The following is a 144,179-nucleotide window of genomic DNA, read 5'->3' on the forward strand; positions in this document are numbered from 1 at the left end:
CTTTGTTTTTATTTAATTAAACCTGACACTTGGACCTTGGATCTCCCCTCTAGCTAGCAGGGCAGAGGGGAGGTGAAAGAGACTTTGGTAACTGCATGATTTATTTAAAAGAAAAATCCTCTGCTGTCTCAGTTACTTAAGAGCACGAAACGGTCTGCCTTTTAGGACAATAGGACACTGAACTGACTTTTTCCTGTAAAAGTTACACTGTGATACAAAGTTTCTGTATTGTTTGGCTACAGTTCATCTGAGTAAGACGAAACAGTATCTACTGGAAAACTGTGGCAATTTGCAGCTACAAGCCTCCAGCTATATTTGCTTTAATTGCTTTAATTTCTCTACGTCTTTGGATATTCTCTTTGTCTCTGCATTTGGACATTTCATATTTGGCCATTTTGATTTGCTCCCCCTAGAGGGTAAAGTAAAAGTTGGCACGGCTTAAGACAGTGGAATTTTCCAGTGGGGAACAGCTCCCGTGGGAAACGACCTTGACATGAGTGGCCCACAAGAGGAGATAGTTACAAGAGCCAAGACCAAGCAACAACAACAACAACAGCTGCAGCAACAACAGACAAAGAAAAGAGGCTCAATTTCAGGCGTAACTGCCGGACTTGCAGGAACAACAGGACAAGAAAAAGGGACAGCTGTTTCTATGGAAGCCGTGACAGAAGCCCTGCTCAAGGTAAATCAATCTCTGGAGTCTCTGACAAAACAGACTTCAGAAAATACACAAAAATTAACAGAAATATCAGTAAGACTCAACCAGAATACAGAATCTATAAATAAATTGGTGGAGGAAAATTCTACTACACGTAAAATTGCCGAAGAAGCGAAAGCTATTGCTGGAGAGACACAAGAGAATTTAGAGCCGATTGCCAAGAAGGTCCATGAACATGACGCAACTTTGGCTCTGTGGGAATTACAGAGAAAAGAGAGAAATTTGAAATTGAGATTGATTCCAGAGAATGAAAGAGACAATCTTGCGGAGTACTTGACACGGGAGTTTGTTGACTGCTGGGATCTGGAGGAAGACGAATTCAAAATTACAACAGCTTTTAGACTGGGCAAAAAGCAGGACAGAAAGACTCCGAGAGACTGCCTGATTACATTTAGATCTAAGGAGGAAAGAGACAAAATATTAGGACTACACTTCGAAAAGGCCTTGCAAATTGGAAACTCAGCTGTACAGATCTTTAAAGACATCCCAAAATATATTTTGGATTTAAGAAACTTCTACAAGGATTTAGCTCTTCTGTTAAAGAAAAACTCCATCCGCTTCAGGTGGGAATTCCCACAAGGACTATCTTTTGACTACAACGGAAAGAAGGTGAAAAGAAAGACAATTCAAGACAAAGACAAATTTTTTGGGAAGAAATCAGGAGGACTTGCAGAAGGGGACTGTGGACCCAATTGCAGAACAGAGGAGAGCATTAGACATTCTGAATTTCTCGCTTGGACAAAAACCACCACCATCAGAAGAAGAGCAACAACTTGGAGCTGTTGGAGGAGTGTCAGAAAAATAACAAGATGGCTCTGCAATTCCTTAGCTGGAATTGTAATGGGCTCAATGGGCCTTTGAAGAGAAGACAAGTATTTCACATTTTGAACAGAGAACAACTGGACTTGATATGTTTACAAGAAACTCACATAACCAGAGCTCACAGGAGATTACTTATAAACAAAAGACTAGGACAAGAATTTATTTCATCAGACAAAGTTAAAAAAAGAGGAGTTGTGATATATGTGAAAGAGAAATGGGCCCCAAAAATGATGTTCAAAGATGAGCAAGGGAGATATCTGGCAGTGGAGATACAAGTACAAGGAGAAAAACTTTTAGTTGTTGGAATCTATGCACCAAATGAAGGTAAATCTGACTTCTTCAAGAGACTTCATGAAACTCTGACGGACTATTTGGATTACAACATGATAATCATGGGAGACATGAATGGTGTGGTCTCCACCAACATGGACAAGGCACAAAGACTAACAGTTACCAAGGAAGGGAGACTTCCTAGGACCTTTTTTGAAATGACCGAAAACATGGACTTGATAGATATATGGAGAACAAGGAACCCTCTGGAGAGAGAGGGAACCTTTTTCTCCCAAGCAATGATGACCTGGACCAGAATTGATCAAATCTGGATTACTAGTGGCATGGCTCCAAAGATTAAGAAGGTAGAAATCTGCCCAAAAACTTGCTCCGACCATAACGCCGTGAAGATGGAAATGAAACTTACAACAACTGGTCAATTTAGATGGAGAATGAATGACACCCTCTTTCGAGACAAGGAGATCCTTATGAAGGCCCAAAAAACTTTAAAAGACTATTTTGAAATAAATTTGAGGGCTGACGTGGAGAAAAGAGTGATCTGGGACGCAAGCAAAGTGGTGATGCGAGGCTTCTTGATTCAACAAAACTCAATAAAGAGGAAAAAACAAAATGAGAAAAAAGAAAAGATTTTGGAAAAGATAAAGGAAGGAGAGAAAAAATTAAGAGCAAAACCAAAGTCCCAGGAGATTTTAAGAGAGATTAAGTTACCGTATTTTTCGCTCTATAACACGCACCTGACCATAACACGCACATCGTTTTTAGAGGAGGAAAACAAGGAAAAAAATATTCTGAATGAAACAGTGGACGTATCATTTTTGTGCTTCATGCTGTGGCCACAGACATGTGATCTGATGGTGAATTTGGGGTGACCCAATGCAAAAATCCTGAGAATCCCTGTGGATCCATGCTTTGTAACCACGTTTTTGCACCATTGCAGCCCCAGGCAACAGTGGGTGCGTGATTTTTTTTGGGGGGGACAGGCTGTAGTCATGGACATGCTATGTGCTCTGATGGGGAATTTTGGCTGACCCAATGCAAAGATCCTGAGGATCCCTGTGGATCCATGCTTTGTAACCACGTTTTTGCACCATTGCAGCCCCAGGCAACAGTGGGTGCGTGATTTTTTTTTGGGGGGGGGCAGGCTGTAGCCATGGACATGCTGTGTGCTCTGATGGTGAATTTGGGGTGACCCAATGCAAAGATCCTGAGGATCCATGTGGATCCATGCTTTGTAACCACATTTTAAGTGGGGAGGGAAGGAAAAACACAGAAGGCTAAGAATGCAGGAGAGGGCTATAACGTGAGGAAAGGAAGGCAAAAGTTTCCCCCCATCCACCCACCCAAGCCAGCCAGCGTGCGCTCTCTCTCTCTCTCCCTCTTTAAATGGAAGAAAGCATATTTGAATGCTGTGTGTCTCCAAAAACAAAAAGCAGGAAGTCAAATCAGAATTTTAAGCCGAACCTGTAGTCTCTCTTCCCTGCACAAACATTGTTCCTCCGGAGCAGGGACAGGATAGAAGGACGGACGCTCTGCTTTCCCTCTCTACTTGCCTGGAGGGGAGGGGCTTTCCCTGCTCTTTGTTCGGACGCTCTGCTTTCCCTCTCTACTTGCCTGGAGGGGAGGGGCTTTCCCTGCTCTTTGTTCGGACGCTCTGCTTTCCCTCTCTACTTGCCTGGAGGGGAGGGGCTTTCCCTGCTCTTTGTTCGGACGCTCTGCTTTCCCTCTCTACTTGCCTGGAGGGGAGGGGCTTTCCCTGCTCTTTGTTCGGACGCTCTGCTTTCCCTCTCTACTTGCCTGGAGGGGAGGGGCTTTCCCTGCTCTTTGTTCCGTTTGAGCAAACACAGCAAGGAAACAGAGAGGGCGGGCAGTAAGACCCTGAGGCAGAATGCAGGAAAGCAGCCACTTCCTGTATCACGGAGCTCCCTTCTCCCTGAAGCGCGGTTTGATTTTTGCCTTATTTTTCCACACATTCGCTCCATAACACGCACAGACATTTCCCCTTCCTTTTTAGGAGAAAAAATCTGCGTGTTATAGAGCGAAAAATACGGTATATCAAACACAATATATGGAATTGATGAACCTAGAGATTGAATGGAAGATAAAGCAGATGAAGCAAAAGACATTTGAATCAGCAAATAAATGTGGCAAACTTCTGGCATGGCAACTGAAGAAAAGGCAGAAACTAAATACAGTTACAAGCCTAGAAGTGGATGGAAAGAATATATCTAAACCTAATGAAATTAGAAATTGCTTCTTGAGTTATTTCAAAAAACTTTATACTCAAGGCCCGCAAAATGAAGAAGATATAGACAAATTCCTTGATAAATATGGATTACAAAAAATCTCTCATCAAAGCAAGATGGATCTGAACCAGAGAATAACAGAACTAGAGATAGAGGCTGCCATTCAGAATATGCAACTGGGCAAATCTCCAGGACCAGATGGACTGACTTCAAGATACTACAAATCGCTGAAGGAATGGTTGATTCAGCCACTAAAAGAAGTCTGTAATGAGATCCTTGAGGGAAAAAAGGCACCTGAATCGTGGAAAGAAGCATATATTTCACTCATACCAAAGACAGAGACTGAAAAGACTCAACTGAAGAACTACCGCCCAATATCATTACTTAATGTGGATTACAAAATTTTTGCAGACATTTTGGCAAAAAGATTTAAAAAAGTGCTGATGGAGAAGATTCATATGAACCAAGCAGGCTTTCTCCCAAAAAGACACCTAGCAGACAATGTAAGGAATATAATAGACATTTTGGAAAAGCTAGAGGTGAATATAAATACTAAAGCAGTACTGATGTTTGTGGACGCGGAGAAAGCCTTTGACAATATTTCTTGGAGCTTTATGATAAAGAATCTTCATGGGATGGGGGTAGGCCAAGGTTTTGAGAATGGTATGGCTGCAATATATTCTGAACAAAAAGCTAAATTGATTGTAAATAATGTAGTAACTGAGGAACTTAAGATAGAAAAAGGAACACGACAGGGGTGCCCAATTTCCCCATTACTCTTCATTTCAGTTCTGGAGGTGTTGCTGAATATGATTAGGAATGACCAGCAGGTTAAAGGAGTGCAGGTCGGAGCTAAACAGTATAAGTTAAGAGCATTTGCAGATGACCTAGTACTGACTTTGCAAGAGCCAAACACTAGTACAAAAAAGGTCCTGGAAATAATCCAACAGTTTGGCCAGGTAGCTGGATTTAAGTTGAATAAGCAAAAAACCAAAGTTCTAGGGAAAAATTTAACAGATATGGAAAAAGAGAAATTCCAAGAGGAGACAGGGTTGACGGTGGTTAAGAAGGTGAAATACCTAGGGGTTTATTTGACATCTAAAAATTTGAATTTGTATAAGGACAACTATGAAAAATGTTGGTCAGAGATTAAAAAAGATCTAGAAATATGGTCAAATTTGAAATTGTCAATGTTAGGCCGAATTGCAGTGATTAAAATGAATGTATTGCCTAGAATGTTATTTTTGTTTCAGACCTTGCAGATTCTTGATAAGATGGAATGTTTCAAGAGGTGGCAGAAAGATATTTCGAAATTTGTCTGGCAGGGCAAAAAGCCCAGGATTAAATTTAAAATATTAACAGACGCTAAAGAAAGAGGGGGTTTTGCCCTGCCGGACTTAAAATTGTACTACGAGGCAGCAGCTTTTTGCTGGCTGAAAGAATGGATGCTCCTCGAGAACACAGACATTTTAGATCTGGAAGGTTTTAACAATGCTTTTGGTTGGCATGCATATCTATGGTATGACAAAATCAAGCTGCATAGTGCCTTTAAAAATCACATTGTTAGAAAAGCATTGTTCAATGTTTGGATAAGATATAAAGATCTGTTGGAAAACAAAACCCCTAGATGGGTGTCACCAGTGGAGGCCAAGGCAGTGAAGAAACTCAATATGGAGGTCGGATGGCCGAAGTATTGGGAAATTTTGGAACAGGATGGAGATAAGTTGAAATTACAAAGTCATGAGAAATTGAAACATAAAGTACAAAATTGGTTTCAATACCATCAAATAATGGAGTTTTTCAAACAGGACAGGAAAATTGGCTTTCAGATGGAAAAATCAAAACTAGAGACTGAATTGTTACAACCCAATACTAAGAATTTATCCAGAATGTATAACTTGTTGCTGAAATGGAATACACAGGATGAAACAGTCAAATCGGCTATGATTAAGTGGGCACAGGATGTTGGTCATAACATTATGTCAGCTGACTGGGAATGGTTATGGAACACCGGTATTAAATTCACGGCATGTAATGCCTTAAAGGAAAACATTATGAAAATGGTCTATAGGTGGTACATGACCCCAGTCAAGCTGGCAAAAATTTATCATTTGCCCGACAACAAATGTTGGAAATGTAAAGAGACTGAAGGTACCTTCTACCACCTTTGGTGGACATGCCCGAAGATTAAGGCTTTCTGGGAAATGATCTATAATGAAATGAAAAAGGTACTTAAATGTACTTTCCCTAAAAAACCAGAGGCCTTTCTCTTGGGCATTGTCGGCCAATTGGTGTCAAAGAGGGATAGAACTTTTTTCATGTACGCTACAACAGCAGCAAGAATACTCATCGCAAAGTATTGGAAGACACAAGATCTACCCACTCTGGAAGTATGGCAGATGAAAGTGATGGACTATATGACATTGGCCGAGATGACAGGCAGAATCCGTGACCAAGGAAAAGAGACGGCGGAAGAAGAATGGAGAAAATTTAAAAGTTATCTTAAGGACTATTATAAACTTAATGAATGTTAGAGTGTTGTGGTTTTCAGGAACAAAGGGATACAGTGATATAAGGTCAGAATATAGAGATGACTAAGATGACAGAGGTTGGAAAGTAACAAATGGGAGTTGCTATAAAATTATGGACATTGGGATGCAGAAAGGGGGGGTATGGGGAAGTCCCAGAAAAGAGGTTTATGAAAATATGATATGAAATTATACGTGTATGTTTGTCTTTTTAAGTGTTTGTTTGTTCTATAAAATTTTGTAAAACCAATAAAAATTTTATATATATAAAAAAAAGAAATATTGAAATAAATATTTGTGGCCACGCAAGTTGCTTGGAGGAAACAGCATCATCTGTATCTAGTATGTGTGAGAGGAGGTGGGACAGAGTGTGAGTTCAGCAGCTACCTGTGATTTGTTTCATCATTTTCTGCTGCTTCCCCTTCTCCCTGTGCTGTACCTGCAAACTCTTCTCCTTTCTAACCCTGCTCCCCATTACTCTATGAATAAAGAGGTGGTAAACAGTTTTGTTTCTGTAAATAGGTTTGATTGCTCTTCTTGTAGATTACATCACCGAAGTTGGTCCTCCGTGATCTCGGAACTGTCCTGTGCGCTTAAAAACCCATTCACAGCTTCTTGATTCAGAACACTCCTTCGGTAAATTAATTCTCAGGTTGCCTGAGCTGTGTATAGTGTTTTCCCCATATCCATTTTAGAAGTCTCTGCTCATTAATTTTATAGAGTGAACATCTATATTAGCAAGTATAAAGGGAACAATCTCTTTTATTATACTCTGTTAAAATCCTAATAAACTGCCACTTAAAATACCTCCCAACTCCTTTACCTTTGCAATTTTAGCTTTGGAAATCTCATGGTGTGCCTGCAGCAGAGGTGTCAAACTCAATTTATGGAGATGCATGAATTTCATGCTTGAGTATCATTCAGGCACAGTTATACTTGAATGTATACATTACAATGATCATCTGCTGACTGTTTCATGTAGTTTTGCTGGAAAACGGGTGACAACACTATCTGTGGTTTTAGCATCTCATCTGTTTGTTTTGATGTGTTTTAGTCAATCTCCAGCCAGTGCTTTTTTTTTTTTTTTGATTTCTTACCCATCCTTGTTACCTGTCCTAGGGAAGATAACAATATAAAAATGCAAAATTGAAGCAAGTTTAAACGATTTTTAATCAGAACAGGGTAGGTCCTAAAAATACATCTCTTATATGTCAGAGGTCAGGGTTTACACAGTAATGTTTGCTGCCTCTTTTAGTAATTTTATGCCCATGGATATATTTAGCCATTCTGAGCCTAAACTGCGCACTTAAGATATAGTCCCTCAGATAAGCCATACAGAGGTTAATTAACAATTTGAATATTGTTTAAGAATGGAAGACAAAGTCCTAAGGCTTGGAAAAGAAATAATTTTTATTGTGATGGGGGGTGGAATTTAATTTTACAGGATTAAAATATTCCTAATAAGAAATGGCAAAGATTTCACAAAAAAAGCATACCACGTTGTTGGGTTTTTTTGGGGGGTTGCATTTATTAATGTATGGCATTATTAGTAGATTCTGAGCACTGTCCACAGAATCCTCTCCACAGAAAACCAATTGAAACAAATGGTACATGTTAATGTCAGTGGACTTTGTGCTGGATATGGTCCTGGCAGAGTGCCCTCTGGTGGCATAAATAAACTTAGCAAAAAGTAATCTTGCAGCAGATTTGACCATTTCCGTATCACAGTACAGTAAACCGTTAATCAAAGCCTCTTGGGCTTCACTGATGCTTACAATTATCTACTACATAGCTTGGAAAGTTGTTAGTTTCCTCATTCTGTATGTATTTGGACACATCTTAATCAAGATATCATAACCACATTTTTCATGATGGTTCTGGAGATCAAGGAAGAATCTTATTTTGGTCTAATTGGATACAGATGGAAACCATTTTGAATCAAGATGATAGAATGAATCTTTCAAAACAGCACTGATCTTTTGTGCCTTGGGATTCCCAAACAATGTTGGGCCCTTTCTGCTGGTTGTTATTTGCTAGTTTAGGAGAGGCTGAGAGTCAGTTTCCAGTTAGATAGTTCATAACTCGCCCGATCTCATATGAGAGATCCTCCATTTGGCAAAGTCACGCGTTTCTCGAGCAGCAAGAAGGCAGAGATATAAAGGCTGATGAATCATTCCAGCCCTATTGTATGGACTGATCTTGTGCATTAGCCCAAAGCTGTCTTATATTGCCATCTTTTTAAAGGTTTGGGGTGGGGGGGACAAAATTGCCTCATTCCATCAAAGATCCAAGTTCTTTGTCACTAGAGGCTGTACGTAGTGACTTCTGTGGCTTGGACTACCTTTTATCAGGTTCAGCTGGTACGTCAGCTGCAACCATTCCAGTCCACGCATCAGTATCCTCAAGTGGCGCTGCCCTTGTATCTGGCCTGGAAGATGCAACTAGCGTAGTGGCCAGGCTGCTCACAGAAGCAAGTTACTGGCAACATGTGACTTCTTTGCTGAGAGAACTGCACTGGTTGAAACTAGCTCAGTAAAATAGGCAGTGTTCTTGCTTTAATTCACAGATCCCTAAACAACTTGGACCCAAAGCACCTTACTCCTTGGGCTCTGCTTGTGATCTTCTGATGGAGCCCCTGTGCTTCCATCATCCTTCACCAGACACGGGGCTTTTACAGTAGCAAGCCCTGCCCTGTGGAATCCTCGCCAAGGGAAGTCCGGAAGAGTCATTCCTTTAATTCAGAAAGGCCTTTAGAATTATTAGCAACCAGTTTATTGGCATACTCTTGATGTTTTTAAGAATGTGATTGTAGAATTGTTTCTGTGTTGTATACCCCCTTGTTATATTTCTTATCAAAGTGTGATTTATAAACATTTAAATAAATAAAATATGCACTGGAAGTTGGAACGCCGCTTTATTTTATTTTTTTAAAAAAATGCAGAGCTGCTCCACAGTAATAACCTACGTATAGCTACAAAGAAACACAACAACAGTCACACCTTTGTTTAATTATATGAAGTGAGCGACATAGCATGACTGAATACCAGTTGCTGAGAATCCCAAATGGAGCCAGTGCAGTTGCAATCAGGTTTTGCAGGGATTTTTGCAATCAGGTTTTGCAGGGATTCCACAGGCATCTTGGTTGGCCATTGTGAGAACAGGATGTTGGGCTAGGGATGCCTTTGGTGGCCAGGGAAACCACTATGATTTTTATTTTATTTTATTTTTTTTGCAATAGCCATTTAGCCACACACTCTTTTCCCCAACTACAAACTGAACACTTCCATCCAAGAAACTGTGGAGCAGTTCCCACCATCTTATTTAGTTCAAATGCTGATTGGCTTGACTCCTTAGTTTACAAGGCTGGCAAACCTTTAAGTTTAGCTTCAGTTGTGCCATTTCTCTATTATTCTCATCAAGTGTCTGAATTATTGCCAAGGGGTGATATCAAACGTTCCATGTCCCACCCTGCCAATCTTCATAAATCTGAACAAACTGACAGAGAACACTGCAGAGAATGCACCTCCCAATTCCTTACTTTAGAGTGATACACAGGCTCTGGGATGATATACTTTTTTTGAGTAATAAATCCATAAATCATAATTCTTAGCTCAACAGGAATTAATTCTTGGCCTTCACTTAGGTAGTTCATTGACTTTATTATCATCTTCCTACATATTTTAGCATGTAAACGTTACTACAAAATGGATAAAAGTCACATGTGGCAAACCAGAAGTATACAAACAACATTTTCATTGGGATTGTGGCCACTAACATTAGACACAGTTACACATCACATATTATCATTATTATTTTTCTGGCATATAAACAAGTTATCTACTCTTTGTCCCTACAACTCAAGAACAATTAATAAGAGGTATAAACATATAACAGATCAGTTTCTTCAATACAAAGCACTACACAAATGTCAAATACATATAAAGTTTGCTTGTAAATATTTATCCATTTAATATTTTAGAGCTAAAAATATATTTCAAAGGCATCTTTATATATTAATTAAATCCATCTTGGGCTGTTGGGATTGACTGAGCCACCTTTCTCGTTTCTACAGCCACCCTCTTCTAGCCAATCTTGCAGATTTACATTCCTGGAAGAGGCTGATGTGGCGCAGCTGAGACTTGAAATCATATTACAGTCTATAAAAATATATATATTTTTTATTTCCCTTTCTGAAGGCCTGCACTGCCAGCCCTCATATTCTACTTCTACCCCGCTGTAGCTAGAACTTCAATACATACAGATACAGAGTACACATGCCACATTCTCCTAGACACAATTATTATTCTAAGTAGCAATGCAATGAAAAGGCAGTATGTAAATAATGCATGTCATTTCCACTTATTATTATATGGCACAGTCTGTTTAAGGTTAGAAATGCTTTCAGTGTGCTTCCTTTATTATATTTTTCTGCAACCAAACTATTGTTTTTAACAGAAGTCTCCAGTTCAAGAATGCATCCTTGCTCAGAAACGTACATGTCCGAGACCAGCAAGCTTGGAATACTATATTTCAGTTGCATGGATAGCAGCTGTTTTGTATGGCTCTGGAAGTGGAATTTTGGAAAACTGCATGGAAGGAGTGGGATGACTAAAAAGCCAACATTTTCTACCCTTCTGGGCAGATTCTTTTTAATTCAAAGGAAACAAGTGAACAATTCGTTTCTTCTGTTCTGCATTTTACCAGTTCCTCAATAGGCATGATTTTTGAAGACCCTGTTCTTATGTTTTCACAAGATCGCTTAATTTTGCCTCCTAAATGTCTGAGAAGTTACCAAGGCACAAATGCACTTGCATAAGTAGAATCCTTAAGAGAGGAACTTCATCAGTGCTCCAATTAGGCTGGAATTCTGCTGCTCATGCCATACAACTGCTCTATCAGCTGCACAATCTGTTTATTGGAGCAGTGCAGAACCTAGTTCAGCAATGTGCTTCTGCAACATTCAAAGTCAGGCTGCCTTATGAAGAACTGTATGGTTCAAAGAGAGACTGGATCAGGGGATAAAGTATGTAATTAGGGTCCCTTTGGAGAGGGAAAATATATATCCATGTACACAGCCAGTAGAATATGCATGCCCTACCATATTTAAGGTCCAAGACCCAAAGGGCAGGGGGACTACTGAGAAAATGGGGCGGCTGTCAGGATTCTCTGAATTGGTGGTTGTTGCTGGCTCTAATATTCTCCCTTCACTGGAGGGTCCTAGCTCTCCCAAACAGAGATATTTCTACAAGCAGCCTGAAGATGGAATAAATAATCCATTTACACAACCCAATCCTTTAAGTCCAGCACCATCAATACACTTCCTCACCAACTATTCTGGCACAGAAGACAAAACAAAGGCATTTGATGTAGTATCAAGCTCAGAGCAGTCACCTATCCAGGCATGAAAAGCTATGAGCCCTGGACTCCTGTTGGGATGAAGGGACCTGACATCTTTTTTTCAGTCAACAAATTAGTAACTCTAACTCTCACGAGCAGAAGAAGAGTCAAATCCTGTTACCTAAGGGGTATGGCAAACAATGAAGTCCCACCTTACATCTGACAGTAAGAGTTAACATCTAGTTTTTCAGCAAGACCTCTCAGTGTTTCTTTCTGGCATGCATACAGTTGATCATTTCACTGCGTAGTCTACCAGACATTTTACCTGTAGATGTGCATTAAGATCCTCCTCATCTCCTGACTGCATGAAACAGATGACCACACTGCGTTGAAGCAAAAGTGCTCATTAAAGGGTAGCTTGGCCATCTGCATGGACCCTCTCATTCTGTGCTTCCAGTGGCTTTACCTTGCTTCCCCCTTGGATATACTGTCTGTGGGCTCTGCCCCTGAACCAACAATGGTTCACATTTTAAAATATGGGATGGAAACTTAATAAAAGGCCACCTGATTCAGCAACACTATCAAACTATTCATGTTCTGATTAATTATGAAGTGGCTAAACATATACAAAACAGAATCTAACAATAGTTATGCACAGTGTTATTAAACATATATAGCTTTATTACAATCTTTCTTGCCACATATTGTAAATTGAGACTAGTACAATCACTGCAATAGTACCAGACAGACAATGAATTAACACCATCCAATCAAGATACGTATAAGGTTACTCTTAACAAGGCAGTATCTTTAGCTAGAAATCTTGGTCCTCTTAATTCTTTTTTTAAATATTGCGCTGATCACAGATCTCTTGCATATTGAATGCAATTTGGCAAATAAACATTTAAAACATAGCAAATTTTAATACATATGCTTCTTAAAAGCACATTTAAAAGTAAGATTTCACAAACGACAGTTTCTATTTACTTTTCTAAATGTCGTTAGGTGCAAGGAAGTATTATGGGTACATATAAGCTAGATTTAAGCTTGTGAGATACTTCATTTTACATGAGTTTTGGTCCTGCTGAGGGACTAATTAAAGGTTATGTGCAAATGCATGTAACAGATTCCTGATGCCGTACATTTTAAAGAACAGATTTGGAAGAGGGAGGCTTTAAGTGAAGTAGTGGAGGGAGTGCTTAACCCCTTCCCCTGCCCATCATTTTTATGCTCAAAACCATTGCCTCACAAAGCCATTTGTCTTTTTTTTTGAAAAAAAGAAAGCTTCAGAGCTCGATCACATATACTTGCACATAAGATCTTGTTAGCCCCTATGCTTCACAAAGAACTGAAACCACAATAAGAAAAATCTTTACAAAAAGTGGAATTAAACACAAATTAGCAACAGTAGATGATAACACCAGCTTTCCAGTTGAAGACAATCATAAAAACAGCTGCAGTATTTACTTAACTCGTGCCTCTGGGACTATTAGAGACACACGCTGATTTGCTTTAAGCTCATCTTCTTTACTTTCAGTCTGATTCTCTGGGCGAGCTAGTCCCGGTCTACCCTATATATGGGGGTTGGTGGAAGGAAGAATTCCAGATCCTTTCAAAAAAAGCAGCTAAAGTGGTTATGGCGGAGAGAAGTAGCTTCATTTGAGTTTCACTAGGCAGGGGTGGTGAACTTGGCGCTCTCCAGATGTTATGCACTTTTGCTCCCATCCACTCCAGCCAGCATGGCCAATGATCAGGGTAATGGGAATTGCGGTTCAACATCTGAAGGGTACCATGTTGGCCACCTCTGACCTATGGCTATAGAAAGACTTGGCCTCTCTCCAGATCTATCTCATTGCTCTAGTGAAAGACAATGGCCAAAGGGATCTGATCTGACTTTATCAGCTTTTCTTCTTTCTCTCTCCATAACTTATCCGCTGCAGAAGCTGATACACTGGTGCAGAGGATGGGGTCTCACATCTGCAGGGATTGTATTGGCTGGCACCCTATTGAGGGAAAGGCTCAGGCGGCATCAGTAAGGGCGCCAGCTGATAGGTTCACACACTGCAGTTCTTTCTGGAGGGTAAGGCTCCCTATGAGTGGATCTGTAAATAGGACATGACCCTTACGAGATGCTCACTCCTTTAAATAAATGTTCCAAAGTATAAAAGGGTGAAGTAGAATATTTAATAGCTGTTCCATCTGCATCTAATTCAAAAAAAAAAAAAAAAATCATTGGAAACCTTAGGTGTCTGTTACAGCTAAACGAAAAGAAAAATAAAAGAAAACTGATCTGACATGGTTTTTGCTAGGTTTATGCGGAGTATTGCTTACATTTTTTCAAGGGCTGTGAAATGATGACACGACAAGAAATAAATGCTGCCCAAACGATATTAAAGAGAAATGTCTCCAAAAACTGCAGCAATTAAAAATAGCCTGCAATAGCCTACTGGGATTTTTTAAAATGCTTTTTTTCCAGTGATTCTCCTGATAAGCCTTAGAATACTGGAATCAGGTTCTAACATGTTAGCAGCGTAAGACTTACTTAAAATAAGGGAGTGCTGTAAATTAATCTGGGTAGACTCAAGACCTAATATGAATAATATTTTCTCTAAAAATCTCACTAAAAATTAGTAATTTTACTTGTGCTTTTTTGATGTGCAATTTGTCCTGCGTATGCTAGAAATTAAGTTGAAAATTGGGAGGGATAAAGAGTTTCCCTTTCTCTGGATTCCTGGCTAAAATCACAGTTCATATTGGCTTGTCCAGTGTTCTATGGGGAAAGTATTTGGGAAAGTTTCATATATGAAAATCCCACATTAAATCAAAATTCACCTCAACAATAGTAGTATTTTTAAAAAAGCATACCTAATGAAACTACTTATCCTCATTTATCTATGGAAATCAAGTGCTGCAATTTTAATGAATGTCTAATAGCCCCAATACATTGAAGAGGGACAAAGTCAGTATTATGTGGATTTTGTAGGATCTTAATTAACTCACATACCAGGAAGGCTCAACTTACAGCAGATCTATATAGCAATGGGTAGTTTTCAAGATTCTTTATGTCTTGTATGAAAAAAGTGTATGAATATTTTATTGCTATAAATTTATTGATATTTTACCAGTAACAAACCCACCAAGCACAGAGAAGGCCAGGACTGATCCTGACTGTTAATTTGCAAGCTTCCTTAAGCTGCTGGAGATGTTAACATGGAATGTTGTACTCAAAAAGAAACTTTAATCCTTTGAGTGTTCTGTGATCAGATGGGGTTAATAGTTAAAATGTATTTGTGCTTTAGAAGTTGTCTCTCCACGCAGCTACGTTTTGCTCAACAAATATATCCCTCCAACCTGAAAATTGTGTTGAATGTCGTTATCAATACAGGGCAGTGTATATTGTTGTATGAGAATAGGAAAATGATTACTGGTTTGCAGCTGTTAACCTAAGAGCCTACTTTGGCTCTGTCAGCGTGAGCAAGGGCAAGAATCTCATGCAATTAAAACTACCCTTTTTTAATTTATAAAAGGCAATTTCACAACAGTGGTGACTAAAAGGAGTAACAGTAAAATCCAGTAATTAGTTACATGGAATTTCCCTTGAGATTTGCTAAAAGTGAGGAAAAGTGTTGGGGACTGAGCCCTGAAACTAACTGTAAACACTGTGAAAAAGCAAAACCTCAGCTTGATGTAAGGCTTAGACATACATAAGCCACATTGCCATTGTTGGTTCTGCTAAAGAAACCCAGGTATTATTTCCCATGGCAGCCAGTCCATTCAGGGCATATTTGGATGTTGCGCAGAAGTAGAGGGAAGACAGTATAGGAAACTCTTGTGTTTTGCCTTTTCATGCTTTCTGAAATGGGTACTCTTCCAAGGTGAGATGAGCCACTCATGCTCTTTCTCATCTCATATATGAAGCACCCTCAGTTATTGGATGAAAGAATGAATGAATGAGTGAATATATTCTGAAAAATAGCAATTCCTAATTTAATTCATACTTCTGCAGGCATCTGCAGGCAATGTGTATACAATGTAAAGCTTTTGTAAACTTCAGCTCATGTGTGCGTAAGGTTTGGCCTCTGAGATGTTGCTGAACTACAACTCCCATTATTCCTGACCTTTGGTCATGCCTGCTAGGGTTGATGGGAGATGCAGTTCAGTAATGTCTGGAGAGCCAAAGGTTCCCCACTCATACTGTAGCTGGTCTGATGAGTTTCACCACCTTCCTGTGACTATGCCCCCATGTTGCTGTCGTGCTCATCTGAGGCTGGCAGGAAAAGCTTTTATTGAGAAAAACCTTGGCAGGCCATACATTGTCCTATCCCTGATACAGGGAAGGGTGGGGAACTTGTGTGACACTGGGGACCACAGTGGAAATAAGTTATCAACAAGCTTACATCTACAACCACAATGATTAGACAAATGGGTATTTTAAATGAATGAAAAAGCTGAAATGTCTCAATTGCAGCACCTCATTTTTAGAATGTTGTCCCCATCAAGGCCTACCTTGAACCAACATAAACATTATTTTGGCACCAGGCATATGACTGTTAATGTAACATTCTTATGTACAGCTAGACATTTAAATTGGTTTGCTTAGTGACAATTATGAACATGTTCTTTGGGGGGCGCTATGGTAGTGGGGGCAAGGCTGGTGTTGCTTTTTGAATTGTATTGAATAATTTGTTGGTTGCTGTTTACCCCTGTTTTTAGTTCTTGTATATTTCTATATTGTTTGTATGTTATATTGTAGATCACCTCAAGACCATTTTTAGTAGAAGGCATCTAAGAAATTTAAAACATTGCAATAAAGTAATTAAAAGCTGATTTTTAACAACAGCAAACAACAGTTTGCACAATGGAGCTTTAAGACCCAAGCAGCACTCCTGTTAATGGCAGCACTTTTGCAGAAATCCTGTTTTCCAGAGAGATCCAGAGAAAAGGATGTTCTAATAAAAATTAGGAGAAATACCCTGGTCATTTGCAAGGAAAAAGGAAGTAACACTGCAACAAGTGTTTTGCAAAGTGCCATGGATTGCTTCAATACCCTGTTTTATCTCAAGAAAATAACAAGAAATAAAACAAAGAGTACAAATGTCAATTTATCCATAATTCTTCTGGGGGTGGGGAACAGAGAGACAGAGAGAAGAGAAACAGGAAAACAGGTTTAAAATTCTAAGTTGAATTAATATGCTTAGTCCTGGCACTATTAAATTATCAACAACTAAGAGGAACTGAAATTGTTTTAATAACTTTAAGAGATTATTACATGTAACAGAATCTAGCACTCTGTGTTGATTCCCAAGGTATTCAGACATGCTCACTGGAGCATCCAGACCGTCATTTATTTTTTCAAGGTAAAATTTAACAATAACTCCTGTAAAATTCCTGAAGGTTTGGGCCTTGCATTGATAAATAATATGGGTAAAATGCCTCCCAAACATCTACGGTGCAACCTATATTCATTTCTATCAGGCTTGCATGAGATTCCTGCCTAAGTGTCATTGAAAGGCATGGAGGTTGTACAACAGCAGTGGTTGGTGTGTAGTGCCTTTGGTGGATGTGTATGTCTGGAGAAACCTATTGATTATACAGTCTTTTTTTTTCATCCATCCCAGGAGCAGGAGCACGCTACCCAGTGGTCATAAACAGTGAATTGGTCTCAACAAACAACGAAGACTTTCACTCCCCTCCTAGCCATTACAAGATGAAATGGGATATTCAGGTTTCATAAGAAGTACTTATTAAGGAAACTTGCATCTTGTGAGTCTTTTAAGTGTATTCTATCAGAGGTAGAACCACCATTGTCTTTTACTCATCTGTGTTTTTTGTGGAGAGAAAGAAGGGGGAAAGAAAACAAAACAAAACAAAACAAAAAAACCTGACGACTTTTGGTTGCTTAATATTAAAGGGTTAGCACCTCTGGATAGTGGAGTCTTGCAATTTTTCACAGACCAGACATGGGAGCTGTTCTCAACAACACATTCTTATACTTCCAAGGGCTGTACAGACAGAGAACCTAAAAGCTAACCATCTGCAGACCCCTCTCCACACTTGGCCTGAATCTCTCTCTACTTTTTGAGGTACTGAACATTGAAGCAGGCTGCCAAACCACTGCATTTAAGGGGAGAGGTAACCTGCTCAATTGGCACAAGATGCTTTCCCACAGTTTATACACTCCAGACAATCATTCCACTAACAAATGCATTCTGAAAGTCTTTGGCAAGGCAAGAAACCTTGTGCTCCCAAACCCAGGGTTCCCAACAATTGATCTGACAGCCATCTTCATAGCTGGGAGGGAGTTGCAATATACACCTAGCTTTTTTCATTCTTCTTAATTCGAGCAAGGCCAGCACATGTGCTTGGTAGTGGATCTCATCTATGCTGGGCACTATTTCATGGAAGTCAGGTTTCTGTCACAGATCTAAGGCAAACATTACAATTTACAGGAAAGAAAATGAGGACATCAATACATTGTGCGTTGTTAGGAGATATACAACCTTTATAACACAGTAGCTTTTATTATTATCTCTGGGTTTTCTATGTCCTTTTTGCTTTGGACCATCCGCAGTTCCAGCTGGGCTGAATTGGGTTTGTTTCCTTCTCCAGCTTGGGCTTAAAAACAAAAGCAACAAAGAGACTGAAATGCCACAGGTGTTTAATTTTAACAAAAGCAGCCCAGAAGAAAAACTTGTCCCTCCCAGCCCTTCACTCCTTCCCGCCGACTCCCAAATCAGTATGCTTGAATCTCAGCTCTACTGCAATTCAGGATGCAACAAGAGCACTGCAAGATCAGACCAAAGGTCCATCTCATGCAGCCCTTTGTTCTCCTCATTGACCAGCCAGATGCCTTTGGGAAGCGCACAAGCAATAAAACAACATGCCCCCACTCTTTCTTTCCCAGCAGAATACAGCCTCTGAACACAAAGTACAACTTAGCTGGTATTAAAAGCCGTCCAAGCCACCTTGGGCAGCACACTCCTTAATTTTTTGTTATCTTGAGGATGGAGAACCTGTGGCCCTTCAGATGCTGATAGCCTTCAACTCCCAACAGCCCCAGTCACAATGGATAAGGATCAAGGATTCTAGGAGTCGTGGACCAGGAGCACCAGGAGAGCTGCTGGATCAGGCCACTGGCACATCTAGTCTAGAATCTCTCAGTGGCTCCCCAGAAGCTCACAAGCAGGACCTGACAAACAGCACACTCTACTGGGCCTCCCAGCAACTGGCATTTAGACGCATGCTGCCTTCAACAATGGAGGTAGAACATAACCATAATGGGTAGTAGCCACTGATAGCTTTATGGATGGCGGCTAATGGATTGAGGTTGAATCCTGACAAGACAGAAGTACTGTTTTTGGGGGACAGGAGGCGGGCAGGTGTGGAGGACTCCCTGGTCCTGAATGGGGTAACTGTGCCCCTGAAGGACCAGGTGCGTAGCCTGGGAGTCATTTTGGACTCACAGCTGTCCATGGAGGCACAGGTCACTTCTGTATCCAGGGCAGCTGTCTACCAACTCCACCTGGTACGCAGGCTGAGACCCTACCTGCCCGCTGACTGTCTGGCCAGAGTGGTGCATGCTCTAGTTATCTCCCGCTTGGACTACTGCAATGCGCTCTACGTGGGGCTACCTTTGAAGGTGACTCGGAAACTACAGCTAATCCAGAATGCGGCAGCTAGACTGGTGACTGGGGGCGGCCGCCGAGACCACATAACACCGGTCTTGAAAGACCTACATTGGCTCCCAGTACGTTTCCGAGCACAATTCAAAGTGTTGGTGTTGACCTTTAAAGCCCTAAACGGCTTCGGCCCAGTATACCTGAAGGAGCGTCTCCACCCCCATCGTTCTGCCCGGACACTGAGGTCCAGCGCCGAGGGCCTTCTGGCGGTTCCCTCATTGCGAGAAGCGAAGCTACAGGGAACCAGGCAGAGGGCCTTTTCGGTGGTGGCGCCCGCCCTGTGGAATGCCCTCCCATCGGATGTCAAGGTGATGGACAACTACCTGACATTCAGAAAACATCTTAAGGCGGCCCTATTCAGGGAAGCTTTTAATGTATGATATTTTAGTGTTTTTTGGTTTCTGTGGAAGCCGCCCAGAGTGGCTGGGGAGGCCCAGCCAGATGGGCGGGGTACAAATAATAAATTATTATTATTATTATTATTATTATCCTCCATGAATTTGTCTAACCCTCTTTTGAAGTCATCCGAGTTGGTGGCCATCACTATTTCACTGGATGACTCCCCGAGGGAAAAATACAGGGTTTCTATTTGCCGTCTCTAAGCCAATGTGGTGCCTTCCAGGCTTACAACCCCCCATGATCCTTGACTCTTGGTGATGCTGGCTTGGGGTGATTGGAGTTGTAGTCAAACTATCTAGATGGTATTATGTTGGCCACAGCTGCTCTAAACCACGCATAATTTTATTAGCATCTATCATGCCCGCCCTCCCTCAGAATAGTTTCCCCAACCCCGAAGGGTATATAAGGCCCTTCCTCTTGGTCATACACAATTACATTCAACACAAATTGCCACATCTTTGACTGCATTAAAGCTGATTATAATAGAGCACAATTCAAAATATTAATTGATGTGTAGCATTGTTTTACAGAGTGGAATTTGTTTTTATATATAATTTTTAATTGAAACTTTTCAACGTACAATGCAATAAACACCACCAAACCAATCTAAATAAAAATAAAGAAGAAAGGGAAAAGGGGGAAAAAAAGAAAAGGAGAAGGAAAAACAAAAAGAGAAAATAGAGAGAGGAAATAGAAAGAGAGAGAGAGAGAGAGAGAGAGAGAGAGAGAGAGAGAGAGAGAGAGAGAATAAAATACAGAGCTCTCTGTCATGGGTAGATTTTAACCCTTATCTCACACAAAAGGGGGTGGACCCTCCCAGCTCTCCCCTGGGAGATTTACAGAGTGGAATTTGAAAGTATTGCTCCTTATATGCCCCTTAATTTGTAAGCATTGAGCCACTGCATGAAATTAAAGGAGTAATAGATGGTCAATTTAAAATCATGTTCAAACCAAACTCAACTGAATTGTATATGGGCTGTACTACTCTGCTATGCCCCCTCCCTAATATGTATTTTCCAGTAATCGTAAATGAATGAATTCAGAAGCATGTTGTAAATAGGTTACCTTTTGCACACGTTATGGTTCTCTGCAAAACATGCTGCATGGCTGACACTGTCTTTTCACATGCCACCTGCAATTGGAAGGAAAATATTTCAGTTTCATTGGCACTTTATTGACTCAGGCCAGTAGCACTACTGCTTTACTGACACTGAAGACAATTTGTTGGAGCTGTTCTCTTCGAAACATGTGCCCATGGGGAGAAACATTAAATTTAAATGCAATTTCACTAGGAATATGCAGGAGAAACCGAGTTGTAGGTAGCAGGCTTTATTTCCAAACAAAGCCTTTGGCACATTATATTCTATTATTTCCCAAAATGAAGACAGACTGGTATATAACACAATACAGATATTCTGGGCGTCAGCATTTAATACATACAATATTTTAACATGGTATTCTCTTGCTTTTTCAGAAATTTTGAGACAATACTCAGAAAGCTATAGTATGTGCAAACATATATGTGCCTTGTACCAGATCAACCTATCAGTTCATCTACAACCACTCCCACCTCAGTATTGCCTATTCTGACTTGTACCAAACTTCCAAAGTGTCAAGCACCAGTATTTTCCAACCCTACTGCCCAAAAACCTTCTACATGGAGAGTATTTTAACTTGTATAATAATAATAATAATAATTTATTATTTATACCCCGCCCATCTGGCTGGGCCTCCCCAGCCACTCTGGGCGGCTTCCATAAAAACCAAAAATACAGTAAAATATGCACCTTTTTGTTTTATTTTGACACTTCATTGCCTCTGTTCAAGCTGATCTTGCAGGTTTCCATAGCCCTTACTCCACCTAGGAACTAGCACCCAGCAGCATAACCAGCACTGATGCAGTAGGTAGGTGTATAATTTGACACTGGAAGTGCATGAACCCAACACTATCACATTCTCATACCACTAACCTATGGTTTACTGTTACATCTGAACAAGGGCATTCATCCTCTATTGCTTTATATGGTCTCGTTTCCTTATCCTGTCGTCTTCATTTACAAATTTACATACTAAGAATTTAAAGTAAAGAAAAGAGAATATTTTTTCTGTCATTGAGGCAGGAAGGAAAACTGGGGAAAGTGTCTGTCCATACTTTTAGATTGTCTGGGTGCTTGTGGGTCCAGGCCAAGAGCATGGCAGCAAACAGGTCTCCCGTACCAACGAAGACAGCATCTACTTTAGGAGACTCCATTCGGATCCTCTGTGTCACTGTGGTCCCATCTTGTGAAGCTGTCAAGGAAGGCTCATATTTATATTCTTCCCAGTTTAATGTAATCAAACAGGAATCTGAGGTTAACTCATAGGTGGGCAACATAGCAACCTTCTCCTACATGCGAAGGAAGGCTCTGGCAAATTGAGCAGACAAGGCCAATTGTGGTCCTTTCCTTTGGACCACACCAGCTAGGCAAGAGCGGGGTCTGGTCATCCGAGCAGCCCATGTACTCCTTACACACTGGCCAGGCTTGCAGCCCGGGGAGCTCACTTCAGTGCTGTTAATGCAGTGAGCTGACTTCAACCCTGGCGGCACACTCCATTGTCTCTAGAGATGGATGGATGCCGATGCCAACAACAACCACCACAACAATAACAAGGGTCTGCAAAATGTATTAGTAATATCTCGAAAGAAAGGTAACTTTGATTTATTTTTACATGTATCTGTATTTATATATGAAACTTAATTTTCAATAAATGTTCTCCTTTATTGTGGGGTGTATTTTTAATGTGTATGCATATGACAAAGCAGGGCTTTCTCACTTAAACAAATAAATCAACTTACTTTTCCTGTGGCTTCCTAATGCTATCAGGTAATCATCTCCTGAAGGTGCCTGGAGGTCTGAGCTGGTGATTACAACAGTCTCGGGTCCCATATTGTGTAGCATATCCATTACCTTTCCATGAACCAAAATATTAAGCAGTTAATTCTCATTGAAGAATAATGACAAATAGTTAAAAGTCCCAGCATTTCTCTAAAAGGCAGGCACTAATGTAAAATACAAACTTACAAGTATGTTATATTTAATATTATAAAGTTTGTATTAGTGAGAGCCACTATTTTTAATACCCTCCACCTCACGAAAAGCCAAGTTGCTCCAGTAACGCTACTTTTGACAATTTGGGCTCTTACAGTGCAATTCCATACATGTCTGCTTAGAACAGGGGTTGTCAACCTGGTCCCTAACGCCCACTAGTGGGCATTTCAGGATTCTAGGTGGGCGGTAGGGGGTTCTATGGCACAAGCTGAATCCTCCTTCCATCAAGCAGTGGAGAGCAGTAAAGAAATTTTACCATCAAGAAAGATGCAATAGTGCGCAGTAAGTGTAAAAAGGTTGACTACCCCTGGCTTAGAAGCAAGTCCCCTTGCTTTCAATAAATCTTATTCCCAATGAAGTTGGTATAAGATTGCTGCATTGGAAATAACTCTTCTTCACACAGTCCATTTTTGTTTCTAACAAAAAGAAAGGAAAGCAGTCTTCTTTGTCTAGGATAACAAAGTAGGATATCTGCATGGAAAACAAGAAGGCCTGGGCTTAGTATCCTGTTTGTGCCAAGAGACACAGGGCTGTTGCACAGTGACTACATGTGGGTATACTGCATGTATCAGGTGTGCTCTCCTGCCTCCCAGAGCCATATTTACCGTGCTAAGATGGGACTAAACAAAATATTTATCAGAACCTTCACAAAACTAGAATTCCCAGGGTTATTTTGGGGAAGCCACTGTAATTAAACTAGTCTAAACTTGGCTTTGATTTACTGCATAGGTGGTTCTCAGCTCTTAACTTTGCAGTTGTGGAAACAAAGGCCAAGGTTGTACATGATGTATTGCATGTCAGTGTGCCCCTGAAGGTAGCTGGGGCTCACTTTATGAGAATATTTCTAATGCCTGATTCAGCCAGCTCTTTGTTCCAAAACAAGTGTTCAGGTAATAAAAAAAAACCCCACCTGTGTTAACTTGAGTGTTGCAGTATAATTGAGATGGGATTGTGTTTTAATGAGATGGCATTGTAACCACATTGTTTTATGCCTGGCTGAAACTTTATTATGTTTAAAGAGATATTTTTTCCCTTTCAGAATGGGACTGAGCAAGCAGACAGAAAATTCTTCAGTAAAGATTTTGGAATGTGACTAGAAAATCTATAGACCTAAAGTTAGCATCTTATTAACTTGTCAGGCAGTCCAGAGACTACTTAACTTGGGCTTGCTTCCATTAATGAGACTGAAAATGGCAAACAAAGCATTATAATTAGCAATGAAAGACAGGAAGGGTATTCCCTGGTGACTCCAGAAGCATTAAAAAAAAAGGAGAATAAGGATAAAAATAGCCGTAATAGTCAGGAGATGCTTTCTGATGCAGGGAAAAGTGTAATCTGTGGGCTGACATTCAATTGGCTTTGCTGGGAGAAAAACTGCAAAGATCAGGGGCCTGTTTATTCTTGGCATCAGGATATTTGTCTAGACAGAACCTAATTAGCGAAACTTAACATCAGAGGACTTTACTTACAGGAATCAATAGCATTCAGTAGATTGCTGGAATATCTACGCTTCAGTACCCAATTATCCCATTTAAAGACAGGGTGTGTTTACCAGAAATTTAAGACTACAATCCAGTTGTAAATTATATCTATAGGACTTCCATAGCTATATCAGTGCAGAACTGTGTCATGAAAACACATTCGTGACCATAACTATTAGCACAGTTGCTCCCAAACATTTTCCCCCTCCACAGACCACTGGAAAATTGCCAAGGGTTTTGGAGGATCACTTATGGGTTGTTGTTTTTTCTGCTTCTTGTAGCACTTGTAATGTGCTGTGCTACAGATGCTGTATGATTTTTGATTACATCTCTAGTGCGTCTTTTATTTCTTATATATCACATGTTATGTGAATTCCATAGGCTTCAAATTGCAATACAATACAAGAAATAAAAGCATCAATAAAAATACAATTAAAAATCAATATGAATATTTACTATGTGGGATGTACCACCTGCCTTCTTCAAATCCACACATATGCTGCAGACTAAACACTGTGGCTTTAAGTGTGGTTGAGTCCCAGTTTGCAAAAAAACAACAAACCTATGGTTATGTGAAACATATTCAATAAACACACAAGACGTAACTGGCTGTACTTTTGAATAAATGAGGTATACTATTCATTGTATCAAATGTAGATTTCAACAGAAGTAGCTCATAAAGTTCAACGGAAAAAGCAGAGGACCCAGTGGATCAGTTCATTCTGTAATCAGTTCATGCATAAGGTCCATATGTGTATAAGTGTCTATTCCACCTGTCTGTTCTTGAAGTTCAACAATCCACATGAAAGGTTGTTACAGTTCCACAGAATCCTTTCACAGAGTCTAAGTCCTGAAGCCCAGGATGGCGAAACAGGGCTAATATCCTGCTTTTCCCGTTGAACTTTATGAGCTACTTCTGTTGAAATCTACATTTGATACAATGAATAGTATACCTTATTTATTCAAAAGTACAGCCGGTTATGTCTTGTGTGTTTATTGCAGACCACCGTTTAGCAACCCTTGATCTAACACATAATTATCACAGCAGTAACAGTTACTACACTCTAACAATAGTTCTATCTCAAAACACAATTATTCCGATTTATCTTTTTATACAGCACACTTTTCAAATGTGCAGAGATACTCCACAATTGCCACTTTAGTTTAGCATCACAGTTTTCTGTGCCCGTTAACTGACTCTGCCCGGCCTGGATGCCAGCCTGGCTCTTTCTTCTGTCATCATGAATCAAAGCCTAAAGGAACAGCTCGCCATGCACCCAGAGTACACTGACAAAACTATCTTCTCTTCTCTTATTAACAATAGGGGGGAACTACCAAGAGCAAGAACTCAGGGCTCCTTCCATACCACTTACTGAATGCCACATGAGACCCTGGTTTGCTGGCAACAGAAGCTGTTCCGCTTATTATTTTTCTTGTGGCTGATGGTTAAATTAAAGGGGGCTTCTTTGTGGGTCACCATGAATTTGTTTTGGAAATAAAGTAGTGCCAGGAGCTAAGATGTGGAATCAGGAGACTTGAACAAAGACATAATTGCACTAAAAGATCTTCTTAGTGAAGTGTCTTAATCAACCTTATGGTCAGGATTGCCATATTTCAAAAAGTGGAAACCCAGACAATTTATGAAAATTCAGTCTGGACGCCATTTTCAACAGGCAAACCCCAGATATGTCCAGGAAATTATGGACATATGGCAGCCCTAGGTAAAGTGGAATATGCTTATGCTCATTTCCTACTATTGTTGTCACAGCACCAGCATGTAAGCACCAGGGGGCAGTACTGCAAAGTAAAGCAATGCTGAAAGTCAGTTTTGAATTGCAAGTGTTGTTTTCTCCAGTGTTGAGTTCATTTCTCCGTGATTTTTTCAAAACCAAAAAAAAGTTGCTCCATGTGCAGAGTAAAGCACTGAATCATTAACATTTTTACAACGACAAAGTTAATCCTAAACACTGTGGCTTTAAGTATGGTTGAGTCCCAGTTGATACTTTAAAACAGTTGTGGGCAACCTGCAACCCTTGGGCCCAGTTTCAAAAACCATGTGCAAGTGATGAGGTTAATTCTTGGGCATAGTGTGCCATAGTTTGCTTCTTTCTCGGTCATTTTGCAGCTGCCTTTTGCTGAGCTAAACCATAGTCTGTCTTAGTGTGTCATCTGAACTTGGACTTGTGGCTTATTTCTCCTGGTCAAACCACAAGTTGCAAGCCATGGGCCAAACTTTGGTTACCCACTTGTGGTTTGTTTGGAGAGAGCTAAACTACGAGCCTGGATTCAGACAACATGCTAAGCCAAACCACAGCTTAGCTCAGCAAAGTGCATCATCACCATGACCAGGAAGGAGCAAAGCAGCTCCAATCTGCTCTCCAGGAGTGAACAAATTTGCTTTCTTGCACTAAGCCATGGCTTTGCTTAACATGGTTTGTGAATGGGGGCAGAGAAAAAAGGTGGTCTTGCCCACTTTTGGCTCCGGTCCCACCTACACCTGTCATGCAGCCACCCCACAAATTACCCCTGAATACAAAAAAAGTTGCCCACTTCTGTTTTAAAAGTTCTTACGTGCTACTAACCTGTGGTAAATGCATGGAAGCAGACCGACTGCACTAAGTGTACAAATGTCTACAAGCAGTCACAACAACCCTTTTTTGAGCAGTCACAATCACACAGCAATGGTAAGGGCTACAACAACTGTCACATGGAGGCACCACTCCATACACTTGACATCTCTGTGTGATTTCTACAAGTCTACCAACAGCACCATATTCGACCCACAAGCGATTACATGGAGGTGTTAAAAAGTTTTCACGGGGGCAGTTAGAAATCGAAGAGTTCAAGTACACCTACCTCTATAGCCTCTTTTTCAGTGTGTATCTTCCTCCCGGTAAGTAACCTACAAAGCAGGAAATAACAGTCCAGTGTCCTTTTAAAATAAGTATCTTTTGCTAATTAATATTTTAGCAATAAAATCTATAGTGCACTTTACTGCGGAATATCATCCTCCAACTTTAAATGAGATAAAACTAATAAACGCCACATTGCACAAAGATTCAAACAGTTTCCCATCAAACTGGTCCTCAAAAACAAGAGACATGGTATAACAAGCCCCTATGTTGTATCCTTTGTCTCTGACATAGTATTACGGAAGCTCAAGAGTCTAGGAAGTAGGGAACTTTTAAGGAAGGTTCTAACAACCTTCTGAGCTACTATAAAACCCGAAGTATAATTCTGGCCTCTTTCTTCACCAGCTGAGGCTCATTCTTTAACCTATTTCTCATTCTTTAATCTATTTCTGTGTCATGTTTTATACAGTTCTGTGAATTTATGGGCTGCCTTGGTTCAACAGATAGAGAAAAGTTTGCATAGAGTTCCCTTTTGCACTGTTATCATAACATAGTTCATTTAATTTATTTCAGGTATTTTAGCTGCTTTTTCTGACACAGGGGTACTCGAAGGAGAGTTCAAGGCAAGAAGGTATAATTAATAATTCAAATTTATAACAAAAGTTATAAATTTATATTTCTAAAAGTCTTCTTACTATCTTTGGCAAAGGCCTTCTAATCAAAAGACTCTGAATGTTGTCTTACTAAGGTGTTATTCAGTGTGATAAATGTATAAGTTTGCCTTCACACTAACAAATACAAGAAGTTAATCTATGTTGCTCATCAACCCTTGGCATCTTCTAATCCTCTCAGCTAACAGACCCTGTAAAATAATAGGCTCAAACAGCATATGTACTCCATGTTGTTTAAACAATCCCAGCCAAACTAATTTAGCAAACTTACCAAAATTTAGATTTGTGAGGACGTGATTTTATATATGGCAAGAAATGTCAAGAATGCATTTAATATTAATTTTAATTAATTGCAAAATGCAACTTTTCATTTTAATCAGGAAAATAATGAAAACAATTTATTTCTACATCTTTAAAAATATATGAGAAAAACAATACTTACTCAGCCTCAAACTGATTAGGTGTTATTATATCTGCTACAGGCACAACCTTGTCCTTATAAACTGGAAGAAGATCCTTTGGAACATACTGTAAAGAATAAGAAAAATGATATTGGCTTTGGAAAGCTTAAGCAGATTCTTCATTATTCACAGTTTATTCTAACAAAGTTCAAATCCTCCAAAAACAAATCCATGAATGAGCAGTTATTTTCTCAGCTCAATCCAGAAATTGATAAGCACACTGGTAGGAAGAGATTCACAACTATTACTGCACTTGAAGATTTCATATGAGGGAGTGCTCAAAATTTGCTACATGCTGGCATCTACATAAAAATACTGACAATCCCCAGAGGAATACTGTGAATGCCCCAATGTGTGTGTATATGTGTGTGTGATTGTCAACATTTGCACATGAGTGTCAATAGCAGGCATAGGCAAACTCAGCCCTCCAAATGTTTAGGGACTACAACTCCCATCACCCCTAGCTAACAGGACCAATGGTCAGGGATGATGGGAATTGTAGTCCCAAAACATCTGGAGGGCCGAATTTGCCTATGCCTGGTCAATAGTAACAAAATTCTACACACAGTTCCAGCAAATTCTGCTATTCTGCTGCAGCAGAATGAAAGGCTGCTGTGGCGTGGGGGAGGGGGGGCGCGGAATCACCTATTATTTTTTTTAGACAAGCTGCTTTCCGTAAATGGCTTTCCATACAGAGTAGCCACCATGCAGTTGCACTTCAAGCAGCCAGCACACCACACATTCCACACATGCAGACAGAGTTTTCGTTCCCTGTTATACTGGTCCAGTCTGTATCTATGTCCTGAAGAAATGGGGTTTCTTTTGGTATAACGTTATTCATTAAGATGGGCCAAGAGTGAGATGATTACCAACCATATAGCCTTCCCCACTCCACTTGTCACCCATCACAGGATCGCATACTGAAAGAGAAAGTTAAAATTGTTAATGCAGATGCAATAATGCCACCGTATAAGAACACATTTAAGTATGAAGAGCCAAGAGATCATAACCATGCCAGGCTCATTGAAAACCTCCATGGTAGTTACAATAAACTGTTTTGATCTTTGCTAAAACACACACACACAAAAACTTTGTACAGGATCCATAAAAGGATAGAAGGATTATAGGCTGTGAATCTGTCACTCATACATAGAGGGACCAAATGGTCAGGCAGCAGCAACTTGAACAGGCCCTCTTAGAACAGTTTGAAAGCGATGTTAACCTATATTGATTCTAGCAAACAAAGTCTTGTCTCATAGCTCCAGGATATCAGGCAAGACTTAAACAGCTAATGTAACGAAAGTTATTCAGTGACCTTTGAATCTGAATTCTCTCTAGCGAATGCTCCAGTACTCAGTTGCCTCTTTGAAATCAGAGCAGCTAAGTCAAGGCAGCAAGTTCCACTATAACATCAGAGGAGATCAGTCTCTTGTTGCCAGACAAAACACCCATGAGCTGTGAACTTGCTAATGCCCTTTTACTGTCACTACAGCGCTGCTAAGAGATTTCTCTGGTGTCCCAGCTGGTGACATCAAAACTAATTTACTCACAATAAATATCATGATCTATTTTTTATATACTATCAATGCCATAACCACTTTTGCCTTCCCTGAGCCTTTAGAGTTATGTTCAGGAGGGCCACCAATATCTTCCGTCTGTGAGATCTCCCTAACTACATAATGTAAAGTGAATAATTTGTATATTAGAAACTTACCATATACCAAATTGGAGTTCTGTTGTTTTAGCTCTTGAACAATATCAACCACCATTGCAAGGAATGATTTGTCTCTTGTGTAGCCTTTGAAGGGATAAGAGGGGAAATTAAGATTATGTTGGGAAAGTATTTTCCACACCCAATTTCTGTTCAGTGGCAGCAGCTCTATGAATTGGCCAGTACTGTAGTTGTCACTTCTATAAATTGGGGTGAGTTTGCTATATTAGAGTTTATCTGCCTGGACGTGCGGAAGGACTCTTAAGCCAATCTTTTTTCATAGGTCTAAGAGATCAATGCAAAACACAAACCCAGAAACCACTATAAGCTTCCAAGCAGTTTTTCTGCTAACAAAATCATTCTCTTCCCTTGAGGAAAGACAACCAAATTTTCTGTCCAGGATGCAGATTGGCTGTAGTGGTTTTTAATTTCCTCCATGTGTGACTCAGTCACCACAAATTGAAGTGCCACAGGTCACATTTTGATCTTCATTTAGTTTTTCAGCTTTGCTAGTTCAAGTGCAGAGGATGGTAAATGTTATAAATGTATTCTTTATCAAGGGTAGAGCTACCCTACTTTTGCAAACACACACACGTCAAATGGAACCCTCCCAACTTCTCCCCCCACAACCCCTCCATAAACCAGAGTGAGCTGAAGGGAGTAATCACAGAAATGTAGAGTTGGAATGGACCCGAAGGATCATCTAGTCCAATCCCCTGCAATGCAAGAATCACAGCTAAAAAAATCCCTGACAGATGACCATTCAAGCTCTGCTCAAAACCTCCAAGGAAAGAGAGTGCACCACCTATCTGTTCCACAGTTGAACAGCTTTTACTGCCAGAAAGTTCCTCCTAATGCTTAGTTGGAATCTCCTTTCTTGTAATATGAATCCATTGGTTTGAGTTCTACCCTCTGGAGAAGCAGAAAACAAGCTTCCTTCATCTTCCATGTGACAGCCCTTCAGATATTTGAAGATGGCTATCATATCTCCTCTCAGTCTACTCTGCTCCAGGCTAAACATGTCCAACTCCCTCAACTGTCCCTTATATGGCTTAGCTTCCAGACCTTTTATTATCTCGGTCATCCTCCTCTGCACACATTCCAGCCAGAACCTTACATTTTTCCTACTGAAATATATTTTGTTAGTTTTGGCTAAGTTCTCCCATCTGCAAGCTGCAGCCACTCAAATCAAGCACCCACCCATAAGGGGCTTGTTGTGAGGCAAAGTGAATGGCACCTCAGAAACCCTGAATGAATACATAAATTTACTGTATAAGATGGCCGTGACTAGAATAGATGGTTTGCTATTCTGCAAAACCAAATGAAGCAAGAACTCCCCAGCCCCCACCTCTGCTCTTCAACACTGTTGAGTTCTAGCGGGTAATTCAGATGAAATTCAGAGCAAACTTTGCCCTGCCTATATAGGAGTGACCCTTATACATTTTACTCAAGTTATTCATTAGTTTTGCAAGATTACTTTAGTGAATAATTTACATGTCTAGTCATCATTCCTTAGAGAGTTGAGAAATATGGCCTAAGTTATATCCATGCCATACATTTAAAGCACTCTTACACCACTTCATGGAGAATCCTGAAAATTGTAGTTTGTTGAGGGTGCTGGGAATGGTAGCTCTGTGAGGTCATAGCCCTTAACATACCAGAGCTCCCGGAATTCTTTGCGAGGAGCTATGCCTGTTAAAGTGGTGCAAATGTATGGTGTGGCAGTGACCTTAGTCTTAGGTCTAAACAAGACATAACAAGAGACACTAGGGAGACCTGAGACAAAATGTATTGTGAGGGACAAGGGGCAGCTGCTGCTCTGTATGCTTTCAAACAACATATAGTACCAAAAAATAATAATAATAATAATTCCAGTATGATGTCACCACACTCTGAAACTCCCCATTCTCATCCCCTACCAGCCAATTATGTGAGACTGTGGCAAGGAGAAGGCCCGTGTGATAACATCACATGCCGCTGTTTTAATAGGCGTTATAAAGCAAAGAGGACATAAACAGCAGCAACGCCATATCCCTTACAACAGTGACTTTAGTTCTTTAGTTCTTTAGTCACAATGTGTGATACTGAAAGTAGAGACCAAAGTCGCCACATGCAGTAGAAGCTGCTAAAAAAAATTATTTAGCAAGCTTGCCTGAACATGTAAACAAAGTTGCAGATAACTGCATTTAAATTTTGATTATTTTATTTGTATATTGTTTACAGCTGCTTTATGCATGCTGCTTAGAGATTCTATGATTAAATAGTTTATATATTTGTCGATCTAAATAGATAAATAAATAAATTGTATCGTTCCTAGATATTAGACTAGCAATCCAAACTGGGTTCATTGGAATGTGTCTGTGTAGGGTGCCGCATCCTGGGCCAATATTTTCAGAAAATTTTTATTGTTCTCTCTTCCCAAACAGGGCCAAGACAATGAGCAAAAATAAAGATTAAAATTAGAGTTTTAACCTCTATACCCAGCAAGCACAATATATTAGCCAATGAATGTCTGAAATGTGATTTGTTTCACTGGTGCCATACTCTCTTTCATCAAAGCTTCTTTTTCCCACTTACACACAACTCCCTGAAAATATAGTTCCTCACAACTTACACTTTCCTGAAAAGCTCTGAATATGGACACAGAGTAATACCTTAAAAATCAACTTTAAATGATATAGACTTTCCAGTCTTGGAATTACCTCAATTATTTCAAACTATACTTTGAAAAAAGCAACCCTGAGCCCAGATAGAAGCAGGATAAGAAATAAAATAAAAATAAGCAATAGTGCAGGTAGAAAAATAGTTTAGCTGGCCAGCTGTGGTTGGTAAAAGAAAGCAATTCTGTGAAGCTATTCTGTCATTTTGCACATTAAGATTTTCCTCAGGGGGGAAATTAAAAAGGTCTTCAAAACAAATGGAATCTGTTTATGCTGAAAATTCATTGCCACATCAGTGCAATCTCATTCACTTTGTTATTAAATATCTCCTTTACCTCCAAGATCTCCATGGAAACCAGAGCAGGGGGAAATAAACTGTCAGTTGTGCAATACCCTTCATGGCAGAGTAGCCTTTATGGGCGATAATTCTGGACCTGTATCATTAAATTTCTCCGTTATCCCCGGCTTTGAAACCACCTCCCTTCTTGAGGAAGTTATATAAATCAATATGGCAATCAATTTCATCTAGCAAGTTTATAACAAGCCTATTCACTGCAGTAAGGAATACAGAAAATGAAATTAAAAACATATGCACTGTATGCATTGAGGTGAAACTATGTTATTAATAATAATCTGCAGAAATGTGAGCGAGGGTATTTTGCAGGATGCAAAGCTTTATATTACAAGCTTCCTGCTGAGGTTGCCTTTTAAAAACGCTTCTCCTAGAGAGGTAATGGAGACATAACACTGAGTTATCTCTTAACCACGTTTAAGAGATTGAGAGAAGGCCACCTAGGACCCCGTTTGCCTTAACAACAGCTATGGAATCATTTTACCCTCAGCCTACGTATTTCAGGTTTTTTAGTCGCCATGATAACACTCTCGCAAAAATTAAGAAGCTTACCTGTAAGTACATAATCGTAATGATTTACATTGTTCAGTTTCAGTCCTTCATATAGTTCATGAAGTTCATCTGAATTTAACACCTGCCCCTTCCAGTGATCATAACCTGAGCAAAGAAACAGACCAAATAAAGTTACAGGTTGGATGGGTTAAGTAAGACTACACCTGGTGGTGTATCCTTCTGGAACTGGTCTGTACCTTTTTCTCATTTAGATTGCGCTAACCCTTGCTATGTCTGTGTGGGGAATTATCTCAGGTTTGGAGAATTGTGCAGCAGGTGGTGGCAGGTAAATTGACAGCTTGAGGAATGGATACCCATGAACACCCAGCTGGTACTACACATATTGAGGTCTGCAGAGCCACCTTTAGGCTGTGGCTACAAAGGTCATTTGCTCAAGACCTCTCCCCTGAGGGGATCCTTCATGGCCAGAGGATGTTCACACTAGGTATAGAATGTAATATAGACTGTGGGTGATTGGCAACCCAATCATTCCTGGTGATGAGGGGAGGAAGAGTGCTGCCTTCACTTTCTGATGGCGTCCACACTACTAGTCCACCTCTACTCACCCAAAGACCCATAGCAGGCTGCAGTGTTCAGAAAGCCCTGTGGGGTAGATGGAATCAGGTCATAGGTCATATCTGACCTACAAGACAAAGGTTCCCCATCTAATGACACATATTTACATCCAGGCCTTTGGGGAAAACTGACGTGTTTCAAGTCAGTTATATTTATATTGTCTATTGATGACTGGTTTATTGTTAATTTTGAATTCATGTCTGGTGTGTATTAGAGTGTTTTGTTAAATTAAATGTTACTGTTTTAATTTCATATACTGTAAACTGCCCAGGGATCTTAACTGATGAAGGGCAGTTTAAAAATGGAATATTCAAATAATAAATAAAGCAATGGCAGTTACAGCCTGAACACTGGAAACAGAGGGAATGATTGACTCCACAGCATCTCCAGCACAATAATCTCATTAAAACTGAAATTGTTGTGGCAGGTTTTGTAGAGGAATGAGTGAGAGCACTAAAACAAGATTAATCTAGTAATTTCTGACCCAATAAATGCATTTTCGAAAGGAAATAAATCAACATTAATAGTCCTGTTATTATTTTGTGAAAGCAACTGGGGTTTTCCAAATATAGAATTAGAGGAAAACCAATCACATTCCACAAGTGAAAGAACAAAAGGGTGTTCCTCAAGCCACCTGAGGCATGAAATCTACCATCTGGCTATATTAATTCCCCACATTAGCTTTGGTTAGGGAGTTCACCCACCTGCTTTCTCTGACCCCTTTTATAAACGTAATTGCATTTTGGCATCTGATGGTACAAAAGTTCAAAGATGAACAGAAGCGGTGCCAAGAACACTTTTGAATAAACTCTGAGAGGGAGGGAAATAGCCAAAGAGCATTCAAGGACACAGTGTCCCATTGTGACTGGCAGGAGGTACTGGGCAAGCAGTAAATGGGTCAGCATACTATAATATGTTATCCTTGGAAACGAAGGTTCAAATTTCCACTCTTGTTCCTCCAAAAAAAGGGGGGGGGCATTTTCCTTAATTCTCCAACACAGTTCTGCAAATTTATTAGCCTTGTTCAAATCAGAACTGGTACTGCAACAACAGGCATCGAGGATAGCTTTGCACATTACTTTAAACCTCTCTACTCTATGGTCTTCTTGGGGCTTGGGTGCTGAGCTCCTGATCTGTTGTTATCCAATAAATACAACCATCCTGCCTCCTGCTGCCTCCGGGTATTAGGGTAGACCCGTTGCAAGGTTCCTCACACAGGATGCTACAGAGCCAAAACCCACAGGAGGCTACAGAGAATGTCTGAGTTAGCATCAGCATTCTGCAGCACGCCTGTGGGAAATGTTTGGCTGGAAGCATGTGCTTAAGCCGTATTCAGGAGTGAGAATTCCTGTGGTGAGAAATCCTGTTTGGATCCCAGTCCAACTGCATCCCCGAATGTGAAATTAAACAATGCACCTGAGTTTACAACACACACCTGTTTTGCTTTTCAAGCATAGGAAGCAAACCAAATGAGTCCTTTATATGCATGCTAATAACAAGCCTGCCAAACTGTTAAGAGCAGGCCAGAAGCCTATCAGGGTCTATTTCCTCCCCCTTCCCCCAAAACATTTATATTCGTACACATGAGAGAGAGCGTGACAAACTGAAACTGTCTCCCCCTTTCCCCCCTTTCTTCTTCTTTTAAAAAAAGAGCATCTACGTAGGCTGTGTGACAAGCTCCTTTTATTCGAGCGTGAAGCACAATGTCGTTTGGAGGTGAGTCACTCACTCTAATCATACAGTAAATACTCCTCGCCAGGCAACTTAGCCAACAGAGCTCCCTCAGGGCTCCAGCTTAAAATGCTCTCTCTATATCAGGAGGATTAAAAGAAGGATATTCTTGAGCATCACAAATAGCATATCAACATCTTCCTTTTCGTTAATGTAAGGAACAGAGTGATTCAGAAAAAAAACAAGTGTCCATCGGAAGATGTTTTAATATATGCTCCTTATCTCTCTCCTCCCTCCCTCGCCAATATCAGGAAGTCAAATTTTTTGAAGGAACCATGAAGTCTATGTATGGGCAGGTGCTTATAGTGACAGATGACAGTGTCAATTTGCCACTGGGTAGCCTCAGACAAATTACTACCAACCTTAGTACCTCTTAGCATTCTTGTGGGGATAAAAAAAAAGCTACCTCTACAGATGCTAGCCCAGGCTCCTTGGAGGAGAACAAAGGAGGAAACATAATATATACACAAACAAACAATCTAAGCATTTGATTGTCAAATCCTTCATCACTGGAGAGATAAGGGGCTGTTGTTTCCAAAACTTTTAGAAGCAAAGTAGTTTCCCCTTAAAACATGTGTTTTTTTAATGGCCGCTGGAAAAGGAGGAAGAAAGATTTGACCCACTGTGTGAAGCAGCGGCAGAACGTGCTTTAATGGCACCTGGGGCACACACGCTGGGAGGGCGGGGATCGGAGGGTGAAAGGAGCACACCGCACGCCAGCCCAGCCTTCGCTGCCAACACTGCCACAGCAACACCAGACCCAAGCTCCTTTGCAAGGCTGAAATGATCAGACTCAGATGAAAATCTGATGCAAGAGCCTGTTCTTTATGCTCCTTTGATATTGCATAAAGGTGGATCCTCTCAATACCAACAAATAAAGAGAGGTAACACAATCCTAACCTTGCCTAGGGGACCATCAGAGCAGTAGAGCCACCACCACATCCGAAGCCTTGTTGGCTCTTGTTGGTCTGGGTGGAAGGTGAGAGGCGGTTTCCTTGTTGTTGTTGATGATGTTGTTGTTTTGCAGCACCAATTCCAGGCTGGCACAACAGAGAAGATCCATCTGACAATGGACCAGCATAGGAATCAGTGGATTTCTGTTCGAGTCCAGCTCTATCCCTGAAATGCCCTGTTTGGGGGCCTGACGCTGACTACTGTTAAAACACCAGCTGTAACCACCCATCCATTCAGGTCTCCACAGCAGCAAGAGAGAGACCAGCACAGAGACCAAATCTAATTCCTCCTTAAGTCATCAACATTGGGCAGTTGGGAATGGTCCCTGAGTGTTCTGTATTCTTAACATTTATTTAGGATTATACATAAGAATGCCAGAGGAACCTGCTTGACCGGGTCAGAGGCCCATCTAATCCAACAACATGCTCTCACAGTAGATTTCATATGTGCCTACAGTAGGTTTGGGGAACCTTTGGTCCTCCAGATGTTGCAGAATTACATCCCAGCGAGAATGGCCAATAGCCAGGGATGATGGAAGTTGCAGTTTTCAACATCTGGCAGGTCAAAAGCTTCCCTATCTGGCCTCTAGGAAGTAGGCCCTGAGACCAGCAGCACTTTCTCCACCTACAATTTCCAACAATGGTATTCAGACATGCTGTCACCCTCTTTACAATCATCCAAGTTAGTGGCCATCACTACCTCTTGTGAGAGAGAATTCCATAACACTTTCTTTTGTCTGCCCTGAATCTTCCAACATTTCTACTTCTAGCATTATTAGATATGGAGAAAACCTTTTTGCTATCCACTTTCTCCACACCATGTCTAATCCTATACAACTCTCTCATGTCCCACCCCCGCCTTATTCATATTTTTTTCTAAACTAAAAAGTCCCAAATTCTGTAATCTTCAGTCCAACCCCTTAATCATTTTAGTTGCCTTTTAATGCACCATTTCCTGCTCCACAATAGGAGTTTTGAGGTGAGGCAACCAGCACTGTACACAGTATTCCAAGTGTAATCACACCATAGATTTGTATAATGGCATTATGATGTTGGCTTATTTTCATTTCCTGTCCTAATGATCCCTTGCATGGACCCCTAGCAGCTGCCACACTTGGTCAACATCTTCACTGAGCTATTCACTTTGACCCAAAGTTCTTATTCCTGGTGAGTCACCACAAGTTCAGATTCCATGCATGTATATGTTAGAATTAAGATTCCCCCCCAACAATGTGTATCTCTTTACACTTGCTTACCACTGAATTGCATTTGCCATTTTATCACCCACTGACTCAGTTCAGAGAGATCCTTTTGGAGCTCTTTGTAATCACTTTTAACTACCCTGAACAATTTGGTACCATCAGCAAACTTGGCTACCTCTCTGCTCATCTCCAACTCTAAATCATTTATGATCAAGTTAAAAAGCACAGGTCCCAATACTGATCCTTGGGAGACTCCACTTTCTGCATCCCTTCATTGGGAAAATCCATCCCCTTTTCCATAAACTAAAAGCATCTCAAGAGAATAGATATATGTATATACTTACCTGTATGATTTGAAAACTGGACAGAGTTCACAGTATCTATTTCAAAGCCCAAAACCTGCAAAAAACCAAATAATACTTATAAACAAAATTCCTCCTTATTCTAGGGCAGCAACATATTTCTGTGGCCCACTATGCATTTACTAAAAGCTGGGTAATTAAGCAAACCCATAAACAATAAAACGCTTCTGCTGGAAGTCACCCTTCTTCTGCCAACACACGCAGTTGAAAGATACTGATGAATAAACTAAAATAGAAGGTAAACAGGGCAAACCTGTAAAGACAATATTACAGCAATAATAAGGACAGGAAGAGAAAAAGGTAGAAAATATGAATGTGCAGTTCTCAGGATCCCAAGGCCTAAAAGGGGAAACTCTTGGATGATGAGGGAAGGTTGTTTACAGAAACATTACTATTTTGTAAGAGTGCAAAATCTAATAAACAGCATTCCTTTGCAGTGACTATATTTGATATTGCACAGAATTATGACGCAACATGCAAAAAACCCCTCCCCGAAAACAGCCAAGCCTGGGAGGGAGGAGCGGGTGAGATGGATATGTGTATGGTGTTGTAGCAAAGAGGTAAATGACTCTTTGCAGTAGCAATAGAGATAACAGTAAATACCGTATATATTTATCTGATATTTCAAGGCATGCTACATTTCCATCCATTGCTTAAGTCTTAGGCTGCAAATATGATGGAAACATCTGACATTTAATATATTTGCTCTCAAACCTCTCTTGGTAGGAATAAAATAGTCTTCAAAATAAAAGCTACTATATACAGCAGAGTGAGTCACAGGGAGACAATAGTAATAGTGCAGAAATCGTGTATGATCCATTTTCAAGCAATTTGCTGGCAGTTTAATTGAAGCTTTGCTAGTCATGCAGTACACTGGGGGACATTGTGTCTTCCTTGACATGACAGGGTAGCCCCTTCACGTAAATTTAAGCCACATAACTAGGCTATGCCATACTAAAGTAAGGCTCATATCAGATTCACTTACAAAATATCAGCAGATTGCAATGTCTTTTTTTCTGTGGCCCAGGGAAGTGTACAGATTGGATGAATCTGCACCAACCACTGATAAAGCTGGCTTCTTGGTTCTTTGCAACCACAGCTGCATTAACTTTAAAATATAGGGATGGCAGTTTATTAAGAGCCCTCATGCCACTCCAATAATTTGCTCTCACACAGGCAGCTGTGTGAATCTGGCTGCCCAAGATATCCATGCACACATATCCTGACATCATCTATAGTAAGGTATACAACCCCCTGGATACTTCCCAGCAAAGGAAAACTAATGTGAACTGCTATTACTGCAGGAAAACACAGAACCATAGAGCTGGAAGAGATTTGTTTGTGTACTGGCCACAACAGTCTTCAAAATGAGACTATTGCAATGCATTTGACGTCTGAAGACTACACTGGTATAGAACAAGGCAGCTAATTGGTACTAGCCACAGGGAACATCTCACCAGTGTTAAAATAGCTCCACTGGCGTCCTATTTGTTTGCAACCAATATGAAAGTGCTGATTTGATAACCTCTAAGAGACCGTTATAGCTTGGGACCTGGATATCTGAAGGACCACCTATTCCCATACAAACTTTAAATCGATAGGTAGGTAGATAATATTTATTAATGTCCAACACTTAATAAAAAATACTGGTAGGTTGAGACAAAATGGCACTTGGAGAAAGGCTGTTTTTGAGCTCTGTGGTTTATTGTATCTTATTTTATTTTAAAGTTTATTTGTTTTAATAAACAAATAAACACGAGGGGAGCTACAGCCCAAAAGTATCTGGAGTGCAGCATGCTGGCACCTGTGATCTAGGATAAAATCAATCACACTTAACATTAATTGTGACATATCTGGACTTTTCCTAGATCAGGGCCCAAGTTAGTACAGCTTTCCTAATTGATTGTTTTTAAAAATGCAGTATTAAAAGTTACTGGTGTTAACATTTTTTAAGCTCCTTGTGTGACCAACGTTAGTATAGCTCCTTTACTAGTGAAATCTCATTGTGAGCAATTAGAATAATGTAAGTCAGCTGAAAGCCTGAGTGGAATAAGCAAGCACTTATGAAACTGGATCCATATGGTCATTTCACACAGTTTAATTGAAGAAGAAAGAATTCAAGCTGGTAACCATTTGTCACGGTTCACTAAAGCAAGCAGTAGCTATAGTTATTGCCTGATAAATGCAGTGAAGGCCACCTCAAAATCACCACTGATTGCCTCATAGACCGTTGCGATGTGATGAATGCCCTTTAGCCAGGTACTGAATATTTCACTTGTCACTTACACATGCACTCAAAACTTTATGCACTTTTGAAGTCTATGTGCTCCATACGGTATAGGAAGATGTGTGTGTTTTATATAATTCCATGCAAGCTTTCTTTCTTCAAGGACCATTTGAAATTCAACCAATATGTGTCTGTCTGTCTGTCTCTCTATCTCTTCAACTTAAGAACAGCGGAGACAATGAAAGTGAAAGTGCTGAGGAAATAATTGCAGAGCCAAAATAATAAAGAACTCTAAAAGATAAAACATTTCCATAGTAGCTCCTTAAAATTCTAACTCCATCTTAAAGACAAGCTGGCCACCACCAAAGGGGGGGGGGGAACACCACTCTACTTTGCAGTGAATTATTGCTTTGATTAAATAGTCATTAGAAACAAGAAGAATGCATTACTGCGATTTCTAATAGATACAGATAGCCAAACAAGTAAGCCACAGCGTTTACTGGTTGTACAACAGCAGGTTTAAATTGCCTCGTATATCAGTGTCTGAATGCAATCCAAAAGGTTTGTAACTATAGAGAAAGCCTATACACAAGCCCAAGTCTATACAAGCCAGGATCCATCTCCACTACCCATCTCATGAGTACAGGGGTAATGCATCGCATTTCGCCGCCTGAGGCAAAACCGGAAGTGCCACCCTGCTGCCGCCACTACCACCATACCTGCTGCTGCTGCCACCACTGCCTACACTCCCGGCTTTGCTGCCATGTGCCCTGCTGCACTGGTCACTGGCAGAGAAGAGTTGCCGCCATCAGCGCCCTGCAATCCTTGGATGAAGGGTGGTATAGAAATTTAATAAATAAATAAAACATTTTGGCCTAGTCCCCCTTCATATTCCCAATTCCAATAACTGAACTCAGTGATCCAGCTTATACAGAGTCAAAACATTAGTCCATCTAGCTCAGTATTGTTTACAATGACTGTGAGTAGCATTCCAAGGTTTCAAACGGGAGTTTCTCCCAGCCATGTCAGGGACTGAATCTGTGATCTTTTGCTTGTGAAACATGAAACTTTTTACTAAGCAACAGCTTTTCCGTAGTACAACTTGTATGGAGGGGAGAAGAGAATGGCTGATTGGAAGACTGGGAAGGTAATCAGATCTGCTTTTGATGGGGAGCCCTGAGCAAAAGGAATTATTTTCTTCATTTCAAAATTATTGTTACAAGCCACCTATTCTGACATCCACCCTGTGTAATAATTGGATAATACTATCATACTACCAAGCATGGGTTTATTGTGGTCTGTTTCTGATAGCTGGAGGTTTTAGTTTTCCCAACAGGACTCACGTGACTAGATCACATATCTTTTGACAGAATTGTTCAGAAAATTACATACCCATTTTTAAACGTTCATCCATTGCAGGATCGTGACACAGCATAGCTCCTCTACTGGAACATTCCAAAGTTCTCAAAGTGTTCCAATACACGTCACCAAATTAGGAACAGTATTTAAGAGAGTGCATCTGAACAAATACGCCTGTCTTCAGTTTATCAGGATAGCAGCTTAGTTGTTAATTTCCAGACAGAAACTACAAAATACAATTAGACGGCTTTGTGCAAGGCAGTTTTACATAAATCATTGGCGTTCCAAGTGTTGTCCTGCGGGCAAGGTTTTTCTTTAGAAGCCTAAAATTTTATAGTAAATCACTCAAACCATTTGAAAGTTATTGTGCTTTAAAAGCAACAATGGTTTCAGATACAGGAGATTTCTTTCTTTCTTATTAAGTTGCGCATCTCAATATGTGAACTTTTTTCTTCTTCAGATTAAGCAGCTGTCAAGTAGGATTAACAATGCATTCTGAGATTACTGAGTCTCATATCTTCAGCCAGAACTTTTTCTTCTGTATACTCTCCCCCACCCCCAGCTTTGGTTGCCACCTCCCCTCCCCCACGCCACAGCAGCCTTTCTTTCGGCTGCAGCAGAATTTGCTGAAACTGTGTGTGTAGAATTTTGTTACTATTGGCCAGGCATACGCAAACTCGGCCCTCCAGGTGTTTTGAGACTACAATTCCCATCATCCCTGATCACTGGTCCTATTAGCTAGGGATGATGGGAGTTGTAGTCCCAAAACATCTGGAGGGCTGAGTTTGCCTATGCCTGACCTAGAACATACCTAGCTAGATCAAACTTGCATGGTGCTTTCTAAAGGATAAAACATATTGCTTTGAATTCAAATCCAAAACAAAAAGAAAACACCATTAATTCATTCTCTATGCTGACTTTATTTTAACCAAAAGAAGTCGCTGAAATAATTGTTATTTTTGTCATTGTTGTAACTAGTCTAATCACTCCTGCATTCAAATTAAACACTCACATGCCATTTTTTTCTTCCTTTAAATCTACAACAATCTTAATTACAAGCTGATTGTGGTACAAGTCAAGTAGTGTTACGTCCAACAGAAATTGAGGGAAAGTAAAAAAAGAACGTATTGTGATTTTCACAGCTGTTTTACGAAGATCCTCCACTCTAAACAAGAAAAAAAAACTATAAACTGAACACAAGAAGAAAGACACCTGGATCAAATTCAATGAGGTTGTGCAAGATCAATGGAGGGCAGAATTTGGCTAGCAAATACTTGTGCTGTGACATCAAAGAGAAACTCATTCAGAGAAGATGCACAAGCTGTATTTAAATGCTGCAGTGTAAATGTAAAACAATTTGTGTATCTGCTTATCTACTATTAAGATAGATTGAGGTGGCCACTTTAGACCACTGAATTTAGGTATCAAGGGTTCTATGAACATTGGGCTGGCCCTGCAGTAGATCAAAACATATGCCAAGTTCTGGGAAAAGTTGGGATTGAGTTTGTGAGGGGTCTCTAATTATCATATATATATTTGTGGGGGGCATGACTCATTCTGGGAAATTCTAGCCTAAGGGAGGGAGAGAATTACTATTAAAAATATTGCTTAAAAGAAATACATTTACAATACTCAAAAGCTATGTTAGAAAACTACCTTTATTTATCTTAGATCATTCAAAATATCACAAAATAGTGTGCAAGCTTTCAGAATCTCTACTATTCTCCTCTTTTGAATTCTCAAAAAAAAAAAAAAAAAAGCAAGCTTGCTGCTACCTCAATATTATGAATTTTTTCTATAGGTCAACATGACTGCTGTTACGTTTTGTAAAACTGAGTTCCCCTCAGATAAAGCTGCTTTAAAAATGCAGCGTAATCTCAGAGTAGAACATAATGGCCAGCATAGGTCAACCAATCATAAATTGGTCCTACTCAATTTGTATCTCTTGTTCTCTTATTATTTAGCACTGCACATCAAGCTTATATAATGGGACGACATAGTTTAGCTGTATTTGAAAGAAATGAATACAGTGAGGTACCAAAATCTCATTAAGATTTTGGAGATATATTCCTGGGGCAATAATGCAATACAGTGGGTAGGCAATTGACTTAAAGATAAGGAACAAAGCAACAATAATGCATCGCCCTGGCAAGAGGCATTGAGTTAGCTATTTCAGGGTGTAAGAGTGGAAACAATGCTGATTCATGTATTCTATTATGACCCTGAAGAGGTCATGATTGTCCAAAGTAGGAGTTCACATTTAACTCTCAACAGTTTTACTTTATGCAATTTTGAGAATTTATAAAACCAGCAGCAAATGATGACTATTGTGTATAAATCTATGGCTTGTCGTGAAAACAGAAAATAAACTCTTGTAGTTAATGTGGACCAATGAAGTCAATGACCAGTATCCAACAAACTGTACAGTTAGTTCCATGAGCCCAAGGAAGGGCTCAGACTTGTTCTTCTTTAACAGTGTGTTCCCCCACTCCCGGAAGATACATGGCAAATAGCTTTTAAAATGAAGAGACCTTTACAAACTGTGCTTAGCCTGTGTGTCTGCTGTTCAAAGAACAAAGGGCCCAAGTTCTCAGTCTTATGCTTCCAAGCATTGGAACTCAAGACGTCAATCATTTAGCTGCACTGTCAACTGCAATATTCTAGCAAACGTTAATGAAACTCTTGGGGAAAGTATGCATAATTCCTGCACCCCCTTTTCAAAGTATGTCTAAGAGACCTGCCTTTGTACCTTCAGGACCAAATATTTGAACCTAGACCAAACCGCGCAGCTTCAAAATTCATGCAATGAGAAAGGGATCAGGAAGCCCTCTGGTGAGAGCCCACTGACTCATCTTGCTGCTAAGCCACAGAGGTGTGAAGGAGGACCTGCTGGCACTCTGCTTCCGGGCATGGAAACAGAGCTTGGTGCAGCACTTTTGATCCCTCCCTTCTCAGTGACTCTTGGGGGGGGGGGGAGGTTGAGAATCCAAATTCTGTTGATTTTTTGTGTGGAAAAAATACATATACATGTTATAAGAATTGTAAGGTCTCAAAGATAGAATATTCATAAATGCACACATATCTAAATATATAAACCATGTGTCTGAAATAGTATGGGAGAGCAATCCTGAAGCCATTTTGACTCTCCCAAGGACCTCAAATATTCCTCTGCAGTAAGGGAGGCAAATGGGGAAAGCCTTCCCATTGTCTTTTTGCTTGTAAATCCTGTCTTTAAGGGTGCATTTGTGTATGAATAGGGTGAGCCTGTGGCCTGGATTCAGGAACTAAAGTATTAACCATCACAAAAGAATGGCCAGACTGCCCAGGTAATGCAATCAGTGACCATTATCAGATATCCTGGCCGACAGGATTTCTCTGTAGACTGCCTCCTTCTGTGATGTATGTATGATGTTTTGTGGGGGCTACAGGGTGGGCAATTTCAGGAGTCTTCAGGTTCTCCTTCCCTCCCTCCTCCATGTGGTGAGTGGAGATCCTGTTACAACAGTTTATTTTCCTTTTCCTTTAATAAAGATCAGGCTTACCTACTAGCCACTTTGCTTCTCAATATACCATACTTTTCCGTGTGTAAGACTAGGTTTTTAAAAACCCAAAAATAGGTTTAAAATTGGGGCTCATCTTATACACGGGTAGTGATGAGGGGTGTTTTCTTAATTTGGAGTCCCCCAAAATAAGGGGCGTCTTTTACATGGAAAAATATGGTACTCTGGTAGGCCTCTGCTAAAGATAATCTCATTCACATAGTCAGAAAACATCCTGAAATGTGTATCTGGAAGTTGGGCACATGGAAAAAGGCCACAACCCTTGAAAGACAATATTCTGTACTGCAGACCACAGCATGGTTGTGCTGTGCTGACAGGTGCAAAACCTGAGGCTAAAGTTTAAGGAGCAAAGCCAGCATGCACTTCTGAATTCTGAGGGTTATGTGCCTAGCCCTTCATTTGGATCAAGGATGCTGTTATGAAAACAGCAGATGTTCTTCCAACTGAAATTAGAAATGTGTTACTACAGGCTTCTAACTGAGAGAAAACAAATGTGTCACACTCCAAGTAAAGTTTTCACTTGGATTTTTAAGAATTTGATTACTACTTTGTGGAGTGCAACTCACTATTTATTTGCACTTAAGTGAGAAAGCAACCAGCTGAAATTAACTCTGGTGCCCTAACAACAAAGGGCAGCTTTGAACCCCTGATGTAGAGATAGAGAACTTTGTTTGTTATGTCAGTTTGGCTTTGCTGTTTCTTCTAGTGCTCTGTACAGACACCCTATCTGCCCCGTGGCCCTCGTTTGTGGCCCCTGGATCGCTCCAATTTTGGCCTGTGCTGCCATAGCAGCCACCCAACTCATATTCATCCCTGAGGCAATTTGGCAGTGCAAATTGTGAAGAGGCAGCCACCTGGTAGGTCCCCTCCTTTTTATGGTTTCCCCTTTTTCTTGCTCATGTTTGCTCATGTCTACTTGCCGCTGGACATTCCTGCTGGACAAAAGTCCCAGGTGGCTCTAGGCCACTCAACCTAACCTGTAGCAATCAAGGGCTGTTACAACCCAACTCAAACGAGACCTCTGAATAGGTCCAATTAGGTCTCAACCAAATCCAGTGCACAGATCTGTTGTTGTTGTTTAGTCATGTCTGACTCTTCGTGACTCCATGGACCAGAGCACGCCAGGCACTCCTGTCTTCCACTGCCTCCCGCAGTTTGGTCAAACTCATGCTGGTAGCTTTGAGAACACTATCCAACCATCTCGTCCTCTGTCGTCCCCTTCTCCTTGTCCCCTCCATCTTTCCCAACATCAGTGTCTTTTCCAAGGAGTCTTCTCTTCTCATGAGGTGGCCAAAGTATTGGAGTCTCAGCTTCAGGATCTGTCCTTCCAGCGAGCACTCAGGGCTGATTTCCTTGGGAAATGGGACTCTCAAGAGTCTCCTCCAGCACCATAATCCCAAAGCATCAATTATTTGGCGATCAGCCTTCTTTATGGTCCACCTGCACAGATCTAGTTTCTACAAAGGGCCCCTCCAAACTGGAGTGTGTTTTGTGGGTGTATTCTGCAACCTGTCAGTGACTCAATAATAATCCATTAGTAGTGGATTTATACTAAACTATCCACACATCATTCCAGTTTATTAGTTGTTCTATGATGCTTCCGCATTATTGCTATCTGGAGGGGCACCACTGATCTAATAGTGCAACAACCCTCTATAACATTGTGGCATGAAGTTAGAGGATTTCAGCATGAAATCCCTTCTAACTCTACCACTCTATGACATGCACCAACTGGAAACAAAGCAGTATGTCTGTTTCAAAGGTTTTACAGGCACAAACGTTATTTAAAGTAGGTCATGAACAACCAGCCCAATACCATCATGAGCACAAATCATCCTGAATGCAAGTAAAGAGGATGGCTGGAAGAGTCCCAAGTGCTTTTCATTTTCTAACCTTTATTTATCCTTTTATCAACTCTGTGAAACAGAATTGGCTGAGGCAACAGTTCAGCCAAAGAGTTTCATGGCTGAATGGTGATTTCAACAAAGATTGCACACCCATTTAATCCCAACTATGCACACTGTCCACTGCATAATAAATGAAATCTGTAGTTCCCAGGAGAGTCATAGAGCTGGAGGTGGTCTTGCAGGCAATTTAGTCCAACACCATTCTACTCAATGCGGAAATAGAGTTAGAGCATCTCTGATGCCTCTGCTCCCAGGAAGTGAGAGCCCTAAAAGTCCAACTGTTATTACCATTAAGAAACTTCTCCTAATGTTCAGCCCAAATCCACCACCATTAAGTTCATTAGATCTACTCTTGCCTCCAGAGCAGCAGAGAACAAGCCTTTGCTCTCTTCTACGAGACAGCCCTTCAGCACTTTGAGAGTGCTAACTTAACTGTATCTCTGTCTTTTTTCCAGGATAAAATATACCCAGTTCCCAGTGTGCTGTAGTGGTTAAGAGCGGTAGACTCGTAATCTGGTGAACCGGGTTCGCATCTCCGCTCCTCCACATGCAGCTGCTGGGTGACCTTGGGCTAGTCACACTTCTCTGAAGTCTCTCAGCCCCACTCACCTCACAGAGTGTGTGTTGTGGGGGAGGAAGGGAAAGGAGAATGTTAGCTGCTTTGAGACTCCTTCAGGTAGTGATAAAGCGAGATATCAAATCCAACCTCCTCCTCCTCGTCTTCTTCTTCTTTAAGCTATCTTCATAAGAATTGTTTTGCATACCCTTGACCATCTTCATTGTCTTTCTTTGAATCTGTTCTAATTTGTCTGTAGCTTTCTTAAGTGCTGCACCCAGCACTGGGCATAATATTCCAAAAGATCCAGCCAATGTGGAATAAAGTGGAACTACTGCATCTCATGACTTGGAAAATTTGGTTCTGTTAATACAGCCTAAATAAACTCTCACTACCCTTCTTTGCAGCCACACAACACTTGCTGATTCATGGTTCAGCTTGTGAAGTCCTGAGGTCCAAAGATTCCCATATACAACTGCCAGTGCTAATTTTTTTTTAGAAAAAGAGATGCCATAACACACCATGAACACCTCCCTCGTTCTCTTAGAATGGCAATGGTGCCCACCTGAGAGTTCCAGCGAGTGCCGGCTGGAAAACAACCCCTGACAACTGCCGAGCCAGGTATCCTCATGTAAAAAGCAAGTACAACTATATTTTAGCTTAAAATAAAAGTTGGTCTTGCTACAATGGACACATTTGTTTGTTTGCCACAGTGCAATAAAGAAGATAAACATGCTGGTAATTTGATAAATAACCTCATAGTTTGCACACACCAGTGGTTTTATATGTTTTGCTTGCAAACATGGGCAAAGAGTCTTGTGGCATCAGCAGTGGCAGCTGTCCCTCATCACCACTGCTGGTTTCACTCATATTTTTTTTTACCTCTTTACTACTGTTCATTTTGATTTTTAAAACAGCTTTCATGCCTTCTATAAATAGGAGTGAAACGTCAGCATGACTCAGAATGCTGAAACATCTTTCATTTGTGATTCAGGGCAATTTAGCCTACAGAGGTTCCACTGCTCAGAAAGACTACTAACCTCTGCCATCAGAAACAGCTGCCACTAGAGAGGACAGATTAGCTTCACAGCTTCTACATTGCATCAGAGCATATACTGGCATGCTCTGACGTCTGCTCCAGCACTGACTTGCATGATGATTATCCTCTGGTGGAAAGGGGGGAAAAATCTTCTCTCTCTCCTAATATGGAGACAGTTACCCAGAGCAGATTTTAAAGCCATGTGGTCTCTGATCAATAAAGAGAATGGTCCTCGAAACTCTGTTAAGTGGCAAATGAGACGTGTTCATAATGAAATATGCAGACTATTTAGGTATCACTGGTTCTGCCTCCATTCCATTCATAATTGGTCCAGATGGCAGGGGCTGGCAAGATGCCTGAGCGTCACAGATATTCAAGGCAGAAAGCAAAATATTATAGAACTTCCTCTATCAGAAAACGTATTTATCTTTCTCTCTACCAGCAAAGGCTTTATCAACACGCAAACTTGCTAGGTAGTCAAAATAACCCATGTCTTTTCATATCTCTAGCTGCAAGATATGGATAATAATGCTTTATTGTACATATCTGTTGTAAGGATTAATTAGACACTGCATGTGAAACACTCTGTAATGTGCCCTATAAAAATGCCCATCCATTAATTCTAGTAACTCTTTCCCCAAGGTACATTCAGAGTCACTTTATAAGTTTTTAACAAACTTAAAGTAAAACAAAAATGAGTTGGCATGATGCTACTATACAATACATCATCTTATGCCCAGTTAAAAGCTGTCTTATATAAGATCAGACCTTAGTTCATCTATCCCAGTACTGTCCACTCTGACTCTCCTTTTTAAAACTGGATTATGTCAGAGATTTGACCTAGGACCTTCTGCATGCAATGTGTATGCTCTTTCACTGGGTTATGGCCTCTCCCCTAAGAAGGGAATCAAAGGGGAATAAAGGGGTCTGCACTACATCCTGATGTGAAATTCTGTTCCATATACATATGTTGATCCAGTATAGTGGGGAACTGCAAAAATATTACAGAGCTACGCTGAGGTTGGGACGCGGGTGGTGCTGTGGTCTAAACCACAGAGCCTAGGGCTTGCCGATCAGAAGGTTGGCAGTTTAAATCCCCGTGATGGGGTAAGCCCCCCATTGCTCAGTCCCTGCTCCTGCCAACCTAGCAGTTCGAAAGCATGTCAGTGCAAGTAGATAAATAGGTACCGCTCCAGCGGAAAGGTAAACGGCGTTTCCGTGGGCTGCTATGGTTCACCAGAAGCGGCTTAGTCATGCTGACCACATGACCCAGAAGCTGTCTGCGGCCAAATGCTGGCTCCCTCAGCCTATAGAACAAGATGAGCGCGCAACCCCAGAGTCGTCCGCAACTGGACTTAACGGTCAGGGGTCCCTTTACCTTTTATGCTGAGGTAAAATCTTCTGGGACTGGTTGAGAGTTGTCATAGGATGCATGCCATGGTATAACTAGAAGTTCTGGTACCAAATGACTTAGCACCAGGCTGCCTTAACAATCACCTGAACCTATCCAGCCACATGAATATATACAGCCATTAAGATGTTCCTTGGAGGCCTTTCTTTGACCACGCTCACTTTCAGAACACAGATGGGAGGGAGACCCAAGAGATGATCTTTTCAGTTCTGGTGACCCAAACCATGGCACTCTCTTCCAAGGGGAGTGGTTTACCTTGCCCCCAGTATGAAGTCCTTTTGGTGCTAGACAAATTTCGTCACACCTTTTAGTTGATGTGTTTATTCATAAAGTGTTTTAATTTCACTCATATTTCTGCTCCATTTTTATGTATTACTGTTACTTTTCAGTGGCTCTGAAAAGCTTTGGCCTTTTTCATATCAACAAACTTCACCCTTTATGTATTTATTAAAACATTTCTGCTCCAGTTTTCAGCTGAAAGACCCTCAAGGAGGCTAGCTACACCAACAAAAAATCAGAAAGTAAAAGCAGCCGTCACCCCCACCCCCCAAAAACCTCCTCCAACCCCACAAAACAGAACTCAGACAACAACTTGCTGCAAGCAAAATATATATAGAGAGAGCAAAACAATCCAGAATTAGTTTAACTCAGCCCAAATGCCTATTGAAAAAGTCTTCACTGCTTGTGAAGTTGTAAAGGAGCTATGCAGACTCCTCTGCAAAAGGCACTCTATGGGTTGCTGCTACAACTGAAAAAGCCCTGCCTTGTGCTCCCTCCTGCCAAGGGACACACTGCAGGGCTTCTGCTGTTAATCTGACTACATGTGCATGTTCATGCGGGTTTCTTCCAAATACTTTGGTAGATTCCATCTATTCACAGTGTCTCAGCTTGTTTTCAAGTATCCTTGTTTTAAGAAAACCTGCTCCTTTTCCCTTATGGGGTATCCAAGAGCACGTATAGAGACCTTGAGTGGGTTCCCTATTGGTAGGAGAAAATAACAGAGGCCAACCAGAGTAAACTGAAAAGCAAAGTGGCTAGTAAGCCTGATCTTTATTAAAGGAACTGTTGCAACAGGGTCCCCACTCACCACATGCAGGAGGGAGGAGAAACCTGAACAATGGTGCACAAGGCCTTATATAGACTTTTGAAATTGCCCACCCTGTAGCCCAATACCATCCCCCTAAAACAGTGTTTCCCAACCTTTTTTGGGCAAAGGCACACTTGTTTGATGAAAAAAATCTCGCGGCACACCACCATTACAGCCCCGTGACGTCAGCGCGCAGCGTCACGCCGGGAGGGACGCACGAAAGTGAAAGTTTTCAATTTTTTCCCTCCCCCTTGCCAGGGAACCTCCAAGCTTTGGGGGTGGGGGGGAGGAGGCAGCAAAGCGAGGGACTGAGGGACCCTAACCCTAACCCTAACCCTCACCGATCACCCGGGAAAGCATGCGAACGAGGAGCCCCCGTGTCCTGCTCCCGGCAGCGGACGGCACAAAGCGAGGAGGCCTGGACAAGGCAGCACGCTCCCCGCTCTCGCTGCATCGGGGCTTTTCTCCTCCAGGCCGCTTTCGAAGTCCCCTTCTCCGCTCCCAAGAGCCGGAGCCGCTGCTTCCAGGCCCTGTCCGAGCCCCGACTTGTGGCCTCACTTCGAGGAGCGCCTGTTGCTGGGGACGGGGCTGCATCCCCCTCAGCCGCCGCCTCGCTTCCTTCCAGGAGACCCGACGGCTCCCCCTCTCCCCCTCCTGCGCCCGCAGCAGACCGAGACCTCCCCGCCCCCGCCCGGCTCGGCCCTACCTGGGCGCCTCCAAGCCCGGCCGGCTCCGCGTCGCGCTCCACGCCGGGCAGCTGCAGCGGGGGCGCGCGGCGGCCCGGCTGAGCGCGCCCCGGAACCGCCGCGCCGTCGCTCGCGAGTCCCTCCGAGAGCCCTCGGGACTGACTCCGGAGTCGCGAGGCGGCGCGTCGCCCAGGGAAGGGGCGGCTTCCCACAAGTCCTCCGGGAAGCAAACGCCCTCGCCCGCCTCCCTCCAGGCAACATCTCGCGGCACACCAGGCAACATCTCACGGCACACTAGTGTGCCGCGGAACACCAGTTGGGAAACACTGCCCTAAAACATCATACATAAATCACAGAAGGAGGTGGTCTACAGCAGAACTCCTGTCTGCCCTGAGACCTGATAATGGTCACTGATTGCATTACCTGGGCAGTCTGGCCATTCTTTTGTGATGGTTAATACTTTAGTTCCTCAATCCAGGTCACAGGCTTACCCTATTCATACACAAATGCACCTTAAAGACAGGATTTGCATGCAAAAAGACAATGGGAAGACTTTCCTCATTTGCCTCCCTTACTGCAGAGGAATATTTGAGGTCCTTGGGAGAGTCAAAATGGCTTCAGGATTGCTCTCCCATACTATTTCAGACCCATCGTTCATATATTTAGATATGTGTGCATTTATGAATATTTATTCTATCTTTGAGACCTTAAAATTCTTATAACATCCTCTAAATAACTGCTTAAGCATGGCTGTCTTTCTCTGTAGTGACAATGCAAGAAATTCATCACATAGAAAGTAGACTTTGCTCCCTTAGCTCCCTGGCCTCTTAAGATGTACAATGAGATGCTTCTCAATGTGTGGCTCAACCCTAAATAGCTCTTAGCTTTGGCAATGAAACACAAGCAATAGCATTGCTAGGTTCCACACACATAATCTGGGGGGGGGGGGGGCGGGGCAGATTTCTGGGTCATTCCGACAGGATTCAATAGCAGTTCCTTCCTTGTAAGTGTGCAGCATATTTGAAATTTGCCTCAGTTGGCCTGTATTTCTACACCTCCCCCAGACTAATTTCCTTACAGTAAATGCAGGAAGAGATATTATCATTGGTCTTTCAAATGCTCAAGCACTGCAGTGATTGGCAGAGAAAAGCAAAAGGGGGTGTTGGATATATTTCGACCAGTAGGTTGGTGCTGCTTTTGACTGCTAATCAGAGTTGACAATGCTGAGTACCAGGCAAAAAGTGAAGCTTGTGCATAAACCAGAAGTCACAAACCACAACTTGCTGTTTCTGGAAAAAATGTGAATCCCTCTCTCCAACCCTGCACTTCCATCACAAGTGCAAGCACATTATGCTCTATGCTTGCAAGGGCCAGAGCAATTATTTACTAATGACCAGTAACAAAGGAACATAGAAAGCTGCCTTATAGTAGGTCAGATGATTTGTCCACCTAGCCCTTGGGTAGGCAAACTAAGGCCCAGGGGCCAGATGTGGCCCAATTGTCTTCTAACTGTGGCCCGTAGACGGTCCGGGAATCAGCGTGTTTTTACATGAGTAGAATGTGTGCTTTTATTTAAAAGGCATCTCTGGGTTATTTGTGGGGCATAGGAATTCGTTCATTCCCCCCCCCAAAAAAATAGTTTGCCCCCCCCCAAGGTCTGAGCGACAGTGGACCGGCCCGCTGCTGAAAATGTTTGCTGACCTAGTCCACTGTTGTCTCTACTCTGACAATGACTCTTCCTTACATCAGTGATCTTCAACCTTTCCAGACCTGTGACTCACTTTTAACCAAAACATGCATTTGGGGACCCTCTTCTTAATTCTTTTACCATATATATATATATGGAAATTGCTAGTACTGCTGCTACAACCCACCTTGGATTAGGCTATGATTCAATATTGTGTCCCAACCTACCGATGGAAGACTCCATATTTTATATAATCCCCTTTCAAGTGGAAATCCCAGGGACTCAATCTGGGACCTTCTGCATATGGTGCCTGTTTTATACCATCAAGCTATGGTTCCCTCCCCAGCATAATATTTCCCTTCCACACCTGAGCCATTTTAAAACTTTGTTAAAAGTGAAGAGGCAGATGCACATTTAGATCTCTTTTTTTGTTTGGCTAATACAGACACAACTTGGGAGGACAGACACCAGCACACTGAATTGCATTTCACTGCATTTCTAGGGTACTTAAAATTTTAAAATAATCCCTTCATAGGCTTACAGTAGCTAATAAAATGCTTAATCTTCACCATGGCAACTTTCTGCTGGTGATGTTTCATCAGGTTCCTAGCCTAGGATGAATTCCAGAAGAACAGTTCTATGGGTTTGCAGCCATAAAATGAGAGAAGGTGCTTAAAGCACCACAAAGACAATCTAGTGCTTTTGTGCTATCATAGTCAGAAGCTTAATTCAACAGGTGGACTGAGACAATGGCAAGTATATATGCTGAAGGCAAGATAAAAGATAATGATTTGGGATAACTCTTAGGATATATATTTTTTCACACTGAAATTTGCAGTGGTAGCTTGTTTCTTTTTGTACGTCTGCTACAGTTGAGGCAGTAGCTGTAAACAAATGACGGCAAGTGATTGTACTTATAAATGGCATCAACTGGCTATATCAAATTTTACAGAGAAGCATTTTACGGTATATCAAGCAATGCTCAAGGTCCTTTGGTGAAAAATCTAAAAGTTCTTTGGGTTTTTTAAGGCTACAATCCTATCCATATTTATCTGGGAGAATACCCCATTGAACACACTATGGCTTACTTCTGAATAAACATGTACAGACTTGCACTGCAAATGTATTTAAATTGTTATTTCATATATTGGGAAATTGAGATACTACAAAAAAGAAGTTTATCCTTTGTTAGCACAAGTAGTCTGGGACAATGGCAGCTATATAATCCAAAAACCCAGCCCTAGTATCTGCTTTAGCTTTGAGCTCTCTGTGTGTGATGAACCTACTGACCTGTGCTCAGCTGGACAAATTCTTTTGGGAACAGGTTACTCATCTTACAGTACTGCATGGTGAGGTTACTCATTATTTACTTCTGTTGCTGCCTGTGCAATATGCTTGATGCAGTGCAAAAATCAATTAGCTGTGTGCAACATTTCTTATGAAGTGACCATTCTTTTCTGATTCTTTGGGAATCACATGACAGCCAGAAATACTGCATTTTATCACAGCTATTTTAGGAAATGTAATTATGCAGCATTTGAAAAATGGTTTGAAGCTACATTCCAAAACATGATGGACAGCACTGTAAGTCCCAAAAAATCCCGAGCTCTACCTGGAAACAAGGTGTCCCTCAATAAAATCTAACTGTCATTAAAACATCGCCTAAACAACCACTGTTAACAGTACAGTTGTTGTTGTTTCTACATACTTTGCATTCCTGTTGGTACTATGTAGTAACACTGGCCAGCACCTTATGAATATACCATGAAAATCAGCAACACCAAAAAAGGGCCTGTTAACATAGACAAGCTAACAACAACTGAAGGAAAAGAGCCAGATTCGGAATTTTAACATACTTGATTATGTGTTTTTAAAGCACTGGCTCTTTAGAGGATCACTCATTGCGTTCAGGGGAGCTGCAGGACCGACCCTGGGAAGCCTTTTAAGATACCCAAATGAAAACATTTTTTTTTTTTTAATGGGAAGGACGTGTCATGGCCAAGCAACCTTGCCACCGCTGACACTTCCCATCGTTCCCCAGAGCTTAGAATCTGACACGGGGTGCGCCTCCGTTTTGTTTTTCTCTCGGCATATTTCTCTGACCCTCGCCCTACTTGGCAGGCGCTGCTGCGGTTAGGAACTTGCCTGAAGGCAGCCGCTCCTTAAATATATATATGTGCACTGTACAGTATCTCCCTTCCTCCCCCAAAACACCCCATCCCCGAAGAAGGGGCGCTTTCTCCGCCCTCTCCCTTCTCTTCTGCACAGGAGGGGCTTCCTTGGCAGAGCCTCGCCTAGAGAGACCGAGGTGGAGCGGGAAAGAATCACTACACGCCTAAGCCCCACAGCTCCCTCTGGACTGGGAACGGCAAGTCTCTGCCTCCAGCCAGGCCGCCCGACCAGTGTCTGGGGCGCCCTCCGCGGACGCTGGAGCCACAACCTCGCCGGTATTTGCTTTCCCGGGCTGCGCGCCTCAGGCAGCCTTGGAGACGGCAGGAGGAGCCACCTGCCGCCGCCGCCGCCGCCTGCTCGGTTGTGTCCCTCCGGCTTGCCCTCTGTCTCTTCTCTGACACGCACGCACACATGCACACGCACACGCGCGCACCTACCTGCAGGGGGAAAGTGGCCGCCTTGTTGCCCACGTAGCCGCGCACGACATGGCTCTGGATGGAGAGCACCCTGCACTCCGGCTGCTCCTCCATGCCTGCGCACCCGCGGCGGCTGAGCGAGGAGCCGGGCAGTCGCGCGCCCTCTGCGCCCAGGACAGCGCAGCTCCGGGCGGGCTGGACCCAGGGGCGGCGGCGGCTTTGCAAATCCGCCTCAGCAGCAGGGCGGCCCAGGACAGCGGCGCAGAGAGCGAGCGGGAGAACCGGCGGCAGGAGGGAAGGGGAAAAAGAAGAGAAGAAAGTCAGGCGATCGGCGCAGACACCTAAAAGTCTCTTCTTACATCACAGATGAGACTGAGCAGGCGGCAGCTCCCGCGAAAGCAATTTAAAGGCACCCGCACACGCCGCCCAGCGAGCAGGGGGAGGGAAGGAGGGAGCGGGGACGGCGCGCGCAAGGAGCCACCTGCCCCCGTAGGCCGAGCCTGGTGCGGGGTGGGCGAGGGGGGAGAAGGAAGGAGGAACCACGGGCGAACCGCCCACGTGCGACGCTTTCTGCGCCCGCGCGTGATTGCCCGCCTCCCTGAGAGGCAGGAGGAGGAAAGCTGCGCGCGAGAGGCGCCCCCGGTGAGGGGCTTCCCAACCCCAGCCTCCCTGCCCGAAAGCCCGCCCGCCCGTCTTCCTACGCGCTGAAGCAAACATGTAAAAAAATAAAATGGGGGTGGGGGGAGCGAGCTTTGTGGCACGCGCGCCCCACCTTGAAAAGACTTTGACAGATCGTTGGCGCCTTCAGAAGCTCCGGTGGGGTGGAGCCCCCGCCTCATAAGAAAGGCCGTGGCTCGACGAAAGCTGCTGTCAGTTATTCAAGGCGCTTTTGTGGTTTAAGATTTGTTCAGCAGCGGTTTCCTCTTCCCAGTAGAGAGGCCCCAAGCCCTACTGGACCCTTTCCGTGGGCACGACAGCAAAGAGGGGCAAGTCTCCAGCTTCTGCATAATCGCTATAAAGATGCCTAAAATGGCCACACCGGGACACAAGCAGCCACGACCAGCTGGAGGAATAATTCTCGCAGTGGGCTTCGCTTCCCACTTAAATGCACATCTCAGTTAGGAGAGGCACGTGTGAAAACGATGAGATGCTTGCTCATGACAGTTGTGCATCAAAAGAGGTACATAGCAAAGTTACTGTGACCGCAAAAGGACGTGCACACGGAAGAAATTTATAGAGACCAAAACACACAGAAAGCTAATTCATTCTTCAGGTTCTGGATTGTTATCTGGCCATGCGAAAGAGGAAGGTATCAGTAGGCTGGGGGTGGGGGCAATGTTTGCAGGATTACAGAAAAAAACTAGAATAAAAAAATTAGAGAGAATAAAAACTGCAACATTTTGTTGCAATTCCTACTTGTCAATGTCTGTTAGCCCTGGTATGACACTTCCAATTACCAGTCACTGGGGAATAGTTATCTTGTTCTGTTGCAATATTACTCTGTGATGATGGTGGGCTGGTCTGAATGGATCTGTGGTATGATCCAGCAAAGTCATTCTGTTATTCCCTACAGATTTCTTAATGCATTTTAGAATTTATACCCCACTTTTTTCTTAAACCAGCTACCATAAAGACACCTACAAAAGTCCACAACAGAATAAAAAAAATCCTCTGTATAGCAATGATGGTCAAGGGAGAACATGAGCACATTTTCATCCAATTTATATAAACTTCTTTTCCTGTTCATATAGGGCCAGTTCTTTCTCGCCAATGGCAAGCGAGCATTTGCTATGATATAAATGGGATTCTCTGATTTGTATCTTATATTTTTATTAAATCTGCCCACACGGCCTACTTACCACTGCTCATGCATAGTAGATTTACTAATTGGCAGTACTCCGAAACAAATTATTGTCTGAGCTCCAGTAATTGCACTAAAAACCTAACTGCTTCTGTATCCTCCAGCATATATGTCACAGACATCACAATATATGTGTGTATGACAAATGCCTACACCCACATATGTTTATACATGCACCACAGTACCCTTTCCATTTATCAATCCCAACTCAATGCATGCTATACTCTGTGCCCTTTCGGAACTGCAGAGTTCTATGTGCTTCCAGTTTTTTTGTTAATAACATTTCTATGAGGCACTGCCACACACAGTACAGTGGTACCTCGGGTTAAGTACTTAATTCATTCTGGAGGTCCATTCTTAACCTGAAACTGTTCTTAACCTGAAGCACCACTTTAGCTAATGGGGCCTCCCGCTGCCGCCGCACGATTTCTGTTCTCATCCTGAGGTAAAGTTCTTAACCTGAGGTACTATTTCTGGGTTAGTGGAGTCTGTAACTTGAAGCGTCTGTAACCCGAGGTACCACTGTACAGTAATGCGTTTTCTATTGAAAACCAGTACAATTATAATTTCCTAGTTGTTGAAAAAGTGTTAACTTCCGGTTTAAAATCAATAATTTATATGGAAAACTTTTAAGATGTTAATACAAGGTAGGGGCGGAAACTAAAATACATTTTTTGTGAGATTAGCATTTTGTTTCTTATGTTTGACTGTAAAATATAATCTTTGCAACTCCCCCCCCCCCCGCTGTTTGTTTCTTCTTCTCTGTGACTCATTTGTTATGTTTAAGCTCAGTGCCTTTGGCTTTGATTCAGTTTTGGAAAAAATGTGCACCACTTGCCTCTGGATCCAGCTATGGGGTTTTTTTGGCTTTGCAACTTTACAGTTTGGTTTGCTGGAGTCAACAAAGAGGTGCAACTTTGCATGAAATCATTTGATTAATTATACTAGCAGCAGTGCTATTATTATGATAAGAGAAATCAAAATATATAAAGAGAGGGGAAACAGAGAAAGAGTGCTTGAAGTAGGATGGGATGCCATTCTGCTTCTTTAAAAGCATTCCACTACTTTTCAAATGGACATAATGAAGCCTGGTACAACTATCCCATTTTTCTCCCATTGCTGATAATGTCATTGGACTTCTTGTTATTGATGTGCATCCCACTACTACGACACCATGGCTGTCATACTGGAGTCCCCCAACAAGCTGAAGCTAAGCACCTTACCTTGCCTCACAACCATGACCAAGTTATGCAAACTGTACCAGGGAAGGCTGCATATTAGCACATTAGTTGGGAATCCATACAGTCATCCTCAATAAGAAATGGAATTCTCTGTTCAGCCAGAATTGAATTAGGTAATATTGCCATGAACTGCCAGTGGAAAAGGTGTGGGAGATACCTTTGTCTTGGATGAGAAACTAATTGAAAAATCGACAGTCTTGTCAAGACTGCCCTGTGATGAAAATTATTATGGTCAGTTTGAATAATCTGACACAATATTTTAATCTGCTGGGTTTTTTGTTTTTGTTTTTTGCTAAAGAGGACTAAAATCAATGCCATTTCTCAGAAGTTTTAAATACAAGCTGGATGGTTGACTAGCAGCTCTTACATACCAGTATTTTTAACTTTTAAAAATTTTAAAAGCTATGTAGTGAGTTATTATTGAACAACAGCGGATTGTGGCAGTGATTGCTGTGCAGTGAAAAGGCTTTATGGATTGACTGAGGTTCCCCAAGACCAGTGTAGGAGGGAAGGAATCACATAAAGTAGATACATCAAGAAAATTGTATGTAATTATAGCTTTCACGGCCGCATACTGCAGAGTCCTGAGTCATTGATCTCTCAACAGATTCAGTGCAAACTCGCCGCTTATTTGAGGCCCAAAATAGAGACACATTAGAATTGTATTTTAAATACAAATTAATCGCTTTGAAGGCCTATTTCAAAAACAGAATGACAAGTTCTGAATAATTAAAATTTAGATTCCAAAGGAGCTGGATGAAACAGGAGATTAAAGAGACTTTACTTTTGCTACTATTTTGGCACAAGGAACTTTAAAGCACTTTCATTGCAGGGCAATTAATGACCAAAAGCTCTTCTATCTCAACATTTTGAACTCGCTAAAGTTATCTTCAGGAGTAAAAGCTAAAAGCAGGAGTTGGGTAAAGTATAGCCCTCCAGAAGTCATTGAACTCTGACTCTGTGCCACCTCAGCCAACATTGCCAATGACATTCTGAGGGGTGGGGGCTCCAGTGATGGGGGGGGACCATGGTCAATGGTCAAGCATGGTGGGAGCTGTATCTTCAGCAATACCTGGGAGGCAACAGGTTTATCACCTCTGATCTTCCTCTTATGGGAAAAGAATGGGGGTCCAGTTGAGAAAAGGGGAGTCTGTTGCTATTGGAAGTTCAAATACACTGTAGGAGATGGTGGGCATCAACATGATTCAGTTCAGACTCTGAATTGGTGTTTTCGGAAATTCTGCTTTGGCTCAGATAAGACTTGCATCTGTCCCAAATGGCCTGCTTTGGTTCTTGTTCTGAGATTCGTCTGAATCCAATACTCCAAGTAGGAAGTGGCAAAAAGAAAAAGAAATGCCCCAATAAATGTATTTATTTGATGAAGATGGTGATCAAAGGAGCACAAAGCTTTTGCAAGCATCAAGACAAACCCTTCTAGCACAAACAGTCTGTTTCAGCAGCTTGCTTTCTATGTGTGCTTTCTTGCGTCACACGCTGTCGTCTGGCAGTCACAAGCCACTTCCCACTGCTGAGGGATATCTGCTTGGCAAGAGTCACAGTTCTCTGAAAATCACGCACACAGCGGAAAACCCAAGACTGCTGCTGGGATCCAGACAGAACAGATCTGTGTTTGAGACAGAGCTGCAACGGTTGTGTGGTAAATGGATTAACTATGTCTGTATTCATCTTCAGTAGTGTTACCTGGGTGACAATAATTATGTGTTTTCGTTCTTTCGCTACAGTGAGGGAAAATGCCCTTTTACTGAATGGACTAAATATAACCATTACACACCCACCCGGCAAAGCTGATATGCAATTCACCATTTTGCTAAGCACCGAAATATGGCTTCCGGTATTTGCTTTTCTTCTGGCTCATGTAGTGCATGGAAAGAGGGGAGCAAAGAACAGCATTAAAAATCAGGGACAGTCTGTGCTCACAGAGCATTCTTAAATCAAGGATGTCCTTCACCTATGAGGATATCTCCCAGGTTCTCAGATAATTTCCCTCCAAAACTTGCATTGAATATATCTTGGCCTTTTGTTCACCTATATACATAAGCAGATCGTTGTTAAGTTTCACATATTCTAAGATGGCATATATATACTTTTATTTCCCCCACCACCTTGTATGCTTGAGTTGGTATGTTTAACTATGCATTTTTTCCTATTTAAATCCTAAAATGTTAACATTCGGTTTTGATCTCAAAGAGTCTCGAAAGACATGGCTAACTCAAGTCTGATGAGCTTGTAGTTTGCATGCCATAAACATAATTTAGATGCAATCCCAAATAATACTGCATGTGCCAAACTATTGGGGTGGATTTATTGGGCTTATTTTATAATATTCTTACTGAAAATTACTTCTAAATAGAAAACTTCAGATGGGTGGGGGGACGACTTGAGTTCACAGACTTGGGTACTTAATTACATTTAAATGGAAAACACAGCATTTTTCTCACCTTATTAATCCTGAAACTTTGATATATTTGCTACCATGTTTTCAAACTTTGTTCTGTCAGCAAACTAGCTAAAAACGTCCCCCCAAAAGGAAAGTTGGGACTTTTTAGTATTTTAAAAAGAGCATGTGACTTGTATGTTACTGTTTCTGGCCTTAAAGCACCACTCATTTATGAAAACAAGGCAAATAAATCATAGATCAGCCTTCCCAAACAGATCCTCAAGATGTGCTGCACTACAGCTCCCATCAACGGCTGGGCTGATGGTAATTGTAGTGCAAAACATCTGGAAGGCACCAGAATGGTGAAGGCTGCCACAGACAATCTTTATAAACTATCAAAAGCTGTTTTCTTGATTTGGGGTGTTCCAGCTTGTATTTAATCAGTCCACTGTCCATATACATTGAAAAAAATACCCCCCCAAAAATAACAACAGAGCTTTCTGGCTCTTAAAATGTGCCTTTATGCCTTTAGGTAGGGAAGACTTCAGTTAGGAAACAACCTGTGTCAGGCATTCTCAGCTTTAGAAACTGTTTATTATTATTATTATTTTGTTGCTTTGGCTGCCTTTACAGTGGTACCTCGGGTTAAGAACTTAAATTCGTTCTGGAGGTTTGTTCTTAACCTGAAACTGTTCTTAACCTGAGACACCACTTTAGCTAATGGGGCCTCCCGCTGCCGCCGCACAATTTCTGTTCTCATGCTGAAGCAAAGTTCTTAACCTGAGGTAATATTTCTGGGTTAGCGGAGTCTGTAACCTGAAGCATCTGTAACCTGAAGCATCTGTAACCCGAGGTATCACTGTATATGGGCACATTTTATACTGGGATGGGAATCACTTTCTCCAGCTGTTAGCGCAGCGAAGCTGATGGCCTTGAATAGCCAAGGGAGATACAATTTTGTCTGGCAGAGCAGATTTATGACATTTCAGTAATGGATACAAGGGGCCATTTTGAAGGTTACAGACCGAAGGTCACTATGGTTTGGTGAGGATATATATTCAGCACACCCTGCATTCCCACGTATCTAAATTTAATCTACTCCCCACCCCACCCCTGTAACATCATTCATTACCACTTAGCAGTCATGTAAAGGATTGTCATTTATTGTATAGTATCCTAGCCCCATAGAATATAATGAAGGCCACCTATTTCAGGAAGCACGACTCTAGATTTTTTAAAACACAATGTTTTGGCAATAGGATCTAGACTCAATCACTGTTGGCTACACCACATGCATAAAGAACTTTTAAAAGATTAAATTTACAAGAGAGACCAAGGCTGGAACAGTCCTAGATGCTCAGAATTATAAAAGCTTACCGTAGGCAGAGATTGTTTGTATTACTCAAATATGCTGTGGAGCTTTAATGGAGGTTGGGGGGGTGGGGGAGAAGTCTGTTAATGGAATTGTCAATTCAGTTCATGAACTGCATAGTAAAGCCAAGTTATGCATGACAATGGAAATCTTCAAAGGGTCTTATTGCTGGGCTTATCCCATCCCATATAAAGCAAGAGCTTTATAGTAAATACGTAACAGTGGACCGGCCATTGAAAATTTCTACCTTGCTATTGCTGTTTTGCATTGTTTGGATAATATTGTAGTTTGCTACTACAAAGTGGAGGCAGGGAACCTTACTCCTGTGAAGAGGCAATGAACACAGAAGCCAGTGGGTGGGGGCCTTTCTGATGGTGCGCGGAAGCAGAATGTCTGGCAGAGTTTGCAGCTCTGCATAGTTCTCTCCATCCCCTCCATGCCACCCCACCCTATGTGAGACTGCCCTTGAAAACCACCGGGGAAATTCCATTGGTTTAAAATTTCGCCCCTAAAATTTTGCCGGGGGGGGGGGGCAAGTACTGGAACCATGTGACCCCCTTTTTTGTATCACTTCCAGTAGCTGTCAGTTTGTTTTCAAGTGCGATTCAAGATGCTGGTAACTTCCCCTAAGCTGCTTGGGACCAAGGTACCAAGTCATGGACAAATTAGCTATTCTTTCCGCCTCTTCTCCATCCCCCCTCCACCCATTCAATTCACCCTTCATTTAAAACCTTGTCTTATGAGGCAATAATTGATATTTTTATTTATTGATGTACATATTTTTTAGCTGACTTTGCGCCCCACCTTGCCTGTGCCCCTAGTGGGGGTCCACCTCACCACCCCCTAATTATGGGCCTGCTTGGAAGGGCTATCTCCTCCCATGTGAACCTACCCATTCTTTAAAGATCTGCTACTATACAGTGGCGGAGGAACCCTCTCCGGCACCTGGGGCGGGGCAGCTCGTACGGACTGTGCACAAGAGCGGCACCCTGTACGGACGCCACGCGAGTGTCACCCATACGGGCTGCGCGTGCCCTTGGCTGATCTACAGCTGAGGGGAGGCAGGGGCCATCTTGTCACCGCCTCCTCCGCCCCCCACTTCGTACGCCCCTGCTACTATAGCATTTGTATGTGTGAGCGCAACTGCTTCTGAGGAAAAGTAGGTGGCAGCACGTGACAGGTCTTTTTCTGTGGTAGGGCCCAATTTGTGGCACTCCCTGCTTCAGGAGGTTACCTTCTCTTCTCCACTTGTGTTTTACTGGTTCTTGAAGGCATTTCTTTTTAATCATCCCTTTGATTTCTGCTGTTGCTTAATTTGATTTATCATTAGCTCTGGCTCTCTTGCTTTTCCGGTGCGGCTTTTAGTTTTGTGTACGTGTCTATCTTTGTTTATTCCTTGTATAAACTCATTTTTGTAGGGATAACATGAGAAAAAAGTTTTTCTATAAATAAACACAGAAGTACAAGCAAGGGAAATGTGGTGTGGTTTTTCTGGCACACTTATACATGTAAAGATTGTGAGCTTTTTTTACAGAGTGCCAAGGTTTCCCAAGATTTTTCGTGCCACTGAGCAGGTGCCTGTATTAGTCATCTGCACTCCATGACTTGGTGTGTATATATCAGTAAGCCAAAAGCCTGTAGTTCTTGGGGCAGGGGCACTACCACACTATCCAGGCCTAAACCATAGTTGAGCTTACTGGGTCGAACCCAGCTTCATGTTTTGTCTTGTTTCACAAGTTATAACCAAGCTTTGTTCTTGTTTTACAGCTTGTTTGCCTGGAGCAAGAGAAACAAGGCCTATTTCAGACAACATGCTAAGCCAAACCATGTCTTAGTCTTGGGTAGCACAGCAGCAGCAGGACCAGGAACGTGGCCATGATTTGCAGTGAGTGATATTGGCTTAGTGATATACATGTGAGCTGGAGGTGATGGCAGGGGGGCTTCCTTAAACTGCTCCACTGAGGAGTGGGCAGGCGCACGGCTGCCTGCGCACTAGTGGAGCAGTTTGAGGAAGTCCCTCACAAGCCAGAGGGGGGGCCTCTTGATCAGCTATGGGGCGAGCGAGAGGCTGATTAAGCCCCCATACCGTTCCTGCTTGCAAAAGCCAGAGTGGTACAGGATAGGACTGGGCAATATCAGTACATCATAATATTTAGCTGTTGATATACCACAATGTTAAAAAGGCCAGCCCTACTGAACACATGGAGAAGATTGGGCTGCTGACACCATCCCTGTTGCTGTCATACCTCACTTCCTGACCTCTGCCTGTGGAACTAGTAGTCTAATGGAACTTTATTAGTATTGGCAGTTTTGCTGCCCTAGACTCCTTTGGAAGAAGGCAGGGCATATAAATTTAATGACTGAATAAATACGGCTCCCTGCTACAAAATAATGTAAATAAAATGCAACAGTGCTCTTTCAAAGCCAAGTTTAAGTGGCCCATTTTCATGGATCTGGAGTTATTGAGATGTATATGCTGCATAATGGAAAAATAAAAATTGCTCCTACAACTGGAGGGAACAAAAAGGTCAAAGGACGATGCCATTCAACTCACAAAAACTTGATAAAAAATGTTTTTATTCCTAAAATATTTTAAATACAAAGCTTTAAACACAAACCTTTTTTAAACAGTATTCTGCTTCATTTAAGCCAGTTTAATTACAAAACCGAGTGAATATTCTTTTAAAAATAAGATATTTGCAAATTCTGCTTTTTAACAGGACTAGTTATAACTCAAAGTAATCCTAGGTATTTTTAGAATGCACCCAAGAACAGTCAAACTGGTTTGAAAGCCGAGATTCCTGCTTTTTGTAGTCTTATCAACAACAGGACATGTTTTTATTTTCACCTTGTGTTTAGATATGTAGTTTTAAATTAAAACATCACATATTGTATCATTCGTTGAAATTAACATCTTGGGATGAAATTCTCAGGAAACACGGAAGAACAGGAAAATGTATCCTACACATGCATGTTTACAACCCCCCCCCATCAGAAATCAACCATTAAATTAGAATATCCATCATTCCGAAAGTCCCAACAACACTCACATTACCTTAACATTCATCAAGACGTCTGGGCCAGCCTCATGAACGAAGGGCCCCCTGGTAAACTCTAGTGAGCCTACATCTCTACCTGTGGTCCCTGATAGGCTTGACTAGCAGCAGCACGGTCTAGCCACCATTTTAAATCTCCCACAATGCCTTGAACTAATGCTATATCAGGGGCATTGTGGGGAATTTAAATGGTGGCTCGACCTTGTTGTCTAGTGCTGCTTGCAATACCAGTCTGAGGGGGTGGGGGTGGGGAGCAAAAAGAGAGCCCTTGGGCAAGTATCAATGGTGAAGCCTTGCTTGGCCCCCCCCCACTACTTCTGAATGATACGGACCCTGACTTTTGTCCTGCAACAGCCTCAGTAACTGTCAGGGTACTGCCATTGGAACAGGGTAGGGAAGCAGAGTTGGGTTACAGGGAACCTCTGAAAATCTTACGAAACAGTTCCTCTTCCTGTGGTGAGGAAAGCCACACCTCCAGTGGGGAAGAGGGGAAAGGACCAGAGGATGCTGCTTGGGAGCCTCAGCAGCGCTCCTTACCAAGGCGGCCAGGAGGGAAGCACGCCCCTTCCATCGCCCACCCTGCGCAGAGGTGTAAAATGCAAAGAAGGAAGGAAAAGGCTGGGGGTGACAAAGCTCTTATGTTGGGGGAGGTCCTGGAAACAACCACTCCCGGATTCTGCTAGCGATTGAGGCAGACATGAACTTGTGGCTCTGCACTGTAAATAGTTTTGCACCCAAATAAAACCTGTAAAAGACAGGTCTGAGCCCTCACTGATTACTCACGAGCAACCACCGCTGCCATCTGACAGTAACAGAACCATCTTTTGACTGTTAGGGCAACCACAAAGCCCTGAGGTTCACAGCACTAAAGAAACTCTTCTCCAATCTCTTTACAGTTCCATCTTTCTAGCTGGATTATTATAACAACATCTCCAACGTAAGAATGAACATACAACTACTGCTGTCCATATTCTTGCACGAAAGTAAATCACTGGCTTATTTAGGTTCCACTTCCCACTATCTTATCACAACAAGTAGTTTTCCAACACAGTGCCCCACATTTGTTGCTTTTTTATATTAAACTCCATTTAAAGAACCAATATTAATACTTCTATTTAAGATGTATGCCTTCCGTTATAGTTTGCTAATTGACCATATACAACACAAGATACAAGACATCTCCAAAACTCAAGCATGTCTGTCTTAACCAAGTCACATCACAGTATTTAAAACTGCAAGGAGATAAAGCAACCACCAAGCACGCTCAGAACAACACCACAAGCCACAGACGGGGACAGTAACACAGCACAACACATAAGACATGTGAAACAGTCAGTAAGAGTATTATTAGCTTGAAACTTTATTAGCACTGTGGAGAGATAGTAATTGAAGTGACTGCCCATTTATTCTGAAGCTGGAGTACAAAGAATATTACCACAAAGATCTCTTCATCAAAATAAAAAATGACCCACATGACCCAGTGTCAATGTCCACAATGTTTCCTGGGCTATGTCTTCGTGCTATGCTGCATTTGAGAAAAAGGGATTGAGTGTCTAAAACTTGCAGTAAATAAATTATCTGGTACAAAATTTTTTATTGTTTTGCACAGAAATCAACAGGAGAATGGAGATAGGCACCATCATGTTAGCATACTGTAAGATGAACATCATTAAAAATTATACTGCAGATTAAAAATATGGCCTTGCTTTCAAAGCCACCTTACTATCCAAACCATCTTTACCCTGTGTCAAAAGGCATTAAGGCTTTCAGATATAAATAAAGGCCATACTAATCTGGCTCCTTTTAATGAAGGGAGGATAATAATCAAGACCTAGTCTTTATCCAAGGGCCCAGGGATAAGAACATTATAAAAATGCAAAAATTTACAAAACACACACACACACACACACACACACACACACACACACACACCATACCTTCTTACACAAAAAGGAGAAGCATATCTGAAGTAGCCCACAACGCTATTTCAAGTGCTTAGGAAATATGTGTCAACTGGAATACTTGGGCTATAGACAGTACAGTGGTGCCCCGCAAGACGAATGCCTCGCAAGATGGAAAACTCGCTAGACGAAAGAGTTTTCCGTTTTGGAGGTGCTTCGCAAAACGAATTTCCTATGGGCTTGCTTCGCAAGATGACAATGTCTTGCGAGTTCCTGCTGGTTTTTTTTTCTTTTCCCCACCTTTTTCTAAGCCTCTAAGCCGCTTATCAGCTGATCCGATCAGCAGATAAGCCGCTAAAAGCCGCTAATAGCGCTAATCCGCTAATCTGTCAATGGGCTTGCTGCGCAAAACGAAAAAACCTCTAGACGAAGAGAATCACAGAACGGATTCTTTTCGTCTTGCGAGGCACCACTGTAATGAGATGTGTGTTGGCAGCGGGCTACCCAACTGAGGTGCAAGCGGTTGTTCCACAGAAGTAGTTCACCTCAACACAGACATTCCATTTCTAATCCATACCCTTTGGTAGGAAGATAAGAGAAAATGGCTTGAAAGGGAAAGAAGGAAAAGCAGAACAGGAAGCATGTGAGAGGGGTTGTGTACTTTTTAGCTCCCATGGAATTAAGCCAATAAATGCCAAAAACCTCTTCACTAGGAAAAACAACAACCAATGATTAAAAGAGTGCAAGCAACAACAGTTCAGAACAAATCTGTACACATTCATTCACAATGTGATAGGGTTATTTCAAAAATAAAATAAAAGATGGGCCTCCATAAATGGAACCCTAAGGTCATGTGCCATTACCTTTCTTTTGTTAACAGCATACACAAAACAGTCTCAATGTACAGCCAAATAGGTGCTTATTACAGTTGACAGCACCAAGGGTCACACAATCAGAACCTTATGTATACTATCCCATTAACTTGAAAAGGAAGATTCCCAAAATACCTCCAGAAGCAACTGGTTATACTGGACTGTTCTGTACAAAAACTACTCCTCTCCTTATCGGCTTAGAAGAAGTCAATAGCAGTTGGTCTTTTCTTAGTTGGCATTAAAAGGGATTTCTTCATTTGAGGTGTTGCTTCTGCAGAAGAGCTGGCAGGGGACTTCAGCACCCCGTGAGATGGTTTTTGCTCAGGATTGAAAGCCACCCGGGAGGCTCCCTCTGGGGTGACCAGGATACTTTTGTCTGTCGTCTTAAATTCTGCCAAAGGAAAGATTAAAAAGCAAAAACTTGAGTATTGCATCATATTGTTATCAAGCATGCGCAAACATTTCGATGGTTGCTAGAGCTGTTTGTGCACAGAAGGAAGCCAGAGAGATTCTGGGGGAACAAATGGAACACTGCAGACCGAAAGTATTCTATACTTATTACCAAAGAGCCTGTCTGCTTCGGTACGCCAGACCACATGTGTCTGTCTGGTCCAACATCCTGTTTCCCACAATGGCAAAACAAGAGGCCTATGGGATGCTCACAACAGGACATAAGACCAAGAATACCATTCTCTTAATCATGTTCCCCAGCAACTACTGTTCAGAGGCATGGTGTTTCTGATACGCAGGGTATAGCCATTAATGACTATTAGCTGTTGATGTGCTCAGGGACAGAGTTCATATGGGGCGCAGAATCTCCTTTTCAGCCCAGATGGTGGTGAATCTAATGAGAGGTTTGTTCCCACCTCTGTGGTGTCACAGACAGCAGCTTCTTCCCTCTTCTTCCATAAACCTGTTTGACAATTGTACAGTCGTACCTTGGAAGTCAAACGGAATCCGTTCCGGAAGCCTGTTTGACTTGCAAAACATTCAAAAACCAAAGCGCGGCTTCTGAAGGACTGCAGGAAGCTCCTGCAGCCAATCGGAAGCTGCAGAAGCCCCGTTGGACGTTCGGGTTCCCGAGAACGTTCACAAACCAGAACACTCACTTCTGGGTTTGCGCTGTTCGGGAGCCAAGGTATGACTGTACTAGATTACTTGTGCCCTAAGGGCTGGTGGAGAGGCCCTTCTTTTTGTCGAACCTATGGTGGATACAAGATAAGTTACTATGAAAGAGAAGAGCCTTCTTGCTGGCTGCAGGTAGGCTATGGCGTACCTCAACTTGCGGTGTTCATTTGAACCCCTCCCACACACTGATTGGTGAGACCTTTTGCTTTTTGCTTCCCAGGCTGATGTTTTATACATGGCGAAATCGCTTTGGGGCTTTTAACTGTGATACCTCCTCATTTTTATATAGGTTTGTTTTATATTGTTAAAGGAATGTTGTGTTTTAATGGTTGCACACTGCTCTGTGTGGTACAAAAGGCAGTGCTAAAGAGCTGTGTATAAATGAAAATGAGGCACATTTTGGTAGTTGATTAAGACATTAGATATGGATTTTGTCTTTGTTTCAATATTAATTGCATTTAACCTTTGAATAGAATGCATCAGTCAACGATTCCTGTGTGCCTGCATTTTGCAACCCTCATGCTTGTTAAGCTATAAACATGTAATCTTATCTAACCCTAAAAGTGACAAGCCAGCCAGTATGTTTTGCTATGTCTGTTTTGAGTCAACAGTAGGATGTAAATCCAGTATCTCCTTGAAGCTCCTCCAGATGTTTTGGGGAAAGGGAAGTAAGATATGGAATTGGAATGTCTCTAGCCACTACTGAAGGCCTGGTGGCTAAGGCAACTGGGTTAAAGTGTGATAGTTGAGGCCAAATGGCTTGGGGCACCCAAGGTAAATGTTGGGAAGTTGATCTCAGAATGGAGCCATGCATGCCATTTTCCTCTTGGTTCTGCGTTTTATTTAAAAGATGTTCCCTCACCTGGGCAATAAACAGCTGGTGTAGAAGTAAATTCTTACCACAATTACATGCACAGACAGCATTTAGCAACTGCTATTTAAAATTGCATCAAACCTTCCACTGTTTTACCTGCCTGTTTTCAGAGAAGCAACAATGTTTGAAGTCATTTTGAACTCACCAGCAGTCATGTTTTTACTCAGTCCAAAGGTGACCTTTTTAGAGTTGGAAGATTGCAGCTTGCTTAACTACAAAGAGAGATTAAAGTGGTAGATAAAGTTGTTTTTCTGGACCCTTCCTTAATTAAAACACTTTTTGTGTCTCTCTACTATCTGAGGTGCTTCCCAAAAACACAGTTCATCATCTTCAGTAGTTTATAGTTTCTGAAAGACTGAATATTTGCAGTTTTGTGCAGTATTAAATATTCACTTAAGTTCTGGTGTGTTTTGTACAGGAAAACATTTTAATATATAAATACAATTCCTACTGAATATACTTTGCAGACACCTAGGTGTGACCAATAAGCTTTGAGGAAAAGTTCCCATTAGTGCCAGTGGGATATTTTTCCCTAACTGCAATTGCAGTATGGGATCCTAATAATTATCACCCCTCACTGCAAGCTGATGTTATGTGCCCCCCAAAATATTAAAACTCTGCTCCTCAAATACAAATACACATTTAATGTGGTCACATGCAGTTTGGCTTGCAGAGAAGAGAAATTCTGAAAATTCTATGCCTAAAGTTTGTTAGGAGATAGCAAGCATGGCATGCAAGCCTCCAACATTTTCACGCAAGGAACAACAAAGGGAGCATGTCAGGCCTTTCCTCACACAACAGCCCTCCACATCTCTAGCATGTGGTCCCTGAAAGGTTGCCCTGAAGGGAATGTGGCACTTGGGCTGAAATGGGCTAACCGCCTCTGCTTTAGCTGCAAATTATAGCATCTTTGTCACTATACCTGCATGGGGGAAATGCTGCCTTTAGCTTTTCTAAAGAACACTGGCTTTGGTAGAGTTGTCTTTTCAAATTTCACAAAATCATTTCCCGTCTTTGCCTTCTTGTTCCTTAGCAGCACAGCAGCGCCACCTGTTTCCTGCAGGGAGAGAAAAGAGCAGCAGAGACCAATTAGCAGAGTCTGGACGCAGTAATATGAAGCTGAACAGCACCAGGGGCCTTGGTGGAAATGGTCCGGAAGGAGCCCTGGACTAGCTCCTGCTGATGCACCTGCACCCAGCTGAGCCCACTGCTTCTCCTCTCCTTCCTGGTAAGCAGCAGTGGCTCAGTCCCTGCTCCATCTCACGAGCTGTGGATTCCTGAGGGGATACTGATAGGTCTACTGGTGCTCACAGGAACCTTGTTAGCAAACCACAGGCATACAACATAGTCTATATACACTGCAAAATGTCCATGACTTCCACTCCTTTTTGTACAGCTAGATCACATAACTCCCTCAACCTTTAAGACCACAAACATTAGACAAGCCACGCACTGAAACTGCATGACTTCATCTGGAAAGACAAGAGGATGTCCGCATTAGTATGAGAAAATCCATTAAACTGGCCAACAGCAATCAGACCAGGAGTAGAGAATTTAAATATGCTCATGGAAATACAGGTAGTGAGGCCTTTGCTTGTCTAATCTTAAGCTGTCAAAGCTTTAACTTCTTAGTTTCAGAAAACAGATTTTAAAAAACAACAACACATGGGATTTGGGAATTGATTTCTTCTTTAGCTTCTATCTGGTCACCTGTTTTACTAGTAAAACCAGCCATTATATACATTCTCTCCAAATAGAAGCAGAAGGATCTATGTTGTAAATATAGCTGTTTGAGGCAAAAGTACACAGATCTGGTGGTACCTGTAAAGCAAAACATCAGAAAATGCAGCCCAATAGAATGTTTACTGTGGCCAGACAGTCCTCCGCAACCTGCTCCCCAAGCTGAGGTGGAACCAGACATTGTAAGTTGCAGGACAGACCTACTTACACTGCTTTTGCTCTTTTTGTTTTCAACTTCAGTTACAGCTTCTTCCATGGAACTTAGGACTTCCTTGATTTTCTTTTTCTTTTTCAGGCTGATTATTTTCTGCTTGGAACCCCTAATCTTGACCAAATTTTGTTTTTTCCTCAATTTAACTTTTCGGAGCACTGTGCATCCAGATTCTGCCAAGTTTTCCTTTTTGGGCTGCTCAACAGCCTCTTCAGAAAAACTGCTCCCAGATATCACGCCAGTCCCTGCTTTCCGTTTCTTCTTAATTGCTTTGCTACCACAGGATACTGCAGCACAGTGGCTGGGATCTTCCTCGGTACTTATATGAGCCTGTCCATTTTGATGGGTAAATTCTATAGGGACTTTCCGCAGGCGGCCATTTTTCTTCTTGGGCTGTTTCTTTATGCTGTTTACCAAACAAGTCAAGGTCTCCAGCACAGAATCACCACTGATTCCTACAGTGGGTACGGCTGAAGAATCCATTTCACTGACCTCCATGCTTAAAGACTTCTTTGGTCTTTTCTTACTATTTAATGATTCACTGTCCTGGTTTGGCTCTTTGGATCCTTCCTCAGGGACCAGTCCCTTCTCATTACATTCAGCAGCTATATCAAAGTCAGCCACCTGGCTGGACTTCCTCTTTCGCTTCTTCTTTTTCTTCTGTGGCCCTGGGCTCTCCTCCTCTTCCTCAATACCATTTTTTATGTTTCTAGAACAAACTGTAAAGACAAAATAAATAAGCTTTTAAATTCAAAGAAGAGGCTGTTGAGCAGCACCCTCCTATCTCTCTTCCTGGGAAGGGGGCTCTACACGTGAAGAAAGAGTGGGTGGCCCCAACTCCTGGGGCGAGTGATTAGTAATCGAGGAATGGATACTACTATTAAACCCAGCTTCTGCGTGTCCCAGAGGTACTGCTCTAGTCACTGTTGGAAAACAGAATGCGAAACAAGATGAGCCATTGATCTGTCCACAACTAGGGCAGCTGCTATACTATTATTGTGCAGTATTTGTTGTTAACAGAGCTGATGAGAACAACTACAGTACCACCTCGGTTTTCGAATGCCTCCATAGTCAAATGTTTCGGAACTCGAACGCCGAAAACACGGATGTAAATGCCATGGTTTTCTAACGCACCTTGGAAGCCGAACAGGAAACATGGCTTCCTTAGCGAGGCTTCTGCTTTCAGTTCTCAAATGTTTCGGAGCTCAAACGGACTTCCGGAATGGATTATGTTCGAAAACCGAGGTACCACTGTATTGTCATTGATTTTCATGTTAGATATTTTAATAAGCCCTGTTCAGATAACCGCCCACCCCCTGGGATTTGGATCACATTGAGGGGAAGATCAGAGCCACACTCACCAGCTCTGTTTCTATGCCCTCATTACCATGTGTGCGTATTGGGGGGGGGGGGAGGGAAGGTGTGTGTGAATTAAGGAGTCAGTTCTATGTATGTAGGCTTCCTGCATGATTTAGAATGCGGATTGCTTCAAATCATCTGCGCCTCAATGTGTGGAAGGTTGGCAGGAACAGGACCCGAAAAGGCAGAATGCTGGGTATATGGACCCACTCTCCTCAACATATGGCTGCTGTAAATTGTGTTAGGGGAGAGTGTCTAAACAAGGTTACATTCATGCAGAAAGGCCTAAATGTTCAGGCTTTCCCTGGCAATTAACATTAGTTCCAGCCACCCTCTGTTAAATTACTTTCAGTTTAATTGAACAGAGACGTTACAGCAATCAAAACGATATGCATACAAAAATATACACGCATATATCTAAGAAAAAGACAAAAGTTACAAATAAAGAGATGAAAAGAAATACAAAATAGCACTGTGTGCCGTTTCACAGGCGCGTCAGGAGAATCTAGCTCAGTCCCATTTCAAAATGTCCAGAGTCTGGAAAGAAAAGGCTGACCAGCCTATTGATTCAACACAGCATGCAGAAATCCTATTGAGAGTGCTTGATTTTGTAACACAATCAAGACTTGCCAAGTCTTCTGTCGTCATCTTGTATTTTTGATTATTATCTGTGGCATTTGCTTTTTCTAAGATATGATTTCAATAGATTTCTGAACTCTGTAAACTGCTTTAGGATTTTTACTCGCCAGGGGTATATAAATGCTTTTAAATACACAATCAAAACTTGAGGCCACTGCAAAGCTTCCTCTCCCTTCCGGCTAATACTCCAACAGCAACAGCTATTTCTAATTTGCAGTGGAGACAATTTATTATCATAGTGAAGTTCAGTTAGAGTTGGTCGGTTACTTAAAGAAAGTAAAAGAAAAGAACAAGGCCCTGGGTTCATTTCCAGGTGTTTTCCTCCTAGTGGCACAACAATAAAACTGCTAGCACATTTGCAAAGCTAAGCAGGGTCCAGAATCGTTTCAAATTGGATGGGGGACCACATATTGGGATTCCAGCATTGCAGGGTATTGGACTAGATAACCTTCGGAGTCCCTTCCAACTCTACCATTCTATGATTCTACATGGAAGTCCTTCTGAGTTCCATAGGGTTTACCCTCCCAGCAAAGTTTGTATGGGATTGCAGGCTAAGTTAGGATATTGCATACTGGTAGCAACCTCACCTTCTTTTTCTGGTTGTGCTTTATCCAAGGGTTTGCTAGATTTCCTTTTCCACTTCCTCCTGCTGAAGGTATCATCATCCTCATCTGTAGAAACGTCTTCAGGGAAGTCATCCTGTGGAAAGGTCCCTGAAGTGAGAGAACACTGGAGTGAGAGTTGCCCCCAAGCAAATAGTGGCTCAGAGGTCCTTCACCCATACAACACTCTCTTTTCTCTACCTATACTTTAGTCCAGCCACCACCAACTTGGTGGCCTCCAGATGTGGTCAGACAGCACCTCCCATCAGCCCCAATCAGCATCTGGAGTGAGCCTGACTGGTGACAGCTGTTCTGGTGTGTATCTTTCTCCATTATCTTAAATGCCAAGCAGAACAAACTGTTCATTCAAAGAGAAGGGCAAGACCTTATCACACCTCCCCAAAGGCAGGAACGGGCAACCTTTGGGGCTTATCTATCAGTGGCTACATGATGGTAATTGGCTGGGCTGAAGCAAGGATTGGGTGGGCACCCCTTCCCTCTCTCTTTCTGCCACCCTCTTCCTTTAAGTCAGCCCTTCCACACACACCTCCAATCAATTCCTCCCTTATTTACCACCCACTTGCAATTGAGCAGAGAGCCGCATGTGGTTATGAGGCTGCAGGCTGTCTATGCTTCTTTAAGAGCAGGGGTGGGGAATGTGTGGTCTCCAGCCCCCATCATCCCAAGGAGGTTGAGAGTTGGTGTCCAACACTTGGAGGGCCACAGGTCCCCCTACCCCTGCTTTAGAGCGTCATACGATACTGGACACAGTTGTATCTAGCTAAGTTCTACTCACTAAGATAAACAGACCAAAGTTAGTCCCATCCATTTATTTCAATGGGTCAGCTCCAAGTGTGACTAATGTTAGGATACAACCAATTTTCCAGTAGGTTATGATGGAGGTTGGACTAGATGACCCTCATGATCCCTTCCAACTCTATAATTCTATAAGAGGTGATATAAATGTCCCCCAAAGAAGCCCTTTCAGGTGCACATAGGACATCTGTTGCAAATTTAACATGACTGCATTTTCTTTCCTCTGCTACTGTACAATTCTTCATGGAAACGAAACAGCAGCAGATGTTCTTGAAGCCTCACCTTCTGCAAGATTTTGGAACCTGAAAAATAAGTGGAAAGGAATTAGGTTGTCTCAGTTACACCCAAAAATGAAGAGCTGACAGGCACTATGGGGAAGCAAAAGATAAAAGGGCAGGGGTGTTGGGACTCCAGAAAGTGAAAGGAAAGAGAGGATAATCAGGTAAGTGAGCACAATCAAAAAGAACATTTATTACATAGGAACTTACTTTTTCACTACTTTGTACAGGCACTTTCTGTTATAAGCAGGTGTGTTTTTTCTGCTGGCCAATTCAAACAGTGTGTCGCCAACAGTTTTATAATCAAACTGTAAACATAAAAGAGGAAGGCATTACAGAAACATAGATCAGTTGCATTCAATAATATAGCGCAGAACCACTTAAGACACTGTGCCACTAATTTTGTACTTAACTCCCTGTGCTTCTTCCCCACCAGTCCAAGCACACTCATTCTCTCACCCATGCTCCTTCACATCCTCAGGCCTTTGGTTACTGATCCTACAGCAGTCAGGCCTCACTTTCATAAATCCCAATAGGAACCACTCTTCAGGAAATCTTGTGAGTCCAACACTCACAAAACTGCACAACATTCACTTGTGCTCCAGGTCTTGCACTTCGAGAACCAGCAATTTGATCTACGTTTAAATCAAGCAAGACAATAAAAATGGTCTTCTACCAGTTTTCAAAGAAAAAAAGTTCATTAGGCTAGTTGAATATTGTTTGTGAGAGCTTTTCATTTATAAGAGAGCAGCCATCAGACTTAATCAGATTTAACAAGGCAATTCCCTAGTGCTCAGACCCTACAGAAATTAGTATGTTGTCAAAGACAATACCAACCTGGAGAACAGGCCCAATGTTATCATCTGCATCTTCTAAAAGGTTGTCTGGTGCCTCTGAATCTTGGGAATGTTTGCTTGGCAAGTCTGTGCCTGCAGGATAAAAGCAACACATTTTACAGAGCACCAAATGTGAAATCCATAACAGCCTTCACTAAGGTCAGCGAAGCTGCCATCAACATAAAGGAGAGATGCTTTATGCAAGCTGTTAGATGGTTAATGTTGCACACCAGCACCTCAAGGACAGTGCGTGCACGCACACACACAATCTCCCTTTACCCTCAGGGGAAGGACACAACATGTGTCATGTTAAAACAGCGGCCAGAAAGGTGGGGAAATTTGAAAAGGAGACAGAGTACAGTGGTGCCCCGCAAGACGAATGCCTTGCAAGACGGAAAACTCGCTAGACGGAAGAGTTTTCCGTTTTGGAGGTGCTTCGCAAAACGAATTTCCTATGGGCTTGCTTCGCAAGACGACAATGTCTTGCGAGTTCCTGCTGGTTTTTTCCCTCCCCCCCTTTTCTAAGCCGCTAAGCCGCTTATCAGCGGATCCGATCAGCAGATAAGCCGCTAATCCTTCAATGGGCTTGCTTCGCAAGACGAAAAAAACCGCTAGATGAAGAGAATCACAGAACGGATTCTTTTCGTCTTGCGAGGCACCACTGTACTAAGCTTTGCACACATTAGGTTTTGGTTCAATCCCTGGTATCTCTAGGTGGGGCTAGGAAAGACTGCTCCCACAGGTGTCACATGCTCCCATGAGCTCGCTTTTACTAGTAAGCAGATGGTTGCATTCTGAGTTGAAGTTTTCAAAGCAGAAGACATGACAGGAATCCATTCTAGAAGTTACAGTTATTACTGTGGCCAGACCCATACCTTTGACTGGCTCATTCTCGCCTTCATTACTTTCATCTTCTTCTGATAAGTCATCATCGCTCCCCGCTTTCAGTTCTTTCATTAAATCTTCTATAGCAAACGGGGACTGATCAACAATGGTTTCAAAGATGCCACGGATTATGACTTGCAGCAAAAGATGACTGAACCATTTAGGGGGGAAGAAGGGGAGGGAAAAAGTGAGCATCACAAAAGCATTCCAATTTATGGACCCTCTTTCCAATCTATCAAAAACTAACCCATGAAAATTGCAAAAATTGTATGCCATTTGCAACTACCAAATGAACTACCAATAAGTCAATCACATAGATTGTGAATCAGAAGCTGCTGTCTTTGGATTCGCCCAGAGTTTTCTTCAATATCACCATAGTAGCGCCTGAGGATCAGAAACTAGCTTTTTTATCATCAGTATAAAAGGAACTCATGCAGTTCCCATAGCTACACACTTTCATTTCAAGGCACACAAAAGAAAGCTTTGCTTCACAAACTGAACATTTCACTATCTCGCTTCTTCTGTTTTAATTATGCTCTGCGAGTCTATCCAGACGTTATATACTATTTAAGAAGAACGCCCCCCCCAACCCTTTAAGTTCAGAGTCAAGCAGCAAAACATAGCTATATAACATACTCCTTGGTCTTGGCAACGATTTTGCAGAATGGTTCTATAAATTTGAGATTCTGGTCTGCGGTGAGCTGCAAAAAAATAAAATGCATGGTTAGTTCAACATCAACCTGGCCCACCTATTCCAATTCTACTCAAAGAGATGGGAAATTTCCCCATCTGAATATTCCCAAGGTTACTTGAAAAGAGCTAGGACTCAGGGGGAAAGAAGCATTTTACAGTTGGGGTACCGTATTTTTCGCCCTATAGGACACACTTTCCCCCCTCCAAAAATGAAGGGGAAATGTGTGAGCGTCCTATCGGGCGAATGCAGGCTTTCGCTGAAGCCTGGAGAGCGAAGAGGTGCGCACCAACCTCTCTCGCTCTCCAGGCTTCAGGAAGCTCTGCGCAACCCTCGGGAGACCGGCGCCACTTCGCGCCTGCCTCCCGAGGGTTGCGCAGAGCTGCCTGCAGTCCCAGGGCGAGCACAGCTTTGCACCGCCATCGGGAGCCGGGCACGAAGTCGTGCCCGCCTCCCAATGGTGGCGCAGAGCTGCCTGCATTCCGAAGCCTGGGGAGACCGGCGCGACTTACCACTGGCCTCCCTAGGCTTGCGGATAGCAGGCTGTTCTCGGGGCTGGGACTGGGGGAAGCTCGGGCTTCTCCCGCGCCAGCCCTGCGCCTGGGGGGGGGGGGGAAATAATTTTTTCCCCTTTATTTCCCCCCCCAAAAAAAACTAGGTGCGTCCTATGGGGCAAAAAATACGGTAAATATATCATAGAAGATAAGCTCTCTCTTGCCAAAAGATACTAACACAGGCTGGCTAAAACCAATATGATAGCCTACAACAACAGAAATACAAGGAGGAAATATATTTTATTTCTAAATATATATTTAGAAATTACTGTGTAACCAACTGAAATGCTGTCAGGATTTGACATGATGTATTATCCTATCATCTGTTAAGGTTGTCATTATTATGGATTATTTTGTTTCCTTTTGATATAGCCTGACCAATTTCAAAAAGATGGAAAAACATATCATGATGATATTACTGACACCCCTTTGTAATGTCAGATGGGAAGCATTATACAAAGTCTAGTGATTTCCACTGTATTTAAGCAAGACATTTTACATTTTGGGTAACATAAAAAGTTGAGCAAATCTGCAATCCACAAGTTGCTCCATGGTGAGGATTTGCTTTTATTAGCATTAACAAAATTTTTCAAATTTTATCTGATTTTATATGTTTATATAGCACTACAACAGCAACAATCAATTAGATAGCGTGCCCACCCTAAGCAAATAGTAAACACACACAGAGTAAACTTGACTTTAATATCCTTCCTAGGTGAAGACATTAACAGCACTTGTTTTAAGCATATATTTTAGGGAGACTTGCTAGATTACACAGCAATACACAGAGACATTTTGTTTCCTACCTCTTTAGCACCAACTTTAGCCAATTCTTCCAGATAGATGTCAATAAAATGCAATTTTATCCCAACAGGAGCCTTGCTGTCTGGGTGAATAACCTCCTTCATTAGCAGGTTCAGAAATGGCTCAGTAAAACTGGATGAAAAGCGGGGCGGGGAGAAAATAAAGCACGGTCCATTCATCTGTGTAACGTCATATGCCATTGCATCAGTTCCAAAAGAGCAGCCACTGCTTTTGAAACAGAAAACAATCTGATCTACTGAAATAGAGCAACAGTGTGAATCAGATGTTTTCTTCTCTAAGTGATTTACCAGGGTGAGAGTTCCAACAGGTTTACCCTCTCCAAACAAATCCTTTAATGAAAGCTTGTTTTAATAACTTAACGTATAGAAAACTGTGTGATGTCAGTAATATGCAATTTAAAATTGTAGAGGTATTCTAGAATTCTGCACTAAGCCCCTAAACCAGTGTTTCCCAAATGTGGGTCTCCAGCTTTTGGGACTACAACTCCCATCATCCCTAGCTAGCAGGACCAGAGGTTAGGGTTGACGGGAACTGTAGTCCCCAAACAGCTGAAACCCCAAGTTTGGAAAACACAGCTCTAAACTTTTGTTTGTATCCAATGCAGTATAAAGGTTTCCAGCTTGTGCAACGGGACTGCCCCACACCATCCACAATCTGCTCTGAAGGGTTCGGGGGAACCCCACAACAGATTTAGGGGGCATGGTGGGAGCAGAGGTGTCCCACTGCACCCTTATGCCAATGGGACACTTATGTTATGAATGCCGGCGTGGTTGCTCGAGAGCGAACAGGCAAGACTCCCACTGGTCTTTTCAAGGCTTTATTATCTGTCCAAAACATTCACAATACAGAACGTCTCAATTCCATGTCTGCTCAGTCGCTAGCAGAATCTGGGAGTGGGCGGTCCTTAAACTTTCCCCAGCAGAGCAGTCTTTTGACCCCCATCCTACGCCTCGCCTCTCTGCACGTAAGCCTACTGCGCAGAGAGGGCGTGGGCAAAGGGGGACCTGCCTCCCCCCCGCTTTGCTCCGGCTCGGTGATCTTCGGCAGCTCCCTGTAACCCAACTGCCCTTCCACCTCCCTCCTCTGAGCTGATGGCAGTTCCCTGACAACTTACTTATAGCAATTCACTGGATATAAGATGGTAGGAATTCAAAATCCAAAATTTTCAGTGGCCATTAATTATTTTGGTCAAGCAAATATGTACATTGGTATAATTTGCACAGCTGACACAACTTGCACAGGATTCATGGGAATCGCAGCTAAGCAATGAAGATTTTATATAGATCGGAAATAGATACAACACAGATTTTAGCTATTAAACAATTCCTAACTTTTCTCACAGTGCAATTAATCTACTGCACCTCTACTCAAACCTTTATTTTCTTCTAGGAGCACAATCTGGTATTTCTAGTGGGTTGCACTGAGGCCGTTTTAACAAATAGGCCATGTGCCTCTTTTTTCTTCAGCAACAAAATTTATTGTGTGCATAAAAGGCAGGATGCAAGTGTGTAGGAGAAAATAATAGCAGAACCACTGAAATTTAATTATAAGAATTTTTATTATTGTATTGCTACTTTATATAGGTCCAACTCTAGGGATGTTATGGATGAATAATCCTCAGTGAAGTATTCTTACTATTGCTATTCAATTTATGGCTGTAGTACAAGTTTTAACAATGCCGTTAATGTATGTCTACCTGGAAATATGTCACATATGTGTTCAATTTATCTTAGAATTGCTGCTTGGAATACAAAACCAGATTTGCAGAAAAATATGTATAAAGGAAGTGAGCACAAGATGAGTTTTTGGGATGAGGCCCATTATGTCAGCCTGGATAGCTCAGCTGGTTACAGCTTGGTGCCAAAAATGCCCAGGTTATAGGTTTGATCCCCATATGGGACATCTGCATATTCCTGCATTGCAGGGGGCTGGGCTAGATGATCCTCAGGGTCCCTTCCAACTCTACAATTCTATGGTTCTATAATGCTTATCAGGGATTGTGAAAGAAAATTAATTCGTAATTCATCAATAGATTTAGAGTGAGCAAGAGCAGTTTCTGTCTGTCTGTCACACACACACACACACTCCCCAGAGGTGCCACCTACCTTTCATTCCATCCATTTCTTTTCAGTACTTCAAAGGACTGTCTCAGCACCATGCGGATCAACTAGGTTAGAAAAAGATGCATCCCATCATGTTTCAATTGATAGGAAATCATCACTTTGTTGACAAACATCTTAACGATCCATGCAACCTTATACATGTCTATAACACCTACTGTTTTGATTTGGCTTTACCCTCAAATCAGCACTTATAGGATTATAGCCGATTTTCCTGTTTTTGTAAGAATGTAACTTCACATACAGAAATTTAAAGTCTTCTCTTGATGTTAAATGGATTATGGAAGTATGGTGGGACTGCAGAACTCATGCAAGGTTTCTCCATAACACCAAAATCCCCCAGCACACAACAGTAAAGATCAGCGGCGTAGCGTGAGTTGTCAGCACCCGGGGCAACACAAGTAATTTGCGCCCCCTAACCCGGGGCAAGGCACGTAATTTGCGCCCCCCCTAACCCCTAACCTGCGAGTTGCCGCTGGCGCTGCCACCCAAACGACGCCGCTTGCCCGGAGGAGGAGGAGGGGGGCAGAGAGGCGAGGAAAATGCAACGGCCCAGCCGCTGCAGCAGCAGCGGCGGGGCTGTGAGGAGGGGCTGCCTGGCGCGTCCTCCGTGGCGAGTGCTGAGAGCCGCTGCCTGCCAGGCGCCTTCAGCCCGGACGCGCGCACAGCTCGTCGGTTCCGCGAGATATGGGGCTCTGCTACAGCCTGCGCCCGAGGCTCTTCGGCGACTCCGGAGGCAGCGAGCGCGCCCCCCCAGATGTTGCGCCCGGTGCGGCCTGCCCCCCTTGCACCCCCCACGCTACGCCACTGGTAAAGATTAAACATGACATGTTCACGTCTCTACACTCTGGTTTAAAAATGTGAATTCTAACTTCAGATTTGAAGAGTTCTCTATCTATTCCCATTGCTGAATCTTACTTGTGTTGTGTTCATTCATTATGCTACTACCTAATTTTACGAAACAGGGCAATCCAAAAAGTGGAAGATTTTTCACCCCACACCACTGATTATGCTCCTTTAAAAGATGGTAGAAGAAACAGCTTTTACCATGTAAAATTTATCTAAGCGCAGGTTGTCTATTCCATTCCACTCACGGTTCATGGTCTGCCAAAAAGTCTGAATGAACAAATGCCCTGCAGTGAAATAAAGAGGCAGCTTTAAAGTTTCATACAAGCTGTGTTAGTTCAAAACATTTTCACTACACCTTTCACAAATGGAGGGGGAAAATACAAAGCTGAAGCTTGCAGTTTAAAAGAAAGTTGAGTACTGTAAGGTGGGGAATGCATATGAGGTGTAAAAAATTATGTGCAATGTGATAAAAGCGGATAGTTTCTCTCTCTCATAATACAAAAAGTGAGACCACCCAATGAAGCGGAATGTTAGAAGATTCAGCAGAGACAAAAAATAGTACTACTTCACACAATGTGACTTGACAGATGGCTTTATCCTCCATCTACCCAAGTTGGTCATTGCAGTCTGCAGAAGAGATTTTCCTACAAGTTCCAAAGCTTTCAGAAGCTTGCTCCACAGTAATGCAGGATTTTAGTGTGTTTTGTGGAACAGCATTCCTGTAGCAATATGACAGGTGCCCACTATTTGCATTTTCCAGAAACAATTGGAAGACATCTTTGTTATGACACTTTCCCAGCAGGGTGAATAGGTATCTGTCACTGGTGTCTATTTTGCATTTATTTTTATCCACTATTTTCTGTATTGTTTTAAACTGTTTTTATTGCATTATTTACATCACCTTAAAATGCATAAAGAAAATGATAAATAAACAAATAAATGCTAGCTACTGTAGAACTGTTTTCACAAGATGTAATGACAACCACCAACTCAGATGGCTTGAAAAGAGGATTTAATCAATTCATGAAAGATAAGGCTACAAATGGCCCCTAGCCATGATGGCTGGTTATGCGGCCTCTAGTGTTAGAGGCAGTATGCTGCTGGATACGAGTTCCTGGGATTCATAAGTGCGGAGAGCACGTCTGCAGTCAGGCCCTAGTTATAGGCTTCTCAGAGGCATCTGGCTGGCCGCTGTGAGCAGGATGCTGGACTAGATGTGGCCAGCAGGATTCTAGCTATTTTCACATGTGAAGGAAAATTAAGACAACTCCAAGGTGAACAATGGTAGTTAATTATCTCTCTGTTCTCAATAAGTGAAGGAAGCACAAAGCTGAAGCAAAAAACCTGAAGGGGTTGGCAAGGATCTGAAAGTCATCAAATCCAACCCACTCCCCAAGGCCTAATCTTCCGAGATTTATCCAGAGGGATCTGACATTTTATTCTCCCAACAGAAATATTTGTTGTTGTTTAGTCGTGTCCGACTCTTCGTGACCCCATGGACCAGAGTACGCCAGGCACTCCTGTCTCCCACCGCCTCCCTCAGCTTGGTCAAACTCATGCTGGTAGCTCCAAGAACACTGCCCAACCATATTGTCCTCTGTCGTCCCCTTCTCCTTGTGCCCTCAATATTTCCCAACATCAGGGTCTTTTCTTCTCTTCTCAGGAGTCTTCTCTTTTCATGAGGTAGCCAAAGTATTGGAGCCTCAGCTTCACGATCTGTCCTTCCAGTGAGCACTCAGGGCTGATTTCCTTAAGAATGGATAGGTTTGATCTTCTTGCAGTCCATCTCCTCCAGCAAACAGAAATATACACAGGACCTATTCACATGTTATTCCAGTTGCTTCTCAAAACTGCTCGGTACAGATGGAGAGAATGTCTGACCTAGCATTCCACATGTTTCAGCTGAATTCTATGGTTAAGTATAGCTGCCTGCACTGATGAGTTCTACAGGAGTCTTGATGATGCGTAAGAATTTCACCTTGTGACCAATAGAGCCTCTTATATGTAGTAAGGTACGCAGTTCTGCAGCAAACAGTGGTTCCCCAAACACTGCCCTCAAAAGATAATAATGGGCTATTCATGTGGTTTTCATACAAAATGAAGACAATGCTTCAGGACATCATTTTTTTAAATATGCTAATAAGCAGAACAAACAAACCTGGCTGGAAACCCCTGAACATATATTAAAAGTAAAAACTAAAAAAATTAAAAATAACTTACAAGCATCTATATTCTCTATTACATGGGTAAGTTGTGCTATATTGTTCGATAACTCCTCCTAAAAATGAAAGGATTTTTTTTAGTATACAGTGTTCCAAGAGTAGATTCCATTTTTCTATTTCAGAAACTACCCCCTCACTCCCAAACACTGAAACTGCTCTCTAAACTCCCCCAAACAAAGAAAAGACTATTTGAGAATTTGACCAATAAGGTCAAAATATATTATCACAGTGGTCTGAAATAGTAGACAAATGAAGAACCTTCTTACCCAAAACAGGGTGGACATTTCAATGCAGAATTTGGTCAGAGACAGACCTATAACATAGTCTTCTGTGCTACCTGTACAGTAGCAAACATGTCTCCAAATTTCAACCACTTACTATTTACTTACCACACTCCTCACCCTGTACAATTGTCTTTCATGTTGTTTTGGGGACAAAGGAAAAATCACCTCCAAAATCCAACTGAACAATGAGCATTTTGTTACCCCCATATACTGTAACATGCCAGAGGGGAAAAATACACGAATAAAAGCATAAGCAACGTCAGTGCATGATGAAGAAGGGCCACAATGTCCCTTCCAGCCATTACACTGCTCCAGAGGGTGGAGCAGGCAAGGTCCACAGACAACTGCTCCATTCAACGGCAATGCATCCTTACACAGATTGTACATACCTGAAGCAGGGGTTTATCCTGCATCCACATGCAATAGAACAGTCCTTTCCATATTTTCAGCCATTCTTCCTGGCTAAAGGTACCTGGAGCAACAGAAGTAAACTGCGCATCAGAGAAAAGGAGGCAAGTTTCCCCAGTCTGTCCTACAACCCCTAGAGATAACGGGAGCCCATTTGCCCATGAAGAGCGGCGCCTCCCCTTCAACCGTACCATGACTCCACACTCGCTTATCACACCGACCCTCAGTAGTTCACACGGTACCTGAGCAGCAGAGCCCAGTTGCAAGCACCTCACGTCCCGGCACCCACGTGCCCGCTCAACCCCAAGCCCGCCTTTCCCTCCTCAGTCCTGTCGCTGCTTCGGGCGGCTGTTCTTCTGCCCCACGCGCTGCCCTCTCCGCCGCTCCAGCAACCCGGGGCGCCCGGCTGCTCTGCCCCACCAGCGCCACGTGCTTCCCCCGCATCCCTTCCCCGCTCTTACTCGCCGGGCTCCGAGTCCGGAGAGCGAGGTAGCCGCGCAGCTTCTTCAGCGCCCGGTCCCGAACTCGCTTCTCGTTGGCGGCCAGCCTCTGTGCGAACTGAACCTCCGGAGGCTGCGCGGCGGCGGCGGCGGGAGCCATGGCACCCCCACCAGCCCTGCTCGCCGGAGAGAGAAAGGTAACGCGCCGCCCTACGTGGGCCGAGCCCGGACAGCCTCCCGGACGCCTGCGGATGACGTCACAGACGCTGCTCCGTCGCAGACCCACAGGCGCAGAACGCCGCGAGCCCGCCAATTCGGCCGCTGGAGAGAAAGGGGCGGGGCATAGCGGAGGGGGCAAGGCGGCGCGTGGCGCTCGAGGCAGCGAGTGGCGCAGCGTGCTACCCTATCCAGTCAAGTAGGGCGTTTAATATGCCCTCCTCTTTATACCCAAGTTGCGAACGAGAATACGAGCAAATTAAAAATACACGGTCAACAAAGAGGGAAAAAAATAATCCAATATCAAAAAAGCATGCTATGGGACCTACTCCCAGGTAACAGCACATCGATACACAGAAATCTCCTCCATTGAGTTCGATGAGGCTTTGCCCCAGGTCAGAACTAGAGCCCCAGCGGGTGTAGGGTTGCAACCTTATTCCCACCGAAGTCATGGTTTTACCTTTGCGAAAAGATTGAGGGCGTTTTAGTTCAAGGCGAGTAAATAGGGGTGACGTGACAGGTGCAATAAACGCCACACTCGAATCAGCCACTGCAATGCTGGCATCCGTCTGTTTCGAGGGACAATCTGGACTGGAGTATGCTTCCGGGCGTGTGAAGTCAAACCGCTACTTTAGCAGCACAGAAGTGACCTCTCCGGGGAGCAAGTCCGGGCAGTGTGCATGGAGGCCCTGGGCTGCCCAGGCGACAAGACCCCCCCCCCCGGCCTCACTGATGGCCCAAAGGAAAGCAGAGCAATGCTTTATATGAGAGCTGGGGCTGGTCGTAAAGGCAGCTAGCTGTTCGATTTTTGTTGGCAAAGGATAATGTCGCAGATGCGGATCTTCACTCAAATACTACAAAAGAAACAAAAATTATTTTATTGCTAACCTATACAGAACCGATTTCATGTAAACTGCATCACCCTACATTGCAGGGGGTTGGGCTAGAATAGATGACCCTTGGGTACCTTCCAACTCTACACTTCTATGATCCCTCTTCACAGACTGTGCGCGCATCGCGAGGAATCTCAATTTTATCCCCTGCTTCACATTCCCGTGCCATTTCCCCCCCCCCCCCGTCTTCTCTCAGGCTTGAGTTCACCCTTCCACCAAACGGAGCTCGCCGCTGATAAAGGAGGAGCGAAGGGTTTCTTCGAAATTAATCTCTATGGTTTTATGCGCGAGCTTCCAACGTTAAGTATGGGGTCTCCGCCACAGAGGTGCGAAAGGCGTAGGGCGGACACCATCGAGAATTTGGACTGGGGCGGCTTCCGAATTCGGAACGGAAGTTCCGAGGTGCGTGACCCCACCCACTTCTCCCCACCCTCCTCCTATCACGCGTTGGGAGGGCTAGCTGGGCGGGGCCAGAAGGGACTCCTATCTCGCTCGCTCGCTCGCTTGCTTCGCGGCTGGCTGGCGTTGCTATGAAGCGCGCGAGCCGAGGCAGCGCGTGCTGCCCGCGGGAGGGCGAGCAGGTAGCGCGAGGGCTCGGCCCAGGAGGACGACGAAGGAAGCGCCTCGGCCTGCTCTCGTTCCGTTAGGATCCGGCGCTGAGCGCGGGGATGAGGGACGAGCCCCTCTTCGCCCTCCTCACAGCAGCCTCTGAGGCACCTCCGTCCCCTGTCCTGTTCCCGCCTCTACCCCACAAAACACACCGGGGGACGTTGGGATAGCCGCGCGCTCTCAAGCTTAAATGAGGGGATAAAAAAAAGGGAGAAGGGCAGTTGTGGGTGCAGCCTCCAGCTCCTTATAAAGGGCGACCTTGGCCCAAACATGGAGTCAGATACGCCCTTCTGCTCTTTCCCCTCTCTTCCCCTGTCTGTGTCACAGACAACAGAGGCCAGCAGGCCTAGCAGTTAACAGAACTGGGGCTGGTGGGAGTTGTAGTCCTGACAACTTTTGGAGGGTCAAAAGTTATCGAAAACTTTATGACTGGAACATTTTCCTTGGTGCGTGGTGGCTTTGGAGTCATGGACTGAAATTTGAGGCATCCGGGTTCTTTTGCTAGTGCTTAAGATGGTGCCTTCAATTTGTCATTCAGAACTGAGAAATAGTTGTTTACAACACCCCTGTAATGTAGACTTCTGGACTTGGAAACTTAGGTTGGACTGTGGTTATTGTAGTTGGGGGGGGGGAGGGTGAAGAAATTTCAGGGGTCTTAAAAGCTGAAAACAGTTCTAGAATGTGGCCAACATGTCATATACGGTAAATAGTAAGTGCAGAGAAAAAGATAATGAGTTTTTGTTTCTGTTACAGAAAGTGGAGACGCAAGGGGAATTTGTTAAAGTCAGAAAGAGAGCTTTGGAGAGGCTGACTACTGAAGTGATGCAGCTACATGACATTTTGCCCAAAATACTGAATTATGATATCTTGGAGAACTTGCAGAAATTGGATGCTGTTGAAACAAGTGAGTTCTTAGGTTCTGTCATTAATGCTATAAAATCATTAATGCCATAAAAGCAGCTTTGAGCGAACAACTTAAGTTTGTGGTGGTGGTGGTGAATATTCTTGAAGTAACTGAAAGTTGAATAATCGAGGTCCAAGTTAGATAGGACATAGAAACGTTTAACTCATTCTTGACCTAAAGAAAATGCTTGTGGTTGGGTGAGAAGAGGATTTCAAAATGTCAGAGAGATAAGGGAATGCCCAATCCTTTCCTTGTCTGATGCTCCTCTGTTTCAAATCTTCCCTGGGGAAAAACAGCTTTGGGAGGGAATAGTGATTTGGAGCGGAGAAATGGTTGGCAGGAAAAGGGTTAAGCACCTGCCTTTTCACTGCTTCTCTCCAGCACCTTCTTTATATATTTCTCATGGCAGAATCTGAGCTTTTTCACTTAGCCACATTTTATATTGCTACCGATTAGTGGCTACATGTGCATTATAGTAAAGTGGTACCTCGGTTTACAGATGCTTCAGATTACAGACTCCGCTAACCCAGAAATAGTACCTCGGGTTAAGAACTTTGCTTCAGGATGAGAACAGAAATTGTGCGGTGGCGGCACAGCGGCAGCAGGATGCCTTATTAGCTAAAGTGGTACCTCAGGTTAGGAACAGTTTCAGGTTAAGAACGGACCTCCAGAATGAATTAAGTTCTTAACCCGAGGTACCACTGTATTTGAGAATGCTTGTTCTTCTTTTTATTGTTTTACTTGAGCCCTCCATTTTTTACAGTTGTGGAAAGGAAAGATATTGAAGTGGAGCAATTAAGAATGGATTGCGAACATTATAAAGCCCGTTTAGAAGCAGCCCAAGCAGATTGTATGAAAGAAAGAAAGGTAGGTAGATTATTAGCTAAAACCCACTCTTTTTACATACACAATTGTGCTATACCTCTAACAATAAGGGCAATCGTAAACATGCCTACTCAGAGGTAAGTTCAGTGGGACTTAGCTCCATCTAAGTGTAGGAAGAAGTGCAACGTCCATACGTGTTGAGACAGTTGGGGGGCATGCTTTTCCGTACTGGCCACCCCCCCCTTTTTGTAGAAAGGTTCCTGCAAAAAGAGGTATGAAAGAAGGTTCATTCTGTCTTATGGTAGCCTGTAACATCCTACAAGTTGCTTGGGGAGTTTCTGAGCCCTGCTGCAAAGACCTAGCCGAGGTATAAGAAAAAACAAAAGAGAAGCTTTGGATTGATCTTTCCAGAGTTCTGTGAATATGGAATTTCCCAAAATCTTGTGTAATATTCTCAGGAAACAAGGGATAACATTAGCATCTATGCCTTCCATCACTTGAAAAAGATTCCAGGGAGAAATTATGGAGAATTGCTTTTTAATGCCAATGAAGCTAAAGAATTGTAGTAGGAAAACAAGGAAGGCAACAGTCTCGCATACAGATTTTCAAATAAAACCAGTAGAGACTATCTAATTTAGCCAGTTACCTGCTTGAGTATTTTCTTGGATTTCAGAGCACATTCAGAGTTCCTGGTAAAACAGAGGTTCTGAGAGAGAGCATCTTTGACTCTTGCTTAGGTGTTCCCAGAATATAAAAAACTGAAATGAAAGTTTCATATATTTATGGGAATCAGAGAATAAGCAAAGTTGGCCTCCTTCCCATGATGGGTTATTCCTTGCCTCTGTCATGAAACCTCTTCCATCTCTGATGTAATTGTTCTCTGGCCAGCTAGAAAATTACTTAGAGGTTAGTTCCACCTTTTAAACAATTTTACAGCTGTACAGTATATTGAAAAATTTAAAGCTACATTTGGATGCAACATTGTGAAAAATCTTCAATCCTGAGTGTTTGTTCAGAAACAGTTAAGGATATATGGTTCATACTAAGGGTTCCAGATGCTCTAAGTCAGTGTTTCCCAAACTTTTTTGGGCAACGGCACACCTGTTTACTGAAAAAAAATCTCGCGGCACACCACCATTAAAGCCCCGCCCCGTGACGTCAGCGCGCAGCGTCACGCCGGGAGGGACGCACGAAAGTGAAAGTTTTTTCCCTCCCCCTTGCCGGGGAACCTCCAAGCTTTGGGGGTGGGAGGAGGCAGCAGAGCGAGGGACTGAGGGACGGCGGCAACTGAGGCGGCGGCGGCTGTTGTGGTGGTGGCGGCGATAGCGGGCGGAGGAGGGGGCGGCGGCGGGGCTTGAGGAGCCGTCGCCGGGAGTTGCTGCTGCTGTTGTTGCTGCTGCTGCCCGGACATGCCGGCCTCCTCCTCCTCCGCTGTCTCGCGCTCCTCCCTTTTGCACGCGCTGCCCCGCCGCTCGGCACCACCACCGCGGAGCCGCCCCCGGCTCGACGCGGATCCTTGCCGCCGCCGCCTCTCACCGCCCGACTCGCCCGCCTCCCTCCCACGGCACACCAGCCAATGTCTCACGGCACAGTAGTGTGCCGCGGAACACCGGTTGGGAAACACTGCTCTAAGTAGCACTGTGGAGGTCCATCAGAACATAGCTGTTTGTAACATATGTCAACTCACATTGAGCTCAGTGAGAGTTCCAAGTAACTATTGATCGCAACTTTTGTTGACATTTTAGACTACAGTCCTCCAGTCACTTTCCTGGTAGTAAACGCCATTGACTTTAGTGGGATTTGCCTCTGTACTTTTCATGTATTAACCTACAATACAGGACTTTCCTGCTGGTTTGCTGTCTTATGTTCATGCTAGCATATCACAGGAATGATTCAATTACTGTATTTTTCGCTCCATAGGGTGCACCGGACCATAGGGCGCACCTAGTTTTTAGGGGGGGGGGAATAAAGCATTTTCCCCACCCCCTCCCCAGCCCCAAAGAGCCAAGACAGCCAGCGGGATCCATCCCACTGGCTGTCTTGGCTTCCTCTTTAGCCACGCGCAACCTCTCCAGGCGGCAGAAGCTGCGCACGGCTTTGTTTTTAGCTGCGGGGCTGGGATGGGGGAAGCCCAAGCTTCCCCCGCCCCCAGAACAGGCTGCTATCTGCAAGCCTTCGGAGCCCAGCGGGAACTTCCACCGCACTCAGAAGGCTTGCGGAGAGCTTCCTGAAGCCTGCATTCGCTCCATAGGATGCACACACATTTCCCCTTCATTTTTGGAGGGGGAAAAGTGTGTCCTATAGAGGGGAAAATGCGGTAATTTAGTGTTACTGGATCTTTTCTAGCTAGGATTAATTCTGTAGTGTAATTTCTTGAATTGTTTTCATTTTTCCTTTCTGGACAAGGTTTGTGGTATGTCTGCTATTTCTGCTTCACCCACCTCCCCATTCCTTTATGTGCAGCCCCATGCACACTTACCTTTAAATTCTGTATAGCTTATTTGCAGGTGTTGTAACTCCATCTTCACATGGAGAATGCATTTTTACCACGCTGATAGAGGAACAATTGTACCAAAAGTGTACTAGTTTACATAAGATGTATCAGGCAAGAGTTTTCAGGAGAAATCTAACAAATCTTTTGAGTTCTGTTTCCCTCCAAACCTCCTTGTGGTACCAAAGACAAAAGCTTGCCCCTTTGCCAAAGAGGGAGCTGCACTAATGGAAAGCATATCTTTTGCCTGGCTCAGGTTGTAATCCTAACGCAATTTACATTAGGAATAGAATTGTAGAGTTGGAAGGGACCATGAGGATGGTCTAGTCCAACCTTCTGCAGTGCAGGAATATTCATTACAGGGGATAAAACCTGCAACCTTGGCATTACTAGCACCATGCTCCAACCAACTATTATAATATAATTCCCATTTAATGCAGTTAGGATTTACTTCTGAGTAGACATTGTTAGAATTGTGGCTTATATTACCAATAATACTTGTTTGAGAACATTGCTGCTATCTATTTTTATATAATTATCCAGACTGTTCTTTTCTTCTGCTTATGACAGTGTAATGTTCCCATAGAAGCTGCGAGATGAAATTCTGATGAATATGCTTAAGTTTGTCATGCGTTCTATATCAAGCTCCTTGAAGGAAAATGGAATGTAAATGTAAATATAAATAAGCAAGAAGTCTTCTACGTATGCAAATATGAGAGAATTCCACAGTTTAGGAAGAATTTAAATCTTAGCAGATCTACTTCACCAGAGCCAAGTTTTTTTGTTTTTTGTTTAATGCTCAGAGGACTTTGGAACTTATTGAGAAATCTAATTAGAACGGTCTGATATAATCCAATATGAATCACATATTAGCTTTATTACTTTCAGGAAAAATTAACTGTTCGGCAGCAGCTGAATGAGGCAAAGCAACAATTATTGCAGCAAGCTGAATACTGTACAGAAATGGGTGCTGCAGTTTGCACGTTGTTGTGGAGTATCTCTAGCAATGAAGAAGCAGTTAAAAGTATTCTAGGAAGTGTAAGTTCACTGACTGCAGAGATCTTTATTTGTTACATATTATACACAAATAACAGCATTGACTCAAACATTTTTTTAAAAAAAATTACTTTTGTGTCATTCTGATTAGAATGTCCATATAGCAGCTGACAATCTGCAGTTGTTTACTGTGATTGAGACACTAAAATTGCTACATTATTATTATTAGTAGTAGTAGTAGTATTTCTACACCGCCCACCAGGCTAGGTATCCCCAGCCACTCTGGGCGGCTTACAGCATATATATAACATTGTAAAACATAAAACATTAAAAACTTCCCAATACATCAGGAAAAGTGGTTAAAAGTTCCTATTCCAAATGCCTTTGTGAACAGTAAAGTTTTCAAAGATGTATTTTGAAAGGCAGTGATAACTCCTTCCAGACTTCTGTTGTCAAGGATTTCCTTAGAGCAGGACCTGGTACACTAAAGACTCAGTCTCTGGTAAAGACCAACTAGATGTAAAGGACACCACCAAAAATGTCCCATCACATGATCTCTGTGATCAAGGTGCATAAGGAATTAGGTGGCCTTTAAGGGACTTTGGGCTCATGTTTTTAGGGCTTTGTGAATTTACACAGTAAACTTGAACCTGGCCTGGTACCAAATCAGCAACCAGGTAAGTAGATGTGTATAGGATTCCACTGTAAGTCACTTTAATTTGCGAATAAATATCCAGACTTCAAAATAAAATTCCTTAGGGAAAATACAAAATGTATGAACCCACAGTAATTGTAATCTGTGAATGAACTATATATGACAAATTCAGTCTATGTGCTAGGTTTACCCAGCTCAAACCATAATTTCCCAACTGCTATGTGTAAGACAAATTTTTTTCAACAGCTATGTGTAAGACAATAACTGCTGCAGCATATTAATATGGTGTAGTGGTTAGCATAATCAAATTAGGACTAGGGAGACCCAGTTTCAAATTTCCACCCTGCCATTAAGCTTACTGGGTGTCAATTGGTTATATTATATGTTGGCCTGTCTTGTTGTGAAGCTTAAATTAGGAGGACAGGTGGATAGATGACCCAGTATGGCACCTTGAATTCCTTTGAAGTTAAGTGGTATAATACATTTCCCTTGTTGCTTTTTCTGTCACAACCTGAGCAGCTTGTCTCTGTTGGCACATGCACTTTGGGGTTTTTTCTTTCTTTATCTGAGGTGCTGTCCCCTGCACAGAAACAAGGAGATTAGTGGCATATATTATGGCACACATTTATTTATGCCCTGATATTATTTATTAGTTTTTCATAAATCTAACTTTTGGAACTAGCTTCTTGTCCTCTGGGCCTTTGGATAGGCCATCTGAATACATTAGCACAGCCTTTCTCAGCCTTGGGTTCCTAGATGTTATTGGATTACAACTCCCATCATTCCTAGACAAGATGGTCAGTGATGATCGGAGTTGTAGTTCAAGAACATATGGGAACCCAAGGTTGAGAAAGGCTGCATTGCAGGTTGATTTAGGTTTCTGTTTTCTAAGATTATATTTTATAGAGTTGTGACCTGCCAAGGACCTCTTGTGCAGGATATAAATCTCAAGAATGAATAAACTAATGAAAGGAAATAAAGTGCCACAGGATCCTTTGTTGTTTTTGCTACTAACACAGCTACACATCTGGAAATGTTTGTGCTCTGTACATAGGTGAAACCACCTGTTCTGCTGCTCCTCTTGAACATGGGTTACATTCTTGATGTATGCACTAAATGACATCTCAATAATATGTTGGAATCCTACTAATCTGATGCCTAGTTTCATAGTGTTTGTAGACATTATCTTCCAAGTTAAACTCTTCTTGCTACAGTTGCTAGGAGAGTTAAAGTCACTGAAAAACATTTGTCTTAATAGAGGAGTCTTGGTAATGTTCTGTGCAGATCAGTATCATAGTGCCATTGAGTTTTACCTACTGAAAAAAACTAACCATTATTTAAAAACTCATAAGTTCATAACCATAAAGTAGTAATTTTTCCTTATGAATTTTCAGAGTAAAGCTATAAAGTTTTTTAGCATTGCTGGACAGACTATGGAGAGTTTTGTGCGATCATTAAGTGAAGATATCAAACAGCAAGACATGGATTCTGATGAAAGTCAGTTTGTGTTAGGTTTGGCAGGGATTGTCACAAGTAAGTTTGTCCTGGAATGTCATAGGAATAATGAAACACATCATATATAAGTTAGCATTTTTTTTTTAAATTTTCTACCTTTCAAAAGACTTTTTCTGAGCTGATATACTTCAGAGTAACTTTTAGTAGTTTAGCTGTAGCATTTAGCAAAACTGACTTCCCCATATTAATGACTTCCTGCTTGAGAACAAATATTGAGTACAGTGGTACCTCTGGTTACATAAGCTTTAGGTTACATACGCTTCAGGTTACAGACTCCGCTAATCCAGAAATAGTGCTTCAGGTTAAGAACTTTGCTTCAGGATGAGAACAGAAATCATGCTCTGGCGGCAGCAGGAGGCCCCATTAGCTAAAGTGGTGCTTCAGGTTAAGAACAGTTTCAGGTTAAGTACGGACCTCTGGAACGAATTAAGTACTTAGCCTGAGGTACCACTGTAAATTGCTTCTTATGTGTAGGATAATAAAACCGATGCATGATTTTAAATAGAACTAGGGAAACGTTGCCCCTGTGACAGATTCACTCTACTTCACACTCACTTGCACTGCCCAGTGCATGGAAACACCACATATATACAGGCTAGAAACATATGTCTCAGTCACTCACACTACATACAAAAAGCTACACATACATACTTCCCCTTCCCCCACACCCCAGTGTACATACTTTTTTTCTCCCATTAGCATCGTTTGCTCCCCACCTTGCTGATCCTTCTTTTCCTCTCTCAATACAGGAACATCTCCCTGCCCCACCTCGCAGATCCTTCTGTCTCTATCCAAAAGTGTATCTTTCACCCACACCCCACAGATCCTTCTCTCTCTACCCAGGAAGTAGGCAGAGTGCTTGAAGGCTTTCCACAAGCATCTGGTCAGTCACTGTGGAAACGGGATGATGAATTGGATGGGTCATTGACCTGACCCAGCAGGATCGTCTTATGTTCTTAAGAGCGTATCCTGTAACCATGAAGTGATGGGGAAGCTATCCTGTTGCTTCTCTCCCAGCACTCAAGCAAATCCCTCAGGGCTCGCAAAAGGCCTGTGAAGCAGCTGGGACACCCTCACCGCTCAAATTAAAGCTGTCCATGGCATGCAAATCCTACACAGGCTTTTTATAACCTCAGAAACAGCCTTAACCATGTAAGCTAAATTAACAAACTTCATAAGAGTAAAGGAAGGCAGACAAAAATATAATTAATGTATTGAAAAGTGGAATCTGTTTATCCTCTATTAGTCTACTGGAATAATAAAGTGCAAGACCTAGCCCAATACTACTCTTTAGTGGGGGACATATAGGAATATTTTTATATAAATTAGCAATGTAAACATTATTGTAATGTTTTTGTTATTTATTTTTATACCTCAAGTAGGCTTTTGCATTTGTGAGGATTGTAATAACTTTTACAAACAGTGAAATAATACTTAAATACACTTTAGTCAGGTGTGATTGATACATTTATATATGTATCTGAATTATGTATGTACTTTATTGTTCATAATATTTGCAAAAACAGTGTTATTTTACATAATAACATTTGTAAAAACTCATTACAACTACGCTTGATAAGGAAGTGGGTTGTGCTTATATTTCAGGTTTCTGCAGAATTTGTCCCTCTCAGCCCATGGTTTTCCTCCATAGCTACAACATTTCTCGATTTTTTTAATCTCTAGGAGATGCTGTAGTGAAACATAGCACCCAAAACCAGCACATCGTTATTGTTGTCTTGTGGGGGATTATTTTCTAGAAATAACCTTCCCATAGCCTTCCCAACAATTACTGTACAGAATTTTCAGTAGTGCTGTTAGCTTACAAAATTGTGCTGAATAAGAATTCTTCTCTCTTTAAATTATGGTTTTTTTGTGTGTGTGTTCTCTTTTGTAGATGTTGCTGCTTTAGCATGTGGTCGTGAATTCCTAGTTAATTCAAATCAAGTATTGTTGGACACAATGATGCAACTTCTGGGAGACATGAAGCTTGGATGCTGCACAAAACTTAAAGTGTATGATGATTGGATGTTTTTAGAATGAAACTTGTTGCCTTAACAATCTAATATAGTCAAGAATGATATATAGCGTGGTCGAATGTTTAAAGTGCTGTGAACTAAAATGAGTTGTTAAGTGGGGAGTCTATAATTTAGGTAAGCTGCTGTTAGACTTAACCCCTAACCCCTCCCTCCCTTTGTATCTTTAGTATGGAGGATAATAATACTTGCCTACCATACAAATGCCTCTGCTTTCTTGAGTGTACTAACATTGGTCATGAGTAACATGAGAGAGGCTCCCAGGTAAGGTTTATGAAGACACTACGAGAGTGGGCAAGTCATCTTTATTGACAGAAGACAATGGGTTTCCAGGGTGCAGTCGTTAGTGGATGGTGTGGTGTGGCAGCAGCACTTACCTGACCTCCCAACAGCTGTGTTGCTGCTGCTTATGGGGAAGAAGAGTGGGATGGGTGAAGTGGCAGGGTGAATGTACTGGCAGGAGCACTGGATTGGTGTTGCTGTTGTGTGTGCACTGTCCTATTCACTTCTTCCCCTTGACCCTTCCCACTGGGGGGAAGCGTTGTAGCAGTAGAGCATCTGCCTTACAAGCATTGTAGATGTCATAGCATATTGAACATGGGGATAAAATTATAGCAAGTACTTTGGCCATCCTTGCATTTGAGCCTCGCAGTCAGCCCAAAAGATCAAATCCAAATCTCTGGAAAGTTTCAGAACTGACGTCCTTAGAGATGTGCCTCTGTCAGTTTGCTGGGTGAAGGAGCAGCAAACCAAACACATTTGTGCAAGAGTTTATGAATGGGTAAAGAGGCTTTCTGTATTACTTCCTTAATAAGCTGTTTAGATATGTAACTCCTAGGCAGGGAAGATTGAGGATTTGTACCTTAGTCTGTAGCTCCAAATACATTAAAATCCAGCTTTGTCTTGTTTGCTACTGAAAATACGCCATATAAATTTCAGTTGTCTCTATATGTTGTCACAAAGGATGGCCACCAGATGGTGCTCCAGGCTTTGTAAAACACTTAGAAAGTTAGCATTTCTAGACAGAACTACTGCTGGTCATAAATCTGTATTTTCTTGCCCCAGAAAACTTATAGTTCAAGAGATAACTAAAATGAGATACCTTTTTAAAACGTTTGAACATTTTTTAAAGTATGGGTATAGTTTTGTAGTATAGCAAATATAAGAGCAGTTGATGATAGAATGTGGTGCTGAAGAAATAGGAATCAACTCCCAGGCTGTTTGCTTTGGCAGACAGCTTTGCCCTTTGAACAGCTTAGCAGAATATGTTTAAACTCTGTTTCCCTCTGTTAGTATTTTTTACTGCTTTACTTTTTCAGTTCACCATAACCAATCCCTCAGTTCCCTACAAAACAAACAGCTGAAAGGAAAACACAAAGCACAGCCATGTTTCTCTACGTCACTTTTAATCCGTTTTGTTATCTACTGATACTACTGATAAACAGACTGAAAGACCATATCAAGAAGTATTAATCCCTTGCACTGTAAGAAATGTTACATAATTTTACATGGGTTAATGATACTGAACAGCAGACACTGCAAGAGATCCTTTTGTATCACGATATGGCCCTCCTCTGGAATATGATAAGCAGGAATGAATGTGAAGGTCTGGAGAAGGATGTGATTTCCTCTCTTTTCCCATTTTGTCTCCTAACTTGGAGAAAGATTTGAGTCGATCGCCATCAAAGCTATTTTCATTTTCACATTTCTGCTCTGGATAATAGATTTAGAAAACAGAGTTGCAAAAGCTGAGGTCTCTCTGCCTAATCCCCATCTTACATAGGGGGCCCAGCACCTGCTGAATAGACAATCTTCGAGGCCCTGATAGAGCCCACTCCAGCCATAGCCCCGCAACCAGAGGTTGTGGAATGATGCAACATGATGTGGGAAAGAAAATTTGTATCTGTAGTGACTGAAGCATCTTGAAGCCTATCAAGGTGGAATGCAAGGTATTTTTTTTGCTGCCTTTTCCCTTTGCTTCAGATAGCATCTCCAACCTGAACATGGCAGATCCTTGTCCTTTCCCCCTCTCCTCCCCCCCCCCGTCGGAATAGTAGCAGGGACCACAGGTCATATTACAGGTGTGCCAGTGGCAGAATCCACACTACAAAGCATACCAGAGAAGTATTTCATATGAATTCAAATACTATCCACCTTTATGTCAAGCTTGTTCAGAAATGTTAGGAAAAAGAGAAAATGTGGATGCCATACTAGTTTGTACAGGGCAGGTGAATTATCCAAGGCTCAGCCTCTCCACCTCACCCTAGGATTGCATTCAATCCAAAGGCTTAAGACCAGATGCCACCATGACTCAGAAGTATCAGAGACCAAAGAAGAACATAGACCAAAGGCGCAGATACTAGCAACAGAATCTGAAAATATTTTTGGACCCACCACTCTTATGGTGAAGGTGGCTTCCCAGTGCATTTTGAGAGCAAAATCTACGATAGCCAACGAGACTCAGTAATATAAAGCAGATCAGTTTAATGTAATGACAGCTGTGTTTTGTTTTTCATGTTGATTCTCAACCGTTTATTTTTTAAGGGAAAATATTAAGTTGGAAGGAATAAATTCCTGTTGTAACAAAAGAAGCATAATTTAAAATTTTATTATCTCATTGTTTGAGGGTTTAGGAAGCGTACAATTTAGCAAAGCGGTGTTATGAAACATTTCTGGAGGCTTTTGAAAATAGCTGACTGAGCATAGCACTTATCCACTGTGTATATTTTCAGAGTGCTGTGTAAACAGTAACAAGTGGTTTGACAAGAGTAGTGTCACTTCAGAAATAATGGCATAGTTGGTGACTTTATGTAATTCAACAAAATATGCTTTGGGCTTTCTGAAATGTAAATGAAAGGCTAACTTGTTCATCTGAGGTAATGGTGGGAAAGTCTTGTTAAGAGTATTTTCTTCTCAACCTCACAACAGATAAGCCCTGGTTTGCTATCCTGATTGAAAGCTGATAACTGGGGGAGAAAAAGCTTTTCTTTTCACAAAAAAATAGCACAGATTTTGAATAGTAGAAGTTGTTTTATTGTCTTTGTGTAATCTTGGAATTTCACTCTATTGATATTGCTCAAACATTCAGATATATATTCTTATTATGTGAACTTCAAAGTGGTGGACATAAGTTTTTAGAAGAATGCATGTCATGTGAGTCTGTTCTCCTTCAGAAGCAGAATAACAGACTAGAATACTTGGCAGTTGCTCCATGTGGCACGACAACAGGCAGGATTAAGATTGATGACTTCCTCCCAAAGGAGGAGCTTCCTTGCAGGACCAGTCTGTTTCCTGTCTCCTAGGAGACAGCAGGGTTTTAGCTAGAGCTCTTTATCAAACAAAAAAGGCATATTGAATGAATCTGCCTTTCACCTTTCTTGACCCCTCTGTACTGAAATTAGGTAGGACAGGTGATGGAGTAAGCCGGGCAGCAAATCCAAGAGAAACAAGCTGCTTAGGCAGAAAAAAATCTTTAATGATGGCTCTGACCCCTTGCTACTTAGCCCAGGAATGTAGAGCTGGATAACAGGAGTGCTGTTAGTCTTTCCAGTAGGCCTTTTGCAGAGCTGTGGTGTTTCAGGCCTCCAGAACCTCCTCTGTCTTTACTAGGCTGGTGTACCTGTGAGCCTGTCAGATATGTCTGATGGTTCAGGGCAGGGGTCAGCAACCTTTTTCAGTCGTGGGCCGGTCCACCGACCCTCAGACCATGCCCCATAAATAACCCAGAGGTGCACTTTAAATAAAAGGACATGTTCTAATGTAAAAACACGTTGATTCCCAGACCATCCACAGGCCGGATTGAGAAGGCGATTGGGCTGCATCCGGCCCATGGGCCTTAGGTTGCCTACCCCTGGTTCAGGGCCATAGCTTATAGAAAGAGCTTAAGGGATCCGTCTCTACTCACTGCAGACTTTTCAGCAAGAGTATCTAATGTAGCACCTAGAAGAAGTTTTTGACTTAGGCCTGGGCCATAGCTGAAAAATCCAAAAGTGATATCAGGGATACTCAGTTCAGCATAAATTTTATTTATGTAGGGCTCCAGAGGTTGTCTTTGTAGTACCTAAGGATAAAAAAGTTTTATTCACAAATGTGAAGAAGGAAGACAACAACAGATTTTCAAAAAATCCTGACATTTAGAGACCCTATTCTCTTTGCAAGACATGTCAGTTGAAAAAAATGTGAGATACAGAAAAATCAAGCTTTTTTAAACAAAACAAAAAGAACATTGAAAGAGGTGGTGGGGTCAAGCCATCTTGGATCTCAAGTATCTCAGCAAATTAATAATATGAAGTTGTGTTCACCTCTACATAATTCCATCCTTATTTGGGGCATCATGATATATCAATATATCACATTGTTTAGCTGGTGATATATCATGATGTTGAAAACCAGATATCGCCCAGCCCTAAACGTTGTAAGTAGTTTAGTTTAGTTTATGTTCTGATGTAACGGGTCTTCAGGAACATTGTTGGCAGTGAATTTTGGGAATGGGGCACATCTTTTATTGTGAAGTTTAATTTAATCTAATACTGGCTGTCTGGCTGTGAGAGAGGCACAGCTTTGTGCGTGAAGAAGGGTCAGCTGGAGTTAGGCATTGATGTGTTTGCCATATACGTTTGTTAGAGACATGACAAGCTGATAATAAAGTTAAAGTTGAAGCTAAAAAGAAGAGAATGAAGGAAGGATAAAATTGTATTGGAATTTGTTACATTTGTGACAGGATTTTCAATTAAGCCTTGTCAGGCTAATTTTTTTAAGTGCCCTTTTCTGTTTGTCAGGAGGACAAGCACTTAATCAGGATGATAGGCTATCTGCTGAGGAGCCTCAATTAAGAGGATTTCACTGGATGTGTTGTGTGATCATATAAGGCTGTGTTCATATGAACACCCCACTAGTTCAATAGGATTTGACTGCTGCCAGGTTTCTTTACACTACATTATTACAAAATGAATAAAAAGAACACACAGGATTATATTAATATTGATATATCCATTCAGTCTTTGCTTTTTAAACGTGAGGAATGTGCTAAGCTTCCTGAGGCTTGTGTTCTTAACATGGTTTGCAGCTTTTGTAGTGGGATGCAAATCCATATACTCAGTCCCCTTTTAAACTTTTCTTACAGACTGATGCTGATGTCCTTATACAATGTCAGTATCAATGTGAAAGGCTTGAAGTACATCAGTGAAAGCCCAGGGTTCTTTCCATTACTCTGGTGGCTCCTGAATGGTAAGACCTCTATCAAAACACTAGATTGTGCTACACATGTTTTTACTACGTAACAAATGTCAGTATATTAGCTAAATGGAAATAAACCAGCTCCTTGTTGTTTATCAAAACACCTTGTATAGCATGTAAGAAAAGACATATTTTGGAACTTAAGATGTGATAGGCATGAGAATGGAGAATGGAAGGATGAGTTGTATAAACGGGATTACTCCTGCTAAAACGGTTTGTATGTTGATTATCCTATGCATATAGAAAACTATCACACATTCTTCATTTATGCAGTGCTGAAATCCTGTCCACTCTTACTGGGGAGGGCCACTCATTGGACTTGATGAGACTTTATGGTGAGAAAAGTACATAGGATTGAGCTATTAGTTAATTAATTTCAAGCTTGGGGTTTTTTAAAGTCAGTTATTAAAATTAAGGATCTAGACCATGCCCTTGAAATGCAATGTTAGAACAAAGAAGCTGTTCTTGCTTGAAACTATTCGATGTAATCTATTGTTTAATTAAATGGCTTGACATCTTCTTAAAAACAAAAACACTGCAACTGCTGATGGAAAGATAAGTCTGAACATGTGTCCTGAAGGGCAAAAGGAAAAGTTATGATTCTGCCCTTGTTAACTTCCTGCTTCAGCTATATTTTATTTATTAGATTCTCACTTTGATTTAATTTATAACTTTCTCCGTTATTCAGTCTTAGGATATGTATCCGTTCTAAAATCAACAATTGGTAAAATCTATAAATATTTATAAAAGTGTTATATATTATTATAAAAGTATTAAATACATTATTTCCATAAATTACACAGTATCTGCTTGCCACCCAGCTTTTAAAAGCAATCCCAAGTTAAAATGTATTATGGCTTATTGCAGAATGATAGGGCTTGGACTTTTCAGGTCTCCATGGGAGGGGACTAACAGAATTGAACAGAAATGTGACACGGGGCAAAATATATCTTAGACATACCTCATCTTGACTGTTTGTTACGATTTGAGACTTTCCTTTCAAAGAACAGAAAATCTCTCAATTTTGATTCTTGACTACTGAGAGAGGCCTGCTTACCTCCAAAACAGCTGTGTTGTTCCCCCAGCCAACGCCAAAGCAGAACTTACGTAAATCACATAGGTAATACAATAGACCAGGCATTTCCAAATATTTTTATCAAGACTTGCCCTCTGAGGTTTGACACACAACAAATCATTTTTTGTTAGTGCTCCTCAGCACCGCATTCTGTCTAATTTCCACTGCATACAGTCATAAAACGTGTCTAACACAGCTACCGTATATACTCAAGTACAAGCCGACTTTTTCAGCACATTTTTAATGCTGAGAAAGCCCCCCTTGGCTTATACTCGAGCGAGGCGGGCGGCAGAGGGACGAGCAGCCCAAAAGGATCCCTTCCTCTGCCGCTGCCCGCCTCTCGCAAAGGCAGGCACAGGAGCCACGGTTGGGAGAGGGGCTGCGCTGCGCTGTGCCTCTCCCAACCGCGGCTCCTATGCCTGCTCTTGCGAGCGGCAGAGGCAGCAGCAGAGGAACAAGCAGCCTGAAAGGAGCCCTTTCAGGCTGCTTGTTCTTCCTCTGCCGCTGCCACCACCACCAGGTTTGTGGCGTGGTGAACCGGCTTATACTCGAGTCAATAAGTTTTCCCAGTTTTTTGTGATAAAATTATATACGGGTCAGCTTATATTTGAGTATATACGGTACCTACCCTTATAAGATTTGGGACATTGCTTGAGGAAATGCTTGAAACTTCCAAATTGTGCAGTTTGGTGGGGTCTTCTTCACATCAGCTCTTACATTTCCCAGTGATGAAATAATCTGTCACTAGCAAATAGAAGGGAAGCACCCCACCAGCTTGGGCTGGCTTGGTGTGTGGTATTTCTCAGTAGCATAGCAACAACTTACCCATTGTGCAGCAATGAGACCTGACTCACTACAAATATATTTCAGGAAGCTTCTTTTCTGTACTAAGTATTGGTGTCAGCCCTTAATTTATTGTAAAAGGAGGTTTAGAGCACAGAAAAATAATGAAAATACCTCAGAGCAGGACTTCCCAGTCTATTTTTAAGGGAGATTTACTGCCAATATTCCCTCTTTCCACCCATTTCCCTGATTGTTCTCTGCCAAATCTTCACCACAGCCGCAATTGTTCCTAACCTGTGCAGTTCTTGTTAATTACTTAGCCTGTTGCTAGTGCAGCCTCCCACCTCATTTAAATTAAGCAATAAAGAGATATCTGTTGCAACTTTATACTCCCTACGACAGCAATCTGCATTTCAGCTTCATGATATGCTTGTTTGCATTGAAAAAAGGGCCACTGAATTTCATGAGACTTCGTTCCAGGTTTGTACATAAATATTGTAGGTTTAAGCATGCAGTCAGTGACCAGCTCACATATTGCTTGTATGAAATTATACTAAAATGTTATAATGACTGTGAGTAGAATGATGAAAAAGCTTGTAAATTAGTAATACTTGAACTTGGTACCTGTTACTTGTCAGCTTGATAAATTATGTCTTTGATGACTAAAGAATGTTGCAAGCACCTGTCAGTTGAATTCACACCACACTTCCATAGCCGATTGCAGATTAACAGTTTAGCATTGAGGTAATTCAATTACTTAAACCCCATTATAGAGAATAGTTCATCTGTGAGTATACTTCTAATGACACATGTGACTACAATAACTCTCTGGCTTATCAGTTGCTTCTGTTAGTGACTGAACGCAAATGACATCAAATACTATGGTACAGTTCATGTCAGTGATGTTAAGGTAGATTTTCAGTAGGTTGTTAAAATTGTGTCAGCTTTTATAGGCAGCTCCTACTCATGAGCTCATGCAAGCATCCAGACTATTGTCTTTAAATTATTAATATATATTTTTAATCACCCAAAATGTTTCATCACCAGTTCTTTGCGGGGAGGATATTGTATTGTTTCATGCGGACCTTAGCTAACACAGTTCAGAAACACTTTTTCCCTGAGAAAAGGTATTTGGTGTTGTAATGGAAACTGCACTACCGTAATGTACTCTGTGTTGCCTTTCATGTTGACCTGGACATTTCTGCTAGTACAGAATGCAGCAGCTTGGGTGCTTTTTTTTGCTAGGCATCCATAGTATACTGCATAAATTTTGTGTCAGTTGCATTGGATACGGATACATTTCTGGGCTGAAAGCCAAGTGTGGGTTTTGACCGTCAAAAGTCCGAAATGGTTTGGGGCAGGTTATGCCCATTTCAACCTGCATAAGCTTTTGTCATTGACTTGTTGGACCACCTTTAAGATTGGTCAGATTGGCAGGTTTTAGGAACAAGGGTTCTCAGTAGCAGCTGCTGCTATGTGGAACCAGAGGGTGTAAAGTTGTGCGCTTCAGTTGTATTATTAAAAAACAACAACTTTGAAACCTACTTGTTTCAAGTGTCTTTCTGCAGATGTGTTTTTATTTAACATTATTCTGATTTGTTGCTGCCACTTTTACACTTGTTTTGTACTACCTAAATTTATATTTTAATGTATCTTTCTATTCTCTTAATTTTCTAGTTTTTAATGTAATTGTAGTTTCACGTTTACATTGTTCACTGCCTTGGGTGGACTTTGTCCAGAAATGCAGCTTCAGTTGTACCTTGGATCTCAAACGCCTTGGCTCTTGAACAAATGGGCTCCCGAACGATCGAAACTGGGAAGTGAGCGTTCCGGTTTTCGAACGATTTTCGGAAGCTGAATGTCCGATGCGGCTTGGTTTTTTAACGGTACCGGGAGTCGAACGGAACGCTTTCTGTTTGAGAACCAAGGTACGACTGTATTAATATTTTAAATGAACAAATGTTTGTTACAAAGTGGCATTGCTTTGGAAACCCGGTAGCTTGTGATCTAGTTTTGTGTTGTAACATACCAGTTGAAAAACAGTGTCCTGGTAAACAATAAACAAAAGGTACAAGTTGGTAGTTCTGCAAGTATTTATGCTACATTGGAAATAATACAGCAACATCGTAGCCCCTTTCACAACTGCCCCTCCAGACAACTTAGAGCATGGGGAGGAAAAAGCAGAGCTCTACTTGTTGGCCTCCCCTATGTCATGGTACCCACAAGTTCCATCTTCCTGATCTCTGCGTTTGTTGAAAAGTCTGAATGGGGAGCCAGTCCAGCTCCTCCATGTGATCCCGAACGCTGCATGAACAGGATTCCCAATTGTGTGGAATAGCTTACATGCCGACAACTGTGCATTTGGTCCTTGTTCACACATTCCAAAAAATGCACAGAATCAACAGGAACATTAGGAAGGAGCCAGGGACAATGGATGTGACTCCATTTAATAGTGAGAAAATGAGAAAGTTGGATGTAGAAAAACTTCATTTGTTATGCTCAATGAGAAGTCTGTTCTTTTATAAATTATGATAATTGGTTTAGTTAGTTTTGTCTTTCACGTTTAGATCCAGATCCAGAAATATGTCTTCATGTTCTACGGCTTCTCCAGTCTGTGGTTTTAGAGCCAGATGTTTTAATCAAGTCAGCTCCTGAAATACGTGACTCTCTGCCACTTCCACGTATCCATATGCTGTCAAAAAGCCGCAATGCAGATCTACAAATCCTGGCCCGAGAACTGCTTGAGGACCTTAAAATATTAGAGAGTGAAATATAAGGTTGTGTTCTATAACATTGTTATCTTCTCCAGCATTTTTTTCCAGTGTTGTAGTAATTTGTAAAATTATGCATGCATTCAAAAAACAGGTTCTTCTTGTAAGTAGATTTGTGTGTTTGTATGTGACCAGTGTTGCTTCACAGAAGAAAGTAATTTCAGCCATAAATAGGATACATCAGAATTCCCAGGCTAGCCACATTACATCAAACCATCTCACCCAAGCTCACTAGACATTATTGTTTCTGCTTTAAGCTGTTTGAAGTCAAAGATTAAATGGTTTGAATAAACTGCAGCTGGTTACATGCAAGTTACATTTGTCACTTTCAGATGATTGAAACATGATGTTGAATAAATCTTTTGCTGCTGGAAATGTTGTCATTGACTATGGTCTTTGCACATAATGGGATGCCAGACTATGTCTTACTGTGAACAAGCATGTGTACTGGTGCCTGGTGATAAAAATCACAACCACTTCAGTTCTCCCCTGATCCTGCTGCTGTCACACTTCCTGAGAGCTACACCATGGCTTGTCTTGGTGTTACGTGTAAACCTGACTTCATGGTTTGCCTTGCTCCAAACAAACTGAACTGTAACCAAAGTTTGTACTTGATTTTCTTGCAAGATCCTCTATTCTTGTTATTTATTCTTCCTGTGGTATGATGAGTAGGGAATCAGACATGTGTTGATGTCAAAAAGTGCCCTAGAGGAATCTGTAGTAATGATTCAGTGTGCTGAATTCCTGTTTTAAATCTAACAATGCTGACAGTATGTAATGCTAGCCCGGACCTTTTAAGAGACTGCAAGTTTGACACAGCTAGAGTCTCACTTTCCTAGGCCACTCATTAACATCAGTCTGGTCTTAGTTAAGAGAAGCAGGAAAGGAGGTGTTCTCTTAGTAGTCTCTTGATGGCAGATCAAAAAGGACAGACATTTAAAAGGCAACAACCATCCCATTTATATCTGTTTGGGCAATCTCCTTTTTAAAGTTCTGTTTGTGTTCTTTCATTTTATTTGTGTGTTTGTGGGAAGATGTATATCTAGTTAGAGCATTATTAAAGTAATTGACAGATCATTCAGATGTGGATGGCTAAAGGGAGTGTTATCTATGTTTACTGTAGAAAGAGTTTGGATGAGTGCCGATTCCCTTTTTATTCTGACATGAGGTTTACCAGTTTATGCAAGATTGATGATTACAAGTGGCAATATTGGGGTGGGGCTGGTTGGCATGGTCCTCTTCCACACATTCACTGAAAATGGCAGTGGCAGCTTAAATCTACAAATGACCAGTTGACAACCACTACATTATAGTGGTACATTTGAGAGATTAAGGTGGAATGAAAACTCAACTGTTGGGCTTTACTAATGTCTGTCTCAACTTAATTTCCCTTCAGGGTTACAATATATGGACATCAACTATTCCACTTTATAGAAAAAGTCATATCCCTGCACCTTTGTCACAGTACACTATGGCAAGCTCAGTTCTGCTCTCTTGCCTTCAGAAAATCCCAAAGCGAAACCAAAGCCCTAAATGCCTGAGACCTGAGCATCTCAAGTCAATCTTGGGGAGTCATTGCTGTCTTTGTTAGCTGAAGGGGCCGTTTTAGTGTTTGTGGCCAAAGTAAACACTGCCTGGTCATGTTCACTTGACACTATCATGGTTTTCTGTCAGACACCTGAAGCCCATCTTAATTCTCCCATGCTTTAAATGGTGTTTAAGATCTTTTTAACTGCTGCTTTTATCAGCTGTAGCATTTTAAGTGTGCTTTTATACTGTTACCATTATTGGTTCTGTTTTGTGAAAAGCCTTGTAGGCTTTTGAAACTGAAACGTAGGGTATAAATGCCTTAATTAGAAATAATAAAAGTTAGGTGCAACCCCATAGAAAGATATTACCAGATATGACTGCCAGCTCCACACTCTGCAGTTTTTCTATGGGTGGTATTCAAGGAAGTTTCACTCAGAGTAAACCCATTGGCATTAATGGTCCTAACTGAGTCACGGTCATTTCAGTGGGTCTGCTCTGAGTAAAACTTGACTGAATACTGCTCTATGTATTTTGGCTTCTGGAGACTGGAAATAATGCAGCAGAGGTGGTCCTCAGTTCATTTAGGTATAGCTATTTGGTTGACAGACCCCAACATGGCACATCAACTATGCAGTAACTATTGCACAGGCTTCCTGTTGCTTAAATTCTAATGTGTGGACAAGTTTGTGTCCTCAAAATTTCTTGCTCCAGCAAGATATTATATTTGCCTTATATAGCTTGACTTGAGTGACTTTCGGTACAAAAAAACCTTGCTTGTGCAGGAGATCCATTTAGTGTCAGTCAGATGCAAATAAAAGGCTGGTGAGTTCGAAGTAGACATCCCATTATAGGAGGGATTTCTGTAGCCATGGTGATTCATCCCTTGTATGCTTTGAAGTGCTTGGGAGCTGTCTGCTTCATTGGGCAAAATCTATGTGTCAGCAAATACTAAGAAACAGAACAAACCAATCAGATCTGGGGATTACTGCTGTGACTCGGCAGGTAATCCAAGAATGAGTGGCCTGACACCCCAACTGTCCTGAAGTTGTTCAGACAGGTCTCTGGTACAGAGTCACAACATTTGTGCTTGACAGCTTTGTGAAGTTAATTCTGCATCAGCCAGAAAGCAGTGCCTTCTTTGTTCCTGTCAGTGACAAAAGAGACCCAGCATTGGTCCATGTCAGGGGTTGGCAAGGTTTACCTCGCCTGGGCCGGTTCACTCCAGCGGAGATCCATCCGTGGGCTGGATTGTGGGCGCGTGTGAGCAGCGGTGCAGATGCCATTTCCATCGTCGCAGAAGTGAGTCCCCGCGCTGCGCTGCACCAGTTTAGCGCCGCGCGTGGAGACTCATTGAGTGGGTTGCTCAGTTTGGGGACCGGTTAAACTACCCCTGTGGGTCACGTGTGGCCCATGAGCCGCAGGTTGCCTACCCCTGGTCTGCGTAGAGTTAGCCTACCTGCCTGATAAAGAGATCTAGTGCAAATTGCCAGCAAAAGTTGAAGAAGAAAAACCTCTCCTCACACCAGAATAACCTGCACATCAGTTCAATACAGATTAATCAATCAATTAATCCATTCAACATGTTACTAGAGTGATAAGGTGCACTAGACAAGGTCTGTGCAGACAAATAGCTCCAGATGATGACTCAAAATACGGTAAGTGGAGAGACCTCAATACAGGTTCATGACACCTGCTGGGGGAAATCCTTTCTGATTCCAGCTATGTCAACTCTGACTGTAAGCAATGTCTGTTCATCATGTCTTTCATTATGGTCCAGGTTCTGTTTCTGTTCTGTGAAGGAAGGGGGAAGCAGATCTCACACTAGCAGAAAAGCCCACACCCACTCCTGCTTCTAGATACACACCTTTAATTGAGTTCAGCAGGTAGAAAACAACTGTCAATTCCTTGAAGCTTGAAAAGCTGAATGCAGCTCAGTTCCGACATGTTTTAAGACTGAGCTGGGGATCCTGTGGCCCTCTTAACATGTCTGTCCTATAATCTTTGACCATTGGGTGTTCAAGTTAGGTTTGGTGGGAGATCATCTGGAAGGTTGCAGTTTCCCCATCTCTGTTTTAAGGTCACTTCTGTATTTCAGCTGTACAGAAACTTCACTCCCGGTGCCAGGCTCAGCCAAATTAATTTGAGTATAATACTCACTTTTTGCTCTGCCATGTGCATTCTCTTAACCCACCATGATATCTCCTTGTCACAATAAGGCTTTTTTTAATAAAAGGTTTGTATTAATGTATTTTGTTCACAATAGAATGCAGGAGATATCTACCCCATTAGCGCTGCCCCTCCCAGTTATACTTCTTTCTAATTCCCATCCTATGCACACCACAAAATTTAACATCAGTGGAGCTGAAGGTGACAGAAAGCAATGCAAAACATGGGCTACTAATAACGAAAGACTAGACAAGGCATCAGGCTAAATGGGTGGGGAACCTCAGACCTGGGGGCTGAAGGTTGACCCTACAGGGTTCTCCCTGGATATCTCTCCCCTCACTTGAGTGTTTCTGACAGCAGGATGTGTCATTGAACCCTGATCATGCTTCTTGCTGACATGGATGGATGATAGGCTACTGTACAAAGACAAAATCTGCATTCCTTGCTTTACCCATTGTTGTCTCTGACCCTGCCTGCTACTATCCTGTGGCCCTCAGAAGGCTTCCCAGGTGGGTGAGTGGCCTTTGGGCTGAAAATGGCCCACGCCTGAGTGAAAAGGACCTTTTCCAGAGATGGTAACACTTTTATTTCAGTGTTTAAATTGACACAGAATGGTGTTTTTAAACAACAACAACAAAAACCCCACCAAACAAACACGACCCTATAATTTTGCTTTCTAAGAGTGTGCATGAAAACATAAAATTCCAATCTGTGGGAAATGAAAGTAAAATGTTACCATTTCCATTCACTGGTTTAATGTGTTTCTGCCAGGCCATGCATGCACTGGATCGACATATTCCCAAATTCTCTATACTTAGCAGTGCATGCAGACACCCCAGATGGCAAACTGAATAGCATCAAGTTCTCCTGCAAATGAGTCCTGTTAGCAAGGGTTGTCCCCCTTCACTGCAAACAAGAAATCAATACTAAGTCCTTAGGGAGAAACTAAGAGAAGTGTGAGTTTATTCAACATCCTGACCAAAATGCAATTCACTTAGTATAACCAGAAGTCTAAAGCTGGGTATACATTATGGGCTTAAGACACAGCAAGGCCGTTTTTTGTTTTGTTATTTGCTGCATTTAAAATCACATTTGCACACTTCTGAATGTCTGTCCACAACAGTGGGCATGGAGGGTATGTGGGTATTTTCAGACGGCTTACATTTTCAAAAACTCCCATTCTGTCAGTTTCTGTCATACTTTTTCCAAATCCACACTTGCTCCAAACTATCCGCCCCACTCTCCAGTTGGAAACGGTTGCTTTTTAAGGCTGGAGAGAGATTTTTGGGTATTAAGGCAAGCATCCACCCTCCACCAACCCCAGCTATTAAGGAATATTGATATGAAGTCCCTGACCTCCCCTTGGTTACTCACAGTAATTGAGGCTGCCAACTCATAAGAGCTCCAGTCCCTTAGTGAAAATTGATCAGCGGAGGAAAAGAAACCTTATCAACTTCAAGTAGACTTGTCAAGTTTGCAGAACTACAATCGATGAGTCAATTTCAGACTCATTATAACGGCAATAGGCCAATGAGAAGGTAATTTCCTGGCATTAATGACTGGCTGACTTATAGGTATAAAGGTAAAGGCTGCAATTGCTCCAGACAGTTGCTAGGAAATACCCTCCCCAACAGCTATTATTGGTTAGCTTAATAGTCAAGGGGGAGGATGGAAAAGGGGGAACTCTTGAGTAATATGAGATACACACATGGTGGAGCTCTGCCTGCTTCTTTTACAGGGCCAGGCTGCCTCAAGATGTCTGTCTGGTGTCAATTGGTGGATTGGAGTGTAAGGACAAGGAGAATTGTAGCTGCTCCTGTAAAAAAAAGATGCAGACAGAAAAGATCCTGTTACACAATTTAGAACCATATCAGCACAATATTGGTAACATGGGGTTTGCTTCGGATATGCTGTTTGTCTCCGTCAAATGATACATAGGCCTTGGTGCTTTTCAGATCAGGGCTTAACCTAAAAAACAAAACAAAACCCTGCCCAAGTCAGCAGAAATCATTCCCTTAGGGAAAGCTGTGCTGAATTTGATTTATGTGTAGACCTCCTTGTTAGTTCTGCGATGCGACGGCTAGAACTCTAGTGAGGATTCTAGCTGATGGTGGAAAGCCCAGGAACGTCTCTCTCCCTCTAATAGAAGGCAAATATCTTTCAAACACTAAAGCGTCTGTTGTGGCTCTTCTCCCAACAGTATCCCAAGGTTTCAGGGCTTGTTATGTTGATAATTCAAAACCAGCATTAAGGGCTAACATTACAGTAACTGTGATGATGTGGAGGGGAAAAGGGCAAACTAAGGTGGAGAAATAATAAGGGAAAGGTGTGTGTGTGTGTGTGTGTGTGTGCGTGTGTGTGTGTGTGTAATTAAAAACTCCCTCTCTCCTATACCTGTGCAATCTCCAGGTTCGCATGTAGGCAACATCCCTTTCCTTGTTTACAAAGGAGCAACATTGCGGAATTTTTTCAGCGGCATGATTCATCCGTATCCTTGAGTCCCATATGAGAGAAGGTCCTCCATGGCTCAGGGGTCAGCAAACGTTTTCAGCAGGGGGCTGGTCCACTGTCCTTCAGACCTTGTGGGGGGCCGGATTATATTGGGGGGGGGGATGAACAAATTCCTATGCCCCACAAATAACCCAGAGATGCATTTTAAATAAAAGGACACATTCTACTCATGTAAAAACATGCTGATTCCCGGACTGTCCGTGGGCCGGATTGAGAAGGCGATTGGGCCAGATCCGGTCCCTGGACCTTAGTTTGCCTACCCATGGCTCAGACTCTTCTTTTCTAACCCATCTCCTTGAGACAGTAAAAAATGAAGCAGAGAAATTAGGGAGATCATGGGAGGGTGCTGAACCTGCTGGCCAAGATCATCCCTGAGAGCCAATCCAAAGTACCTAAGGGTATGGGGCTAAGCCTGATGTCTGGAAGGGTGTTCTTCAACCCACTCTGAAAGTCTGAAAAGCATTTCTGGGCCAATTATTACCTAGCTAGCACTGTCAATTGAGGGTCCAGTCACTCGGAACGGGAGAGCCTAGTCAAGAGGGAAAGGTCACTGGGTCTGAACTGGGTTCCGGGATAGCATCTTTCAGAGATGGACAAGGTAAGTAGGAGCCTTGGAAAGGCAAGAAAGGCAGGCTGGTGCCACAGATGAAGATTCTCAATGAATGGGAGTGGGGAGGCCTTGCCAAGAGCACAAGAAGCCAGCCTGCTATTTTCAGGCAAACTCCCAGGTCAAATGTGTGATCACATAGCTCCTCAAGTACTTTCCCCCTGTGTTCCCTTTATACTGTGACACAGTATTTTAATACAGATGTCTCATTCCTAAGGTTTTCTGACCCCCTATACGGCTTAGGCTAAGGCATAATAGCCAACACAGGCAGATCCAATGCTATGCGTGCTGTGTTTTGGATTTGTACCACTTCTGATTTCATTGCAATGTTGCTATGTTAGTTTTGATCCAAACTGGAATTCAGCTTTTTGATACCACCAGATTTGTGAGGTGCTGCTGTTTCCAGAGCCGTATTCTGATGAAATTGTAGAGTCTGTGATCCAAAATAGACAAATAAACAAATGGGAGCATTTAGAGCACACTGTCTGCTGTTTAAATAACCGATTCTGTGCATCATCAGCAGGGCTGAGAAGATGTTTGTGAAGCGCTCCGAGGTCCTTCTTTTAAAAAGTCAATATGTTACTTTCATTAAATGGGAGGCTGCCTGATGTTGGGAAAGTGTATTTGCGTATTTTAACCACTTGACCTTTTGAGTTAATTTATCTTCATCATGCCTCTGCTCGTCTCCTTGCTGTTTTCACTATGTGTACTTGTTGACCTGGCGTCTCGTTTTCTGCACCGCTGTATACCGTGGAATGTTTAACTGGAATTCTGAGGTAAACTGCACATTCTTTGCATTGTGTACCCTTTCATTCATTCCTTTACCACTGTCCTGAATGGGGAAGAATCATAACGACAGCAAATATCCTTTGTGTGTAATTTGAGCAAGAGTGAGCAGGTGTTCCACTCTTACTTTGAGTCAAAGCCTTAAAGCCCTAAGGTAGATGAGTCACTCCACAACTTCTTAATAGCAGACTTTTCAGTTTCCTGAAAATCAGGCACAGGTGTTGTAAGTCATGTCCTACCTAGGGCCACTGTAATGTCATGGCATATCTCCAGGTTATTTCCCTAAGGGGCCTCCCATACCCTTAACATGTAGACCATCCCAACGCTCTGCATTTCTAGGCCACAAAAACTACACCTGTTGAATTTCTGCCCACCATGCAGCTGTTACAGGAACAGGAACATTGTCAAGAAGAAGGCGGTGACCTTTGCATACCCAGAGTGAAGGAATCCTTAGCAGATGGAGTGTCTGCAGCTGTTCAGCCAGAAAACACCCATTTCTATTCTTACCTTGACAGTAATGCAGTATCAGCTAACTATTCAACATGACCAGAATAAAAATATCGGCGTCAAGAAATATATGCATTCACTCAACAGCTGCAGAGACTGAATCGTCGCCTCTTAATCTAGAAGAGGACAATTCAGAGCGGCCTGGTAATTTGTAGCAGTCACAACTGCACTAAGGGTTTTGGAATTTGATTTTCTTTTAAATGTAGTAGGAATACACCCCCTGCAGACTGAGTAAGAATTCCCCAAGTGTTTGGTTTAGTTGCAGACTATATTTATATAGCTCCCTGTGGGGCTGGGCGTTATTGACTTCAGCACAGCCATTCCGGGGATTGCCCTAGCACCAGGCATACCTGAGCAAATGCCAAGGACGGTGTTCTTTTCAAGGGGCAGAACTGTCAAGGTTGGGGTGAGTCAGAAGCTGAAGTGGATGGGACTCTCTGAATCACAGAATCGTAGGATTGGAAGGGACCTCAAGAGTCATCTAGTCCAACCCCCTGCAATGCAGGAATCTCAACTGCCATCCAACCTTTGCTTAAAAACCTCCAATGAAGGCGAGTCCATAACCTTAGGAAGAGCCATGTTCCTAGCAGGCAAGTAGCTGAGGAAGTGAAGAAAGCCTTCTTAGGGTTCATCACCAAACCGTGGGGGCCAGGTGTGCATGCATGCGTGCGTGAAGAGGGGTTCCTCAATACTGCCGTTGTTCCCAGCCTGAAGTGTTTTACAACTTAATCAAGGGCAGCCAATTGCTACCCCCAAACTTTATTTTGGCAGAGACAAAATAAACAAATGTGCATTTATAAGTGGGTGCCCAGAACACAGACCAAAGTGTCACAGTTTCTGTAAATTCTAAAAAGTCAGACCCATGTACAGTATGAGACATGTAAACACGTGAGAGTTTTGCAAAATGCAAGTTTTATTCTGCATTTATTTATGCATTTCTGATGACTTATGGATGCTCTAATTTTAAAAACCCACGAGGGAGATCAGAAGTAGACCCGGGACCCTATAGAACACATGAAATAGTTGTACCCTCTCACTTGCAGATGCCCCAAGCATGACATTAGCTGTGTTTGTTTCGCTGGATGTCCCCACAGCTCTTAATAGATTCTTGGACATCCCTTTATTCCAAGGAAAACACAAATATAAATTCAGCATAAATTGAAACAACCATGTTTAATTTCTCTCCAGTACTGTATTCCAATATGTGGAAGCAGGACTGTTTATTTCTAATTTATTGGTGCTTGCCCTTTTCTACCAATTTCAGAAGCAAAAGAGATGTGGTGTGTGGGAGGCACACAAAAAGGACTGCTTGTTTTTGTTTCAGACCAAAGCACGTAACATGAGGAGGTGTGTTGGTCATTTGTTGGACTTTTCTGAGTGTTACATTGCCCACTGCCATAATTCCTGCTAAGGATGTAAAAAGATGTCAGTGTTTGTTCTGACCTGTGTTCATCACATGTAGTGCTGTTTCCGTTTTGCAGCAGTTCGGCTCTGACAAAAAATTCCATGGTGGAATTTTGCACACTTAATTATGTAATTACACAATTATTATTTTATTCTACACCATTTATTTCAATGCAAAAAGGCCATTTCTTTCAATGTGTGTGTTCACATTATTCATCCAGACATAGGATGAATAAGCAAACATTGACAAGCTCCATAATCTTTTCGATCAGAATTCTCTAACATCCCTGTCTCCTACACTGGGTAAGTAAAGGATATATTACTGGTGTATCAGCAGCATCTTTCTCTCACCTACCAACCCGGTTGTTGTTGTTTAGTCATCTTAGTCGTGTTCGACTCTCTGTGACCCCATGAACCAGAGCATGCCTTGGAAACTTTCACTTTCTTCTCAAAGCTTCTCCTTTTTTATGTCCATGGAGTTTTCTTGGCAAAATACTGGAGTGGTTTGCCAGTTCCTTCTCCAGGTGGATCACATTGAGTCTAAACTCTCGGCTATGACCTGTCCGTCTTGGGTGGCCCTGCACGGCATAGCTCATAGCGTCTCGGAGTTATTCAAGCCCCTTTGCCACAACAAGGCAGTGATCCATGAAGGGAACCAACCCGGTAGAACTGCTATATACTATCTAATACATAATATTAGATATATATACACCAACTATGTCATTGGTATATATAATTACTCTATTAATTTCTCATACATTTGACAAGTTCATATAAATATTTGGTGAATGATATTTAATAAACCATCTGTTTTGGTACCAAGGACTCAATTAGATGTTTGTTTAGCTTGTTAAAAAAGACGGGCGGCATTAAAATATGGAGCACCTGAAATTCCCTTTATAATTCTGGCCTCGGTTGTGACATGATTAATGAGCTTTTCCTCCAGAGAAGGAGTTGCACTTTCTCTGGGTGTAGCTGTCCAGCTTGACCCAGATGAGAACATCCTCCATTGTTCATTCTGTGAAAAGCTTTTGGTTTCGTTTATCTCAGCTTCAGCATTGTAGTTCCCTTGAGCGGCAGTCCTTTCCTAGTGGAACCGTGTCCATTATTCTAAAGTTGAGCAATTTGTATGAATCAAAGAACTGTTCCATTTGCTCTGCAAATCTTACCTCTTACACAAATGGGCTGCGTCAAAGAAGGATTAATTTTTTCACACAATAAATGGCAGGGGTGACCCAATGGGGGAAAAAGAGGCTGAGTTTCCTTAACTTTAATAGCTTACACAAGACCACAGATTGGGTGGGTGATCTTGCCTGTGGCTCTTAGAAGCTATCAGCATAATGAGACAGCAGCCACACCCCAGGAACAGCTTTGACTGGCAGGCTAAACCAGCTGAGGGTAGCCAATGGGTCTCAATCCTTCAGTGAGTTAGGGACTTCCCCTGCATCTGCTCTGGCAGATTACAAAGACAAGAACAATAGTGGGTCCCACAGTCAATAAGGTGGTTTTTGCAACATGCTGTAGAGGGAAGTGAGGGGCAGGTGGGGCTCATCAACCTGGGAACGTAGACAATCCAGGAGAAGGAAAACTCTGATCCTAAACTTCTGCTGCCTTGTGGGATATCTTTGGGATAAGAAAAGGCTAAGAAGTAAACCCTACACAAATCTGGAGCAGAGTAAGGCAGTAGTTTGACACATCCACAGTTGAAAATGAGAAAGCGTGCTTGGCAAAAGTTTACCAGGCTCCCCTGACATCTCTCCCGCCCCACAGATATAAATAAAATATAGACTGTTGCTTTGGCCACGACCCACTTTGCAAGCAGTGTGGTACTCTCTGAGAAATATAGGTATTCGCATGTCCCATTCTGCCACCTGTCAAAGCAATTGAAGATTTACAAGTGACAACTGAGTGTTAATGTCTGCCATACTTGGTCTCCAAATAGCTGGTGCATTCCAAGTCCCTCGGCCTTTACGTCAGTTTTCATCCCCTTATTTCCAGCCCAGCTAGTAACCCGGTGGCCATTTGGAATGAATCATTCTGCTAAATACATGTCTTCCACGCCAATTACAACTTGGGGCACGGCAGTGGGGGTGGGGGAGTGAGGATGAGTCATTGCACAATGTGGAAAGCCAGATTTTGCCCCTTGGTATTTCTGTGCATGCAAGAATGATGAGCACTTATTTTTAGATGTTTTTCTCTTTTCTGCAAATGTTGCTTTCCATTTGGAAAGTTCGCCTTGAAAGTCACATATACTAACGCTCCAGCCTTTCATGAATTATTACAGGAAAGACTGACCTTGCTAATATTCCTTTATTCTCTTTCCGACAATCTAGTAGATATTGTTGAAAAACCTGGCTTTTGTCAGCTTTTTCTAAGTTCTGATTGAGGTTTTTGCTAAGCTCTTATTGAGCACACACAGTGAGATGATCTCCTTTTCTAGCATAATAATAATAATAATAATAATAATAATAATAATAATAATAATAATAATAATAATAATAATTTATTTATACCTTGCCCACCTTGCTGGGCTTCCCCAGCCACTCTGGGCAGCTTCCAACAAAATATTAAAATACAGTAATGCATCAAACATTAAAAGCTTCCCTAAACAGGGCTGCCTTCAGATGTCTTCTAAAAGTCTGGTAGTTGTTGTTCTCTTTGACATCTGGTGGGAGAGCGTTCCACAGGGCAGGTGCCACTACCGAGAAGGCCCTGTGCCTGGTTTTCTGTAACTTGGCTTTTTGCAGTGAAAACCCCCAGACAGCCCTCTGTGCTGGACCTCAGTGTCTGGGTAGAATGATGGGGGCAAGGCGCTCCTTCAGATATACTGGACTGAAGCCATTCACATTAGGATTCCTTTGGGTTGGTCCAATATATATGACCAAGTGTACTGGGCATGAGTAGTGCTGGAGGGGTGTGTGTGAAGTGCCCTCTCATACAAGGAGCCTGCCCCCGCCCTTGCCCTCACCTTTGCTGGACTTGTGCCATTGACATATACTACCATTTTTCTGTCAGTTAGTTTACCATGTGTGATACAACTCGGCCAACTCAAAATATCCTATGTCTTTTCCGTTCCCCCCACCAATTTTTTCCTTATGCCACCACTGGTATTTCGGCAGACTAACAGAGCTGTCAACCCAAAACCTGTATTGCTACAGCTTACCTGTAAACGGCTGTGACAGGTCAGGGCAGCAGCGAGGTTAGGGCAATGTGGACTGGCGTCTGTGCAGCCTCGTCTTTGTCACTAGATAGCCCCATCCAGGGAAACTGTACTGACATCCATCTCAGCAGGACAAATTCACAACCCTGCCCTATCCCACCAGTTGCTGCTGGGTTGGGCTCTTTCAATCACCAGCGAAAGCCACGAGGAGGCGAAAATAAATGCCAGCTCTTCCAGAGTTCAGAATTACAAGGGCTACTACAGAAAACAGACTGCTTGTCTTGTTTATGGTATAGAGCAAGGTTATTTTAGTCACTGGTGTACAGATCAAATGCCAACAAGCACAGCAGAAGTCTGAGCCCTAACAGAACCCAAGAGCGGATTTTAAATGCAAATAGTTAATTGTTTCCTTAAGCTGAGCTGAGTTTTCATTTCATTCATGTTTTCTGTGTGCACACAGTGGAGATGCTCTGTGTTGTCTCAGGCCATGCCTATAATTAGGTTTCTTTGGTCTAGCCAATGTAATAAACATGCTATCCTTCTATTGTCTCCAGGCAGATATGCCCATAGTAGCTTCCGCTTTCATGTTTCAACTTTAAGAAGCTGTGTTCGGGTTTATGCACTCACAGATATGGGTGGGAGAATCTGTCATTTTCAGGTCTCTTGGTTTCTCATTTTCCAGTCTTAAATTTAGCTGTCCAAATTCTGCAGCAATTTTCATATATATATATATAAATCTTCATGCATTTTTTGGTTGGTGAACTGCATTGCAAACTTTGGATAAGTGTGAATACTGAAGGATGGCTATGTTTCAATTTGCATATTGTTTTGGAAAGTGTAATTGAATTTCTCCTCCAACCCTATAGATACAGTATACCATGGGTAGGCAAACTAAGGCCAGGGGCTGGATGCGGCCCAATTTCCTTCTAAATCCAGAGACAGTCCAGGAATCAGCGTGTTTTTACATGAGTAGAATGTGTGCTTTTATTTAAAATGCAACTCTGGGTTATTTGTGGGGCATAGGAATTTGTTCATTTCCCCCCAAAAAATATACAGTGGTACCTCGGGTTACATACGCTTCAGGTTACACATGCTTCAGGTTACACACTCCACTAACCCAGAAATAGTGCTTCAGGTTAAGAACTTTGCTTCAGGATAAGAACAGAAATTGTGCTCTGGCGGTGCGGCAGCAGCAGGAGGCCCTATTAGCTAAAGTGGTGCTTCAGGTTAAGAACAGTTTCAGGTTAAGAATGGACCTCTGGAACGAATTAAGTACTTAACCCGAGGTACCACTGTAGTCTGGCCCCCATAAGGTCTGAGGGACAGTGGACCGGCCCCCTGCTGAAAAAGTTTGCTGACCCCTGCAGTATACCATTGCATCCAGTTACTGCATGATTCTCGCTAACCTTAATTGCAGATAACCCACCTATCAAAATCCTAGTCCAGTGTTTTAGAAATATGGAAATTTCACATTTGAAGGGGCCCTGCGGGGACAAATGTGGTGGTTCCACCTAAGGATGGGAGTGAAATTCTTTTGGTTCCCATTCTAATGTCAGCTACCAAGTTTGCATTTCATGACCCAAGACAGAAACCAAGCACAAAGCTCCTCCAAAATGTGCCATGCTCTGAATTTTGCAGTACAGCTCTCTTAACCAAAGAATGCACACAAACACGTTTTTGCTAGTGAAAATGCACCTCCCAAAATATGTATATTAGTGAAAACAATGTACAAAAATGGATTCTAGGCATGCAAAACCACATGTGCCAGGCAAGATCCCATACCAAAATGTATACGTCAGGAGAAATGCACACAAATATGCATATGGATTTTCGTGTGGCATTTAAAAAATCATGTGGAAATGGAGTGAATGGAACTTAAAGATTGGAAAATGAGAAATAGTGAAACTAACATGGACAGATGCACCCATCTCTAGCTCCACCCACTTCTCCATTGTCCGTCTTCTGTTCATGGGGGGGGGGGAACCTACATGATGTAGAACTCTGATTTCCTATGTTTCTGCGCTGCATAGGGACCGCCATGAGTCCAGGAGACTCCCCACTCCAGAAGGTTACAATCCAAGTTATTGAGCTAGATGGAGATGCAGGTTGGGGTTGGGGGACAGCTATTGTTCTTGTCCCAATCCTGCATCATATGTGGAATTTCCACATTTCCATGAGCAGGAATCAGGAAACATGTGCACTTAGCCCCTCCTCACAACTGTCACATGTTGCTTACAGAGAAAAAGAGTGTACCCACTGAGTTTTGTGGACTGTGGTGTGCTTTTGATTGTGCTTTATTTTGTTTCAGCCTCTGCTCCCTTGAGGTGGTGGAGGGAAGTTGGGAAATTACTGGGTTTCATACCATATAAATATTGAGACAGAACTTTCTGATCTTTCTGATCAAATGATTGCATAAATCATTTTTGGTGTAGCGGTTCATTTATTGGAGTCAAACTTGTATAATTTTATTTTATTGAAAGCAGACAAAGAGTCTTGAGACATCTTGAAGACGAACAAATTTATTATGGCAAAGCTGGACTCACGGACTGGACTACAGTTCAAAGGCATACTGTCTCCAACATTTGAGGGAGCACATAGCCATCAGGGCTAGCAGCCATTGGTAGCCATATTCTCCACCATTTTGCCCAAGACCCTTTCAAATCCATTGCTATATCTTATGGGAGCAAATTCCATAGTTTAACTATGCCCTGTCCTCCACCTTCAGCTTCATTGGATGGGCCCAGGTTCTAATACTATGAGGGAGGGAGAAAAATATATCAATACCCACTTTCTCCACATCATGCTAAAGCATTGCAATTGAAGAATTTAATGTGGATCAGTTACATTTTCCTTCAAAGTTCTAGGAAGGACTTTGTATGCCAGCTTCACCATTTCCTTCATTTAGTGCAGGTATTTTATTTTCAGCATAAACAGGACTCCGTTTTTGTACCTACACACAGAGAGAGCAAAGCCTCCTGTTTCCAAAAAGGACAGGAAGGGGGTGTGGGTCTGATCTCTCCAGCACTTTTAATTGTTCTCCGAGATGTGGAGGAGAGGAAAAAGGAGAACCAGGACATTCTGGGATCAAATCAGAAACTGAGATGGCTTCCGTAATTCCAGGAAATTGGGCCACTTGCTCACTAAGCCCTGTTATCTCTTCAATTACTGACACCTCCCCCCCCCCAAGTCTTCTGCCTCTTTCTCTCTGGCCACTCACTGTCATCCCACCACCAACCCTGGCCTCTGAGCTTTCTTGCCTTGGGAGTTCCCCAGCTAGTTCCTTCCACCATTCCTCAGTCCATAACAGATACCTTCTGAATATATGTCTAAAGAGAACAGAGGCAGATATGAATTCAGACACTTAGAATGAAGGAGCATCTGCCAAAATTTGGCTACATCACGGGCCTGCTTTAGAAATCTGCAACTAATTAGTTCATTGGTTAATCAAAGTATTTTGTTCTTTAGATTTTCGCCATGATATTGTTCACTTGACTAGACTGGTTCAGGCCTGTGCTGCATGGCTCTGCTGAAGGAACTACTTCATTTGCCTGAACCATATGGCTTCTCTTTACAAAAACTAGTGTTTCACAAAAGTAGCCCCAGTGCTGTAGTATTCCAGATTTGCTCCAGGCATTAGTTCTTTGCAGTCCAAGAGGGAAACATCCAAATGGAATAAAAGTTAAACCCTCTCTTGACTGAGTGAGCCCCGGTCAGCAGTCTCAGTCCTAGAGGTATATTAAAAGATTTCATTTTCTTAGTTGTGCATCACTTCAATTTTTCATACTTGTCAAAGAGGGCAGTGGCAGAATAGGGAAAGAGTGAATTCTTTCCATCCTTTAACCTTTGTCACAGACAGCAACAACCCCAAGCTCTTGGCTGTAAGTTCTTGGACTACAACTCCATGGCAAGGGGCCAAAGTACTAATGTACAGGAAAGGCCTAATTTATGAACGCTCCAGTACAACTCTGAAGTCATAGGAGGTGACCCTTCTGAACCCAGGGAGCTTTCAGAGTGCAATGGAAGTATGCAGTAAAAATGCGGTGTTGGGCCATGCTCAGTGCTTGGCAGGAGGAGGATAACTTGAAAGGCTTTCCTCCCCACTCACACACTTTTCTTTTCTTTTTTGCAGTAAAGTAAATCTATCATTATGGGAAACGGGCAATCTATATTTTTGGGTATTGATGAGAACAGTGACATGACCAAAAGAAACTTTTTAAAGAATGATGCCCTCCCCCCGAGGAAACATCTCCATAAACTTCACATTACAACGCTGAAGGATTTTGCATGTCTCCAATCCAAAGGCTGTGAATGTCAAGACAGAAATGAACAGCCCTTGACATTATTCCACAAAGAAAGAAAATGCAGGAGTCAAAGGAAACATGGTTCCAGTGCTCTTTTGGTGTGAAGGAGCACAAAAAGCCAGACTTAAAAGGCCTCATTGAACCTAGAGAGCCCATGAGCCCAACACTCATGCCTCAGCTGCCTCTGGCAGACAGTAGCCCGATGTCAGAAATACAGCTCCTAAACTCTGAAAACCATATTTATTGAGTAGGTCAGTTTGGTCATAATGATCCAAGCTTTATAAACCATAGCTGATTAAGAGATTATCAAGTCCATGTGCTCTCCGTGTCCTTCCCTCCTCATGCACTGGACTTTGATGTCTTGTTCATGGTCTCCAAAATGGAGAGCTGTGGTTTTCCATTAGTTCACTAACCAACGTCTGAAATCAGTATACAACTGTGGTTTAAAGAAACCATGACCAAAGATCCAAAGTCAACCTATAAGGGAAGGAGAAAGGGGTGGGGGAGAATGTGGGCCCAACGCTTGTTCATGTTTTAATAAAGTTGAACTACAGTGGTACCTTCATTCTTGAATGGTTGACTCCTGAACAAATCGGCTCCTGAACGCCGCAAACCTGGAAGTAAGTGTTCTGGTCTGTGAATGTTTCTCGGAAGCCGAACGTCCGGCGCAGCTTCCGCTTGAGTGCAGGAAGCTCCTGCAGCCAATTGGAAGCCGCGCCTTGGTTTTCGAATGGTTTTCGAATGGACTCCCGGAATGGATTAAGTCTGAGAACCAAGGTATCACTGTATGGTTTATCAAGTCAGGATCGTTACATCCGAACCCACCCATAGCTCACTATAATCACTGTTACGATTTCCATTCAGATTACATTCTTGGGATCAGGATCAGTTTGCATAGGTTTGTTAACATATTTGGAGCATACTGCTTTTAAAACTTTCAGGAGGAATAAAGATGTCAAGGTATATTTTCTTTCCCTTTGTTTGTGTTTTATAAAATTAAATGGAATTATTCTCAGAAAGATAAACATATATTAATCATAGCCCAAATGTTTCGTCTACCTACAGATCTGAAATAAAAATGTCCTTTAGAGCCAGCTCTGTGCATGTTCAGCGGTACTACTTGACTGAGTGCATGTGGGGGACAGGATTTCCTACTCTACTTCAGGCCTCAAAATGTTTCAGGCCCAGGGTCTCATACAGGAAGTGAGGGCTTTAAGAGATGGCACCAGGCAGGACTGGTCCTCCCATGAGGCAAGGTGAGGACACTGCCTTAAGTGGTGGAAGCCTGCTAGGTGGCACCCTTTTGGGTGCCCCACTCCCTCTGCTGCTAGCAGAGGAGTGGTGCCAGCAGTGGCACCAGTTTCCACTGAGATCTCAAAAGATCTTGCTGAAATCTCATGAGACAGGTGTGTCAACTCCATGGGGCTGAGGCCTCTACAGCCCCCCAATGTCTGCTGAGATGGGGCTCAGCCCCCCCCCCCATCGTGAGGGGGCAGAGGATGCCTGGTCGAATGTTGCCCTGAGCCGTACAGCATTGGGAGGTGCTACACAGACCAATGCGACCCGGCGGGCGAATGTCACACTGGGAGTCTCTCCCGATGCAACAGTCTTGTACATGACACACAATGCAAGTGACATCATGTGCTATGACATTGCACGTGTGATGTTAGCCCCTCCCCCAATGTCAGGCGCAACTCGGCGCCTGTGTCATGAGATCTCACAGAGCACACAAGATTTCGCAGTATTTTGGGGAGATCTCGAGAGATTTCACTGGAGGCCACCGCCACCATTGCCACTGGTGGTCTGCGGGAGGCACAAATGCAACACACCCAAGGGAGACTTCAGGGGTGGAATGGGGCAGCGGGTGCCAGTGGCAGGATGGCAGCAGGGCTGGGCCAGCACGTTCCCGTGCCACCTCAAGTGGCAAAACAGGACATGCCACCCCTAGCACCAGGGAACTGCAAGTAAGGAGAGATGACACTGCACTTCTGTTCAAGGAAGTTGCATTAATGTTTGAAGTAATTAGCAGTAGCCAACCCTGAGCAACAATATAACTTCCTAGCTATTAATCCTGCACTGAAAATGAAATTAAGTTTCCATGTGCTTGGCAGAAGGGTTCTCACACTTCCTATTTGGGGAATACAAAGAATAAGGCATCTGCTGCTTACAGGAAGTCAAAAGCCCACGTTTCCTGCCAAGCCAAGAGAAGAAAAACCAAGGGAACACATCTTTCGCAATGGCAAGCCTCCTCTGCACGTACTTTCCCTCACAGCCCCCATGAGCCAAACAATTAAAAGCAGGGGTGGGGGTGGGTGGGGAGAGAAGCCAGTCCCAAAATCATTTGCTTATGTTCTGCTACAATATGCCATTAGGAAATCAATGCAACTCAAGGGTAAGTATTTCTGCTCAACCCAAGAGATCATGTAAAGTACTCCTGTTGCATGGTTTCTGTCTTGCTGTGGTCAGAACTCGGATCATCAAGAAAATAAATTGAATTCAGTCAGAGGCTTTCTCATCACAATCTTAGGGCTTATCCACACACACCTTGCTCTTGCCAGACACAGGTCTATGCTTTAAAGCTCTGTGTCCAAGCACTCTTTCTTTTTGCCCCAGAGCTTTCCCTCAAAAGCCCATTCTTTAAAGCTGAAGCACAACAAATGGCAATTCAGGCTTTCCCCAGATTGCTCTTTGCTCCGATTCAGCTTGAAAGAGTGGGTTTTCACAAGGAAAGCTCCAGAAGTGGAAAAGGGGGAGGGTTCTTGGTCATGGAGCTTTCAAGTGTAGACCATGCCTGGAAAGAGTGGAGGATTGTTAAGTGTGACATGTAAATGCTCACACACATGGTTACACAACACTAGTACACTGACATTTCTTCCATCATGTTCCATTCTGTACACCCTCATGCAGATAATAAAGATTGCTGAATGTTTCTGAGTTGCAGCTATTTTGTATAATAATAATAATAATAATTTTATTATTTATATTCTGCCTATCTGATTGGGTTGCCCCAGCTACTCTGGGAGGCTCCTAACAAAATATTAAAAACACAATAAAACACCAACAATTAAAAACTTCCCTGTACAGGGCTGCCGTCAGTTGTCTTCTAAAAGTCATACAGTGGTACCTCAGGTTACAAACACCTCGGGTTACAAACACTTCGGGTTACAAACTCCGCTAACCTGGAAGTAGTACCTCGGGTTAAGAACTTTGCCCCAGAATGAGAACAGAAATCGTGCAGTGGCAGTGGAAGGCCCCATTAGCTAAAGTGGTAACTCAGGTTAAGAATGGTTCCAGGTTAAGAACAGACCTCTGGAACGAATTAAGTTTGTAACCAGAGGTACCACTGTATTCATCTCCTTGACATCTGATGGGAGGGCGGGCCATAATGTGGCTGTGACCATCCAGAAGGCCCTCTGCCTGGTTCCCTGTAACTTCACTTCTTGCAGTGAGGGAACCACCAGAAGGTGCTCGGAGCTGGACCTCTGGGCTGAACAATGGGGGTGGAGATGCTCCTTCAGGTATATGGGGCTGAGGCTGTTTAGGGCTTTAAAGGTCAGCACCAACACTTTGAATTGTGCTAAAAGTAGAGCAGCCTTTTCCAATCTGGTGCCTTCCAGTTACTTGGGCTACATAACTCCTGTTGGTCCAAGCCAAGATGGCCAAAGTCGGAAAGGATGGGAGCTACAGTTTAACAAACATCTGAGGGATATCATATTAGGAAAGGATGGTGTATAGATTTGACAAGTACTCAAGGCTGTCCCTATATTCACCTGTGAAGTGTTAGAGGGTACATAATAAATCTTCAATAACCTGGAGCAAGATGCATATGAATTTCATCCAGATACACACAACGTATGTCTATCCATGTACATTTAACATGTGCATATATAGCAAATGTGTTGTTGATCATGTGTTCCATGCAGGAGGTACACTCTGAAGCAGGAAAGTGGAACTGGCCACATCTCCTGTGCCACTGTGCAGCGTGGAAGCAGTCCCAGGACTGTCTGATCCAATGCTTCATATCTGCTTACAAAGCAGGTTGCAGGACATGTCTCATTGTTCCCTCTGCATCTGACTCACTCAAGAGCATGCATATAACCCTCTTCCTTGGATAAGTCATTCACCTGCAGCTTCTACCAGCCAATCCTCCTTCATTCCGAGAGTTTACTGTTCCCAGCTTTCTCCTAGCTTTGTCTGAATTATTGCTCCCTTCATTCTTTTGGTTTTGCCTGAATTGGATTTTTCCTGGTTGTTAATTCCCAGCCTTCCTCTGTTGAGAGGTAATCATTACATGACACTTTATTGATCCCTGTTTAGATCCTGTTAAAATGTTAATGTTGACTGAGCTTCATGATAATAAGAGCTAAATAAAAATACTTTCTGCTAGCAAAACCCAGTGACCTTGGCTATTCTACTATTCCACTATTCATTTCATCTCATTTCATTTCAAGGGCTGGCCCTACTTTGGGGGCAGAGTGAATCAGCCACCTGAGGTGGCAAGTGCTGAGGAGGTGGGGAATAGTCAGAGCTGGGCTGCCCTCCACCCCCTAAGCCCAGGGGTCAGCAACCTTTTTCAGCTGTGGGCTGGTTCACCATCCCTCAGACCATGTGGTGGGACCAAACTATATTTTGAAAAAAAATAGATGAACGAATTCCTATGCCCCACAAATAACCCAGAGATGCATTTTAAATAAAAGCACACATTCTACTCATGTAAAAACACACTGATTCCTGGACTGTCCACGGGCCGGATTGAGAAGGCAATTGGGCTGGATCTGGCTCCCAGGCCTTAGTTTGCCTACCCGCTGCCCTAAGCTATTTAGGTGTAGTGGAGGAGGATGACAGTGTTGGAGATATAGGCACCAACTATGCGGGGCCCTGGGTGCCCAGGCACCCACAAATTTTAAATGGAGTGGCTCCCCCCCCAGTTTTACTTGGCAGCACGGTGCATGTGTCACATCAACACCCACTTTTCATTGGATCTACCTTGGTTTTTAAAAACGCAGTGCTGGAGCTCTGCTGACATGTAGTTACCCCCTTGTGCCAGGGAATATCACACCAATTGTTAACAAAGGCAATCTAGGTATTACTACATCTATAGGCTTGACAGCATTTTTGAAAGCCTATGGTACTCTAACAGTCTGATCCTAACCATGTCTACTCAGACGTCAGTTGAATTCAATGAGGCTCAGTCTGAGATAAGTAGGGTTACGGTTGCGGCTAAAATTCATTTGTAGCATTTAAGAACATGTATGTGTTCACACACATTTTATATATTTTATACATTCATGCTCTTCACAATGAGGGAAAGTTGAGAAGTAAAGGTAAAAAGGTAAAGGTTACGTCCAGTCAAAGGTGACTATGAGGTTGTGATGCTCATCTTGCTTTCAGGCCGAGGGAGACGGTGTTTGTCCACAGACAGCTTTCTGGGTCATGTGGCCAGCATGACTAAACTGCTTCTGGCACAACGAAACTCCATGATGGAAACCAGAGTGCATGGAAACACTGTTTACCTTCCCATCGGAGTGGTACCTATTTATCTACTTGTACTGGCGTGCTTTTGAACTGCTAGGTTGGCAGGAACTGGGACCGAGCAATGGGAGCTCACCTTGTCATAGAGATTCGAACCGCCAGCCTTCTGATCGGCAGGCCCAAGACGTTCAGTGGTTTAGACCACAGCACCACCTGCTCTTACCATTGGTAAGAGATCCCTTATTCAAATCTTTGGGTCACAGAGCCTTATTATTATCAGACTTGTCATAAACCTCAATAACTGACAACCCTTCTTGGATCATGAAAAATGTTTATGACTTCTTCTTTGGCGATCACTCATAGCCGAGTAAGATTGTCTTCCATAAACTCGGTTTTAACAATGAGTCCGTAAGTGACTGTGGAGGCCAATTCTGGATCCACACGTCCTTCCACAGTGGGGACATTGATTTGCGGGTGGGAGTTGATCACGGTGTGGATTTGCCAAGTGTGCTTTCCTCCTAGCACGTTTCTCCCTTGCGTCCTGAGTTCGATCTGACAAAGTCCGTATATTCCATGTTTCAAAGTTCAATTGTTTTTTACGACCTCTAGGAGGTGACCCCACTGGGCGTGGTAATCCAGTCAGGGGAAAAGGGAGGCAGACTATGTTTAGGGCACCTTTTCTAGCCCCTTCCCCTTTTCGGGGTGAGCAGAGTGGATCCTAAAAAGGGCTGCTCAGTCATGGATACAGCTGCTGAGCTGCTCAACTGCTTCATTCCTTGAGTTAGAACGACTGAATCTGTATCCACCGCCCATGTGCCGGTTCATGACTAGGGGCTTCCAGATTTCATGATCCTGCTCCCGTTACCATTTGCTGATCGCCATGGGACTTTGGGGGTTTGGGTTGGGTTTTTGGAAGATGCCTGTGTGTGAATTTGTTTTATGTGTGTAGATCAGTGAACGTTGACCAACACACAGCCTTCGTGGTAGGGCTCTGTTCCGATGGCATGAAGTAGTCATGACAAACCGGTAGATTCCTATCTGCTGCAGCCTTCATCTGCCTTCACAGCTGTTGTAACAAACCGCTTGTTATCATCTGCCTGTTCTGCCGTTGAGGACTTCTTGGGTCATACTTTGTCTAGCTCCTTCCCTTTGACCTTACCGCCTTGGGTGACCCTGCTGGGAGTACAAGATTCCCAACGGCTTCGCTCACAAAGGTCATAGGAACATGCAAGCCCACTCACCACGACAAGGTGATGACCCAGCAAGTGGGGTTTATGACTATGCTGCTTTGTGATCCACCAGATTTTATATGTTGGTTCTTTAAACATCCTGGAATTTGCAACATAGGAGCATCAGATAGCACTTCCTTGAGCAAATTCCTTCAGTGAAAGTACATACAGAACTACCTAGTACAGATTCCAAAATTCTGTGTTAAATTGTTCTAGGCAAGTGTGTGCCTTTGTCTTGGATTTATGTGAGCATATCTTCACTTCTTTACGAGTTCAAGCAGTCCTAGAAGAAGTGGCTGATTTCACAATTGAAGCTGTGGGAGGACAACACAAACTGGGCACTGCTGGCTAAGTTATGTCCAAAGGTAGAAAATTAATCACACTCCTTTTTGAATAGCATATTTCTATCTGACTGGCTTTACCTACTGCTCCCATAGTTTATATTTATTTATATTTATTTATTTAGCAACATAATCATAGAATTGTAGGATTGTAGAGCTGGAAGGGACCCTGAGGATCGTCTGGTTCAACTGCCTGCAATGCAATAGGGGGACTGAACGTGCAACTTTGGCATTATGAGCGCCATGCTCTAGCCAACTGGGCTATTCCAAATTTGCTTTGCATTTATATCTCACCCTTTCTCTCGATGGAATCCAGGATGGCAAACAGACCCACAATTTAAAAACAAAGCGACACCGAGGTTCTAGTTAGGACAAGGAGTGCCCAATCTTCAGAAGTGGGGCTGAATTGGGGAGGCCGGGGGATGGGGCAGAGATATAAGCAAAAGAGTAGGCAACAGTCACATAATCCAATGCCCCATTTTTCATTTTTACTTGCTTTTTTTTTTTGGTACAGTGAATTGAAGCAGAGAAACTGTTCCCTTTCTCACTTTTCAGCCCAGGAAGACACAGCTCCCCACTGCCCACACACTGATTCCCAGACACTGACCGTGAGGCAGATCAGATGTCATCAGCTCGGTTCCTGTTTGTGTGGGTTTTCATGGCAGAGTCAACAAGCATAAAGTTAAATCTGCTCCACCATTAATCCTGTGATGTTCTTAGCCAGAATTATCACACCTATGGCAACTTTAATGTGTGTGTGAGAGAGTTTGAGTTTCTTTGTCTTTATCTTGTTTATGTTAAGATTGCCATTTGCAATATTCACTGATGGTTCAAAGGTCTCTCCTTATTAAATAGAAAATGTATAAGAAGGGAGAAAAGCAGAGGAGAGGGCTATTCCCCCTCGCTTGGGATTGTATATGATGGCAATGCCACATGCACCTGTATAGAGAGTTGAAGATCAGCCTGATATTTTATTTCCCTTCTCTCCCCCTCCCCCCTTTTTATGGAGATTACCCGCTCTGGGACCCCACAGCTAATTCTCCCCTGGCCTCCTCGCTGGCCCAAGTAGGTCTAATTTAGCCAGCTAGCCCTGGTGACTATCTAATGTTTATTGGATGGATGTCCCTCAAATTGATTTTTGAACTTTGAATTTTATTGCTATTCATGTTTTTATACTGTATTTTATGCTGCTTTTATGTTGTATTACAATTAAGTGTTTTAAATTTGTTGTTAGCAGCCCTGAGCCTGGGTTTCTGAACGGGGAAGGGCGGGGTATAAATAAAAAATTATTATTTATTATAAGACCAGACAGAAACTTTATTTTCTGCCATTTTTGGAAACATGGATTAGCTTCACGCATACCTAACCTATATGCTAAAAGGAAATATTAAATATGCATTAAACAAAAGAAACAAAACAATATAAAACAAAGTGAAAGAACCTTTAAAGTTCGCTTATTATGCCCTCTCATCATTTATAGGAACTCTAAAACAAAGCTGACAAACCATATTCCTTTCCTACTATCCACCATCCTATGATTCCTACCGTGTTCACCAAACGACTGAAATTATCATTCTAAAATTTGACAGGATTCATTAGAAGGTGTGACCACAACTGAAAATTGCATCCAGTTCTGTCAAAAAATGGAAAAGCTAGACTCTTTTGTGGTTGTTCTTTTAAATAAAACCCTAAGGTGCTCTGCATGAAGCCCCCTGCATACAGCTCAATTGTTCAAGAGAATCCAGAGATTGTGTGACCTGCGCTGGTTTACGATAACTAGACTGCTCACATCCGCACGTGTCACTCTCCACACTGGAATCCTTCTGTTCGGGAAAAGAGCACCTGCAGGGTTCTTATCTGGATTAGGGACTCCTGGCAGCTATTTTAAAGGAGAGGGGGGGGGGGAAACAAGAACAATGACAACACACTTAAAGTCATAAAATAACTTTGATTATTCCAATTCTGTAGTTTGGGCCCTGTCACAATGGCATCATGAGTCCTTCCTGTGAACCCTTGTATTGTATTCAGCCAATTTCTCATTTACCTGGCTTACTGACAAGCAGGCACACTGACTTAGATTATGATCTGTTCTGGAGAAGAACTTTAGATTAAAATAACGCTTACTTCAGAAGACAGGTGAGTATTGCAAAATGGACACATCTACATTCCAAACATCGGCAATTGTGCTATTTAAAATTCAGTTGGCAGTGTCTAGGTTCCTTTGGATTATTCCTGTGGCAATGCTTTGAAAAGACTAATGAAAATACAGTAATTTAGTTAAATTTGCTTTGGAAAAAGGTGTTTTTTCACCACGTTTTTTGAAAAAATGTTCAGCAGGATTTCCTAGTTTCCAGTTTGCCCAGTGTCCTTTCCCCTTAAAATTAGAATTACGTAATAGAGTGTGCGCTTTTAAAAAACAAAACAAAATACTTTTGTGAAGAAATTCTGCAAGGCAGAAGTGCCTGGCCACAATGCAGTTATTCAAACCAGATGGTAACCTTGGCATCTTTTGCAAATTTATGTAATTTCTCCCTTTGCTCTGCATTGGAATGACTCCAGATGAACTCACCTTTAAACTGCCTGGGACTGATTAAAAAGCCAATGCCATAATATTTTAATGGATTTCATAATACATTTCATTTCATTTCATTCTTCTAAGGATATGCAACAGCCATAAGATTTTATTCTTATTTGAATTTTTAGTGTTTGGAAGCAGCCTGATTTCTTTCAGAGCTGCTCTATGCCTTCCTAATTTGATTTACTTCACATTTAAAGGCAAACCTAACTAATTCACACTTTCCAAACAAGTACATGAACTGGGACAAGGATATCATTTGAAATTTGCACTTCTCTGAATTTCTGCAATTTCCCCAGCCAAGAAATGGGTACAAAAATGTATAAAGTACACATAGAAAGGCATGTCTTAGTGAAAACATAGGAAAATGCTTTACATTAGGGGAAATTTTATTTACAAAATTGTGTATATTTAGCAAGGGTAAAGGTAAAGGGACCCCTGACCATTAGGTCCAGTTGTGACCAACTCTGGGGTTGCAGTGCACATCTCGCTTTATTGGCCGAGGGAGCCGGCGTACAGCTTCCGGGTCATGTGGCCAGCATGACTAAGCAGCTTCTGACAACCCAGAGCAGAGCAGCGCACGGAAACACCGCTTACCTTCCCGCCGGAGTGGTGCCTATTTATCTACTTGCACTTTGATGTGCTTTCACACTGCTAGGTTGGCAGGAGCAGGGACCGAGCAATGGGAGCTCACCCCGTCGCGGGGATTCGAACTGCCGACCTTCTGACCGGCAAACCCTAGGCTCTGTGATTTAAGCCACAGTGCCACCCGCGTAGAAGTCCACATTAAAGTGCTGGTGAATTTTCATGAAGTTTTTTTGGTTGTTTTTTAAAAGAAGAAGTTGCAAATTGCTGTTGATAAATGGAAACTGAATTTAAGATTAGAGAAACTGGTCTGGAGAAACTGGTCTGAAAAAGAGCCAACAGGGTTCCTTCACTAGAGAAACGCATTTGGGGAGTAAATTTGACATTTTACTTACACTTAAACTTCAAGTTTACTTAAACTTAAGGTCCTTGCTGCATTTGCAAGCCCAGGACAGAAGTGAGGAAAGCAAGAGAAGAACCCAGGGGGCATCGATTGGCCACCCCCTGCACCTTTGTCTCAGTTCTCCTGATGATTGGGGTGGCTCTGGGTGAAGGTACACTGAGGCGATCTGTGGTGAGTTAGGAAAGTGAATGTTGAGGCAGGGGCTTAAAGGTTAGAAAGGAGAAGGTGGAGGATGAGACCTTTCTAGGCATAGGAAGAAATACAACAGAAACCACAGAGATGGGAGTGAGGGAAGGACAGAGAAGAAAATTGAAACAGCAGACAAGCTGTTGCGGAAGACAGGAAGGAAGTTGGGGTGTAAAGGGAAATGAGGAAAAAAGCAGGCGAAAAGCTTTAAAACGAGGTTGGCAGGAAGCCAACAGTTAGGGAACACAGTAGTGAGGAAGAATGATGATGGGCTTAGCAGACCCATTGACGAGTGGCTGGAAAGAAATGGGAACTGGCGGGTGGAGAAACACCAGCAAGGAGCCTTCCAGAGAAAAACGTCACAACAAACTGCAGCACGGACGGCATATGACACACGAAAAGGCTTTTAAGCCTCTCTCCTGGAAGCTCTTCTAGCCAGGTGGCACACAGCCCAGCCTTGACTGCGTTTACTCAGAAGTAAGTCTCATGGATTTGACGTTTCAAAGACTGCATTCTGTCATTGAAAAGATGGCAGGGACGAGCCCAGCTGAGTCCTGGCGCAAATTAAGCCTCAACTGTGTCTGCTCCACTAGTTGTTCACTGCAAGAGACCTGAATCGGTGTTTTTTGGGAAGTTCTGAGCAATAAAGCAATGTCAGGGCCAAGAAAGTGGCTGGAACTCATAGCCATTAAGCTCCTGCAATGGCCAGAGGGAATGCATTGCACAATTTCCTGTGCACCAGGTAATACTGAAGAACATATATATGCAAGAAAGAGGGTGTGTGGAGGCACAACACTTCAGAAGCTTCACTGTAACTTTTTTTTTAAAGAAAGCAAATATTTACCATCCATTAGAACTTCTGAAACTTTGCAGTGGATAATTAAAGAGACCAACCAGCCAGATATTGTATCATGTTTGATAACATTATTCAAATATTATAAACCTTGTATGTATTTGCTTTGCATACCTATAATGGAGATTCATCATTGTGTGGGAGCTGACTTCCAAAGATCAGCATGCCTGTTTTTTAAGGTAGTCAACTCATAAGCTAGAAGAAAGTCAATTATACAGCTTTTATGAGGTCATTGTACTCCACAGGGGGGAGTCGTGATTTTTCAAACATGTGCAGATGTATAATTGCTTGGCATTCATCTTCTTTGGCCCACTTTAGTCTCTGGTAAAACTTATTTTGTATAACCGCCTATAACACCTTGGGTGATACCTGGAAAATGCTGACACTAACTCCCGAAATTTGAGATGCATTTATGGCCATTGTGGCACCTACGCAATAGTGCCTGCAACATCATTCACTGGTGGTGAACATATTTCCTCTCCCTTGCGCATATGCAGTAGACTTTGGTGCTCTCTGTAGTTCACATCTACAAGTGGAAACCTCTTTTTACACAATTCTATTACCCTGATCTAAGGGTCAAATAGAAATACTCCATTTGCTACACTTTATACCTAATCCAGCAGAGACTGCCCAGCAACCCGACCTCTAATTCCATGGAAGCTGGGGTATTTCCCTCCCCCCCATTCTAATAATTATATGAAATTGCTAGTGTCTCATTTTTACTCATTGTTACTAGTTTTGCAGTTCCCCTCCTTTTCTGATTTACGCTTGGTGTGGAAAGCAGAGTTGGGTGAGATCCTGGATGGAATTGTTCAGAATAAAATCTGGTACATTTTCCTCTGCACCAGCCTATATTCAAAGGAATTCCCTAAAAACAGTTGATAGAGGGTACTATACACCTGCACGACTAGCACATATTCAGAATACAAATATTTGGACTTTTGGAGGGGATGTGGTGCTATTGGCACATATTGGCACCTGTGGTGGGTTTGCCCCACATAGCTACTTTCTGGCCACAAATGTGTAAGGAAATTGGAATCGTTATTGACCATTCACTGGTCCTAGATCCCAAATTGTGTCTTCTCTCTATTTTCTCAGGAATTAATGTTGACCTCCCTTTAAAACATTTGGTAATTTTCCTTTTAGTTACAACCAACTGGTCATAACACAGGGACGGAGGGGTGTTTCTGTTATTAATGTGAACTGTTGGTAAAAGGAAGCTTAGTTATTAGCTGTCTCCAAAAAAGTAACCCATCATCTTAAGGTTTTGAAGGGAATTGCTAAGCCAGTGGGCTTCGCTGCCAGTTGGAGGGCTTTTGTGGCACGCATGAACAAACAACATATGAAACCACTTATCTCAGTAAAATATGACTTTATTTGGCAATACCTATGACATTGACTAGGGACGCAGGCGGCGCTGTGGGTAAAACCTCAGTGCCTAGGATTTGCCGATCGTATGGTCGGCGGTTCGAATCCCCGCGGCGGGGTGAGCTCCCATCTTTCGGTCCCTGCTCCTGCCCACCTAGCAGTTCGAAAGCACCCCTAAGTGCAAGTAGATAAATAGGTACCGCTTTATAGTGGGAAGGTAAACGGCGTTTCTGTGTGCTGCGCTGGTGCTGGCTCGTCAGAGCAGCTTCGTCACGCTGGCCACGTGACCCGGAAGTGTCTGCGGACAGCGCTGGCTCCCGGCCTCTTAAGTGAGATGAGCACACAACCCTAGAGTCGGACACGACTGGCCCGTACGGGCAGGGGTACCTTTACCTTTTATGACATTGACTGGTCCACATCATGCCTTCTTCACCTGACCCTGCTTAGGAAGACCATGTTCCTCCTTTTCATTTATTGCCTTATGCTTCCTTCTGTGCTTTGTACTTACCTTGGTTTTCCACAGAGTCATTCCGGTGACTGTTTTCATTTCTCCCCCCCCCCCTTTAGTATGCTTAGTGTTATTGTGCTATGATTTAGCAGTGCTGTTGTCCTTTTTAAGTGTTAATAATAAAATATATTAAAAATAGAAATGCTTCAGATTATATTTTTTCAGATTTGATCTGAACTTTAGAATTTTTTTGGGGGGGGGGGGAGATAAGGATTAGGTATAGCACTGGATGCTCTTCCAGGGACAAGAATACCCCCAAGGTGGGAGTGAAGCAATGACAGATGGGACTGGAAAGAAAATTCAGATCATATGCAGGGGTTGGAAAGGACATCCTTGCTTCTGTTATTAATTTTTTGATTCTGTAACTCACCAGTGATGGAAACATTTATCACCAGCTGCAGTTTTCTGGAATGACAGGTTTTTTGTGGAGGATTGCAATTTCTTTAATTCTGAAGGAAGCTTAGAGATATAAACAGAAATGTGTCCAACTCAAACTGAAACAATCTTCCTCTTAAAAAAAAAATAATAATTCTGAGTCATATGCCTTTAAATGCACATTTAGAATTTACTGTTTTATAACAGGGTTTTGTTAACCCCTTCAAATCTCAAGGGGATGTTTTGCTAGCAATGGTTTCATGGTTTTGCCTACAGGTGCAAGATTTGCAATTTTAACTGCTTAATGCAGCTAGAGGAATCCCTGTATGACCAGTTATAATGTGACAGCTTTGAATTCTAATGAGTTAATCAGGCACAATAAGAAGACTTGGGAGATAGTTAAATCAGTGCATCTTCTCAGTGCATCTCTCAAGCAAGCCATTGAACAGTTTTCCAAAAGCCCATGAACTGTGTATCTCTGAGTCTAACCTGGACATGAAATTTATGAAACTATTAATTACAATGATAGCACTGAGAAACTACAGGATACATATGGACTATGGCCTCCCTGATATGTAATTGGCTTCAAACACTAGCAGTGGGAGTGTGCTGGAGCCAGACTTATGTGTACATAGCCCAACTGCTTCTCACTCTCTTTATCTGCACACCCATATATAAAAACTCTCTTGGCAGCTGATGTCAGTTCAGACTTTTTGTGAATTCTGATTGTTTCTCTCTAATCACCCTCTGCATTATTACCCCTCCATCAAAACAAAACAAAAAACAGCCCTCTATTTATGTCTTATACCAAGATCCTAGTTCTTTCTTTAATTGTAGTCTGGACTTCAACTTTCTTATCAAAACAGAGAGGCATAACTGTTGCCCAGATCAAGAAGAGATATCTCTCTCATGCCAAATGGTTCAAGGTGGACAGGCCTCATAAAAATAATGATAAATCTGGCCTCTCGTTTTCCAAGTTAATTGCCAGAGTGGAGCCTTTTACCTCCATAGACGGAAAGGTATTTAAAAGAGACAACATCATCTAATGCAACAGAAATGTGAGCTTTTCCAAACTATAAGGAGGTTTAAAAAACCAGGCAGCACAAAAATGTATCCAAGATGGCGGGATACTGCTCTCACATTTATATCACTTTTTCCTTTCACAGAGCATTGTGGAGAGCTGCCTTTGACCAGATCTGGACAGATGGGATTACTGGTTAAATATATTGTTGCCACTAGCCCAACTGGCAACTGAAAACCTCCTGAATATTTGGGGCCCAGGTGGATTTTGTTCTTCACCTGCTCCCAGGTAGGCCTGCTTGCTTTCATATCCTCAGGGTGCTTTTCTGTAGCTAGTCCCATTCAGATTGTGGTGTGGGTTTCTTTTTTTGCCAGCTAGCGGCAGGCCTCCAAAAGTTTGCGGATGGTAAATTTGATTCCAGATGGGTGCTTCCTCTCTGTGGTCTCTGCCAGTAGAAGCTGGCAGAATAGCAAGAAGCGACATTGCCTTTAGTATCATATTGCTTCTCCCTTTCGTGGGCACACAGGCCCCCATTTGCTATTGGGCAACCCTCATCTTGTGAAAAATATGTATGGGTGACATGAGGGTATGAGCTGTGCAAGCAGTTGCAGCTGCCATCTGACTTACTCCTTTGCTCAACAGCATGTTTATATCTGTTGCTTTTACACTTACCCCTAGTTGCCGTTTAGGCAACATAGCACTCGGGTGTCCAGCTGGTAAGGTTGCACAAACAGCACAGTTCAGAGTCAACTTCAACCCTTGTGCTGTGAAGGGCATGTGAAAGGATAGGAGTGCAGGTGGCAAGAGCAGATTATCCTTCCCTGGACACTGTGCACTCAGTCACCTTTAGCACAGAGAGAGGCAGAGTCAGTCATGCATTGTTTCCTCTTTCCTGGAATTTAAGATTCTCCGAGAAGAGTTATGTAATCCTGCTATGCCCCCTGGCTGGCCTTGAATGTGTGATGAGAAAGCTCAGCTCGGAAATGACTATTGCCAGTTATCAGAGGGCCAAGCAGAAGATGATGAGGAAGTCCTGCTCCAGTCACAATACAAGAGCTTCCACCTGCCAACCATCAGACACCAAGGAGGAGCGGATGAGGACACTGGGATGTTGCCCTCTAAAGCAAAGCAGACTTTATGCTATTATCTCTTTCCAGTCCCATCCTGAAGTAGCTGCCACAACTGGCCCATGGGGTGTGTCTAGCAAAGGACACTGGCAAACAAGCTGCATCTTCAGATAGCTACAGAGCAGGTCACTTCAGCTGAGTTTGTTTGGGAACTCGGGTATAATTTTGCTTTTGCTACACAGCCATGCTGGCTGTGGCTGATGGAAGCTTTAGTTTGAAACATGTGGAGGGCACCAAGTTGGGGAAGGCTGCTCTGTTGCTTGAAGCAGAATGACAATGGTTAAGTATAGCAGATCTTTCAAATCATACAGGAATGCCAAAGGTCTGTTCATTGTCTCACACCGAATTGTTACCAAGGACAGCTGTGTGACTTTTAAGGAAAGAGATGGTTGAGTCTTCATCTTAGCATCCTGTCATGCTCAGGAAATACCTTTCTTTATGTCCATCGGAGTACTGTAGTCTCTTTTGTTTATGACCACTGGGATGGGATGAGGAACATGGCTGCCTGCCTGCAGGAAAAGCATGTGAATGGCTTTATGTAAGAGCCACTATTTAAACCCAGATATCAGTGTATGATAACGGGCCTTTGGGCACCAGTGTATTGAATGGATGGCTGACTACTCCATCTTCAGCCCTGGGCACCATTCTCAGGGAAGGGAAGGGACATTTGCCCAGATGACATGATCCTGAGGAGCAGGTGGGACTCTTCACACAGGAGGAAGAACCAGCTGGATAATGAAGGCCAGTGGTGCAAATTGTGGAGTTGCTGGAATCCATCAGTCAAGAGCCCCCTCAACTGGGATCCCCAGAGAACAGCAAGTTTTCCCTGGGGGGAAGTAGCAGGCCAAGCAGAAGTGTGGATGAGCCCTGAGCTTCATACCTTGGCAGAGCAAGTGGGCTATTCAAGATCCTGTGGCACCTAGCTGCTACTGAGTGTCCGTGCAACTCTCACACATCCATCACAACCTGTGATCAGGACAGGACAACACGTAGGATTATTACTCAGGATCACCTACAATAACTTCAGTTATTATGAAAGTTACCTCTGCCTTAACAGCTGCACTGGACCCAGGTTATAATGCAGATGTAAAGCTCTAAAGCTCTACATGACTTGGGAACAGGTTAACTGAGAGATTACCACCTCCTGCGTAAGCATACCAAAACCTCAATATCTTCTTCGGAGGATCTGCACCAGGTGCTCATGCTAAGTGAAATGAGATTTGTTGCTACCAAAGATAGGGCCTTTTTGGTGGTAGCCCTTGGTTGTGGAATACCATTCTCAGGGAGGCTCACGGGGGACCTTCCAGGTAGCCTTTTTGACATTAGAGGGGGAACTATTTGTTCACTCAGGCTTTTAAATTCTGTTGTCAACCAATTTCGGGCTGGCTTTATTCTGAGCTGTAAATAGTTGGTATTATCCCTGTTGCAAGCAAAGTTTTCTTTGGTCTTTTGTTGGTTTTAATTACTGTATATTGTATTTTTTAATAATATTCTGTTGTTGTTGTTGTTACCTTCTATTATAATACAAATGCCTTTGTTGTTATTTTGCCATTCCAAGAGCAAGCACTTCAGCTTTGCTGTCAATATTTTGCCCTCAAACCTCTTAGTCCTCCTCAATGAAACCTGGATTGGTGTTGCTGCCTTCATCCCATTCTGCGGTGCCCTCCAGATACCGCTCAACACCAATTCCCATCATTCCCAAACATTGGCCATGCCCTCTGGGTCTGAAGGGACTTGGGAGTCCAACCACAGCTAGTAGGCATTGTGTTGGCTACTTCTGTCTTGTGTGATTAACAATTCAAATGGTGTCTTAAGATATATAGACATATGAGAAACTGTTCTTGTGAGGAGTGTGATGGTGGAACAGTGACACCAAAGCCAGCAGCAGTGAGTTGGCACCTTGCACAGATGTCTTCTGCTTCCCACCTGTGAACTGGTTTCCCTTGAAACTTCACCCTGGAAAACGATGGATACATCTAACAATAGCGTATTGAATTCTCTTTAGACATCGCCCCTTGTTTTGAGGAAAGTCTTTATACCCCTTGTTTCTTATGTAAGCTAGGAGGGAACGGACCCAAAATATATTTCTATAAGCAGCATCTGACTGTTACTTACGACATTGCCTTGCGTAAGGAGCTCCACTAGTCAGCCTGTTCAGTGTGGTGCCATACTGAAGAGCCATATGCCATGTTTTGGGCTGCCAACAAATCAACATTACAATAATTTGCAGACTGTTTTATATTTCCTCAAATTGGGAGTCTATGTAATTAGTTCCTCAGAACAGCCTGGAGGAAATACAGTCTGCTATTTAGGCAGAATTAATGCCCTTGATCTCTCAGTTGTGATTAAAAGAAATCCTAGCTACCAGTACCAAGAACTGGAGGAGAGATCTATGCTGGGGTATTCTTTCTCCAATCCTGCCTTAATTGCAAAACTGTCTGTAGCCAGTTCTTCTGAGAACCTGCTGACTGGCACAAGATGTGCTTGCCATAATTGTTAATGAAAGATGAGTAGTCTCAACTACAGATCTCAGCAGACACGACCAAACTAGCTGTATTAATCACAAACAGCAGTAGCGTGGTTACTAACCCAACCCCTACCCCCTAAGTATCCTAGAAGTGGCTCTGGTCTCTATGCATGCTCAGCTAAGGAAGTATGAGCGTCTTGTCCCTTGACCCTGAAGGGAATGGGCTTTTGAAAACATTCAGAGCAAATGCTCACAAAGACTTGAGCTTCCTGCAAAGAGTCAGTTTGAATATTTGCAAAAAAGCTTGGAGGGCAATGGAAGGCCATGCACACCCTCCAGGCATTGGTAGAGTGCCTTTTCCAGTCAGAGATGCAGCTGGGACATCCAGCCCCAGGATCCCCAGTTGGAAACTGACACCGTTCATATCATTTCTGATGGAGAGAATGCCCCTGAGGCT

At 42.5% G+C, this 144,179-nt stretch overlaps 3 protein-coding genes and 1 long non-coding RNA gene across 7 annotated transcripts; 2 read left to right on the forward strand and 2 right to left on the reverse strand.

The window, feature by feature from the left end:
- Positions 1 to 10,241: 10,241 nt before the first annotated feature.
- Positions 10,242 to 57,132, reverse strand: PDXK (pyridoxal kinase). Its single transcript, XM_081197230.1, has 11 exons — positions 56,799 to 57,132; positions 38,653 to 38,707; positions 33,847 to 33,951; positions 30,286 to 30,369; positions 29,445 to 29,491; positions 28,553 to 28,638; positions 27,444 to 27,489; positions 22,854 to 22,965; positions 22,170 to 22,306; positions 21,083 to 21,149; positions 10,242 to 18,554 (listed from the first exon to the last, which is right to left on the reverse strand). The coding sequence occupies exons 1-11, from the start codon at positions 56,889 to 56,891 to the stop codon at positions 18,442 to 18,444; spliced, it is 945 nt and encodes a 314-aa protein (XP_081053356.1). The 5' UTR covers positions 56,892 to 57,132; the 3' UTR covers positions 10,242 to 18,441.
- Positions 57,133 to 57,540: 408 nt separating this feature from the next.
- On the forward strand, positions 57,541 to 69,280 carry LOC308588682. Its single transcript, XR_014008869.1, has 3 exons — positions 57,541 to 57,957; positions 65,417 to 68,749; positions 69,089 to 69,280. It is a non-coding gene; the product is annotated as an uncharacterized lncRNA (long non-coding RNA).
- A 146-nt stretch (positions 69,281 to 69,426) lies between these two features.
- On the reverse strand, positions 69,427 to 87,491 carry RRP1B (ribosomal RNA processing 1B). The gene is made up of 16 exons (XM_081197173.1): positions 87,261 to 87,491; positions 86,781 to 86,863; positions 86,106 to 86,163; positions 84,084 to 84,169; positions 83,022 to 83,083; positions 80,898 to 81,027; positions 79,483 to 79,547; positions 78,837 to 78,997; positions 77,963 to 78,054; positions 77,336 to 77,433; positions 77,130 to 77,149; positions 76,017 to 76,142; positions 73,429 to 74,150; positions 72,403 to 72,537; positions 71,626 to 71,692; positions 69,427 to 69,869 (listed from the first exon to the last, which is right to left on the reverse strand). Exons 1-16 carry the CDS (start codon positions 87,397 to 87,399, stop codon positions 69,676 to 69,678), a joined length of 2,238 nt encoding a protein of 745 aa, XP_081053299.1. The 5' UTR covers positions 87,400 to 87,491; the 3' UTR covers positions 69,427 to 69,675.
- Positions 87,492 to 88,615: 1,124 nt separating this feature from the next.
- On the forward strand, positions 88,616 to 108,615 carry HSF2BP (heat shock transcription factor 2 binding protein). Of its 4 annotated transcripts, none has more exons than XM_081197213.1 (8): positions 88,616 to 88,750; positions 89,711 to 89,861; positions 90,625 to 90,728; positions 94,066 to 94,215; positions 96,223 to 96,361; positions 98,238 to 98,355; positions 103,499 to 103,602; positions 108,037 to 108,615. In XM_081197213.1, exons 1-8 carry the CDS (start codon positions 88,631 to 88,633, stop codon positions 108,243 to 108,245), a joined length of 1,095 nt encoding a protein of 364 aa, XP_081053339.1. In that variant the 5' UTR covers positions 88,616 to 88,630; the 3' UTR covers positions 108,246 to 108,615. The 4 variants fall into 4 exon arrangements, with proteins under 4 accessions (XP_081053339.1, XP_081053340.1, XP_081053341.1 ...); XM_081197214.1 differs by lacking the exon at positions 88,616 to 88,750 and adding an exon at positions 88,775 to 88,929; XM_081197215.1 differs by lacking the exon at positions 88,616 to 88,750 and adding an exon at positions 88,928 to 89,061.
- The last annotated feature ends 35,564 nt before the right edge of the window (positions 108,616 to 144,179 follow it).

Source organism: Podarcis bocagei (genome assembly GCF_964188305.1).
Source record: "Podarcis bocagei genome assembly, chromosome: 6".
In the NCBI taxonomy this organism is placed as follows: domain Eukaryota; kingdom Metazoa; phylum Chordata; class Lepidosauria; order Squamata; family Lacertidae; genus Podarcis; species Podarcis bocagei.

Excerpts from the sequence above, each read along its gene's own strand:
- HSF2BP (XM_081197213.1), top strand. The coding sequence starts at position 88,631 with ATGCGCGAGCTTCCAACGTTAAGTATGGGGTCTCCGCCACAGAGGTGC. Across the intron at positions 98,356-103,498 it reads TGCTGCACAAAACTTAAAGT|ACTGATGCTGATGTCCTTAT; the intron begins GTATGATGATTG and ends CTTTTCTTACAG. Across the intron at positions 103,603-108,036 it reads ACTCTGGTGGCTCCTGAATG|ATCCAGATCCAGAAATATGT; the intron begins GTAAGACCTCTA and ends TTTCACGTTTAG.
- RRP1B (XM_081197173.1), bottom strand. The coding sequence starts at position 87,399 with ATGGCTCCCGCCGCCGCCGCCGCGCAGCCTCCGGAGGTTCAGTTCGCA. Across the intron at positions 86,164-86,780 it reads AGGATAAACCCCTGCTTCAG|GAGGAGTTATCGAACAATAT; the intron begins GTATGTACAATC and ends TTTCATTTTTAG. Across the intron at positions 71,693-72,402 it reads GCAGCATTTCCCCCATGCAG|TTAAGCAAGCTGCAATCTTC; the intron begins GTATAGTGACAA and ends CTCTCTTTGTAG.
- PDXK (XM_081197230.1), bottom strand. The coding sequence starts at position 56,891 with ATGGAGGAGCAGCCGGAGTGCAGGGTGCTCTCCATCCAGAGCCATGTC. Across the intron at positions 38,708-56,798 it reads CGGCCACTTTCCCCCTGCAG|GTTTTGGGCTTTGAAATAGA; the intron begins GTAGGTGCGCGC and ends GGTTTTTTGCAG. Across the intron at positions 33,952-38,652 it reads CCAGTTTTCAAATCATACAG|GTTATGATCACTGGAAGGGG; the intron begins GTAAGTATATAC and ends TTCTTTGCTCAG.